Source organism: Paramormyrops kingsleyae, chromosome 21, assembly GCF_048594095.1.
Source record: "Paramormyrops kingsleyae isolate MSU_618 chromosome 21, PKINGS_0.4, whole genome shotgun sequence".
Lineage (NCBI taxonomy): Eukaryota > Metazoa > Chordata > Actinopteri > Osteoglossiformes > Mormyridae > Paramormyrops > Paramormyrops kingsleyae.
Genome location: NC_132817.1, coordinates 18,320,033 through 18,442,015, shown reverse-complemented (window position 1 = coordinate 18,442,015; position 121,983 = coordinate 18,320,033). Strand labels below are relative to the sequence as shown.

General features: G+C 43.3%; 4 protein-coding genes and 1 pseudogene across 7 annotated transcripts; 2 read left to right on the top strand and 3 right to left on the bottom strand.

Annotated features, from left to right (window-relative positions):
* Positions 1–1,304: 1,304 nt before the first annotated feature.
* On the bottom strand, positions 1,305–9,709 carry LOC111853559 (5-hydroxytryptamine receptor 3A). Its single transcript, XM_023830568.2, has 10 exons — positions 9,579–9,709; positions 6,038–6,382; positions 5,086–5,249; positions 4,735–4,779; positions 4,520–4,629; positions 4,237–4,406; positions 3,983–4,143; positions 3,210–3,420; positions 2,229–2,471; positions 1,305–1,662 (listed from the first exon to the last, which is right to left on the bottom strand). Exons 2-10 carry the CDS (start codon positions 6,087–6,089, stop codon positions 1,436–1,438), a joined length of 1,383 nt encoding a protein of 460 aa, XP_023686336.2. The 5' UTR covers positions 6,090–6,382; positions 9,579–9,709; the 3' UTR covers positions 1,305–1,435.
* On the top strand, positions 7,836–16,365 carry cpdp (CPD photolyase). 3 transcript variants are annotated; one of them, XM_072704050.1, is made up of 10 exons: positions 7,836–7,986; positions 8,367–8,628; positions 8,876–9,021; positions 9,608–9,790; positions 10,319–10,477; positions 10,757–10,955; positions 11,569–11,721; positions 12,232–12,353; positions 12,820–12,979; positions 16,227–16,365. In XM_072704050.1, the coding sequence occupies exons 2-10, from the start codon at positions 8,376–8,378 to the stop codon at positions 16,289–16,291; spliced, it is 1,440 nt and encodes a 479-aa protein (XP_072560151.1). In that variant the 5' UTR covers positions 7,836–7,986; positions 8,367–8,375; the 3' UTR covers positions 16,292–16,365. The 3 variants fall into 3 exon arrangements, with proteins under 3 accessions (XP_072560151.1, XP_023686334.2, XP_072560150.1); XM_023830566.2 differs by lacking the exon at positions 16,227–16,365 and adding an exon at positions 13,175–13,793 and having other exon boundaries at positions 7,847–7,986; XM_072704049.1 differs by lacking the exons at positions 7,836–7,986; positions 16,227–16,365 and adding exons at positions 8,091–8,109; positions 13,175–13,793.
* On the bottom strand, positions 13,741–16,263 carry LOC140581451 (receptor-transporting protein 2-like; annotated as a pseudogene).
* Positions 16,366–30,804: 14,439 nt separating the features above from the next.
* dynlt2b (dynein light chain Tctex-type 2B) lies at positions 30,805–33,655 on the top strand. The gene is made up of 5 exons (XM_023830572.2): positions 30,805–30,983; positions 31,185–31,318; positions 31,915–31,984; positions 32,293–32,356; positions 32,453–33,655. The coding sequence occupies exons 1-5, from the start codon at positions 30,925–30,927 to the stop codon at positions 32,498–32,500; spliced, it is 375 nt and encodes a 124-aa protein (XP_023686340.1). The 5' UTR covers positions 30,805–30,924; the 3' UTR covers positions 32,501–33,655.
* A 10,608-nt stretch (positions 33,656–44,263) lies between these two features.
* On the bottom strand, positions 44,264–62,060 carry LOC111853560 (neuromedin-U receptor 1-like). 2 transcript variants are annotated; one of them, XM_023830569.2, is made up of 3 exons: positions 61,788–62,060; positions 55,792–56,713; positions 44,264–46,857 (listed from the first exon to the last, which is right to left on the bottom strand). In XM_023830569.2, the coding sequence occupies exons 2-3, from the start codon at positions 56,678–56,680 to the stop codon at positions 46,472–46,474; spliced, it is 1,275 nt and encodes a 424-aa protein (XP_023686337.2). In that variant the 5' UTR covers positions 56,681–56,713; positions 61,788–62,060; the 3' UTR covers positions 44,264–46,471. The 2 variants fall into 2 exon arrangements, with proteins under 2 accessions (XP_023686337.2, XP_072560571.1); XM_072704470.1 differs by lacking the exon at positions 61,788–62,060 and having other exon boundaries at positions 55,792–56,730.
* Between the last annotated feature and the right edge of the window lie 59,923 nt (positions 62,061–121,983).

Below are 121,983 nucleotides of genomic sequence, written 5' to 3'. Positions count from 1 at the left end.
CAGGGCAGGAGGGAGGAGCAAGAAAGCAAGAATCCAAACGTAAATGTGTTCTTTGGCCGTTTCGCCGGGTTGTGGGCACTTTTATTTTAGTTGTCTGTCTTTTGGCTTTAGTATGTTATTTATTTTGCACCGGTTCAAGAAGGCACCCCGAAGTCGGGGACGGGTTGGGGCTGCAGAGGACAAGGATGGCCCATTGGCTGCAGATGATTTGTCCTGGGGGGGGATGTTGGAGGATTCCTCCCCCCTTACATTATCCCCATTTTGTCTCACCACGGTTCTCTCTATTGCATTCCCAGCATTTACTTTTCGTTCCTCTGCATTTAAACTGCTGCTGTAGCTATAGTCCTAGAAGCCGAGTTATGAAGGTTTGTTCAGACGAAAGTGGAAGACGTTGCTGGCAACGAACGAATGAACCAACGAATAAACGAATGAATACATATACAGGCTCCCATTATGGAACAATTACTGTGCAAGTCTCAAGCAGTTCTGACCCATTACAGCAGTGTTTCCTAGTCCGATCCTCGGACCCACAGACAGTCCACATTTTTGCTGGAGGCTCGGAGGGAGCAAAAACATGGAGCCCGAGGACCGGATTGGGGAACGCTGCTTTTTACAGCCAGCTCAGGTCACAGAACAGAACGTTTCATTTTTTTGTGGCACATAGGAATTGCTTATAAAAAAAAAAGGTGAGAGATGAAAGCGAGGGAACGAAAAAGCCGTTAATGTCCCAAAATGTAGCCGGTGGCTGAATTTATCAGTCGATTATTCATGTTGGACTGCGAGAATGAAGGAGGGACGTAACGTGTGGGTGCAGCTGCTAGCTGCCAGGTTGCGGAGCTCGCTCTTCAGACGTAGGCGGCCGTGGCCGACCTCCTTTGCTCGTTCTCATGCTCCCTTGCACCTTTCACCCCACCAGAGCTACATGTGTATGGAGATACAAGTGCACTGTTGGCAAACCGTCCTGAATGTTTCTGTAACTTAAATTGTCAAAAGATTATTATTATTATTATTATTATTATTATTATTAGCAATAAATGATTCCTCTTTGTGATGACTGTCTTTTTTTCCCCTTCTGTTCTGCCTCTGAAGGATGAAGTCAATATATATTTTGGTCTACAAAAGTCAATTAGCACATTAACACAACAATTAATTCGTTTTTTTTTTTTTTTTTTTGGTCGGACTTATTATCTTGCTTGTTGGAGAGAGGGGTGGTTTGTGGAAGAGCAGGCTGGCTGGCTGAAGGTGTGAGAAGGAGCTTGTTAAGTGTTCCGGAAGTTTCCGAAGAAAACAGTCGCAGTGGGAAATGGTGGCAAACAACCTTTTATTGATCGCTCTCCCTAATGAGGTGGCTGAGCAGTGATTTCACTACCTGGGACTTTTGCCTGACTCTGGGTCCTGGGCCCCCCCCCCCGTGCCCACAGTGACGGGGCCGGGCCTACTGGCGGTACCAGACGCACCACATCACGATGATGACCAGAGCGTAGAGAGAGATGATGAGCATGTAGATGCGGAACAGCAGGAAGTCCAGCACGTAGCCGACGTGCCGCCACTGCTCGTGCAGGGCGTCCTCCTTCTGCAGGCTGCTCAGGTGGGTGCGCATCACGTGCAGGTCTGCGGAGATCTGCACCAGCTCAGGCACGCTGAGGGGCAGTGGGGCCACTTCTAGAGGGGGGAGGGGCATTTTCATCACTAGCAGAAATGTGAGTTTACCCCAGTGTTTCCCACTCCGGTCCATGGGGACTCCTGGACAGTGCGCATTTTTGCTCTCTCGGGGAGCAAAAATGTGGACAGTCTGAGAGGGAGCAAAAATGTGGAGAATTTGGGGGTCCCCCAGGACCGGGTTGAGAAACACCGAGTCATACTGAATAGAGAGAGAGAGAGAGAGAGACAGACCTACCTTTTAGTAAATGAGGTCTTATTTCCCCCCCCCCACTTTTCTTATTACTAATGTATCTATTGTGTATAGATCAAAAGTAATTACTCCATGAAAGTCGCAGATATGGTGAGTGTTGCATTAAGGTCCTTTCAGAAGAACCATTAATGCCACCTAGATCTACCAAAAGAGCAGGTGTTTTGGGTTGTGGATTGAAATCATTCTGCCCATGTCGCTCTCGGGCCATAAGCATTGGGGGGGGTAAATTTGGACCAGTAGTCCATTTGAGATTGACTACATTACGCTCTGACTTATACAGCGATTACGCTAAGTGGGGACCAGCAGAGGTCCTCACCTCTGCTGGTGCCGCCGTTCTTGCTGTGGGCATAGCTATTCCCAGCATCCTCTTGGTCCTGGGTGACCGGGGGTGGCTCGTCGGGCTTGGAGTAGCAGATGAGGCGGGCGATGTAGCCCAGCACCAGCACCCGCACCCAGCGGGGCACGTCGCGGCATTTCATGGAGTGCAGGATGTTGGTGATGATCACAGTCTCCAGCAGGCTGATCACCATCAGCGCCAGGCACACCGAGAAGTAGATACCTGTGGGGGGTGGGCAGCCACATTCACCATGCTTTTGTTTCTACCAACCAGTGGAGTACTTTGTGACTGTGACTCTTTATGCTCAACTGGTTGGTTGAAGCAAAATCTTGGCTTGGATTTGTAGCACCTGGACCTGAAGTGCTCAACACTGGCCGCTACTGGCACTGAAAGCGCACTGCACCTTGTCTTTCCCAGCTCTTATGTTTACTTGATTGCAAAAATCATCTGATTTTTATTTCAGCTGGATGTACAAGTTATATTTATTTCTAACTTCATTTCAAAATCATCTGAAACTTAACCTAAATTACATCAATATTCATACCATGTTGGTCCTCTTAAGTGTTCCATGCTCCCATAGTACCTGGGTAAATGTGATTTGCTCACTGTTTTTCCCGTGTTTTCAGGTGTCTGAATATCGTTGGGTGCAGGTGCTTGTATGTCTGCAGGTATTTGTATGCTCCTTGGGTGTCTGAGTGTTTGGTGTTTGTTGGCCTCTGTGGGTCTGTGAATGTTTTGCATGTGTGCAAGTATTTGTATGCACCTTTGTGTGTTGGTGTCCCTGTGCACTTGGCAATTGTCTGTAGGCCTCTGTGTGCTTGTGGATATTTTGCAGGTATTTTTATGCACCTTTGTGTGTCTGTGGGTGTTCAGAAAGTACTCGTAAGCTTTTGTGTGCCTGTGAATGTCCTGAATACGCCTGCAGGTGTTAAGCAGGTGTCTGCTTCTGCGGTGCCAGACCAATGAGGGGCGTCCCATTCGCCGTGCTGGGCAGCAGGTCGTTCATGATGAGCAGGAAGACAGTGTAGCCCAGGATGAGGGTCATCTTAAAGGAGGCACGGTCAACGCTGTGCGGCGGCAGGTAGAAGGACAGGATGTCGATGATCATGAGGAAGGAGCTGGGGATGAGCAGGTTCACCACATAGAGCACTGGCTGCCTCTTGATCACGATCTGGGAAATGGCAGCAGGTTAGCATTTACGTGGCCTCAGAGGGCACCAAGGGAGGTGACACTGTGAGGACCAATAAAATCTACTGTTCTAATGCAGTATCACGTTCAGCTCTTTTACCCAAAAAGTAAATGAGATTAAATGGAAAAAGAACCAAGCCTGGAATGCATACATATTTCTTTATTCAGATAATTAACAATAAAGGTATATTTTTTGCACGTTGTATTTTGATACTATTGCAGGGGTGGGTAACCTGATCCATGGAGGGCCGGTGCGGGTTTTTTGGATGACATCTCAATCAGCCAATAACAGTGGGTACCTGGGACTGGAGTTGAGAACCACTGCTTTATTATTGGCTGATTGAGATGTCATCCCAAAAACCTGCATGGATCCTCCATGGATCTGGTTCCCTATTCCTGTCCTATTGTATTAAATGTATTTTAATATGATAACCTGAGTCTGGTCAGGTTCAAATGACAAGAGCTCTGTTCTTCATCAGGTCAAATAATATAGTGTTGTGAGGAGTTTTATGCTGGAAAACAAAACATCAATATCACCACCTCACCCAGAATGTGATGATGTCCCACTCATCAATGCCAAACTTCAGAATGTCCGGCTTGCCTTGGATGACCACCAGCTCCCATTCGCCGCTGGCTTCCAGGTACTGCTTGGAGTTCCCAGACATCTCCTCGAAGGACAAGGCCGGACTGACTCGGACGTCTCGGACTGTGAGGTGGGTGAGAGGGAGAAGGGTCATTCTTGCCCATGGATGGTAGGTGGTCCAGTTGAGAAGGAAAAAGTGGGGCTGAAGAGCCTTACTGGTGTGCATGTAGGAGCCGAAGGTCAGCGAGCAGTTCTGGATGTCAAAGGGGAAGTTGAAGATCTCCAAGTTGCAGGCACTGACGAGCCTGAGCATCCTGTCATAGCGAATGTGGCCTGTGTGGTTGACGTAGACGTAAGGGCACTGTTGGGAGACATCATCGTCCACACTGAGGGATAGAGGGGGCGGGAGACGGGAGAGAGAGAGCGTGTCGTTAGTCATGGGCAAGCAGAGAGCGAGTGAGGCAGCAGGTGGGCCGAGGAAGGCAGATGCGTCACTCACAACTCGTAGACAATGATGTCAGGTGACCACAGCTCTCTGACCGGAAGTGAGATCTTCGTCACACCCTCACACTCGCCTGGGTCCCACACCAGAAACTCATGAATCCAGTACTGCACAACAATGAACATATATTAGCAAAGAAGTCAACACTGAACAAGGCAAAGCCTGGACGTGCCGTTTCGGTTACGTGTGCTGGTTACGTGGGAGAGACTCACCAGCCGAAGCCATAGAAATGTGGTCAGAATCTGGGTCTTTTCATTCTGAAAAAAAGTATCATTTGCACAGAAAAATCACACATAAGCTACCAGCTCTCAACCAGTCACATTTCAATTCCATTTCAATTACATGCATGATGGGCGAGAAGGTTCAAGTTTTATAACCTTTTTTTTGGCAACATATACTATAGGGGTTAAGGAATTACTAAGACTTGTCCAATTTGATGTAACTAACTGCTACTGGGAAAAGGGGATCTCATACACTCAGGGTATCACATGTCCTGTATGCCACCCTCCCCCCCCCAGATCAGTTTTTAGCCTGTACAAAGACAGAGTGAAGCAGAAACTCACCACACCCAGGATGGCATAGAGGGTGAAGGAGATGTTGCTTATGGTCGGGTTGCTGAGATTGACGGCGGGCCGGAAGGACTTCTTGTCGAACACATCCTGGAGGGACTCGTATGTGGGGCCACTCTGTCCCTCCTTGCATTTCAGACGGCAGAGGGAGGTGGGCACTGGTGGGGAGGGGGGGTTATGTGGGGACAGGGCACAATATTAAGTATGGAAGGTGGCTGAAATTAGCAAAGGGAACGTTATAATTATCTATATAGGCTGGTACTCGTAGAAAATACACATGGATATTATTACAAAAAGATAAACAAATGTCTAAAAATATGGATTTAAATGTAAAAAAAAACACATCTTAATATTTCCAGAAAGTTTATTAAAAATCTAGAGTAACCTAATAAGGGAAATTTTATGAAGCTCATTATAATCTGAAAACGCAATACATTTCCCTCCATGTTCCTAATAAACCGTTAGTACAGAAGCATTGATTTACACACAGTGATATCACATGGTGTCTTTTACTTTATTACAAATCAATCCACTGTAAAGTACTTGTTAATTAAATTTTAAGTTCCAGTATTTAAAATCAATTTGAATCTAAATGTGCATTCACTATGTACAGCAGTCGGTTTTTATAATCATCTCCTATCGGAGTTAAATTTCACAGATTTTTACGTGGGTTTTGTTACCCTTTGTAAAGTTACCATAAACCTTTACAATGTTGTAAAGCATCGCTATGCCATTAACAAGCAAATGTGGCATTTATACGGTATTATCTTAGTGTCTCCATGAAAATACAATCTAATTACTTTATTATACTGAACAAGCCATACTATGACTATACAGAAGGAAAATAAAATGCTTTGGAGCATGAACTAAATAATCCAAAAGCAATATTGCATGATACAAAAGAAGTACTACTGAGTACTAAAGAGGAAGCTGAAGACCACTTTACCTGTGAGGAGAACAAGGGCTACGGCTGGCAGGGGGACGGGGAAGGGTCTCATTCTCACAGCTCTGCTCTCCTGCAGCAGTTGCAGTAGCACCTCTACTGCAAACTGCCCGCAGAATCTCGGAGCACCTGTACTTCTAGAACACTCTGAGGGAATAACTGCTTCACAGGTACGGTATCTACTCAGCCGTCATCTCGACCTCAGACCCCCGTTTCCCCTGGGAAATGCTCCTGGTTATAAACAACATCAAGTTTATCGCTTTTTTCCATGTCACAGTGTCTTCCCGTGAAATTTCCAATGCTCTGCAGGACATCATTAGAGAAGAGTGGTATCAGCGTGAACCAGTCCTGTTGGGGACAGAGGGTTCAATTTTCTTCGGGTACTGAGGAATGGGACACTTCTTGCGATCTGCAGCATGGGCTTTCTCAGAACATGCCAGATTGCACTCAGGTTAACATGACTGAGACACGTTGGCTAAATGTTATGTATGACTACAATGGGGTGGATGCTTAATATCATAACAACGCCTTTTCTCTGAGAGCTAAGAAGGTGGATCTTTGACTACCATCCAGGGTTGCCAGGTTTGCAATTCATGGCACATTAGGCGAGTTTCACAAACAGGGACAGTTTTTGTAGGTTATATAGTAAGCAAAGGGCAGGTGTGAGTGATGCAGTATATCTAACAGCAGCCCTCGGCACAGAAGTCGAGGGACACACAAACACACAGGTGATAATTTACAGCCCCAAGCAACAGGCCAGTCGCAAAGTATTGTAGCGTCGGGCAGACCGAGGCATCGCAGTTTTTCACACAAAGTTCCTCTTTTTATCAGCCCTTCATAGGACCGCGTAATAAGCAACAAGAAGGATTTCACCAACATGGCAGGCAAATGCAGGGAGGTTACACACTAGTTAGACAGAAAGGCTCACACTTGAGCAGGGGTGTCAAACTCCAGTCCTGGGGGGCCGGAGCCCTGCACAGTTTTGGGTTTCCTCTCATTTAACACACCTGATTCACCCCCTTGTGCTAATTACCACACAGCTCTTGAGCTGAATCATTTGTGGTAGAATAGGAAAGAACAAAGCTACACAGGGCTCCGGCCCCCCAGGACTGGGGTTTGACACCCCCGCACTAGAGCATGTCAGGATTACACATAAATGCAGGTAAGAGTTCACGTGACGTGATACTCGGAAGCACAACAGTTATTTACACTAACAAATACAGGCAGAGACTTACAAGACATACACAATGGCTATGTACATCATCTGAGAACATGCCAAGATACGGAAACCCCACTGCGGATACGGTATCTTTCAAAAAATGTAAGAAATATTATCATTTTTTGCAGAAATAAAGTTTTAGTTTGGAGCCTGGAAGCAAGACTACAATTCTGCTAGTTTGCACCTTCTGTATTCAAAGATACATAAACGGACTCGGAATTTCACAGAAATACTTCAGATTCACTTCTGAAATTTAACTATTGTGACTACATTGTTAGAAACCTCGTAAAGCCAAGACTGGGGTTGTGGGGTTTTTTTCGGGAAATACTTGGGCTGGAAATTTTGCTCAGACCTGGAAACTGCAAACACCTACAGAGAATCACAACAGTTTCCTTTGATTGAAAGTTCAGCAATAATACAGAAATAAATAAAAAAATCACAAATCAGCTAAATAAAGGTACTGTTATTTAATCAATGTAGGAAAAATCTTTTTTACTAACACAATTGATTTTCAAGCATAAGAACAAACTGCGCGAGTCATCTACAGCAAAAACTAAACCATCCGCAGTCAGCTTGCTGCGCTGAGAAAACGCTGGAACTGCACTGGTTATGAAACCTGGCGAAATCAACACGTGGGTCGCCCGGGGGAAACGAGCCACTTGACGGTTTTGGGCGTTTTTGCTCACAGCTTCTGACTGCAACTGGGGGGAATAACCTGGATGTTACGTTTCGGGTAAGAAAGGGGCTATTAACCTCATTTCGAGTTTCAGTTTGCATATCACGTTAACAAACATTATCCGCTTATCGGGTAGTTTCGCGCAGTTGCGGAGGTGAAACTCAAACTCAACTGGCCACGGTAATTCCTCTTTGCTGCCAGTGAGATGTAGAAACAAACTTGTGCCAGTTGCGATACGAGGTATCCCTAATAAGTAACTGTCATATTAATAGTAAGTATTATGCACCTGAGTGTGAGCGTTAAGCGTGCGGTAACAAAGTTTTAATGTACGTGTAATTCTTTTTTCACTGAAAGACGACTGTGTGAACTTAAACACTGAAGCTTGTGCATCTCTTTGGAGCGAAAGAAAGTGCTCAGTTCGGTTCATCTCTGTGCAGCGGGTGGTCATGTCAGGGGAAAAGACATCGGTCGATGTGGCCCGAAAGCGCAGAGCCGAGTCCGCGGCGGCGAGTGGCCGGAAAGAGCCGAAGCTGCTGCGAACAGAAGGCTGGCTGGTGGCGGAGGTGGACGGGCTGCGGCGGGCGGCCAGCGGCGCCGAGGTCAATACGCAGCGGCTCCGCTTCTTGTCCCAAACTGAGAAGGTGAAGCAGGGATCGCAGGGAGTGCTGTACTGGATGTGTCGTGACCAGAGGGTGCAAGGTGAACGTCATTTCCTGCCCCAAGACTTCCATCGCATTTCATCTTCATTATTATCTTTATTACGCATGGGTCCATTGTTGTTCAGGAAGGTTACACTTATTAATGCAGACATCATTGAAATAATGGTAATACATTTTACCGTGTCAACAGAGAGTGAGTTACAGGGCCCACCTGAATTTTTTTTGCCTAGGGCCCCCAGTGTCCCAAGAATGGCATCTCAGTATACCCTCTCTGTGTCACACCCCAGATAACTGGGCACTCCTCTATGCCCAGCAGCTGGCCCTGGCTGAGCAGCTTCCCCTGCACGTGTGCTTTTGCCTGATGCCACGCTTTCTGGATGCCACCATCCGCCAGTTTGGCTTCATGCTGGAAGGCCTGAGAGAGGTCGCTACGGTAACTCCCTGCCCATAGCCTATAATGTATAGTGGATGGATGGAAGAGGGTCAGTCCTTGATTATTGTGCAGAGTCAGCTGTGTAATGCTCCTGTAGCTCAACAAACCACGCAAGGGTTGTGGGTTCAAATCCCTAGCAGCACATGTAAATCGTAGACCTTTTCTCAACCTTAAGTTCCTTTGGATAAGAGAGTCAGATAAATTATTAAACGTTTTCAGATGCTGCAGTGTGGTAGTTGTGTGTTGTGTGTTCAACAGCCTTTCAAACTGGTTAATTTAATGGTTCCCAGTGGTACCTATCAGGCAAACTTCATCCCAAACTTTGAAGCCTTAATTCTTCCAATACTACTACTTCTAACCCAAGTTGCAGTATGTTGGTGAATTTAGCCCATCCATCCATCCATCCATCCATCCATCCATCCATCCTTCCATCCATCCTTCCATCCATCCATCATCTTCACGCTGCTTCTCTTGCTCAGGGTACACTTTGCACATTTTAAGAGTGCAGTACTGCTGATAACCAGTGGAGGGCAGCCACGATCAACCTTGTGGATTACCTTCTCTGAGAGCTTTGCTTCTTCCTCAGGAGTGCAGGACCCTGGAGATACAGTTTCACCTGCTGCTGGGCGCCGCCGCCGAGGTCCTGCCGGGTTTCGTGAAGGACTGGGCCCTGGGCGCCGTGGTGACGGACTTCTTCCCCTTGCGGGTTCCTCTGCAGTGGGTAGAGGACGTGAAGAAGGGGCTCCCTTTGGATGTTCCCTTTATACAGGTATGGTTTTGGGCCCCTCCCTTTTGAAAGACGCTATATAAAAATAAATTGAATTGAAATGATCTTGTTCACAGTTTTTGGTCAGTATTTTCCAAATTTTCTTTCCTGCCTTGTTTGTGTGGTTCCTTAGGAACATTAGCGCTTGATGTCTAACAAGCCAAACTTGCTTTTTAAAGATTCAGTTATATAGTTAATCTAAAAATAGCAATAAGACACCACAGTCATAGACTCTGAGTCTCACCCAGTGAGCTCCTGCAGACCAGGCTTGTCAGCTTTAGGCTGTTTGAATCATCTGACTGTGAAACCAAAGCTTGGCTTGACTCCTGAATAGTCTGAAGTTCTCCAAAGCTGCTGATGTTTGGTCGCTTCTTGAAGCTTCCTGACCCCCTGATGTGGGGTCTTAGAACTGTCCTCTCTGTCTCCATTCCACTTCCCAGGTGCTTCCGTGTTTTCCGGCTCCTCGTAAATCGTGTATCATTTTCCTAAACATAAAGCACCCGCTGAAATCTGATGACTGCTTCCTGTCAGGTGGACGCCCACAATGTGGTGCCCTGCTGGTTGGCTTCGGACAAGCAGGAGTACTCAGCCAGGACGATGCGGGGGAAAATCACCAAGCTGCTGCCTAAGTTCCTCACAGAGTTCCCCCCGGTGGAGAAACACCCACACTGCGCCCAGAGGCCCGTGGCGGTAAGACCTGGGCTCAGCCTTCAGCGCCTCCAGCGATCTCTATTCAGAGATTCTATTCTGGGGCTCCTGACTGGGCTACTGGTTACCACATGTTTACTGGATTTTAATTTATTTAGCTTTTGCTTTATTATAAAAATTTAAATGTTATATTTAATTTAGAGAGGCAAATTTAGAGGGTGCGTCTGTATGATACACTCACTCATATTTGTATTTAACTGTTACATATATTTATTTTTTTGTATAAAAAATAAATATTAACCCAAACTATCCCCATTGCAGTCCGTGGACTGGGACAGGGCCCGGTCCTTTGTGAAGGTGGACCCGACCGTGGGGGAGGTGCAGTGGGCCCGGGCCGGGACCGCGGCCGGCATGGCCACGCTGGAGTCCTTCATCGAGCAGCGCCTCCACAGCTACGCGGCGCACAGGAACGACCCAAACTGTGCAGCCCTCAGTCATCTGTCCCCTTGGCTGCATGCTGGTCAGTCCCTGTGTCCATGGCAACAAAGAAATGAGGTCCCCCCCCAGATGTATAACCATTGGAACATCTGCAGCTGAGCTGCTTTTGCATCGTCTAGTATCATTACTCAAACGCATCTTTACTCATTGGGTAAAGATTAGATTTAAGAACTTTTATTGCTTGGATTGATTTTATTGTTTTCCTGATTACTGACCTTATCATTTCTATTTATTTACTTATATATGTTTTTATTTGTTTTATTTAATTGTTAGATTTTTTTTTTATAGATTTGCTTATTGGTTTTTATGCTGTAGGACACTTTGCTCAACTTGCGCTACTTTAGAAGTGTTTTATAAATAAAGTCGACTTTGACATTGATTTGTAAACACTGGTATCTTTAGATAAATTACTCGTATCTTTTTTTTTAAAAAGAACTTTATAAATGTAGTTAATTTGTAGAGTTATCAGTGTTCCTTTAAACTACATAATTTAGTGAAATACTGTGTAATTATGGTCTCTACTGTCAGTCCCCCCGAGGTGGTCTGTGCAAACAGTATGTCGCTCACACACAGCACGTTTATGGAGGCCGTACCTCTCCTTCAGTAATGCTGCTGCTCTCTGTCGCCCCCCTCAGGCCAGATCTCGGCCCAGCGGGCGGTGCTGCAGGTGAGGCGGGGGGGCGCGCGTGGGAGCCCCTCAGTGGACGCCTTCGTTGAGGAGGCTGTGCTGCGTCGCGAGCTGGCCGACAACTTCTGCTACTACAACAGAAACTACGACTGCGTGGAGGGTGAGTGGCTGGTGGGGGCTGGGACCCCCACCACCTCATTATACCGCGGTGCGTCTCTGCTTAAACCCAAATTGTTATGGCCTATGAGAGCCGGCCTGCTGCGGTGTAGCACAGCTTGTCGGTGTTTCCCAACCCGATCCTTGGGGAGCCACAGCCAGTCCACATTTTTGATCCCTCCCAGCTCCCTTCTAGACAGTCCACATTGTTACCAGGAGCTGGGATGGAACAAAAACATGGATTGTCTACCGGTCTTTGAGGACCGGATTGGAAAACACTTCTCTAAGGTTCTAACCCCTGGTCTGCGGTTGGTTAATTTCCAAAAATAATCTATATATTTTCAGTTGTTTATGACCCCTCATGTTATCGCGCTCTGTTTGCATCTGAAAAAACATCACCTTTGCCCCATTAAGCAGATTCCTCTGTGACCAACCGCGAAGACTGCAGTAAGCGGTTTATGGACACAGATCTGAACAAAAATGAAAACCTGGTGCCTTTTTGTCTAAACTGCAGGTGCGTACGAATGGGCGCGGATGAGTTTGCAGGACCATGCCAAAGACCACCGCCCTTACCTCTACTCCCGTCAGGAGTTGGAGGGGGCCAGGACGGGTGACAAGCTCTGGAATGCTGCCCAGGTAACAAAACCTTTCGCTGAGTCAATCCCTGAACTACGTTCTCTGGCTACTTAGGGAGTCCGACTTTCGTGATGGGCTTCATGAACCATTTGCTGTATTTTTTCACCCCACTAGATGGTGCTCTTGGTTTGCTTTGCGGCATGCTTTGAGCACTTTGAACAGAGAGCACCATCTAGTGGGGTCAGAAAATACAGCAAATGGTTCATGAAGCTTCGTTCGGCCATCACTAGCCATCTGCAGAATCTCTTAATTAAACACGCAAATACTTATTACATTTTTAATTAAAACTCAACAGCATTCTGGGAAGTTTCTGATTTCAGGAAAAAATAATTCTTGTATTATCATATGTCACATTGCATTACTTTTCTTTCCATGTGATTAATGTGAGCTCATGGAGAAAAGGGCTCAACTGTGTTGCATTCTGGGGACTATTTCTGTCCTGTTTTTTTTTCTCTGTCCTACTCAGAACCAGTTGGTATTGGAAGGGAAAATGCACGGCTTCATGCGGATGTACTGGGCCAAGAAGATTCTGGAGTGGACCTCGTCCCCAGAAGAGGCACTGTCCATCTCCCTGTATCTCAATGACCGCTACAGTTTGGATGGAAATGATCCCAACGGATATGTCGGTGAGGCGGAATTTGTCTGTGTTCTATCGTCCAAAGCAGGATGAATATCGGTAGATTTGCGCAGTGACCATGTCTTTGAGAGCTTCTGAAGTTTCCTGTTCTGCTGTCACAAAGACACTGGCGTTCGTGTTTTGTTTCTTGCCGTGGTGTGATGCTTTTAGCCTTGAGACGGCCTTTTCCGTCTGTCTCCCGAAGGTTGCATGTGGTCCATTTGCGGTATCCATGACCAGGGTTGGAAGGAGAGGCCAATCTTCGGGAACATCCGCTACATGAACTACAATGGGTGCAAACGCAAGTTCGACGTATCTGCATTTGAGAAGCAGTATGGTCCAAAACAGCTGAAAATTTCCTGAGCTGTGGTGTGTGTTGGATCCCTGTCCAGGGGGACCTTGTCGTCATAGCAGGACCTGGAGTAATAAGGCGTCACGCTCTCCAGTATCTTGTTACTTTGTGTAATTTTCTCGTAGTTCGGTGGCTACTAACAAAATAGCTACCAGCGCGTACTAAGAGGCACGAGACTGGTGAAGCCATTTCCCGCCAGTGTGTGTGATTTTTGAATAATGGGAAATTAACAGGAAATTAAAACGATGGCGATCTGCTGTGAAGTCGGACACAGTTTGCCTGGGTGAACATGGTCCTAGAGTGGAAAACGTAACAAGCGCAGAACCGCCGAGAAAAATGGTGTTTTACTTTTTCAGTTTTAACAGTAGATGGATGACTAGATGTGTGTTGTGTTACCAAAGCATGAAACTAAGCGGACATAGTATGTAGTATATTTAATAAAGTAAAAAAAACGTACTTTTACTACGATAAAGCTTCTTTGCTGTATTTAATCTCTGTCTCCGTCCACCGATCACTCTCTTGTTTGGTGTTTAGGAGCCCAGTTCACAGGTGCTTCTCTGACAAGCTTCGCCGTATTCACTCAGGTGGTCGACTTTCAGGATTTTCTTCTGATAGTTACTGCTGCACGTAGGTGCTGGCTGCCCATAACCTTTGATCAGGATCCTCTCTGTCAGCTTGTCCATGATGTCGTTGAGGCTGCTTATGTCAACATAGGGCTCCTCGAGGATGGCGTCGGCATTTGCAGCACATCTGTTTGTACGTCCTCTGCTTGACCTTCCTCACACGGGTCATGGTGTTCAGGGGCATGTGGAAGACCACCAAGGACTTGCACGAACCCCAGTGGTGGTAGCACATGGAGCAAGTGAACCTGTAGAGCACATTCCCCAGTTTGCATGTGTGGTCAAATTATAGTCATATTTGAGAAATGACTGTGTTGCAGTAGTAGTAGTTTAATAAAAATATGCATGTCGCATGTTTGCTGGAAATTTGCCTGGAATCGAGACTGAACATCTGACCTTTTTGATGTCAAATTAGACATGATCTACTAAACTCGTAAAAGAACAGTAATACAGACCACCTTCGCTGCCAATCAGAGTGAAAAAAACTCTTCTGGCCTAGATGCCATGGTCCATGATCTCCAGCTCACCTGAGCCCAGACTCAACTTGAAAAATAATTTCGGATGTACTCCTGCCATCCCACTGCTGGGTGTTTCGACTCGATAGTATCATCAAACTCCACAGACTGTTTCTCGGGTTTATTCAGGCTCCTAACCTTCTCTTGGAATTTCTGGGTCCACTCCTGATTGGTCATATTATGGTCTTATACTAAAGTCTATTAATGATCGTAACAGATTTGTTACAGTTGTAGTGCACAACCCCCTTGTTTGTTACCTGTGTGAGCGCAGCCCTTATTTATTTTATGTATGCATCTGCGCAGTTTCCATTTTTGTTAACAGTGACTTGCACCAATCGGCTGTAACCAGATGAGCTGAAGAAATGACAGTGAAACTTATCTTGAAACTCATAGTTCTCTAGGGCAGTGTTTCCCAATCCGGTCCTCTGGGACCTACAGTCGGTCCATGTTTTTGCTCCCTCCCAGCTCCTAGAGGGAGGTAGCAGAAAGTGGACTGCTGTGGGTTTCTGAGGACCGCTTTTACTTTTCTTGAAGTAGCTCAATGGTAGCCATGTTTATTTGGTACTGACCTCTGCATTGTGAGTTCTTGAAACCACTGAGTGATGATGGATTGTTTGTGTTGGAAGGAGACTATTGTTGCGTCATAGAATCATAATAGTAAGTGAATGACACTGGCAGTGGTGAGCAGGAACTCATCGACTCATCTTTACATGCACAAGGCAATTGGCAGCACCTCTGGTCCTCCTGGGATCAATGACTGTATCTTATTGGGGGGGGGGGGTGTCTGGCTCAGTAGGTTAGAACACTGTACCTGTGATTGGAAGGTTTCCAGTTCAAATCTTAGGGTCAGCACAGTGAATTCCCCATTGGACACTCATGTAAGACCCGTAGCTGCCGACCTCTCCAGGGAGTGTTTAACCCTGCCCTCTCAAAAATGTGCTTTGCTTTGGATAAAATGTAACGTTAAAATACAATATTGTCTCTGCTCCCACCTAGTGGACTTTATTGGCATTGTTTTATCTTCAGTTGGTTTGACTTGTTGGAAGAGATTAGATTTTGAATGACTGGTTCCATCATACACTGCTTTGTGATAAGCACTAAGTCTGGTACTTGGCTAAGCTGGATTCAACAGTTTATGTGCTGTCTGACAGGTGACGACCATTTATGTTCTTTGATTCATTCCACTGTCTGCAAGTCATTCTTGGTGTCCCTATATATTAGCATCCAGTGTTTTGCTTTGTTTGTTTTCATCCATACTCCCTGCTACTGTGAGTGGAGTGGTGACTCTGAGGCTGGGGATCTGTGCAAGCAATGTTTCTGGTTCAAATCCTGTGAATGCTCACAGTGATCCTACTCTGTTGTGTCCTTGAGCAAGGGTATGACATTAATCTACATCTAGCCCTGCAAGCAGGTCCAACTTACTGGGAAATTTGGGGATTAGTGGCAGGATCGGCACTGCAGCCACCAGAAAAAAAACTCACACTGGCCCAATGCACAGCCACACTCAGGTTCTCAATCAGTTCATGCCCCTTCCCACCTCCTCCTCCCTACTAAACTTGAGTCTCTCCCCCTGCTGTCCATCATGCCTCACAGCTTTCAGGTAGATCCCATCACATGACCTACATTTGTGCCTTTGCACTATGAACCACAGTCTTCAGTGAGCCATCTTTTTATTGTCCAGAATGTTCCCCCAAGATCAATAAAGCTTCTTTTTCTTCTTTTCTCTCCTCTCCCTCTCTCATCCTCCCCTGTCCTCCTCTCCTCTCACAGATTCTCCGGTATCTGAGAAAGGCTTCGGGGGTCATTTTCTGCCCCTCCCCCCCCGATATTTTTGACTAATCGGCAGCCCCCAGAACTGCCAATACAATAAATACCTCTGTCCGTGTCTGCAGAATTGCTGATCTGATGGGCCTCTAACAAAACCTTTTTGCACGAGATGTGCGGAATGACTAATGATGTATCTTAGTGTAGGTGTGAAACGGAGGACTTTGAAAACATGTTGTTTGTCTTCAGGAGTTTGGGGACTCCCGTGAGCTTCTGCCTGCCGATATGCCAACACTAATAATCACCATGCAGCGTGAAACGATACTCATCACACAATGAATACGAGCTGGTGGTTCGTTTTACAAACGTGAGGTGAGCTTCATTTCGAACCCAGCTTACAGCAGGACATGCTTCAGTCACTTTTTCCGATTGTAAGATGATAAGTCTGTAATAAATTTGTCTGTTTCCCACGTGTATCAATATGAGTAAAACGCGCAGTGTAAATTCCCATCAAGATTGGACAGGAATCCATTATCTGCACTCAGCATAGCAGTAAACAAAGGCTTATTTAGAGAAGGCAGGTGTTTTTTATTTGGTTTCTTGATCCCCCTGGCAGGTCCCAGCCTTTCTGTAACGGAGACCCAGTATATGGCAGCATGGTGGCCCAGGAGGTAGGAACCTTTTCTTGCATCGGCAAGCCTGGGGGTTTGAAACGTATCCCCTACTGGAACCTTTACTTCCAGGACTCTCAGCGCAACCCAAAAAGCCGGTTAGAGGTTAGAGCAGCGTTTCCCCATCCAGTCCTTGGAGACTCCCAGACAGTTCACATTTTTGCTAGGGGCTAGGAGCAAAAATGTAGACTGTCGGGAAGGGAGTAAAAACATGGTCTCCCTGAGAACCGGGCTGGGAAACCCTGGTTTAGATCCCTGTGACACGGCCCTTAGTGTGCATGTGATGGACTCAGCACTGGCTGGGATGTTAAGTGCCTACTGAAGGCAGGTGGGTGTAGAATGTACCATCACTTTTGCTCTGTAGCCCACAAACCAATGTTCTCTGTAAGGGTCTAGTGTTTGGTCAGTGCGCTGGAAGGTGACAGTTCCTTGTTGTGGGACAAATGTCTTAACCAGCACACCTCGCATACAGCACATGAAGTCTGAGGTTGTGGGAAGGCCACCCAGTGATCGAGCGATTGGCTGTCTGTGATATGCCGGCCAGGGCATGCAGACAGGACTGAAGGAGTGCCGTTAGTGTTCAGATCCTGGTGTCTGTGGGAGTCAGGGACACCACCTCAGTGTCTGCTCCCCATCGGCCGCACCGCCGCCGTGTTCACATCGGACATGTGCCTCTCCCTGATGAGCCAGCGGCACAAAGGTGATGGTGGAGTACACAACACCGTCTCGGGACTCTGGTCCGGGTCCGCTGTTCTGGATGCCTTCTTGGCTTACTGGCCTGCTCTGGAAATCCAGCACTCCGTACTCCACAGAGTACACAGAACCGGGGCTGGGCGACGTATAGGTCACCTGCAAAGATCCATAGTTTGTTGACTTGCAGCTTCTACATACTCATACGAAACAACACAAATAGGTCCCATGTTCTGTGCTGGTTGGCCAATGAATATTCTGGGTAATGCGAGAATAGCCTTGCATGCAATTATGGAGAGGAAGTATAAATTGGGATCCTCACCTTCGTGTTGCTGTTTCCTTGTGACGTCTTATCTGGGAAACAAGCAGATGATTAAGATCAGACTATACTGGTCAAACAGTGTTCTGTTAGAATTACAAAATTACCCACCACTGACAAGCCTGGTGAGAGTAACCAGGGTGTGAAATACATTTACCTAAGACAAGCCTGAAAACCACACTAAGGAGCAATATTACCATCACAGTGGTCTTCATTAAGACCCATACTGAACACGTACATATACTGAATGGAAATGACATCACACTACATTCACAGAATGAAGTTCCTTGGATGGAGGTCAATGGCAGACAGTGTTAATTCTGTTGACGAAAACTATGACAAAATTATCAACGTAGATTATTAATTGACAAAAAGGAAAATGAAAAATTTAATTAAGGATGCCAAAAACTATGACGAAATGTACTGACTCTATCCTCAACAAACAAAAACAAGATGAAAATGCCAGGATGAGATGAATTTGAAAAGGATTCAGTCAGATATAACATATTTATTTAGTGTTGATTGTAGTTGCGCATGTTTGGATAATGTTGATCTAACTGGCTTTAAGTGCATATTCCATACTATTCTGTCTTTAAAGGCTGTCTGTATACTCTGTATGTCTGTGCTAGGCTTGGGTGAATTTTATGATGGTGGACATTCCCATCCTGCGTCTATTATATTATAGGGACCCACTCTCACCCTGGCAAATTTTACCGAAAAGATTTAGAAATACTGGCAGTGCATTTTTTAAAAAAAATCTATCATCAAAATCCTGTATAGCACTGTATAATCTCTGGATGGTATGACTCAGCTCTGTGCCACAGTCGGCTTTAGGTGGGAAAAACGTAACGGTACACGGGCAAAGTTCACATACGATGCGAAAGACAGCCGCATTGGGCGCCAATAGCGGGGGGAATCACCAAACATTTGAAGTGCAATAACATTAAGAGAAATAAATAGCTGATTTTTTCTTTATGTGGGTTTAAAAAGTTATCTTGAAACTCATAGTCCTCTAGGACAGCGATTCCCACTCTCATGGATTGAACTAGATACAGAAATAAGCCCAGTTTGTTATCACTAGATTGATACTGTTAGTTTCATTGACTGCATGTACTGTAGATTTAATCTAAATCGAAAGTAGATTTAGTCGACTAAATATCCTGTAATTTTCATTGACTAAAACTAGTTTACTTAATTAATGAAAAATATCAGATGAGTAAAATATGAGAAACTAAATTGCAGGTTTGTCAAAGGACTAAAATTAAAAAAATTTAATTAAATCAAAATATGCTGGCAAAATTAACACTGCTTGGCAGGGCTAGAATTGATTTCAAAATTGACCCTAAACTTTGCCCCCCCCCCCCCACTTTGTATGCCTGATGGCTGCTCCCGCCCTGGTCACCGGCCTTCTTAACTCTCACCCTCATTAAACCTGACCAGAGAATAGCCCATATTTACCTTACTCCTCCTTTCCTTTCCCCGTGTGTGTCGTGTCGATCCTTTCATTGCGCACTTCCTGTAAACCCCGAAAAGTGGAAACTCCAGCCTTGAGTGCATTATTGCCTGGCTGGTGCCCACGTTGTGTGGCTCAGATCGCTAACTGAGAGACTGCTAACAACACACACCCCAACCCTGTTATTGCCACCCCAACCCTGTTATTGCCACCCCAACCCTGTTATTGCCACCCCAACCCTGTTATTGCTGGTTATATTTCCACCCAAGGACAGGACTGCGCTTCTCAGGCCGAGAGCCTCGGATCTTTCTCCACAAAACTTGCTTAGCTGGCTCATGGCTGACGAGGGGGGGGGTCATTAAATCCTCCCACTGACACCAGTGTAAAGCAGCCCACAGAGACAGAGAGTGGGCGTCGATATTGCAACATAAGCACGTTTTCGTCCTGCCGGGCTGCACTTAAGTATTTAATCCCCGCACTTTATCTGCGTGCTATTCGATTATGGAAATGATATGGAGGTCGTGTTAGCAGGAAAAGTTAATCGAGGATAGGATGAGCCAGAAAGTGACTGAGCAGGTGGAAACATTTAGCTGTACGGCAGCTATTCGTGGTCTGGACTGACGCCTTGCTAAAGTATGTCAGTGGTTTTGAAGGGATTGTCAGTGTACAGATACACATGACCCACTTCTAAGTCAATGCCAATACTTACGATACTGCACTTTGCTTTAGTAGATGTGTGTATGTGATATCATACTGGTAGGTGTATTAAAGTGTGTATGTACATTATGGGGGATTTTAGTTTCTCTCCTCCGCTTTATCTCTTGTCATTATTCCCTAACCAATACAGCATAACAACTACTTATATAGCAATTCCATTGTATTGAGTATTATTAAGTAGCCTAGAGGTGGGTGGAGTGTTGACTCTGAGGCTAGGGATCTGTTCCGGCAATCGGAAGGTTGTTGGTTTCAATCCTGTGATTCTTCTCTGTTGGGTCCTTCAGGAAAGCCAGGCCCTTAACCTGCGATTGCTTTGCCCTGGGTGTGATGTTAAAATTTGGGGGTTGGTGGCAGGATTGGCTCTCCAGCCACACTGGTCCATTCGGACTGGCGCGGTGCTGGGGTATCACCTGCCACACGGCTGCACTCAGGCTCTCGTCCCTGAGGTGGTTTTGTCAGGTGGTGGGTGCGGCATCGCGCTGTAATCAGTGCCTGCTCCTTATCTAGAGGTGATTTTCAGTATATGGGAGGATGTGTGTTGGTTATATGCAAATTCTACTGCGTTTTATATAAGGGGCTTGAGCATCTGCAGATTGTGGTATCCACTGGGGGTCCCTGAGACCAGTCTCCCTGGATGCGAAGGGCCGGCTGTACCTGTACGGCACTTGGCAAATGGTAAATAAAGCTTCAGTTCAGCAGCTACACTGAGAAGTGCATTTTAAAATATACGGAACTGAACAGATACCCGGTGAGGCTTACGGTCATGTGACCTCAACACAGACCCCTTACCTAGACTCCTCCTGCGTGTGAAGTACAGCCAGAACAGGAGCAGTATAACAAGCACCACGACGGTTAAGAGAAGAGCACAGATGACGTTTATGTATGCAGACAGTGGGGGGGGGGAGCCCTCGGAGATGTCGGCCTCAATCACACGAGACGTGGTAGGAGATCCTGAACAAGAGAAGACACTATTAAGCCTAACTGTATAACACATTTACTGTCAGGTGTATAAGCAGTATTCACGTCATCCTAACATACATCAGTTACACTAAATTGCCAAATTTATGTAAAACTGAGAACCTGTTGTGTCTGTAATGCTTCATTGTGCCAGAACAGCTATGAACAGCCAACTTGTAATTATGAGACTTGGCAACTTTAGATAACAATTACTGCTGCTTAACCAGAGATGTATAGTAACGAAGTAGAACTACTTCACTACTGTACTTAAGTACTAAAAGGCCGTATCTGTACTCTACTGGAGTATTGTTTTTTTCTCCTACTTCCACTTTTACTCCAGTACATATTTTCGATGAGTTTAATACTTTTACTCCGATAGATTTTTTATGTGCTGCATCGTTACTCGTTAGAATTATAAAAATGTTACGAATCATTCCAAACCCACATTATCACTGCCAGAACAGTAGATGGCTCTGTCACAGGTTTGAATAAGCTGGCTCATCATTGAGCGAATCAGACGATCAAAGAAGACAGCGCTGCCTGCCTGCATTGAGAGCACTTTAGTTTGTTTTCGACATGGAAAACCCAGAAATTCCACCTTCAAACTCCTTCACTTTCAACTGATCGTGGCGATGAGAAAGAAGACCAGCCGTGGCCCTATTTAGAGTCCATGTTTGCATTTGTCGGAGTGAAAGACAATTCATATAGAATGAAGTGCTTACTCTGCCTCCCGAAAGATTGCGAAATAATGGCCTTCAGAAATTCACCGTCGAATTTGAAGAAACATATCAAGGTAAGTTAAAAATAATATAACACACAAAACACAGCAGTTTGAGCTATCCCTAAGCGCTAGATAAGTTAACTAACATTAGGTACGCGCGGTTCATAACATGCTGCGATGTTCACTTAACTAGCTGGCTATCATAAAGGCTGTCACGCTGAATGGTGTTTTTGATATATATATATGATGTCTTTTGACTGCTTTCTTTAATAACTGCATAACACAATACTTGTACTTTTACTTTCAGTATTTGAGTAGTAAATTTTAAAATAAACTACTTGCAATACTTAAGTACAAAAAATGTTGAATACTTTAGTACTTCCACTTAAGTATGGTGCTTAAAGAGCACTTCGACTTCTACTCAAGTCACTTTTTTGATAGAGCACTTGTACTTTTACTCAAGTCTGGGTCTCTAGTACTTTATACATCTCTGTGCTTAACCATAAACTCAATGTAAATACAATTACTGTGATTTCAAATAGGAATTGCAACTTGGATACATATATTATGTTTTTGCGTTCATGTATTCTGTTTGATGTTTAGCTTAATGGTATTGTGGCCTCACACCTGCAGAGCTGGGTGTTATATTTACACAGGTATGCTATGGGTGTAGAATGTGATATGAGATGGATTCAAGCAACTAGAGGAGGCGGGACCAAGACATCTGATTGGCTGTTCTGGCCTCTTCTAGTTGGGAGTGGGTCCAAGCAAGATGGTCTTGGTCAGATGTCTTGGTCCCTCTTCGTCTAGTTGCTTGGACCCACCTACTCTACATTCTGATTGGTTATCTCTCTGACCCAATCATTTTTTATTCTGCCCTCAGAACATTTTCTGTGCATGCAAAACTCCCGCAAGCTAAAATTTGCCGAGGGGGACCGATCATGGCGGCCAAACATTTTACTCTCTGAAAAACAATGTGCACTTGAGCTCCCCCTACCTGTGACGGCTGAGAGCACCATCAGTTCCTTTGTTTCACTCTCTTCATATCTCCCACTCGAATTGTTGGGGAAGAGTGAGACAAGGTATGTTCCAGCATCTGTAGCTGTGGCGCTGGTGATGTAAACTTCGGCTGTGCAGTGAGTTACATCGACTCGCCAGGGTCTCCCTGTGTTTGGCCATTGGTCTATCTTTGTACCATTTTTGTTCAGGTTTGCATATTTTATTCCTTTTATGCAGATGGTGCTGTTGAATTGAAATGAAATTGTGACTGGATTGCCTGATGTTACGTTGATGTTTACAGCCATGAGGTGCTCTAATCAAGGAGACAAAAAAAACAGTCAAAATTAATTCAATTATAGTGCTCAAGCAGTCTATTCATACCTAAATGGTGTCCTTATTATTCTGGAAAAAACCTGCGACAGCATGGATTAGATCATTTCAGTCATTCTAATTATTCATAATGAAGCATCATTCTATTGCAATACCTTTGCCATGAGAAGTCGTGCCTCTAGGTTTAACCGAGGGTCGTTAATGGAATGTTTGGTAATGGATTTTGGTGCCTCAATTTTGTATTTGTATATTAAAACGACAGCAGGAAGTGGGCAATGATTGTCGTGTTTGTTTGTTTCATTAGAGATAGACGGAGATGATAGACAAACCCCCCCCCCCCCCCCCACCCCCCGCAGCAGCCTCCTGACCCTCTGCGAACGGCGTGCTGTCATCCCGCTTCAACAGATAGGTAAATTTAACTGACGAGAAGTTTTACTGCTGCCCCACTGGCAAACTCCTCCGTGAGAACCATCCCCAGCGCGTTCTGTCTGCTTAGGCCGCTGTGGGAGGGTGCCGGCGTCGCATGTGCGCTCACTCATGTAGCCCAGCAGACAGATTATTTTTTTATTTTTACCCAATCAAACGCAGGTCCTTTTCTTATTAACCCAACACAAATTAATGAATCACTCTATGACATATTAAAGCGTGTGGATAATAGCATCGACAACTTTGACTAATAGGCCTAGTAGGATTTATTCATATTCTTTTATATGGTTTCGTTATTCCAACAGATGTAAATAAAAACAGCTGGAGCAGAAAAAAAATGATGATACCTCTCGAAATATGACGCATGAATGAGGACTGTCATTCAGTTCAAAGAATGATGGAGCATTGCTGCGAGGGAACGGGGACGGGGGACGGGGGACGGGGAACGGAGGACGGGGGACCAAAGGGCGAAAGCTGGAAAGTCCTGTTCACTGAAACATCGGAATGGCCATACGAGACAGAAATAAAATTGAATCATGCTTTTGGTGCCTCTTACGATGCCTTTCCATTGCTAATACACACACACACACACACACACCTATGGAAATGACTATTTTCTGCCATTCTAACTAACTGCCGTGGTTTCATCTAAACTCAACAGCTTCAGTTTTTAACAACTCATCATGTTTTTTTCCCTCATCTTCTAAATTATTTAAGCACCAGTGTCTCAGTTATAATAATACTTCAGCATATTTAAACCAGTTTGGTTATTTTTGTACCTCACACATACCAATATAAACAACAAAGGTATAAAAAGGTTATCACAGAGTATTAAAGTGATTTGCAGCGGCCTGAAGTTTATGGTTAAATACTTTTATATGGATAAATGGAGTTACGCCGTTACATTTCTTTTTGTGTATTATGTTTAATTAAGTTGTTAATTGTGGATAATCTGGATTTGCAGGCAGAAGCATACAAATGACATTGAGTTACAGTTTGAGTTTTACCCAGTACAGGGTCTCTGTGTATAGGTTTGGGGCTATTTGGATGTGTTTATTATATATAAACGTAATAAGTGACATGGGATTGTGAGTTGATTGTGTTGTGTTGATTGTTGTGAGACGTACGTCAGCTCTCTACCATGTCAAGCCAAACACTGGGTGTACTGATGGATTTATGTTTATTTAGTATAATAGACAGCTATCGCTGGAAAAAGGAGGCTTTAGCTTTATGAAAACTGAATAAAAAATGCAAAACAAAACAATATTTAACCCCTGTTCATCGATTGTCAAAAACGAACAAACAAAGAAATAGAAAAATCTAGGTATTTTTTTCTGGAAAATTTTCAGGATCATATTAACACCATGACCCTGTATTCATAAGTACACATAGATCCTGAGATTATACCAAGAAACAGTACTGATTTTGTTACACTTATTTAATTTACATTAATGACACCAAAATCCATACCCACTGAATATCTACAAGTAGGAAACTCCAGTGCTCCTTTTTTGCTCACACACATAAAGACGGAGTGTTTGGTAGTGTGACGTTCATGCGATCCTAAGATATTAACTGGGTTAACTGGATTCCCAAGGGAGCACAGAGGTAATCAATCAATGAGGCGACGGAAATTCTAGACATCAACACGTGTTGAATATCCGAGAGGCTGGAACAATGCCTCTGATTTTTAAATCACATGCAGAATGGGACCGACTTGTTTTGGCGTACTTTGTAAGCAATGTAACTCTGTCAATCGTCAGTTGTCATGCCACACCACTAGCTTATTTTGTTATTCTCTGCGTTCACCAACGCTGGCTGCGAAACTATCACACAGAGTACCAAAACAAGTCCAGAAAATCCCATGCTCCTCTGTTATGACTGAGGGCAATCTTGGAGAACAAGCCTCAGGCAATTAAGAACAAACAGAATTCATTAAGAAAACCACAGAAACGGAAGCAAACGCAGACAGGCTGGGGCAGGTTGGAGACTTACTGTTGTACAAAACGAGGAAGAGGAGGATGATCCTGTAGGCCTGCAGTTTGGTGCTGTGGCCCATAATCCTGGTGCACTGAAGACCAGACTGGCAACTGGCAGCTTCGAGCTGGTGCTTCTCATGCGTGGGGATCATATGCTGCACAGGCAAAGTGCTAAGTTGTACTGAAGCCTTGAGGGGGAGGGGCTGTGTGATGATTGGGTGCCAGAACGTAACCACAGACTTTTCGGGGAAACAGACTGAGAGCATTAATTCTCTATGTATATAATCTATGCGTTTGGAGTTGGAAATGCACACAGACAGACCCATTTTGGCCTATACACATATACACAAAGAAATACTGAATTACCCTCAGCCCTAATCTCACATCATCTACAGCCAGCAGTTCTACGGAAATGTGACAAAATTGTGATTAAACTCAATCGTGAAGCAGATGTATAGTCCCAGTTCAAATGTCATCATATAAAACATAGTAATATATAAATAAAATATAGTGAATTGTGTTTTAGGCATTCATTGGAAACTTAGCCTAGATGTCTAATCGACTCATATGTTTTTAATGTACTATTGCTTCACTTGTATACCTCTTTGCATAAATAATTGCTAAGTAATATAAAATATACATGTAAAATGTGGTATATAGTGACATTAGCATCCTGGCACATTCTTAAAAATGTTTCATGACAGATAATAGTTGCTGTAATTACAGCATCCTGGTCCAAATGCTCCCTGTTGGAAAATGGTGTTACTCTCTATATTGCATTAGTTTTAGCTGACTCTTGTAGTAACTCCAGTTAGTTAGTCATTACAAAAAGTGACACTATATTGCCAAAAGTATTGGGACACCCCTCCAAATCATTGAATTCAGGTGTTCCAATCACTTCCATAGCCACAGGTGTATAACATCAAGCACCTAGGAATAGCATTTCCTTGCTACTAAATATTCCTGTTAGCGGTATTACAACAAAGTGGAAGCAATTGGGAACAACAGCAACTCAGCCAGGAAGTGATAGGCCACGTAAAATCACAGAACACCTTTGGGATGAATTAGAGCAGAGACTGAGAGCCAGGCCTTCTCGTCCAACATAAGTGCCTGACCTCACAAATGCTCTCCTGGAAGAATGGTCAAAAATTCCCATAAACACACTCCTAAACCTTCCCAGAAGAGCTGAAGATGTAACAACTGCAAAGGATGGGCCAACTATTAAAACCTATGTATTAAGAAAGGAATGTCATTAAAGTTCATGTGTTTGTAAAAGCAGGTGTCCCAATACTTTTGGCAATATAGTGTATGTAAATGCATGCAACCGCCTCAGAACATGCAACTCTGCAATGTGCAGAAGACCGGTCAAAATGTTATTGATCGGATATTTTAAAAACTTCCTCTAAAAATCGAAGTCTCACATGAGGGAAAAAAAACCTGTAAGGGACCCAACTGCTGCTCTATGTGTACTTATGAATACAGGGTCATGGTGTTACTAAACAGGAGGAAAAACATGACTCACAGGTGCTGTGTGAAAAATGTTATTATTGGAAAATCAACATCAACATTGGGAAAGCAGGAGGTCAGCTAACCTACCAACAACCACATAAAGTGAGGAGTGTGACCTCAACTCAATGTACATGAATGGATACGATGCTCTTCGTTCCGTCTCATATTTTCTCCTCTGATTAAGACTCCGGTCTGGCCACCCACTATGCTACAGAGCAGATTGGGGTTTTCAATTTAGGTCACTCACAGCAGAAATATTTCACAGCTAAGTTCTGAAATCTTCACGTGATCCCCTTACAGAAGGGTCATTAAGTTAGAGAGTCTCTTTATTTGTGTGGGGGCATTCCAGTTATGTGGTTCAGTACCACCCACTTAAAATAAAAAAAAAACTGAGGTTAAAATGATGAAATACACAGAAGCCCCTTTCAGACGAAAGTTCACATGCTTGCATCTTCCAGTTCTAGTGACGTTTCCTCAGATGCTGCTTCTGAGGGACACGCATAAATCAAAACTGCCCAGAGTAATGGGACTTTGTAGACATTGAAGAGCACAGTGGCCCCGAATGAAAATGCCAACACAATACACAAAATCTTCTCTTATTCATTATTGTGCAGTGTCAAAGGCCATCGGCGTAAAGGCTGCATTCTCATTCTATTAAATTCACAGGCTCACAAAGAGGTAACAATCATTACACAATTGAACCTAAAGTATTACATATGTTTGTCCGGTTTGCAAGACTAAACGGCTTATAGGAGTCAGTTAAACAAACTGACTTTTTTCGGTAAAGGAACTGTTTTATTATAGTTTTGTATAATTTCATTATTTTGTTATTGTTATTATACATCGTTGCAAACAAACACACTGAACTAATTTCTTTAATGCCTATTGTTGGAGTCAGAACTCCGGCGGGTCCGTTGATGAGAAGAGATTCACCGCACAGTCGAGGAGTAGTTGCAAGTTACCAGTTTATTCTCTCTCAGATTGCAATCTGGGAGCAAACACCCGACATACATTCAGCATGTACAGGAAGATGCTCGACCCTCATGGGTCGGTTCTAGACTTTTATAGGCCTTTTGGGGTGTGGCCCCCCTTCTTCTGTACTTTTCCATCTACGTGATTACAACATATGGTGACTTTTGTTCTAGTTAGTGAGTACGTGTGCCCCCCTTTATGTCAAACAAGGTTAATATAAGCATTGCCTAATTTATGAGTTCCTGTTTTGCTAGAGCGGGGTCGTCTTGCCATAACCACCCTCTGTCAGTTCCTGATTTCCTCCAACTGCTTGGTGTGCAGCCCCCTTGCCCTAGTATCCCATGTCTAGTTTCTTCATTGGGTTAAAGGCCATTGGATTATAAATTTATTAGTTGCATTCCAAGCTGAACATCCCTTCACTATGTTGTACTAAAGCTTTTTATTTGGGTTCTGTTTTACTATTTTCACTTTTAAAAGAAGAAATATTGACAAACTGCCCCTTGTAGTAATGAAAAGATGTGCTTCAATGTAGCAAACATTAGCTAAGTATATTTGTTTTGATCCGTAGTTAAACAAGTTTTACGGATGAATAGCACCTGCCAGGACGCTCCACGCTCCGGAACAGTGACAAGAGACACGTCCGCGTGTCACCGCCTCGTTCGGCCGCATGAAAGAGATCTCTTTCCACGGATGTTTTCTTTTTTTGTGGTTCGGCAAGAGTGGTGGAGGGCTGCTGTGATGCCCAACCCTCCACTTCGCGTTATCTGACAGCTCCAGCCAGATGCGGCGGGGAACGTTTGACGGCGGGGGCAGCTCGAAGCGCTTTTTTCCGTCGTTGCTCGTCCTCGCCGCCCTCGCACTCGCGCATGCTTTTTTTTTCTTCCATTTTTTAACGCATATCTGAAATGCAGCTGCCTGCCGTGAAAACCCCCCCCCCCCCCCACCTCGTATTTGTATCGCGTAAAATGTGCAACTAGTGAAAACAGTAGTCTAGGTCACTGGTCGGTTACACCTATATTGGCATTCGTACTCCACACACGCGTTGCACGGCCCACAATGCCCGGTGTTGCACCTGGCCGTTTCTGTGCAGAAGCTCGGCGAAGGTGTGGAAACAAATTCCGTTAGCAGCTTGGCTTCCTCTGTGTCTACTCATAATTTTGGGGTGGAAACACGTAAAACACCGTGAGAGCGGCTCGAGGTGTAATTTGACATGCTCACGCCAGATACCGTGCAGGTGCTGCATTTGCACAGTGCTGGATGGGTATTTGACACGAGGTGTTTATGTGCACGCAGTACAATGTTACACTTCTTCATTTTGTCTCGCAAACAATTCCCCTCGGCGCCGTTTTTCAGCAGGTGAAGAACATCCCAGTACGATGCAGCGAACTGTCAACCTTTTGCAGTTCCTTCGTTGCCCAGATATGGAATAAATGTTCGAAGATGGTCACACGTTTTTTTTTTTTTTGGATATGCAGTAACCACATGAGTGGGGGGATACTCATATATGTTGCTTGTCCTTTTGTTGTGGTGTTTTTGGTCAGCGCCAGTGTAAGATAAACAGCCTCAAATCTGTCGACTTTGAAAATACTCGTTGCATGACAACACTGTCAGAAAAAAACAGTATCAACCTGAGGGGTCTGCCAGTTGTACCCTAAGCTGTAGGTAAATGTACTTTTTAAGGTACAGAAATGGACTCTGAAGAACATTACATTGCATTAATGTTGTTAGTACCTTGGGGATGTTCCACAGAGTCCATTTCTGTACCTTAAAAGGTACACAGGGCTGCCAACTCTCGATCGTGCATCTGGCGTGATGCTCACACTATCAGACTCACGCTCCCACAAGAAATCTTATGACAAACCTATATTATTCCATTAAAATCCTAAAATTAGCTACATCAAAAGTGTTGGGGTAGCCTGCAAACACTACAGACTATTTACAAGGTAATGAAACTGTCACATATACATGTAAATGTGTGTGCAGACATATTTAAATGAAAATATCATGCCAGCCAGATGACCAAAGTTGGCAAACCTGGGTACAATTACCTACAGCTAGGTTACAATTGGCAGCCCCTTGAGGGTGAGGGGCCAGTGAAAAGTAATTGTACCCGCAAAGGTACAAAAATTAGTATGTTTTTCTGACAGTGTATAGCCAGCCACAGTACAGACTGATAAGACAAAACATCTGACAATTAAATGGAAATTCTCTGATGCAACTTTTAGTGGGGAACATGGCTAACACACAGAAGCATCTTCCTTTCACTTTCATACAAATGGGTTCAGAGAAAAACGTGCCAATGTTAATCTTTGCACACACGGTCGATATCTGCTCATACCAGCATGACACATACGGGCCACTATGTGTTTGCCCAGAATATACATGTAACATTGTTGTTTTACTGCACTAATTTATTTCATCCTCGCTATTCAAATACTCAGGAGTGGTAGCTATTTTACATAGGCCAGTGAATAATGACTGCATGCACATTTTGTGTTATACACTTCGACATTTTATTCTTAACAGCCAACCTCATAGTTAATCACTGTTTGGCACCCTAAACAATGCATATTGCCTATATGGGAAAATATGCTAGTAGATAGAAATTTTCTAATGTTTCTTGATGTAGTGTAAACTAATCAGCAACTCAAGGCTTAAAGAATGGGGAGAATTTGAAAATTCCACATACACGTCAACCTAGCTGCACTGAAAGCTAGGTTAGCTAACTTTAATCACGAAAAACTCGCAAAACCGACTCCAGATCGGTATCTAGCAGCGAATGCATCCCCTTCTCTCCAGTGCGCAGGCGGAAGTGATTCTGAGCTGCGTCCGTGGATCCAACGTGCCAACCGGATGCGGAAGACCTGTTGTTATGGTAACTGTACTAGTTTACCATGGACGACTCCGCGTGCGGTTAGTGCATATTATTAACGGGCACGTTAATATCTCATTTACTTCAGAATGGACGAGAGATGTGCGGCAGAAAATACTTATAACATCAGGCCAAATTACCAGCACAAGTAAGACGTCATATTTATATAATTCAGTCTTTATGTATATCAAGTTATTTTGATAACGCGATTAGCGGTGCAATCTTTGCACTGATCTTCTGGCGTTTCTACTGCTGCACTGTAATTTTAATTTAATGCACAATGGAAACAGTAAACGGACATGCATTGCCTTGATAAAGTGATAAAGTCAGTTGTTTTAACTGGTGGCAGGTTTAAAGTCGGCTTGGTGAAGGAGTGTATGCGGCAGGTCCTGAAGGAGGAGCTGTCCGGCCAGCGGTACACCGGAGACAGTGCGCCGCAGCTGTCCACCTCTGTGGCGGACTGCATCCGGAAGAGACTCGAGGGTGGGAGACGGCAAAAGACGGGGGCCGCATCGTACAATCCGTACATACTGAAATCTATTGATAGTAAATCAGAGACATCCCACCTTATGTATACTGATTTCTGGGAGGCGGATGAGGGACAAACTGGATGGCTTAGACGGTATTACGGTAATACCCAATGCCTGGTGGGTGTGACGGCCTGCTGCTGGGTGGGGGTGTCGGGGTGCGTGACCCAAAAGCTCCCGATGGCAGATTGCATAGCTGCAACCGTTCAGGGGGATGGTTTCAACTATTTAAGTTGCTTATGTTAGTAATTTTGCGTTTAGGACCCGGGGCGGGGCGGGGCGGGGCGGGCCAGTTGCTTGCTGTGCAGTTTTAGCGCCGCTGAAGTAGCGGAGCGATAGATTTCCGGGACATTGCGGAGGGTCAGGGCGATGCTGTCAGTGTATGTGCTGCGCCCGGAAACCCGAGAGGAGAGCTAAGATGTTTGCTATCTGCCACCATCTCCTATGAAACCACCAGACAAAACAGAGGTGGGATGTCGGGAAACATCATCATATAGAGGACAGCAGTTTTCTTTGATCTCGGTGGTAATATTACGTAATATCTCTCTACAGATATGGGGTTCGACCGCTATAAGTTTGTGGTGCAAGTAGCAATAGGGGAGCAGAGAGGACAGGGAATCAAGTGAGTGAACCGAAACTGATCTCCGTTCATTTTGATCAAGTTCTTCACCATGAAATATCATTGAAATATTTGCTACTCTTCTCTGCAGCTACATTTGGCATAACGTTTAATCTGAATAAGCATGTAAAGTATATTGTTTACTGGTAATTCAGCTCAGTAGTTAACTGAAACGCCTTAGGTTGAATGTCATTCTCAGGGGTACAATAGAGTTCCCCTCCTGAGGTTTTAAATGTCTCATTGAGTGACTTAATCACCGGCTTCCTGTTCCGGCTACCAAACTGCCAGTTGATGCCTCACTTTAACTCCAGGATGGGTGCTCGCTGCTTTTGGGATGCAGACACTGACGGCTACGTCCAGGAACTCTACATGAATGTAAGCCGATGCGTGGGTGCACAAGCCTTGCCTGCTTACTTTGTATTTCCTGTATTTGACGGTTAGATTTATCCGTGTTTTTTGTCCCTCACCCAGGACAGCCTTTTCTGTGTGGCTGCTGCTTTTGGATGCTTCTATTACTGAGGAGGGACCAGCTGCACATTTGGGAGACAGACTGGCTCTCTGTAGGACAAAGACAGCATATTCTGTATGGACTGAGTGGTCCATGTTGAGAAAATTAAATTCGTATGCAGATTGGGCTTTTCTGACCCAGCCTGTGAACACCATCATTAGCTTTAATAATCTAGGGCAGTGTTTCCCAATCCGGTCCTTGGGGACCCACAGCCGGTCCATGTTTTTGCTCCCTCCCAGCTCCCTGCCAGACAGCCCAAAAACATGGACTGTCTGGGGTCCCAGAGGACCGGGTTGGAAACACTGGTCTAAGGAGCAGTGCAAGTAGAACAGGGCCCATGAATTCTTTTGGGCTTGTTGGGTTCATGCCAAATATGGCACCTTGTCTGGTTTTGCCAGACTAGAACATTCTGCACTATGTATAAAAGCTGCAAATGTCAACATTCAGTGAAACTTCCATTATTTAAAAAATTAATAGTTTTTTTCTTTGGGTATATAGAGGCCCATATAGAGTGAACCTAGAAAGAGATTGTCCCCTGTTTAATTTCCCAATAATTGAAATAACACTAATGATAAATAATAATACTGAAAATGTACTGCAGAAATTATAATCTTAGCTTTTCTGGGAAGTGAATAAAAGACTAAATATCACCATGTGTCACACTTTCAAATCCCAAGAGAGGCTCTCGTGTTTTACCTGTGAACATGGTACTTAATGCAGTTTTCTTCAGTAAAATATTCAGTGGATATCTTGGAGAGTCTTAATTATCTTGTGATCTAAATTAATGGTATTGTTACACGTAATTCCTTGCTTTGTATCATGTGATATTCCATTTGATAGTTGTATCCCACTAATATTTTTGTTGTTCTCATATTGCCGAATTTTAAACTTGGTCAGTTAAGTGATCGTTTTAAACTTAGAATTAATGTGAAGTAAGGTTTTTAGAATTATGGCATCTGTTTCTGCGATTGTGTGGAGAAATTGGAAAAAAGGTAACCCATCATAATACTCAGTGCCTTCGATATGGAGGAGTATGTTACACTTCCTAGCAGCCAGCATGGAAATTGCAGTTTTTTTTTTAAGTTTTTTATTTTTTTGAAGTTCTGACCATTTGCTGTATGCAAGTTTTTGGGAAAATAAAACAGAAGTAGGAGGTCTTAAGTGCATATTCTGTTTTTTTTGTTTAGAAGAAAATGGCAGAATATATTTTCTTTCCTATTCCAGACTCTTTCCTGGATAATTATGAACAAGAAGGCACGGTGGCCAAGGTTACTGTGTAATTTAAGAAAATATGGTGTTTTATTTTGTGCACTTGGTAGAAAATAAGGTGGTGACAGTCTTCATTTTTTCCTCATCTGATGCCCCGCTATTTCACTTGTACCCCTCCCCTGAAAAGATTCCACCCTGTTCGCATTGATTCACCTAATATTAATTATTTAAAATATGTTGGTAATTTTGTTTTGTCCTAAAGTGAAACATATGTCTTTTTTATGTTTTGGGGTGGGGGGGATTGTTTTAAGTGTGTCAAGACATCTAAAAATATATCTGAGCTGTTCTTGGTGTCTTCTGTAACGGCAGTCTAAACTAGCCCTAGCCCACTATTAATTATGGAACAATGTGTAATGTTTCACTACCTATTTTGACACCTATTTCCGTCATACCAAAGTAGCTTTCCACAAATCATAGGAAGGACACCTTTAAAAAAATGTATTCATTTATTTTCTATTTTTAAATTTCCTATTAGTGCCACAGCAGCCATGTCGTGACACAAACCACAAAAAGCAACATTTTCCACTTTTAATTAAGCTGTTCCTCATGCAGGCTGAATGATTAATTTTCTCCATAACCAATTAGGGTAAGTGACTTCTCATGTAGCAAAAGCTGCGATCCAAGGCTTAATTTCACAAAAAGCTTCCTGGCTTGTGAGCCACAACTGCAGTGTCCTTACTCGCCACCTGTCCTCCTTTTGTATTGTTTTAAATAATGCTTGTCACGATGTATTTCTGCGCAAAATGGCAGAAGGCCAGTTTGGTGTGGCATGTTGGCAAATGGGTTACTTCGCCACCTCTAGATTGTGACTGGAACAGTAGTCAAAGTTTATTTGGCATTTGTTTTGGAAGCTTCCTTTTGAAGCCAGATACAAAAGATCTCTTTCGGTAATTCGGATATGGACAGTTAATGTCCAGACAGCTTATGTGGTTAAGCCTGTATCTCTGGGACCCAGTTTCACTATTACCCACGATTACATGTCTGCTAGAAAGCGGCCTTCCCCTACAATTGCCTGATGCTTTTTGGCCACAGCACTCGTAAATCAGCTCGCGGTTTCACTTTTTGTAGCTACACTGTCTGTATTCTGGTGTTCTTTCTGTATACCTTTGAACTTTTATCTAAAAGCAAATTAGTTCTCTGATACAGTGAAAAACATTTATAAACCTTTTTTTTTTTTTTTAGCCTTTACAAACTGTAAAGGCTAAAATATGCACAAGAAGTAGGTGAAGTATTTTATTTGTGCATGTTTGCTGTGTTCAGTCCTGAAGACAAATGTATCTTCTGAGTTGACCTTGTCCAGATGAGCTCCAATGCAACGAGCCTGAAATGATAGTCATGCATTTTTTTTAAAAGCCAGAATCTCTTATTTTTTGTACTTACTGAGTATATTTTGAGTGTACAATAGCTGTGTAGTTTAAAAAGTAAAATTACAATAGTATTTAAATTACAATAGTTGCTATGGTTCAGCTTCTTCTTAGGCTGTATCTTAAATAAACATTGTAAAACAAAGTACTACTGTTCCAGGATAAATGTTGCTCTAAGATGAATAATAAATTAAGTCTTGCTGTGTTTAAAGGTAACTTTTCATGTGGACTGCTTATGCATTTTTATTCTATGTTAGCATCGAGGAGAACAACAAAAAAAACAGCAAAAGGCAATGAGACGCCCTGCTGGGGCAGCGCGAGTCAGCTTCCCTTGTTAGTCAGCTTGCAAACATCATCTAGTTCAAGGCCAGGAAATGATTTATTCTGCCCATTAATAATTCTTTGTGTTTAAGTGGCTTAAAACCATCACACATTTCGCAGGCTTAGCCCAACATGAAAAGATCAAGCTGTCTTCAATTTAGTCCATGCTGTTCCACGTCTGAAACCCTACATGCACCATAGCTTCAAGCAACAAAGCTCTAATGAAAACGTACAGGCAGTAATCCTGCTGTAATTAATAGAGAAAACAAATTAGCTGATAATGCATTGGCAAGAACTCGTTAGCGGGTTGGAAGTTTCGTCTAATCTAAACGAGTTCTTTGGTAACTAGAACAGTTAAGTAAAAGGTTGTTTATCCTAAACGAAATGTCACCGTCAAGCCTTGTTTTGCATGGTGGAGCGATGCAATCTGTACTTTTAAAGTTCATTTTAATGCAGGAAAGATTTTAGAGCGTACATGTATGGAAATATGGAGGATGGTTAATACGCAGTCTTTAAATCATTCATAACGTGCCCTTTGCGGAAAAACCTGACGGAGATTAAATCTTGATTGCAGAAAAAAAATATTCACCGGTCTAAAAAGTCACATTTTATACCGAACTAACTAAAATATTTCATACCAGACTTAACTCAAGCATTGAGAGATAAACAAATCTTAAATAAAAGTTTTAGATTGATTAATTTCACTGAAGAACTTCAGGTATGCATATGGTTTTGTATGTGGTCCTGCGGGAATATGCCACGATAGACGATAGATAGTATGACAATAAAGCCCATTTGACTTTTTTTTTTACTGGGACCTATGTCAGGGGTCCAAATACCCTATCTAGAATCACAAGGTTGAACTGTTTGTCATTTTTCATTTGGTTCCACTAATTGCCAGCATCTATTTTGCATTAACGAGGAGTACTGGACCTTGTGACAAGGCCCCTGTTGATTCAGGCTAACCGAGACAGATTAGTGTGGGCAAAAATCAAATTAGTGCCCTCCGGTGGCTATCAAGAGGGCAAAACAGAATGGGAAAAATATTTGAAGCAATGGTTTGTTAAAATGATTTTAAGGAGTGGGGACGGGTAATTTGCATTATACACACTGTGTGAGAACAGACCACACTTTTTTAGCTGTCATCCTCTGAGGTTTACAGCTGCTGAGACCATCCAGGAAGAAAGGATGTGGGTTTGGTTAAGACTCTCATTCTTGGGGTCAGAATGAAAACGCCTTTAGTGTTCAGAGTGACATGCGTGCATGAGATTTATGTTGCGTGTCAAGCTTTTAGTGAGATGTCAGAATGGTTTTCCTCTGTGGGGATTTAAGTATGGTAAACATCAATAACAGTGCTCAACAAACTTTTTTTTGTTATTTGAATCAAAATAAGTCAGAATTGTTTGTGCTAAATTCACATATCTAATCAGAATTTCCCTACCATGCAAGGATTTTGAGTGACACACAATTAAACTTCCAGTGTATTCGCAGTGTATTTGCACGATGGAAGTGACTCCTCTAGAAGGTAAAGGCGTATGACTTTCTGCTGTACTTGGCATGAGGAACATTCCAGCAGAAGTCAGCAGGCGTGCTGGGATTCCACTTGCCTTGATATTCTTTTTCCAAATCCGAGAGAGAGGACCCTATCTCAACATGTCGAAACGTTTAACAGCCTGTAAACTCTAGCTAAACAGACTACATTGTGCCCTTCTGTAAAGTCTTAAAAATATTCACAAGTAGAGTTTTTACTTTTACTTGTGAACATTAATATACTCATACATTCTTAACATGGACTTTTACTAACAATATAGCTGAAGGATGACGTCACTCGAAAACTATGAGTGATAGGGAAATTCTGAGTGCAGTGTAAAAAAGTACACAAAAGAAACCCCTTATTCGTTTCGTGACAAGATTTTTGTTGATCAGCGTAATTATAATTACAAAACCGACTTCATTCAAATTGTCCTTATATTGATTTATACATTTCATAAGAGGTTGTTCACTGAATTTTCAGTACATCTGGAGGAACACGACACAAAGAAAGACTTTAAACAGCAGCAAAAATTTCTCCACACTCACACACATCAGTTAATGAGCACAGGTTTAATATATATATAAATACAAATATATATAAATAAAAGGTAGCAATGACATTGTATGTCCAGATGAGGTGCTGTTGAGCTAAAATTGAACAACGTGACTTTTTTCTTCTCATCCCTAAAATACTTAGTGAGCTTAATGGACCAATATTTTTTTCTACTAGGGTCATTATACTGTGGCTTGACATTATTGCTTTCCTGATGGTTAATGCTTCTGGTGGGGGTGTGTTGTTTGTGGATGGCAATGAATTGAAGGAGGGGATGTTAAAGCAGATGCAGTGGTGAGATCTAGAAAGGTCATTAATCACCTAGTCGATGTCCCATGACTGCTGTTGGATGAGGGTACGGAAACCACGTTTCTGATCAGGACAACAGGACAGGACAGCTGAGCCTTCCCTGACTTTTTGGTATTCATATAAGGTATGACAGCTATTGCAACCTATAAACCAGTTTTGAGAGCTGTACTTAGGTGAGATGTGTCCCAGTGTCATATATATGTATAACGTACCATAAGTATTGCACCCAGAAGATAGCGGAGCGTGCAATCGCACATTGGGATAGAGGTTTATAAGTTCATGCAAGGTGTACTTACCAATCCTGTGAGATGGAACAGAGTGTCTGACAGAGGGTAGCCTCAAAACAGGGATGAGTAGGACAACACAGCGTGACGACAGAGACAAGAGTGAGAAAGCACTTTTTTTTAAACCAGGAAGTCATGGATGTCGTTTAAAATAAGATTAGATTCAACTTTTATGTCATTGGGCTGAGTACAAGTACAGTGCCAATTAAATGCAGTTCGCATCTAACCAAGTGCAAACAGAATATATACAAATATGACAAATGCAATAAATTATAAATATAAATTATGGTTGTTTGCAAAATATGCGTGAGGTAGTCAGTAGTACAAAGTGCAGACAGGAAATAAAGTGAGAGCGATTGTGCTATAGGGAAGATGCGAGTGCAGACAGGAGATTTACAACATGCAGAAGGAGCAGCCAGTGCAAACATAAGCAGTGAGCAGCCGAGATGCCGAGTTGTGTGTGGAGGTGGGAGGGGAGGGGAGTCGACGCCGTGACGTGCTTTTGAGTAACTGATCGACGGCTGTGTCGGAGACTCCAGGGGAAGAGCGTCAGTCAATTACTCTTGTGTAATTTGTACATTTCTGAATGACTAATTGATACTTTATATTATATTGACCACAGAGACTCTGCTTAGGAGTAGTGTAGTAGTAGTGGAGTAGTGGAAATGAAAAATGGATGGATGGATATTTTATGTATAGAGAAGTGGAGTCTGTATAGTAATCTTTATAGTACTTCTTGTGTTTATAATGACAAATATATTACCTGTGTTTTTTTGCCCCAACTGTGAATGCAACGTGTATGTATAGTACATAATTTTAACTAATTATTCAAAACCTATGAATAGGTAGTACAGATGGCTTTGGAAACATATTTGGAACCTACAGCAGATGTGTAGACCATAACACTATGGCCTAGGCTCAACACGGTATCTTTAAATTTAACTCACTGAAAGAGATGTATATTTTCCTTTCAACTGAGTTTAAAAGCCACTAATTACAAACTTTCCAACCTGCGAAACGTCCTAGACTCCTGTCTCCTGCACAGAATCTTCCTCTCCATGTCTTTTTGTTACCCTGCTGTCACACATTAACACTCACATGCTGCAGAGCATACGGAACTTTGCACGCCAACTGTGGATTAAGTGATGAAATGAAGAACAGCTTGTTAAGATAAATAATACTTGCAATTAGTCTCCACAGAGTAATATCAGTTAAGAAAATAAGCCTCAGTGAGTATAAAACAATCTTCAAAGTACTATTCCAGCCAATGTATACAGCAGTGGTATTGAACAGAAACAGCCTCTTCCCAAACAGCAGCATAAATTGTTTTTTCTTCTTCAAATGTGAAACATGTTACTTTCAAAATGAAAGTACAATGATTTGATTAGATTAGAGACAAATGCAGAACTTCAGATTTACCTAGAAACCAAAGGAAGATCAGGTTTCTTAATCTAATAGTTTTTTTTTTGTGGTTTTCTTTTCTGATGGGTTTTTCTTATCATTTGCACTCAAAATGAACTTCAGATGATGCAGGAAAAAAAAGTTCTTTGCGATGCTTTCTTCGGTCTTATGCTGTTATCTAAAACAGAAGCCTAATATAGCTTAAGGAGAGAGAGGGCTGAGCATAAACGATAACATAAGAACATAAGAACATAAGAAATTTACAAACGAGAGGAGGCCATTCGGCCCATCAAGCTCGTTTGGGGAGAACTTAGCTAATATCTCAGAGTTGTTAAAATCTTATCTAGCTCTGATTTAAAGGAACCCATGGTTTTAGCTTCCACTACAATAGCAGGAAGACTATTCCATACTCTGACTACACGCTGTGTAAAGAAGTGCTTCCTCAAATTTGTTTTAAAATGTTCTCCCGCTAATTTCCACTTATGGCCACGAGTTCTAGTATTTAGACTAATATTGAAATAGTCATTTGGCTGAACAGCATCCAGACCCGTTAGAATCTTATAGACCTGAATCATATCCCCCCTTAGTCTCCTTTGCTCAAGGCTGAACAGATTCAGTTCCGCTAACCTCTCCTCGTAAGACATTCCTCTAAGACCAGGAATCATTCTCGTAGCTCTTCGTTGCACCTTTTCTAAGGCAGCAATGTCCTTCTTGAGGTATGGTGACCAAACCTGCACACAGTATTCTAGGTGGGGTCTTACCAAGGAATTATATAAGTGTAACATCACCTCCCTTGACTTAAACTCCACACATCTAGAGATATAACCCAACATTCTGTTCGCCTTTTTTATTGCTTCCCCACATTGGCGAGAGTGGGACATGGAAGCATCAACATACATACCGAGATCTTTCTCGTAATCAGCTACCTTTATTTCAGTGGAACCCATAAAATATCTGTACTGTATATTTCTGCTCCCTGCATGGATTACCTTACATTTATCTGTGTTAAATTTCATCTGCCAAGTATCAGCCCATTCGCTAATTAAATCCAGATAACGATTGGTAAGATGTGTACTTTAAGAACAAACAAGTAAAACCCACACTTAAGGAAAAGTAAGTGCCATGCTAAGAGATAATTGTTAAGAGAATGGGATTTGGAGACAAGAATTTAATTCTGCACAGAAATAACTCTTTTGCTAATCCTTTGCGATGGCAAGATTCTTTTATGTCACTTCAGAGAGTATTATCAAGCATATCTGTAGCTGCATGTTAATGTGACTTATTTCATGTGAAAAAGGATTGCGTTAAAGCAATGTCTCTCAACTCAGTCCTTGGGGACTCCCAGACAGTCCGCATTTTTGGTCCCTCTCAGCCTCCAGCACAACCAAACAGTCAAGAACATGTAATACTTGGTACAGGTGTGTTAGGAGCCAGGAGGGAGGTGAGCTGTCTGGGGGTCCCAACGGAATGGGTTGCGAAACGCTCTGTTAAAACATCCATCCTTGTTCCATCCACCTATCTTGGGTCTCAGGTCGTGTTAAAGCAAGTTGTGCTTTTGGTTATCTATCTATATCCATAATGAAAACAGGCCTAGTGCCTGCACTGGGAACACTGGGGCACGCTCATATATTTTTGGATTGGCTAAGACACCACATATTCAAAGAGAGAACTTAAGCAGTGCAGAGATACACAGCTGAGGGTGGGGTTTGTACTTCCTGTCCCTGGGGAAATGATGTCATAATGCTGCCTAATGAGCCAATATGGCGCCTTGTGTTTGATGAGTTTTTACGTAACATATAAAATGGTGCACTGTCTGCTACAGTGATACAGGATTTATATACATTGGCTACAAAAGCTTAAGTTGAACCAAAAGGGACAACAGGAAAGATCAATAAAGCAAGGACACAATGACGCCAAAAGAGACATGAAGACGAAAAATTCAATTTGTGCCAACAAATCTGATTACCAAATTCCTACTAAACGAATTGTAATGTTTGACAGACAATGCATATTGTTAATGCCACCAAGAAATGATCAAAACATTTCTAAAAATGCTCCGATTTCAGTGACCCGTAGTAGCTGTATCGTTCAAGGTTGGAAACATCTGTTTGTGATTTAGAATAAGTGACCTCCAAAGAACAATTCACGATTGTACTTATGTCCAGTTGCAGAGAAGAAGCGTTTTGTATGACCTCTAGGTGGCTGTGAGAAGTCTGGTCGTGACCACAAAACCACATTCCCAGACGGGTGCAATGACAGGTGACGGATTTTTCCACACTGTTGAAATTCCCTGTGAGCAAATAACCACAGGAAGAGAGATGATGTTAACGTCAGTAAATCCATTTGATTAATAAAACAAGCTATGTGCAATAGTCAGTCGGAGAAGTGCATTAGGCATCCAAATAGCTAAATGTGAGTTAGGCAAATGACAGGCAACTTAATAAAAGCAGATAAGAAAGTCACAGGAGACTCGCATAGGAGACTCGCATAGGAGACTCGCATAGGAGACTCGCATAAGAGACTCGCATAGGTAAACCGCTGGCCTAAGGTGAAAAAGTGAGGTAACACTGTAGAGACAGATGTGAGGGGCCTGCAGAGATCTCGCTGTATTATCCATTATCCTGACAGCAGTAATTAACAATAACAGTAATGAAGCATTTCTTATGGCAGAATTCTTGAATTGAAATGATTTTGGTCAATGGGTTTGATGTTGTAGCTTAACCATGCAAATATACTCAAAATGGAATCTGATTGGCCAATAGTTGATTATAACAAAACGTAACTGCTTCCTGCAGCGCCCCCTGCAGTTTGCTTTCGTCATATTCACACGGCATGCATTTTGACCTTCCTGGCACTATACACAATAACCAAATCCTGAAAGTATTATGAGACAACGGGACATTTCATTAAATTCAGATTTAAACCTCTTGAACGTTGCTCTTGGCAGGCTGCGGCAGTCATTTTCCAAAAAACTGAAAAAGCACAATGAAGACCCTTAAAATAACTTTTGTTTTTGAAGCTTGTCATATTTTATCAGGGGCATTTGGAAGCTAGAGTGCGTTTCCAGCTCGTACAAGAGGCTGGTGGAAACAACTGATTAGAAAAGCAGAGATGAGATTTTGGCCTAATAGGGGAGCATATTGATGAAGCGAGGTACGAAAAATGAGTCATTGACACAGTTAGGAATAGAGGAGTGGAAAGAGGGAGAAAATCTGCTGTATGTCTCATATTACAGTTCAGCTGGTCCATTTAATTCAGCTCCAGACTCTATAACGACAGAGAAATAAAAAGGCAGGTTTTGTTTACCTGCCAAACCTTCACCAGTATGGCAGCAGCTCTGCGCAGATCAGGCTGCCGTACTGATTGGGTGCTTTAGCGTTTTGACTTACCGACCTGGCATCAGGATGATGGTTTGGTCTGGCTACATTTCAGCTGTGTACCTGCAGCCTCTTGGAGGACCACCGGGGGGGGCGCCAGTAGGGACCCTGCCCTCTGCCAGCAGTCTGCTCACTATACGGGCCAGCTCGTTAGGCTCGGAGCGCCCCCTACGGAGCATCGGCTACAATTACAATGATACATCTTTTATTTGACAGTAAGAACTGGACTCCTCAAATTTCCCTCAGATTTTCTGATATATAAAATCTCCGTGCTACAAGACATTTATTCTGTTGTATATTGATACATGGCACTAATCCACAGCCAAATCCCATCCAGCATGACCCAAGGGCTTGTGTTTGGCTTTCTGACGTCCCTGGCGGACATTTGGGGTCCGGTTTCATGTGGGAAGTCTGGAAAGGCTGAAATGCTATGCTAAATGGAAAGCACAAATTCTCAGTATTTTGCTGGTCCTGACTAAGTAAAGAGTTTAACTATTTAAACACAGCATTCTCACACAGGACACATGCATCTCCAGTGAATTTATATCTTGTTTGAACACCTTGTTCTTCAGTAGTTCCAGTTAGCAGCTGGTCCTCCACAGCCTAACTAACACAGAAGGTATTAAGCTAGTTCAGCAGCTACATGACAGCTCACCATAGTTTTCTGATAATCATCTCTTCCCCAGAAACCTGACAGAAACTTATATAAAGCTATTGTATTCACTATAAGACTATTGTATTAGACATTAAGACATATAGGAAAGATGTTGTATCACAATTTCTGCATCTCTGGACCTTGCGTTCATCCCTTTGCCATTGTAAAGTGAGTCCAGTGTGGGATGTTCGTTGTGTTCCACAGTTTTCCTAACGTTTCTGTGCATGTGTCAGCCGAATACGTCTTTGGAAGGCATATTTTTGGCAGGCGTGATTGGCACTGTGGTAATTCACACCCATACATATGCTGATTAGTTTAGCAGGGGTGATATATGGCTCTGTGGGTTTGGACGCCGTATGAGCTGAAGGTTGCTGGTTCACATCCCATGGCCCACAATGTGATGTCACCATTCTGTGACCCCTGACCCTCAGTCTGGCCCTCCTTTCCGAAGCGTCTCCTAAATCAATGCAATGCGGTGTCATTATTGACATTTTTTTTGCAACATTATTAAAAAGTATATATTTAATCTGTTACACAAGTTTTCCAGTTGAGATGTGGGATATTTCAACATTCATGGTCATGTTAGCAAATGTTTTAAGACTTACGCACATGCTGACATTAACAGTCAGGAATCCTCAACATTTACAACAAGATCGGAAAACAAGATATAAACCACTTTACTGGTTTAAAAAATAGCAACGACAAGAACAGTAATTAACCAGAATAATACATTTTTACATTTCACATTGGTGGACGTCCAGGGCATGATGATGTCATTTCTGAAATATGAAAAGAAAATGGAAATGTCCATTTTTTTAATTTACATGATAAACAGGTATTTTTTACATTATATTTTATACATTAAGCTTAGACCCATAGTTGTATGTCAAAATGGTAAAATATTACAGGAATGATTGTTTTTGATTGTCTTCTCTGTTTCCCTCCACGCACTGCGTTGTGATAATGGACCTCCTTTTTAAAGCACTCCACCTTTGGATGTCACGAGACAGCAGCTGAAATTCTACCCTCTAATCTCCAGAAATGGTCCACTGTCCACTGGCATTATTACTAATAGCAACAGGTATGAGGTTTCAAAATTCAAGGTGGGTGGAGTCACCTCAAACTACCAATCACAGCCTAGTCTGATATAACGAACCATTAAAGTAACCAATGGGGTTGTGAGTTGATCTTGCGAGAGCGCCTGATTAATCCCACTTACTGAATGTTTCAAAGTCCTGTTTCATCCTTCAAATCTAGTAACATCATTGCTCTTTTGGGCTGGTATCTGAGCGGACAGACCTCAGCGCTGCGAGTCACTGAGAGCTGAAGCTCTCTGCTGGATGCCTTATTTACTTTAAACACCCTCTCTTCCCTCCCGTCACCACCTAATCAAGGGCCAAATGGAGTAATAGAGGAGGTTTTCCCTCCTCTGGAAAGCACGAGTCGCACATGAAAGCGCGAGATGCCTGAAACGTGCAGTGAGCTGCTTTCATCAGCATTCTGAGCAGAGCAGACGTGGGATGAAGTTAGGGAGGCTCCATTTACATGACAAATATCTCCTTTTAAAAGAGAAACAGCGGCCATGATGCTCGTGTGCTGAACGCACGCGTGTTGACGTACACTGGCACCCGTCACGCTGTCTGCTTCACCGGGCTGACCCCTGTTTTCATTTTCTGTGTATTTACAAAGCTGTCTGCTGTCTGTTTCTTTGCGTAATTTGTAGCTAGCCATGTCAGACGCTAACATTGTCACTGCTTTGAAAAGGACGTGTCTATCAAAATTGTGAAGGGAATCGAGGAAGAGCTTAGCATAATTACACAGCCAGTGATAAACTAACGTGCTACTACTCACTGTTTCAGAAAAAAAAATATATGTATATATCAAATCTCTGATGCAAATAATTCATCTTAACGGCAAAGACTTTTTAAACAAATTGCTAGCTTTTTGCTTGTCATTTAGTAAATATATAACGCTTCGGGGATCATAAGTGTCATGCAAACCGCCGGGGGACTCTGTCAGTTTTCCTGATTTCTTATTTTGCTCCTGCTAACACAGAGCGACATCCACGGAGACGTGATGGACGGGTTGCTGGGCAGTTTAGGATATGATACCGAGATTCAGGATGTGGTTACCGTGTGAATCTTTCCCATGTCCCTTATTCATTCTGCCTTTAGGGGGTCTGTGATTTGCCTGTTTGCCAGGCACCCATTCTGACACCTGTGGTTCTAGAACCCTGGATGGACCAATGAGGGTGTGAGGCTGATTCCCTCTGACCAAATCCCACCCCTGGCGTATGAAGACATAACCATTCAGGACTGGATGCATGGCATGGTGCTGCCATCTCTGATGTATCGGGATTAATCCCAAGAAGTAGACTGAAATGAAAAAAATATCTGAATTGTCTTCTACGTTTCAGAAAAGCCTATTTCCTTTGGTCAATTCCTTCTGCACATCTTCACCATCAAAACATAGAATCACATCACATCCATAAACTTGGCCTTTTCTGTGATGTATATATATAATTATTGATTTTTGCTTTTATTGTTTTATTGTAACATTATACGGATTAAACGCAATGGAGTGGAACAGCTGCGTGGAACAGAAATGCATTTGATCGCGATTCGGGGAGTCGGAGAGGAAGCGGACGCTTGCTGACGCGTCATGAAGTCATGCGGCGACACTTGATGAAAAATGTTAATGTCCGTGTTTAAAGACTCCTTATCATCGACCTTTCAGTCCTGCCACTCTGCTTATTAATTAAAGCTATTCCTTAGATAGGAAACAACGTCATTGTTGACGGGGAAGTGGCCTAATCAGTACATTATCTACACCTGAAAAGGTTAAGTGATATTAATTAGTTCATATATTGAATGCTGGCATTACAATGAAAGGCTACTGAAGATTTGTGTCTTCCCCCTACGCCATGGTGGTCTCCTGGTCGTGCTGATAGTCCACGTACTTGATGCAATCCTCGCCGTCTGAGATGGGCACGCTGGGTCCGGGGTGGCCCTCGCAGACGGTGCTACGCAGGGTCAGCCGCGTGTCACGGGTCACGCTCGGGGAGTACCGGTGCCGGGGGCGGCGACACGCCACCTCGCGGAACATCTCGCGGAAGCGCGAGGACATCAGGTTGTAGAGGATGGGGTTGACGACGGAGCTCAGGTAGAAGAAAACACCGGAGAGGATGTGGACGTATTCGAACATCTTCTGCCGGGACTCGGTCCAAACCTCGATGAAGCTCCACATGAGGCGGTCCGTGTGGAAGGGGGCCCAGCAGATCCCGAACACCACCACCAGCACGCCTGCAGGGCGGCGACAAAGCCCACGTGTTGAACGTAAGATGGCAGAGAACCTGGAGGTCCTACAGGGTCCTGATGTTCACCGGCGGCACAAGGCCTAGAATAACCCTTGCCTTAATCTCCACTAGCACCCCCCCTTGCAAATGATCTCCAGCACTACTTTTGTGAATTAATTGCTTAATTGATTGATGTCCTGAGGTTAAACCAATTGAAACCAGAGGTTTAGTCCTTACTAAACTTCCCTGGACTGAAAGCACATATCATTTCAATTTGTTTCACACTCTCTCATGTATTTCATTACTTAAAGCCTTACCCCAGAAGAATCCCCATTCTGCCCGCCCCACCCTGTGTCATGTGACTGTATTCCCCTTCCCAATTGGAGCACAAAGTCATAGATAGAAATCAGTCCCTACAAAACTGGGACGAATGTCTCCATCATTGAGGCCCATGTGATACACAACTTGATGCCCTGGCAGTGATTAGATACATTACAGATACATATGAAGCAACTACTAATGTGATACGATGCAATGCAAAAAAATAAGATCCTGTGTAATCCTATACGGAACAGATACAGAAACAGTTTAAGAGCGATCAGTCTAAATGTAAAATTATTGGTCAAAAATTGTCACTTTTCTAAATATTAACAGCATAGGACCTCTACTAATAATTGTATATTAATAAATTGGATATTATCTATGGAAGCATGTTACAAACGATGCATCCTGAGTTAATCCCGAATTGTATCCAGTGCACACTATTTTCAATCACACAATCACATTGTGAACTTTAATACCGGCGCACTGATGCGAGCCGGTGAATCGCGTCATCCCTGTACAAAACGTTCTGAAGGCAAACTGTTTTAGACTGGCTGCAAATTACTCTGGTGAAAATGCTTTTATCCATTTCGCCATTGTTACAGATGAGCGACCTGCAGAAATTACACAGCGTGTAATGCAGGGCTGGCATTGGGCAGAAAACATACTCAATTCGCAGGAAGTTACTCAGCATCAAATATTTCACCTTTATGGTTCTACTGTTTATGCTATTGAACAACTTACATGACATCCAGCATTTAATTGTGACTGAATTACCAAACACATTTTATACCAGCTTACATAAAGAGACTGTAATAAGGGGTTAATATAAATACACTATTGGACCTGACAGGACCAGCACAACACTGATGTGGCAAAGAAAGAACAATATACAGTGTATGTACAGCCACCTTTGCAATACATTAGTGCCTGCAAAGTAAAATAGACTTAAAAGCACTGGTAGCAGGTTTGAGTTTCTCCAGCACTTTCAGAGCGACTTAATGGTTTTTACTCGGGCCCTGAACCGCCGCTTTCCCTGATATGGAAATTAGCCACTGCCGAAGCTCACAAGCCAGGTCTTCCTTTGTCACTATGTATTTTTAGCAGGAACCTGCCAGATAAATCCTTTTTGTAAACACGGGGGAAAAGGGGTAAAATATCCTTGTAAAGAGATTGGTAACAGTGTGGCAAAGAAGTCCGTCGGATGCCAGGAAACAGCCTCCAGTATATTTCCAATAACACCTTTGCTTTCTGCTGAGCCTCTAAAAAGAAGAAACAATATTGTCTTGTTCTTAACTAGCAATTAAAAGGAGCTCCTGTTCAATATTAATAGAGTTATTTTCTCATTGTTTGTTAATATTACATGTTCAGATTATATTGCACATATTTCCTTGCTGGGATGTTACATATATTTGGAGCCTAAAGCTAAGTTATGGCACTTGATTACAGTAGCTGTACTTGCTTCTAAAAAGAGATTATGATCCATGACCCCAAAGGGATAATCATGTGTTAGTTGTAGCTGGAACGCTCCAGTTTCCAGTCTGCCACGGCCATCTAAATGGATCGAAACTTCCTGGTTAATGTGGACAATTTTCGGTTGGACTGGGATGCTCTTGGGTGGATGGACTTGCAGCACTAGGCCAGTATAGTGCGACACTGGGCCAGTATATTGTGGCACTAGGCCAGTATAGTGTGACACTGGGCCAGTATATTGTGGCACTAGGCCAGTATACTGCGACACTGGGCCAGTATACTGCAGCAGTAGGCTATTATACTGCAGCACTAGGCCAGTATATTGTGGCACTAGGCCAGTATACTATACACTAGGCCGGTATGTTGTGGCACTATGGCCAGTATATTGTGACACTCGGTCAGTATAATGCGACACTGGGTCAGTATACTGCAGCACTAGGCCAACATACTGCAGCACTAGGCTAGTATACTGCAGCACTAAGCCAACATACTGCAGCACTAGGCTAGTATACTGCAGCACTAGGCCAGCATACTGCAGCACTAGGCCAGCATACTGCAGCACTAGGCTAGTATACTGCAGCACTAGGCCAGCATACTGCAGCACTAGGCTAGTATACTGCAGCACTAGGCTAGTATACTGCAGCACTAGGCTAGTATACTGCAGCACTAAGCCAACATACTGCAGCACTAGGCTAGTATACTGCAGCACTAAGCCAACATACTGCAGCACTAGGCTAGTATACTGCAGCACTAGGCCAGCATACTGCAGCACTAGGCTAGTATACTGCAGCACTAGGCTAGTATACTGCAGCACTAGGCTAGTATACTGCAGCACTAAGCCAACATACTGCAGCACTAGGCTAGTATACTGCAGCACTAGGCCAGCATACTGCAGCACTAGGCCAGCATACTGCAGCACTAGGCTAGTATACTGCAGCACTAGGCCAGCATACTGCAGCACTAGGCCAGCATACTGCAGCACTAGGCTAGTATACTGCAGCACTAGGCCAACATACTGCAGCACTAGGCTAGTATACTGCAGCACTAAGCCAACATACTGCAGCACTAGGCTAGTATACTGCAGCACTAGGCCAGCATACTGCAGCACTAGGCCAGCATACTGCAGCACTAGGCTAGTATACTGCAGCACTAGGCCAGCATACTGCAGCACTAGGACAATAGTCCTTTAATTAGACACATCAATTAATAAGCAAATAAAAAAACAAGGTGGGAATTTTCTCAGCACTCAGGAGGGGCATAAGAGTGGATCTCTTCAATAGTAGATGATTCCCTATTCATAAGGTAGTCTGGAGATGCCTTGGACCACATTGGCACAGTTATAATTCTGTAGCAGGACTCCTGAAGGTGCAGTATTGCTTTAATAAGCAAAATCGCCTCACTGAGGTGTCACAGAGGTGTTCTTGTTGCCTGGTTTTGACATGCAAGAAGATCAGACCCTAATGTGCACCATACAGTGTGTCTTCCTGTCCCCGTCTTGTGCCTGGAGGGGTTTTTAGTTCACCAGTGACTCTACAAGCTGGATCAGAGGCTTCTGCTTCAGCCGGCGGCGAGAGAGCTGGCTTCCCCGCACGACAGCTCATCCTGTGCCGGACCCTAAAGGAGCTTGCAGCTCTGAAGCCTGTTGGGTCAGATCTTCAGAGCAGCCGATTCTAGCAATGTGTGGCTTCAGAAACTGATTATCCCAATGTTTCCCAATGCAGTCCTCAGGGACCTGTAGACAGTCCACGAATAGGTAGACTGTCCGGCGGGGAGCTGGGAGGGAGCAAATACAGGGCCGTCATTGGCTCCCCAAAAAGCTGCCTTATAAGGTAAAGGGCTACCATGAAGCTCTACACAGGTAATGAGACAGGGATTTACACAGATGCAATCACACAATGAAAAGACACCAATTCATCTAGCCTAATGTTTCCCAAGCTGGTCCTTGGGGACCCACAGACAGGGTCCCGGTAGGGAGCAAAAACATGGACCCGGATTGGGAAACACTGATCTAGCCACATATTTTTGAATAGTGGACAGAAACCTAGATGAACACAAGGAGATCATGCAAGCTATTCTGGGCAGGATATGAACCTACAAACCTCTGGCCCTATGCCAATCACTTATTAGGTTCTTACTGAAATGCACGATTGTAGGTATGTTATTTCCCACAATGCCGCGCTACCTTGCCCTATTAGCGTCCTGTTCACTGAACTGTGGGCATCATGGGGAGCCTGATTGTGACACATAGTCACTGACATAATGCAGACTGCCTGTAGGGTAACCCGCCATCATTCTATGCATGTCCCAGCTTTCACTGTGTTCATTTTTGGATTTCCACTCATAAATACTCAGTTTATGGATGCCGGTGTTTGCTAACAACCACTGTTTATCTCCACTGCAGCCTGCATTTCTGCATCAGTGCGCTTCATAATAGAAGGTGGAGCTTTGTTTCCTATAAGCCCAGTTGCACCTGTAAAGATTGCAGCTTGCTGTCTGTATTATCAGCCGCATGCTTAAGCGCGTCTCCTTCGGATTGACTCACTCCCTCTTTCCTAATCTTTGGCCATGGAAGCCTTTCCTGTCTTACCAATTTGCCACAAAAGGGACACAAACCTTTAAATAAATAAGAAGGAGTGGAATGTGGGTATATATGGAAGACCTTTGTGTTCAAAACAAACCAAATATCCATCCATCCATCCACCCATCCATCCATCCATCCATCCATCCATCCAGTTTTCCATTTATCCAGTGCAGGGTTATGGTAAGACTGGAATCGATCACTGGAAACACAGGGTACCAGTGGTGTAAAGTACTTGAGTAAATGGACTTCGTTACTGTACTTAAGTATTTTTTTGGCTACTTTGTACTTGTACTGAGTATCAAAAATATAAGCAACTTTTACTCTCTACTCCACTACATTTGTGACTGAATATATGTACTCTTTACTCCACTACATTTGAACGGACGCTTACCGTTACTCGCTACATTGTGATTGCGTGCGACAAGTCAGGATCTTTATCTACCACGGCTAATTTCTTCAAGTATGTCTGGCTGCAGCCTGCAGGAGGGCGGGGTTGGACATCCAACCCCGCCCACATCCAACCCGGCCCATTCGTACCGCGAAAGCCACGCCCTTGTCCAACACGTCTTAAAGCGGAAGCCAAAGCGAACTCGCAGAACGGAATCGTTGTAGTACCTGTTATGTCATTAAGTTAAAAATCTTTAGTATCCCAGTGTAATAACAGTGCTATCTATTATTTCTTATTTTGTTTGTTAATGTTTCTGCTAGACACTATTGACTGTCAATTACTGCACAAAGATTTTACTGTGGGACCCGCATGGTTGTTTGTGGTTGTTTTGCTGCTGGTTAAACGTTTCCATCAGTTAGCTGACTATCTAGCCGACTCACTACCAAAACTATGGTAACTAGGTAAAGACCTTCTTGCTGATAATATAGCTTCCATGTAGTTAACAAGATTTGACACTTAAAGACTTTGTGCGTCATCAGATATTACTGTCTGCTCAAACGACTGTTCAGCTTAATTGCTTCCTATGGGTTACTAGTTATTAGCTAGTTAGCAAAGCCACTGTGGTAGCATCCATTAAGGCTGTGCGATATAGCAAAAATATTTTTATCATGATCATATTAAACGATATTGATAATTATCATGGTGTAATTCAAGTCATTATTTTATTACTATGAGTGCTCAATTTTTGCTTGAAATGCCCTTAAGAATTGCCCTTAAGAATTGCCCTTAAAACACCATTAAAGTCAGCTCTGAATTTGTTTTTTTATTAGTTTTTTTTATTGTTTTACCTTTTTTTTGAACATTTGAGTTTGACTGAGACTGACTTTTTGTTCTATTTTCTTCTTCTGCCATTTTGAAACATTGAGGTGTTCAATTTAATGTCTATATTAGGAAATAAAGCCTCATAAATAAATAGTTCCTTGTTTTCCACATTTCTTGGTGTTCTTTGAGCCTACATTCAGTACGAGTAAAATACTTAAGTTCTTTTAAAATTGGATACTTTACGACTTTTACTCAAGTCTTATTGGAATTGGTGACTTGTAACTTGTAATGGAGTAATTTATACAGTAAGGTATCTGTACTCTTACTCAAGTATGGTTTTCAGGTACTCTTTACACCTCTGCAGGGTACTGGGCAGGACATACCCTCAACGGCATATTAAATTAAATTCAGTTGTACGTGCCAATATGGAAATGTTTTGATAAAGGGTCACGCATACAAGTGATCGTCTTCTGATGTCTGAATCTCTTGAGAGGACGTCTTTAAGGAGGCCACGTTGTGGTTACGAGGGGGAGTGACACCGGTCGTATGTACCGAGCTGTCGACCAGCTAATGGAGGAGAAAATCCACCTGTCGCTCTTCCTGAGAGCCTCACAATGTGAGCGTAGCGATGTGGAGGTAAACGCTGGCATGGCGCACGGCCTGGGATCATGGTGTACAGCTTGGTCTAATGGATAGACAATGTCCGAGTCATTTTAGACCACAAGCAGGGGCGCGATAATGGGGGGAAAGTCAGGACAATTCCAAAAGGTCTGGAACATAATTGGATTGGTCTGGGTTGGTGGTGCGATATGATGTGGTTTGATGGGGCCCAGAGTCTGTCTCTGGCAGAGACCCTCACCTTGGTCTCCTAACATTCCTTGTGCCCTGGACCTCCCTGGCAGTCCACCGATGCCTGTGGACGCTTTACTCAGAATAATGTTTTTAAATGTATTAAATTAAATATGATTACACAGGAAACCAGTTTTATTTAATACAGTTTTCAGTAACACTTTACCTAAAGCTGTCATCTACAATGCATTATAGATATCTTTATAATAATGCATTATAACGGTCGGTATAAGAATTAATAAAGCATCACAGCATCTTCTATTGACAGTCATAAGGCATTATAATGTTGATTATAATACTTTATAAGCTCCAATGAGGCTGTCATCTATTACGCACTATACATACCTTCATAATGCGCTATAATGGTCAGTATAAGAATTAAGAATCCTTTGTACTGCATTATGAAGGTATCTACAGTTAATCTATGTATCTATAAACAAATCTGTGATATTGTAATATATGTGCTTGCTTCTTAATGCATGTTGATATCTATTAGTGCCAAATTCAGAGGTTCGGCTAATACTAACTGTGGTTTCTCACCTGCATTCATAATTGAAAACAATGCTAAATGTCATTTAGAGATTAGTGAGAATAAAGGTCACTTTTTCCTGTCCAGGTTCACTGACCCACTGAAATCTCTGCAGATATTGATATTGAACTTGCTACTAATGAATTATTAACCTGCTCATCAATTAGTTAATTAGCGGCTAAATTTCACAGAGAGCACAAACATTAACTGGTTGCCATGGCAAAATGGTACCTAAAGCGTCCTTTATCCAGGATACTTTCTACACACTGAAAATGCAGCTTGAATGGTATGCCTTGTGTGTAGGTTTACCTTCAGGCTGTAACTGACATACCCAGAAATCAGTATTTTCTGTTTATGAGTAATTATGAACTCTTCTGTGATTTTAAGCCTGGGTTGTGAACACTGCCAAATTTCCCACATTGCTGCTGTAGGCTTCGCATCTGGCTGGATTAGTAATGAGTCCACTTTGACACGGACTCAGGAACAGTAAATCCTTGTGGTAGAAGTAGCCAACCGGTTAACAAGGGATGTTTTGAGATGCACTGAGAATATGGGGACACATTTCTGAGATAACGCTACGCAGGGAGGACTCAAGGACGATGTGTTCTTTCCTCTGGAAAAGTCTCTTGATCTTTTTCTCTTGGCTGGCTTTGATAAGGACTGCAGGATAAGGAGGTATTTGATAAGGAGTTTGGTTTATATGGAAAAATAAACAAATTCTGCCTTTTCACAAGACAGATATTGGTTCCTTGGTCTGAATGGATTTATCAGGACATTGGGACAGCAAAGCCAGGAAGCTAAGTTCAGGAATTTATAATTCCACACAGAGATTAGATCAGACCCCCAGTATTAATGCAAGACCCCACCCCCATACACCAAGATGCTATAGGAATAGGACAAAGGCATTTATCTAGAGTTAATAGGCAACATTTTTGAAAATTATAACTATTTATAGTGGGTTGTTAATGTGAACAGTCTACTACTGCAAATTCTGAATTGAATATATACAGCATGCAGATATGGCTAAAAATACAACGGCTAACATGCATGCTACTGTATATGATTTTAAATAACACCTTCCTGGGATTTTCACAAACTACAGTGTCCAGAACAGGGGTCTCCAACCAGAGCTACTATCCAGCAGGTTTTCTATGCTACCTGGCCTCCGATGAGCCACACCTGCTCCTGGTATTTACCTGAGATCTGGTGTGGCTCATCAGAAGCCGGGTAGGATAGAAAACCTGCTGGATAGTAGCTCTGCAGGACCGGAGTTGGAGACCCCTGGTCTAGAGTTTACAGAGAACGGCGCATTAAACCAAGACACCCAGTTATTCTGTGGTTTGAGGAGAATGGCCAGACGTGTTAAGGCTAAAAGGAAGGGTGCAAGCGTTAAATAAAATAACAGCTCAGTACAGCAGTGTTGCGCTGAATGGACTCTCTGAATGCACAACTCGTCAACCTTTAAAGTGGTTCTGCAGACAATAAGGGGTCTGACCCTGTACTATGTAGGGCTGCCTAATAAACTGGCCACTAAGTGTATGTAGAAGTACTTCCTGGGGAGCATTAAATTAGATTTATAATTTGATATCGCCAATAAACAAGCTCTGCCTAATTATGTTTGCATGATAAGTGCTGTTTTCTGTTTGCGCAGTTGAGTCATCGTGTTGATCTATAGCTGGTTCTCGTTCTGCTTTCCTTGTCTGGATCTACCATGAAGATACGATATAAGCAAACGTTTGGGACGGGGGGTGTACACTAGTCACCAAAATTGTGGAAACACTGAGCATTTTTGGCATTGCGCTTTAACAATTGCTACACGAATATTGGTGGTAATGTTTATAGGCAATCAAAGAATGTTACAGATATCATACACTGGATGATTAAATAAGGACTGGTGCAACAGCTGAATAAAGTTCAGCAGTCTCTAAAAATTGGAAGTGTTTCCATAATTTTGGCCATAAAGTAGGAGGGGACTCACAGAGCATTTTGGTGATCTGCCTGTGGCGTGCCCTCTGCACACTGTAGTAATTGTCCTGGCCCAGACTGGACTTGGCCTCCAAAGACCTCAGCATCTTCTCCCGCTTTAGCTGGAGCCCGATGAGCAAGTACAGCACGCTGATGGTCAGCATGGGCAGCAGGAAGAAGACGACTGTTGTCACCTGGACGGTGAGGTTGTACATCCAGGTGGGCTTGACGAGGGTGCAGATGGCCGATTCGGGGAGGTCACGTTCCAGCACGGGACGCAGGGAGCTGACGCCGTGCAGGCTGGTGTTGGGGACAGCGCACAGCATGGAGATGGCCCATAGGGCGGCGATCACGCGCTTGGCGTGCGCCCGCGTCACCACGTGCTTGGCGCGGAGGGGGTGGACCACCGCCACGTAGCGTTCCACGCTGAGCGCCGTCACGTTCAGGACGGAGGCAAAACACACCGTCTCGAAGAGGAACGTCTTGAAATAGCACCCCCACTGGCCGAGCAGGAAGGGGTAGTTGCTCCACATCTCATACAGCTCCAGGGGCATCCCTATGAGCAGCACTAGCAGGTCCGACACCGCCAGGCTGAACAGGTAGTAGTTGGTGGGCGTGTGCATGACCTTCTTGCCAGCGATGACGGCGCAGGTCAGTGCATTGCCCACTGCGCCCACCAGGAAAATCAGCAGGAAGGTGACACACACGGGCAGGAAGACGGGCGACCGCCGCGGGCCCAGGTGACGCCGCAGATACTCCTCCAGACTCACGCACGTGGCCGCCAGCTCCACGCTGACGTTCTCCGGGGCCAGGCCCGTGAGGTCGCAAGGCCCGCCCGCCTGACAGTTTGCGACCAATGAGGGGAGAGAGTCTGTAGAGGAACAGTTATACCCCTCTGTCATGGTTGAAAACAGCCAATTGAAAGAAAGGGTGGGCTGAAAATAACAAAGAAAGGAACAGGATCAGAGTTTAGCAAAGAAATAACAAGCTGTAGACATATTTGTTATTGGGGAAACTGGGGCTAATTGTTGACCCTTTTTTTTTTAATCATTTTTAGAAAATAAAAATGGCAGAGCAGAAAAAAAATCAGAAACACTTTACTGAAGGCATGGCTATAAATATTTATCAAAAGGCATAACACATTATAGCCATGTTTATTATGCATTATAATAGTCAGTATAAGCATTAAGGATGCTTTGTACTGCATTCTGAAGGTATTTATAGTGCATTATAAATGAGAGCTTCATAAGGCAGTCATAATGCATAATAAACATGGCTATAATCGGGCACAAATGCACATAAAATACGTACGTATTTGTGCTGTTACAACAATCGATTGTCGCATGTATCGCTTTTAAAGGTGAATGCATACTTGCATACCAGTTATGTCAATTCGTTGCTATAATGTATTATGCCTTTTTATAAACATTTACAGCCATGCCTATAATGCTTTATGAATGCATTATAATGCATTATGAATGTGTTCATAAATTACTAAAAATGTGGCATTAAGTAAAGCCGTACTAGTTCGCTAAACATGGTATTTTGGCGAGGTTATGCCGGAAGATTACTGTGTCTGGACTCTGTCACTACATTAAAACACATAAATGAAACAAAAGAACAGCTCTGGTGCCAGTGAAAACCTGACGTAGATTCGGAAGGGACTTGCTGGTGTGGCCATAGGGGAATAGGGGCCTCATTTGTAAAGCATTGGCTTGACACCTGTATAAAACAACTGGAACACAGTGCCCCCTTTGGAAAGGAGATTATGCAGCAGGGGTGATTCATGAGAGTGTGACAACGCTGGGTCTTCCCCTCTGCATTTACAACTGCACTTTATAACGTTTTTAATGGCTTAACATTTAAAAGGGTCAAACTGTCATTTTAATAACCTTCAGCATCAGTGATTTCTTTCTCAGTGACTCTTCTCCTTCCGTTTGCTTTTATCTGTGACATGTTAAGTGACAGAGCCCCCGTGATTCACGCGTCACATGACTAAGGAACCCCGAAAACTAGCGATGGCGTAACGAGGGCTGACCGTAGCCATTAGGGGCCCCTGTAGGGCTAACTCCCCTAGCCTCACCAGTGGTGGCCATGTTGAATGGAATAGAACCAGAAGGACGATGGTTTGAGTCCCAGAAGGGCCCAGCTATGGTCCCTCAGGCTAAGCACTTAATGGGATTTGCTCCAATAAAATACCCAGCTGTATAAATGGGTTAAATTCTAAGTGCTTTTGGGGAAAAGCGGTGAAATTGCATTAATAGTTGGTGAACGCTGTGCAGTGCTTGCTAGTGGTTTGCCCCAGTCAAGCCGAACAACGCCCACCCACAACATTAATAACCGTTTCCATTCCTAATACCGTTGTGTGATTGGTGCTGTCTGCGGTCAGGACGCACATCATCCGTGCAGGAAAGTGCTGCCGTGGTTTTTCCGCTCTGGCGTTTCCGTCTCACGAAACATGATGCCAGCAGCCCTGGAGAGGATGTACTGGGCCAGATGTCAGTGACGTCTGAGACCTACCCCATCCAATCGTATAGCCCCCCGCCTATGTGTCCCATGGGTATATACAAGGGCGGGGCCACTGCGGCATTGGCCCCAGCTGAAAACTGATTGGCCCCCAAACTACTCCCTCCCCTGTCAGTCACCAATTCAAACCATGTCATTGGCTAACTATAATGCTGGCCCCTCAATATGAATTATGGACCCTCTATGCCCCCACCTCCACCATGAAAAATCCTAGAATCACTTCAGGTACATCCCCCCCAGTATAAATGAGGGCTAAAATGATTGTCGTTGGAGGGGATGTTCGATCTGTTGATATGCTGACGTTTCCACATGGTATGTCGCATGAAGCAGGTTCCATGTGGTCAGGGAGTATGGAGGTCACCCTCACACTATGTCCAAATCAAACACATGACAATGGAGTCAGCTCTTTCTGGAAAAGTCATATATAAGCTAACGTTTTTTTTTTGGGGTCTTGTAAAAGCCTTTTTATAAATATAGATTTTAATCAAATCTCCTGTGTTCAGAAAAAAAGATGGTTTTAGTCTCTGGGTACATATTTCAGCCATTAACAGAATAACTTAGCCTGTGGGGATTTTACAATAAAGCAAGTGGAATAATATATAATTAATAATCTGTTTTGCTTAGACAAAATCGCACTGCCTGCCAATGGCCTGCTTTAGCGTTACGCATGCTGAGAGTCTGTTTTATGACGGTTATGCGTCACATGCGTTTTAATGCAACGTGTTTTTGCTTTCTGTCTTCGGTCTCGCCAGTGTCCGAAGCTTCCAGGTTAATTCCTGTCCTCTCATGCCAGACATAAACAGAATAATGGCTTCTGTGCGTACAGCAGTAAAAACAAAAACATGGAGCTGTCTGTTCTGAGGATATTTACAGTCCCCCAGCTGGGACACTGACTTTGTTCAGCCTTCATGTGCTCTATTACCACCTGCTCTTTCTTTGCTCAATAGCTTTTTGTTTGTTAGTTTGGGGATTCAGTACCTAGCGTGTTAGCATGTTAGCGTAGCTAATATACTGCAATTTCATGTAAGCCATTCGTATTAAGCATGCAGCTCAAGAGAATAGCAGGAGAATTAGGTCACATGTAGCTTAAAAGGTGAGTTTAAGGCTCCCTCCATCTATCCCCAAAGATATTATGCATCACAGAGTTGCCAAATGGGCTGTGGAACTTGTCCCAAGCAGCGCAGAGTGTTAGGGAGGGGACACTGTGGACGGGATGCCATCGTATCACAGGGGACCCTAACAACACATTATTGGCAGCTTAGTGAAGCCAATTCATCAAATGGCATGTTGTGGGACTATTGGGGAAGCATTGCAGTTATATGATGAAGAAGCAGTGATTGATTTGTGAGATATCACTGGATGTCAGTCCTTATACTTCACCTTGGCTTTCTCTAATATTCAGATACTGGCAGCTGGACATGAATGTGATGAATTCATAGTGTGGCCAAATGCCACGAGTATGGAGGAGCGTATCGATTTTCCCAACATGAGGAGACAGTGTTCGATAGCCACTGCATTTAGCTGCCTCTGTTTGCTAAGGATGCCGTGTCTCGTGAGACAGACCAGAGCAGCGACATCGAGGGTCGACGTCAAGGCATAAACACGGTAAGTGGCTGTAAGGCGACTAGCATGGAACCGAGAAGCTGAAGCACACGTGTGAGGAAAGTTTCCCAGTGAGGCAGGGAAAGTCTAGGGGAAGTGATTCCTCTAGCTGGTAGAAGAAGGTATCTCTGAATTCACATTCTAGAACTAAATAATGAGCTACATGTATAGAATGAACACTAAAGAATGGGACCTGAAGATTCATTGTCTTCTCACCTTATAAGGATACATGTGCACAAACATTTCTGTGCCATGCTGCGCATAGCAACCGTGGAATGTTTTTCTGAGGCTAGCATACAATCTGGCTTTAAGAAAAGACAAATCAAAAACAATACAACTAGGAAAAGCATCTACTCTCCATTTACACTTCTGACAATCAGTCATACATCCAACATACAAACAATAAAATATTTAGAATTAACAAACAATATATACACCTGTTTGTGTATATACATAATTCAGCCATGTAGATTATATATAAAAATACATACTGCGCCAGATCAGCTACCCTTAGCAGCGTCAACAGCAATTGCAAACAAATGCGTGTGGAATGTAAAGAATAAGAAATAAAGAATGAAAACTAAAGGCTTGTTTTTTTTTCCTCTGCTCACAAGGTGGCCATTAGTGTAACAAGTCAATATTGGTATAGTTTTCTCTTTCCAGTGAGGCAAAGGGAGTCATGGATGAGGTACCAGTGCATCACTGCACACACACACATTTAGTCAATTTGGTGTCCCTGATTCTTCTGGAACCACAGGGTCCTTTGGAACCAACGGCAGGAACCGACCCAAACATGGGGAGAACTTGCTCCTCACAACCCAAACGCACTGAGCCAGAAGCGACCTTTAACCTGGAAGCGTAAGTTCACTGCGGTACCCAGTGACCCACCACGATGCCCACTATGTAAACGCGCGACTGTAAGAGCCTGCAGCCTTTCCTCGGAAGCCGTGGCACTAGGCAGCGGGCACCAGCAGACTGCCCACACTGCACACACTGACGTGGTGCGGGCATTTTTACAAACGCCGATATTGATACTCTTTGGACTGTGGGAGGAAACCTATGGAAGCACGAGGGTGAAGTGAAAACACACAGCCAGGAGACGGGAATCAAACCCACAAATCTGCATGTGTCGCATATAAGGCCATAGTTTAACAACAACAACAACAACAACAATAATAATAATAATAAGCATCATCATTAATAATAATCACTATTATTATTTTTCTTATTATTATTGTAACATTCACTGTAATATTTCAGCTCTTATTTCATTCATATGAGCTATCATCCCAGAATTTCATTAAAATAGGATGCACTCTGTCCTGTGGGGTTTGTGAGATTTGTCTTGGTCAAGAGAGTTCTGCTTTTTAAAGCACTGCTTTAATCTGCCAGCCTGTGCACTGAAGGACTGAAGGCTAGTCCTGCCACACTGGCATTAAGAAAAGAGAAATGCTTTTGTTACGTGAACTTGTCCTGTCGCCAGGTGATGATGATTGCAGAGGTTTGGGCCACAGGATGCTCTTTGAGATTTGGTAACGCTTAATTGTGCGCGCCCCTCTGAAGTACGCCTCACTTGTGAGCATCCAAGCCGTCTACAACTGTAAACTCTGATTAATTCTAAGAAAATGAAAGTGTAGTATTTGTTAAAGAGTTACTGTTTGTCTGACGCAAAGTATTTGATATACATATGAACCATTTAAATCAAAATACCTACTGCATTTGCACTTTTCAATTATTTCACTGCACAAAGCACGCGGCAACTTCAGATGTTACCATTAATCACGATGAGTTGTGACGTCTGTCTCACAAATCATGCAGCAATTAGTTCTAAAAAAATACAGGTCTAAAATTTATATCTGAACATTTGGTTGAAATTCTTACCTCTCCAATGAGTATCCAAGGTGACTGTTTTTCCTTTTTTAATAAAGATGGTAGCAGAACCACGAAGTCACCTTCTAAAATGTGTCACCTCTCAACAGCCACCTTATCCATCATAAAATTCTAAGTTAGCCAGCTGTTGTTGACAGAGAAATATACCGTGTTTTCCTTACAGGTGTGTACCATTGCTCTATTCTCCCTCTGTCAACTCAGATGGCTTCTGATAGGCTGAGCTGAGTTTCGTTCTCTCTCTCTCTCTGTCTCTCTCTCTCGCACGCTCTCTCGCCCCTCTCTGCATCCATGTGAATGATGCTGTGATCACGGCCCACCCCCCTCTCAGGCCCATTTTGCACAAACACAGAACCCCAGCTTCGGCTGCCCTGCCTCTGTGCCAGCTTGGCTTGCCGTCAGCCCCCGACAGCACGTTCACATGCATGTCCTGCATGTTCATATGTGGCCTTTCTCTTCGTGTACAGCTGGTAGCGCTTCACTCAAACGAAAACGTAATCAGTGCTTAAGCACTGTACTAATGCAATCAGCATAGTCTAATGTCAATTAAAGTTGTGAAAATATTCATTCTCTTTTATTTCTGTTCAAAGTAATAAATATGCGTGATTTTGTGGACACAACGCAGTATTGAAATAAATGGAAATGCAATATTTTTAAACCCTCTAAAAGGGTTAACGAGATTTTTAAATGAACTTTTCCCCCTCACTTAATCTTATCCCCTGAGAGTGTTTTTGCATTACTCAAAAATATTTCTGTTATTTCGGTTTTTGAAAAAATCGATCAGTCCAGACACAAAGGCAATAATAATAATAATAATAATAATAATAATGATAATGGATGCCAAATGATATGGGCTAATTGTGTGGAATAGATATATGCAGTGAATACATGTGATTACATTACTCCAGATTATCCATCTATCTTCCATACCTGCTTGTCTAATTTATGGTTGTGGAAGTCTTTAGTCTGTCCTCCTGATTATGGGTGCAAGGCAAGGAATAACCCAGATCAGGGTGCTTGTTTCTGGGCTGTGGGGGTAAATCTGAGAACCTGAGAAAAACATGAGGACCACAAGCAAGGTACCCACCCCTGGTTCCAGAGAGGGGTGACAGCGATGCCAACCAATATATCCCGCCACACTTCCCCTTGCCCTCTTCGAAAAAGAGTACCAATTTGTACCTTTGCTTGCCACCGGTGCTGTACTCTGAAGAGTCTGCCAATTGTACCCTTAGCTATAGGTAATTGTACCTTTTAACGTACAGAAATGGACTCATTTTTGTACCATTGATGGTACATTAATGCTGTTTGTATCTTTGGGATGTTCCTCAGAGTCCATTTCTGTACCTTAAAAGGTACAATTAGCTACAGCTATAGGGAACGATTGGCAGACCCTTGAGGGTACAGCCCCAGTGACCAGCAAAGGTACAAATTAATATCCCTTTTTCTGACAGTGCATATATTATATATTAATTTCTCAAAATGCAGTGTGAAAGATACAAAATCAAAAATGTAATCGGTTATGAAGTTACGATTCAAAGTTTTAATTGGAGAATACATAGTGCGAAAGGTATTTTAACATATTAATAATTCATTCATACTTCCATACGTCCATTTCCCCAGAATGGCTAAGGCACAGGAGATTTCTGGTGAGCCTGGTGTTTATCTCTGGAAATACTGAGCCTGATCATTATGCCGCCCAGGCCTGGATGCCTACTCTTCGCTAGACGCACACTCACACACGTTCATGAAGAGCAATTCGGAGGCACCAGAGTAGACGCAGACCCCACACATGTAAATCCGAGGGCCAGATCTTAACGTAAGAGTCATGTCAGCCTTCGGGAAATATTCAAGGACTAGTCAGGTCGGCTCAACCGCAAATATGCTATTGTTGATGTTCGACGTGATTCCTGAGGGTTAAGTGTTTGATGTTATTAGACAAAGCAAAACAAACCCATGACGATACATCGCTAAGTGACCAGCCACGACAGCTATTTATATATTTTGAAGTCACTTTATTGCTTTGGGCAAACCTGCGACAACAGCAAGATGATGAATTAAGATCGCAGCTCAGATCTGTCTTTGAAGCTGTGACCACAGTGTTCACAAAAAGACCCATGGGGCTGACAGAGGATTCAGCAGGAAGCATAGATCTTCTGTAGACCAGAGGAGCTCATTGGGTAAGCATGGCGAAAGGCCAGAAGCTGCCAAGCATCAATCTGTCAAGATTATCCTTTTAAAACGGGATGTTTATGCTCTACTGAGAAGTTGTAGCGGCAAGAGACCTGCAAAGTGACCCTACAGTCCGTGTTGAATATGAATGTGTCTATTCTAGACACTTTTGTTCTTCAGAGAAGTCTGAGATAAATGGCATTCAAAAAGGAAAGAACTGTTTTGAGCCATTAAATTGACTTCAATAGAAGATTTTGACTTTTGAATTGTGTGCTGTCACTCTATTGTATAATTATGGGACCTAGAAATTACTAGAGTGTCATTACTTTGGTTTCATTACATTTTCTGAGTCTGCATCTTAATCTGTGGTACCTAAAATCCTCTGTGACCCAGGATGTACAATGATCCAGTATCTGCTCTCAAAAATTACCTCCAAAACAACAAGGGCTTAAATGCAGATGGAGACATCCTGGTTATTACATAACACACTAGCTTTTGATTTGAAGAAATGGGCATGATAGACCAAGGAGATTAAGAAGTGGAAAGGCTAATTAGCTCCAGGGCATGTCTAAAGATCATTGATTTTTAGGATCACAGCCATCATAACATACTTTTACTCGCCCTTCTTCCAATCCCTTTTTGTGTCTTACTATAAATCTCTCAGCTCTATATATGTCCACTTAGTGGAAAGGTGGGAATCAGTTAATGCTCATGGTACAATATGTGTACAGCAAAGCAGCTGAAATTTTCCCTTTACATCATGTTGATGAAATGCGTAGAAATAAAATAATTTTCTTTTATATAGACAGTGGGGATCCTTTCACTTTGAACTTTTGCAAAACCATTTATGTGCATGACTTGTGTGAGACATAGGCAGCCGCCTAGGGCAACATCTTCTAAGGGGGGTGCTGACTTAGCCGGTCAGTTTCACTTCGTGCTCAGGCATGCTCCTTGTGTTTAGGGCTTCGGGGGACACTGATGAAGCTTTTCCAAGCCTCCTTCTGGGCTTCAGCTGGCACTGCTGCAGATACAGGATTCTTCAGCCTGCTAGTCTTTTGGTAATGGGTGTATGGGAAGGTTTTGGCTAGTTACAGTAAACAATAAATGTTTGGAATGATTCAGTCTGGAAATAAAGTAGCTGTCTAGACCAAACCAGGAGCACTAGGACCTTTTGCTAAGACCAGCTTTGAAAAACACATTTAGTTCTTTTCTTCTGTACTTTTCAGAAAGTGATTTGAAGCCTTTTTACGCCTCATCCTGTTCTGGGAAAATCACGGGAAAAGCTCCTTTGCACTTGACTTTGTGAAGCCCAGAGAACAGTGAAGTAAAGATGTTTAAATTGCTTTTAATTTCCTGTGAATGAGACGGACACTCAATTAATCAGCATGTACTTATACTACCAAATTGAGTTCAGAACATTTTAATCACTGACAAAATCGCTCCCCTGAGCCTCAGATGAATTACTCGCAAAACATGGATATTAAATGACTGCTCTCTACTTTGCTCAGTGACTTTCCCGTACCTATGGGTCTGACTTTAATGTTAATGTGTCCTGATGACTGACATGCTAATTCTCAATACCGCAGCAGTCTGTGGCTTTCCGGGTTGATGCTTTTCAACCATCAATAGAGTTAAGGAACAATTTTCATATAGCTGTTGATCATTCAACATCGGTATATCAAGCACTTGGACATTAAACAGTAGAGAACCCAAATCTTGTTTAAAAGCATGTAATTCTGTTTTCTCTGCTCTTTCTATATCCCCCGTCTTCCTGAAATGTCTACCCCCTATAATGTGATGTTTGTATATGTATGGTGGGGTTGATGGCCAGTTTTTTGTTGGTACTTGTGATTAGTGACATGGTGTATTGCAACAGCAATAAAGGGTTTTCATAATCATCATCATCATCATCATCATTATCATCATTATCATCATCATCATCATCAAATGTCTTCCAAGACCACTTCACTGAGAAATAAAGGACCTGTCTATGAAAGCCTGAGTATCTTGAAAGTGAGCATTTTGAGCTGGAGCAACAGCAAACTCCTTATATTAGATATTTCATGGTTTCTGCATAAAATGATCACATTCACATTATCGACAGCCTTTGAATTGCCTAACTCACATAAAAACTTGGCTCCTCATGCACTGAAATCTTTACTGTGTAAAGCTGAAATTTTCTGTCTAAATTTGTGTTCTGCATGATCTCCCCAAGCAGTGCATACAGGCAGTGCCAGGGGTATGAATGTACAGACTGCCATACAGACTGCCATAAATCCTATTATATTGAAAAGACAATGATTTGTAATAACGATCGCATGTTTCATTGGGTCATCGGCTTGAGGAACATGTATATGTATGTAGTTACTTTTAGTATTAATGTATAATATTATTATTATCTACTGTATCAAAATTTTTCTAACTGACCTACAATTTCAACTTAAAGATAGACTTAAGGAAGGGATCTTGTTCATAACTTGCACACTGTCTGTACTTCCTCTGGGCTCCTGGGTCCTACAGTGCATGATGTGCGCGCTGTCATAGACTCACATCCCATCCAAGGTGTTCCCTTGGTTTGTACCCTGTGCGGCTTGGAATAGGGTCCAGCCCCACCTCCTCCAGTGACCCAGTATTGGAAATGCAGTTGGATGAGGGATGAATCTATTGATTTATTCTCCAAAACAAGGAAAGTATCTGAAGTAAAAATGGAAATTTGCTGGCATGTTTCTCCTAGACAAGAACATTTGTACTGTACTTTGTTAGGATGGCCGAGTGGTTTAAGGCACTGGGTTTAAGAGTGTTGTCTTTCCTATTGTAGGGTTACGGGTCTCTGAATTGAGGCGTGGGTTCAATTCCTGCTCTGGATATGAACTTTTGCCTCCGTGGGTTCCTTCCTGTCATAAGAAGGTTGTGGTTTGAAACCCATGCATGTTTACTGAGTATCCACATCTCCATTGCATTCTTGAACAAGGCCTTTAACTTGGCTGTTCCCAAGCTTTGCTCTCAGTTTTATATCTGTCTGTATTTAAAAAGAGAGCAAGATGGGATGAGTGAAAAAACACATTCCAATTTACATATTTTCATACTGACAAATAAAGCTTAATTTCATTTAATTGAATTGAATTTCATTTCATTTCATTTTATGTGTGATGTCCAGCCAAGAACACAACCAAAAGAAACAGGCAATGTGTGGCCCTTTGCAGCTCCTGTCGTACTGGCTGCCTAATCGGTGGCGTACGGAGCATTAATGTGCAGCACAGCGAGGACAGGGTGTAACACAGGCCTTTGGTGTGAGTTTCCCAGGAGCTTGAAGTCTGGTAATGGAAAGTGAGAGTGCTGGATGTCATCTTACCACTGGGGCTGATAGTATCGGTCATTTGGTCATTTAGTGAATATTGACAGCGTGACAGATGGCCAGGAATCCGTTTTCTGGCAGGCGTGAGCCGTACAAGCATGGACATGGCTGACATACTGTAAAAACGATATATATATATATATATATATATGTCGTTTATATATCTTGATGTTTGTGTTCGTCTCCAGTTTCTGGCCCCCACCCCCATGACAGTGATTTAACACAGTCCTGAGCTCCAATTAGGGGAAGACCAATCTGTGTGGACAAGCTTAAGTCTGGCCACATAACTGGATGCAAATTATTCAAAGTGTATTTGCATGGAAATTTACATATTGATGGGAAAAAGCAGATGGCGAAATGGACACATGTGATTGTGATGGTGTGCGAGAAAGACGGCATGTTAACCATGCATTAATGAAAGCCACGTGACTTTAATACCTTTAATATTTCATTATCCCAGCACTTCCTGTTAATAGCCCACGCTGAACACACCACATCTGGAAAAGTAAACACCGTGTCCCTCGGGGAGAACTCTCCAGTTATGAATAATCCAACAGTACTCATGCTGAGCTTATCTGTGCCCAGCGCTCGCTGTGTATAAATGATGCATGTGAGATATGGATTAACTGAAACCTTGTTTTATGTTGCCTTAAGATCAATGGTCAAAGGTGGGTGCCGTGTGGCTCTTTCGGTTAGGATTTGATGACTGGAAGGTCATTGGTTCAAATCCAGTGGTTGACTGCGTGATTTCACTGTTATGCCCTTGACTGAGGCCCTTAACTACTCCAGGGAGCTGTTGTCTCAGTTGTGTGCGGCATTGGATAAACATGTCAGCTATGTAAACAGAGTTTCTACACCTTGACTGAGAGTCTGACATCCTCAGAGGTCATGTCTTTGAAAAACAATCATCATACACTGCTTCCGCTTGGGGTAACACTGAATGTTACAGCAAGACCTCTTCTACGGCACCCATTTGCTTTGTAGATGAATCACTTCATTTTCAATGTATTGTGATCGATTACAGTCGCTGCTGATTCAGCTAATAATCACACATTTCAAGCTCGGATTCATCTGGGTCCATTATCTTTTGTCTTTGTCAGCAGTTGCTTGCAACAAAGAATGAAAATGTGTAGCAGGAAAATTTCCAATTTTCCATCTGAGCAGTGGAGGAGCTTGAAATAAAAGTTGAATGGGCCTGTTTGGAGATTTCACACAAATACTACTTCATCAGGAAACATCTGCACGCACCCAAGTGCTTGAAGACATGAACTACAACTTTCCACGGAGCTGCCCACGAGATGGTGACTGACGTCACCATTGCGAGCAGATGCTGAATTCTGTAAGAATACTTTCACTTCACATTTCTCTGCAGTCTTACTCAGGTTTCCTCAGAGTTCCTGTTTCAAATATGTCCCCAGGATCGGCCTGTCCTGGAAACATGAAGGTGCAAAATTCCATTAAAACTCTGTGACTCACACGATGACTATCCCGCCCAGGGACTTTGTAGTAACACAAATAACAGGACCAGCGACGAGTGCTACTATTGAGTCTCAGCCGTTAGCTTTGTGTGACGTGGATCACCAAGCCACACAGCAATTCAATCACCACAACCTAAAGTGATGCCCACAGAACAGAATACCCACTCCTTCATATTAGCAAAGGAAAGTCAGGACAAATGTTAAATAATACGGTGTTTGATTAGGTGAGATCAGGCACTCATAAATTAATGCACTACGTAATTCAGATGGACTCCAGACTGAGCTTGCACTGCATTAGCAGCTGGAAGTTGGATGGATTGATGAATTTTTAAAGATTTATTGAGGACACAGGATGCCCTGTAAAAACATGACTCAGACTGGCTAATTTATTGACATAAATTATTAACCTCTCTACTTAAATGTGCAATCATACTGAACCCTGTCTTTCATACAAGCTGCTATTTATGAATTTTTAATACTTAATAGTGATATTAATCAGGGGCTCATGGCAGCTATGTTGCCTCATACCTCTAGGGATTGGGGTTCGAATCCCACTTCTGTGGGAAGTTTGTATATTATGTAATAATGTCACATTATGTAACAACAAAATGTAACAATTTTTCATTACATAATGCGATGTTATTACATATTGCATTGTAATGCACAGTGTAACACCACATTATGTAATATGTAGTATTATGTTATAACTGGGCAAAATATAGCAAATTTATAGCCTACGTTATAATTAACCTATTATTATGATTGGTATTATTGTCATCATCATTATTACATTGTCTAAAAAAGAGCATCAGTGTGTTCTTGTAATCCATTCTGGACAGAATAGCAGGCAAAATTTCAATTAAAGAACGACATGGAAAACGAGTGAGCATGAACTACTTTAGCTACAGAGGGTTTTGGGAAATACTCATTTATCAACAAATGGTCTTAAATATGAGGTAACAAACTACTCTGTGTCATTACGCTTTCGGGAAATGCACCCCTGAAGATTTGTTAGATTTTGTCGAGTTACTACAAAATGTGGTGTTATTACATAATAATACGTGGCGTATGTGTCAATGGATTATACAATAACAGTGCATTATGTGATGAAAAATTGTTACATTTTGTCATTGAATTGTTACATATTGCAACATTATTACATAATGTGTTGTCACACTCACACAGCTGGACTGTTAGGTACCTCTGAGTTGCCGGTATTGCATGTTTGAGTGTGTGTGTGTGTGTGTGCCTCCTGTTGGACTGACATCCCACCCAGTTTGAACTTCTGTCGCTATGCTGTCATGGGTAGGCTGCTGGTTCCCTGTGACCCTAACTAGGATGAGGAGTTAGAAGGTAGATAGATAGATAGATAGATTATAACACAATTAAAATTCCAGTTAGCCCCCAGTTGTCTGAGTCTCTCACTTTTTTTTTTTTTTTTTTTTCCCCCCCCCCCCACTTTCTCCATCATGCATACTATTGCCTCTGTACTTTTAGTCATTTATTATGTTCATAGTTTATTGTGTGTCTGTGTGTCATCGGTTGCATTTAATGTTACTACTGTTATTTGTGTGCGTTGCTCCTCTATGCCTTTTAAATTGCCCCTCGGGGACAAATAAAGTTTTTTGAAGTTGAAGTTGAAGTTGAAGTTGATACCCAGCTCAAAAAATCTTACGGTGTCAGACATAGAAATAATAAAATATTTCACATAAAAAGCTAAACTACTTTGGGTAAATGAATAAACACAAAAAATATTTATAAGATAATTTAATTGATCACGGGGGAATTCTTTTGCATACAAGTAAGGTATAGTGCAGGCAAATGTGTAGTGCAATGTGAACATTTTTAAATATGAATATCATTATGACTCATATAATCTGCGCATCCCGTTACGACTGGATAGAAAGCGAGCAGCACAGAGCAGCAACATCTGCTTACTTTCGTGTTTAGTCAGTCAATAAAAGTCAGAATGAAAGTTAAAAGTGAAAAAACAACCCGCAGCAGTATTTCAGCATTTCCGTGAACCGGGTCTGTACTGTTAACAGCGCCCTTACAAACGTACAGGAGTCCCTCTATCTTCATTCGCGCAGAAGTGCTGCAGGCAAAATTGGGAATAAAAATCTCATCTTTTAAGTGCGAAGCTTCAAGGAAAAAGACATTATTCCTGTGATGGGAAATCAAGGTGTGAATCCACTTGACATAAATGATTATACTTCACTTGGACGGTGTTCCATCTACCGTCTTTCCAAAAAGCTGGTGGCACAGGTTGAGAGTTCAAAGATATTCACAGTTTTCTATTTTATTTCCCCAAGGACACAAGACTTTGGTCCAGGTTGGCTCATGGTTTGGTGTCAATGGGATGGAGGAAGAGAAATGAAGGTTTAAGCAAATCATGAGGCGACAAGCCAGGCTGAAAGATGATATACTGCATACATTTACATTTTTGTAACTGGAGCGTTTTTTTATCATTAATTGACTTGTTGGAAGATCTCATAATGCTATTTACTTGCATAGTTTAAGGTTTTTGAACGGAATCGGCTTCTGTAGAGCACATTTTCCCAATTTTCCTTTGACACTTTCATATTAGTTTGGATTTAAAATGCTGGCAAACCCATAAAGACAGCCCACAGACAGCACTGATCATTTGAAGACAGGAGTTTATCGCAAAGTGACTTCAACACAATTCTCTCTCCTCCCTTCTCATGTGCCGCTAATTAGCTTTGTTCGTCAAAGAGCCGTGATTATGCCAGTCTTCAGGCTTACAAACACACAGTGTATAAATTACTGCTGATTGGCAGGGAGGAGAGGGAGGATTCATTATGGGGGGGGGGGGATGGAGCACAAGACCAACAATTAAGTATAATGAGGTTGTGTTCATTTGGAGAAATGAAGCATGCATGTTTGTTCATAAACCGCAAACCCAGGACAGGGTCCCAGTGTTAGCCTAGGGGACACCCCAAGAAGCACAGGGCACTGGCAGGAACTGGATGGGCAAAAATGATCCAACAGTGAAATTACAAATGCACTGCATATGGAGTTATACCATTCCAGTGTCCACTGAACTGGAATATATCCCTGATTTAATTCAATCTATACTAATCATTACTAGCGACTTTCAAATAAAGCTTTCAGCACCTTCATGGGTACAAGGGAAATCTATGCTTTCATAAAAACAAAAAAATCTGAATTACATGATTATATGTTTTAGTTGGATCTCACAATCTCAAGCACTCAGTTGCTGCTGAAAATGTTCTCCAGTGAGTGCAGTTTCTCTTGTTGCTAATGAACATGACTGATGCGCATTCTGCCATGTAACCTTAATTGGAGTTGGTATCAGGAGGAAAAGCAATAGATGGTGCTGCAGCTTCAGTATTACAGTGTTTTTAAATTAAGCATTTAACATTTAAGTCACAATCATTAATTGTTAAATGACATACAGTGCTATAATTATTAGTTAGAAGATGTGTATACGAAGACAAAACATAGCAAACCATATAAATATAAATAAAAGAGGTGGGCGTTATATTCATATCTCATTTTACTGTATTGAAATGCGATGTAAAATTATCCAAAGGAATGGTCTGGGTCACAGTGGGAGGTATGTGTCGTAGATGATGTCACGGTGTGTGTCGTAGATGATGTCACGGTGTGTGTTGTAGATGATGTCACGGTTCCTTTGATACATATTTTCTGTGTAGGATGAGGTGTGGGGGGTCCCAGGGCTGGGTAAAGTACGTGATGAGCTTCTTCCTTCACCTGTGGTCAGTTTCTGATGAATTCAAATAAGATTTTACCTTTGGCTCACATGTTACAGTGTAATTGTAACAGTATATAAATATAACTGTGAATAAATCGTGCATGAACAAATGACAAGAAACCAAGTTTCATAATTAAAATTAATATTAAATACTGGGTACAGAGGACAATAAGGTAGTGCAAATATGTTTTTTGTTTTTTTATAGTTCTTGTAATAAACTGGTGAGTGCTGGATATGCCATTACTTGTAGCTTCAAAGAAATACAGATCTAATGAGACCTTTAATTCATTAGGTTTTTGCTGAGGGGGGGGGGGGGGGCACCCTCTGTATTTTTACTGCACTTATATTTGCATTTCAGCTGAACATTCAAAGTGGTAAACAAGCTTTTTGTGTTAATGCTGGAAATGATGAAATTGATGATGCAGAACTAGTACTGTGATACTACGAGAAGGAGTAAGGAACGGTGACTGGACGCAGCCCCAAGTGGGGGGGGGGGGGGGGGAGGGAGGGGGTGGCAGGAGTCATACCCCCAAGCCTGGAGGTGTGAGTAATGGTATCAAAAAAATGGTACGAATATGATGGGAATGACTGGTGAATGAGAAGTCTAGTCATGGGCCTTCTGCTGTGCGCCTTGTTGCCGGGATGCAGGTTCTCCCCTGGGGGTTCTGGCAATCCCAACGGAACTCTGGCGTATCAGAAATGTTGCATGCAGACTCACAGCTGCATTTCGTCACTGGGCACCGAGGAACAGGAAGCGTTCAGAGAAGAGAAATCCCTGTTCCGAGAAAAGCAGACAAGGAGAGAATCATATCCAAAAGTGAGAACTAATTGACTCATTGACTCATCCAAAAGCGTTCGTTGACTTATTTCCCGACCTGAGAGGTGAGGCCTTTCCAGAACAATTATGACGGCAGCTGTCGTGCTGATCCTGATAGGGCAGCTCAGACTTAAGCTCTTTTCAGAGCTTGTCAATGTATAAATATAATTTTTTGTAGTGCAACTTGCAATGGGTTGGCGCCCCATCCTGGGTTGTTCCCTGTCTTGTGCCTGTGGCCTCCATGATAGACTCCAGACCCCTTATGACCTTGAATAAGACAAGCAGTTACAGAAAATGGATGGATGGATGGATGGATGTAGTGCAACTACGTTTTTGTTGGGGTTTTGCAAGGAAAAATCCACATTTACCAAGTTCACATTAATTTGAGTAAGATCAGGAAACAACGACCTATTCCCAGGTTTCTGATAATTTTATTATACTTTATTAGCTAATATTCTAAGGATTCCTCCATCCATTTTCAGACTGCTTCTCTTGGTCAGAGTTGGAGATCAGCAAAAGGATGCAACTGAGATGTTTCTTCACATGTTTGCTGAACCTTTAATATCATCTCCCAATATTTCTACCGGCTTGGTCCATGGTCCTGAGGTGACTTTAATAAACTTACAGACCTTATTGAGCTTGCGAAAGGTGAAGTACAAGTCTGCTTTGGTACAGCTGATAACCAAAGCTTAAATTTTTATTATTTTTTTTATTGGTCCTTGGAGGGCAGAGATGAAACAGAAAAAAGACCAGGATTACATTTTTTTTCAGTTCAGTAAACTCTTGCCCTTTTGATTTGTAAAAACTATTTCTATGCAAGTAAAACACACATAAACAAAACATAAACACATAAACACAATTTAATCAAACATGACATTCTTGTACAGTAAGAGGCACAGCCTGTAATTGACCCCACAGTATAAATCTTTTAGTATAATACACAAACTAACATTCATTGCACCAAAGACTTTAATTACTAATTATGATTTTCATCAGTTAACGTGTCTGTGTATTTGAGTGCCTCAGAAGAGTGTATGTGTACATACCCTGTGTTTAATATTTCACTTGTTATTGAAGAATTGAGAACAGAAGTTTTTGGCTCAAAATGGTTTTTGGCATGTTTGACAATCAGCTTTAAAACGAATAGCCAGGAGGATGGATTTTAGTTATTACTGTTTTTTTTTACTCTTACAATTACAAAGTTGGTAAACGACTGAAAAAAGCTGTATAATTGGACACCATTATAGGAGACCATCTTTCCAATAAGTGCGCCACATTACTGCCCTGATAGACTGGGAGTGAGGATTTCGTGTGATCGTCAATTAACGAGATGGGCCTGAAAACCCATAGCAACAAACAGTGGACCATCCCTTGCTTTCAGAATGGATAGATAGACAAACTGTAGTCCACCTACTTTGGGTTATACACTGTACTTGTACAATAAAGCTGATTTAAATCTGAATCAGTCAGAATCTGGTTGTATGTTCTGATTAAGGTAAGCCAGAGAAATTAATAACTTCCTGGCTATGAAAGGCTCTCTTTTCACCACTAAATGCTCATTATATGCTACACCTTGCCTGTCTCTGAATGAAGCACCTCGGTCTAAATCGTGTTTTGCCCAGCAAAGGGCCCAAACCTCCAGTGTCCTCTTTGACTGAACCTGTGGGTGTTTCTATAAAGAAATGGGTCACGACGAGCATAAATCCTTCTATAATCGGCAAACCGACTTACATAACAGATTTGTAACTTTTCCATTCTATCTATACGAATACTTACCTTTTGCTCTGTCTGTTGGTTGCTCATGGAGACAACCTATATATGAAGAAAACAATTTAAAAAATGTATTTATAAAATGTTTTTTTTTCCCATTTACTGTCACAAGTTCAGATGCATATCTTGCCGAAAGGCACATAAATTCTAGAGAACTTTGATCAAGCACAACAATGGCAGGTCTGTTGTTGTTCATATCAGCGAATCTCTGGAGCAGTCTGAGACTCATTACTGAAGGTCCAGTAATTGAGTCTGTGTGGTATTTTTTGCATGAAATCCCCTTGTGTAATTATTTATTTGCAGTGGTAGATCTTGACTAGTGGAGGCTCTGCTGCAAATTAAATGCCGTTTCTTGCCATTTTTCTTACACCAACACTGGATGGCTACAGGTTTAAATATCAGGAAATCTCCAGATATTTTCCAGCGCCTTTCCAGCTGTGAGCTATGAGAAATACTACAAGCTTCATATATTCACCCATACAACATACATACGAACTACAGACACACACAACACTACTCAAATGAGCCACCATATCACCAAGTAAAGCTTAATATATTCTTGTAATAATCATTTGCTAACAAAAAATAATAATTGAACTGTAGTTTCAATTTGACCCTAACATTCTATAGAGAGATCACATCTGCTCTTAAATTAGACTGTCTCTATGAATAATTTATAAGGGAAGCAAACACAAAAAACAAAAGATATAAAAATATATGTTTGCATCTGTCCAGGGATTTTGAAAACAAAACAATCTGGAAAAAAACAGTACATGTTGTATAATGTTGTGTAATGTTTATAAGTTATCGGTCTGGGATTAGTTTTCTCTGGTCTTTTCAAGTAGCGTGGAATATAGTGAGCAATTTTTCTTGTCTGATTCTGACAAACAATGAAGTTGGATGGGATTAATATGAAATGAAAATAGGACCCATGAGAATAGTTTTGTAGCTTTTTCTAAATGGGTGAAAACAGCTGAACAGCATAAATGCACTGACTGTTGTTAAATCCTGTCAGATCAATACCTTGAAAATGCACCCACCAAAGACTGAATTTTTCAGTACACAGTCCTGACCAGAGGTGGATAGTTCAGGTCCGGAAAGTAAAAATCCAGACCAAGATTTTGTTTCAACCAGCCAATTGAGCATTTCATGACTGAGACTCTCTAAACTCTTTAAAATAAAACCTTCGTCTGGATTTTTACTTTCTGGGATGAACTACAGGACATCATGGCAAAATAATAATAATAAAAAAACATTCAGTGCAGTGAAAAGTGAGTGTAATTAATGATGGAAGCGCCAAACCACCAGTGCGTACAGTGTGACTTTTGCTTTTCCTTTCATTGTGCCTGAATTTTGACGTAAACTTGTTTTGTTGGTGTTTAATTGCAAAAAGGGCATGATTTGATGAATTATTACAAAAAAGATTCACGCTTAATTGGTAGATACAGAATAAACTTGTGGAACAGGCACTATACAAAAACCATTAAATATGGAGTGACTAATTGCTGAGCTGTTCTGGTACAGTACATCCTGTGAACGTGACACTAAATCTGAGTTTTAGAATTCTGCTCTCTGTGTGTAAACCCTGTATGCTATACAATCTGCACTCTGCACCATCTGTCCTTGTCAACTTTGAACTCGTACTGGAACCTCTCTTGGGGATCGAGATGAGATGAAAATTGTTCATTCCTTAGTATTGTATACATGCACACGTATTACCTGATGTATGTAATGTTCTGCTTCTGAATATGAGTGCTGACATAGAAGTTTACAATGACCATGATTGAATAATTGTAATTGTTTTGATGCAACGTGAATTTCATGGTGACTTCCATGCGCTTGAGATTCGGGGATGGGAACTGAGCCTTGGAGATGTGTGTCACTACACACTTATCAACGAGTCAACGGGGGAAGCTGGTACTGAAAAATGTCTCTCTTTATTCTTGCATTTCTGTTAGAGCTGCTTAAAAAGGTGTTTGAGCTCAGAATGTTTGTTGTAGTTGCAGTTCAGAGCTCTGTTCCTGTCAGCAGGGCACTGATTCAGATCCCGTGGCCAACATTCTCAACTGGGACCTTGACTAAGGCCTTCAACCGCAATTTCTTAGGGTCTTACTAACCCTACCTTCTCAATTGTATGTCATTTTGGATAACGGCTCCTACTAAATAAGAAAATGTCAACAAATGTGCTGCCTTGCTGAGACGAATATGCACCAAACAAGGAAGAACCACAATCAGGCCTCTGGGGAACAACATGACAACAGCAGTCTCATCATAAGCCTGAATTGACAAACCTGTCAATTCCATGCTGCATATCAATTCAGGGAAACACATGCCAATTCTATCTATTGTCTGTTTTTTGGCTTGAAAATTATCCAAACAAGAGAGTAAATATTCTAACTCACCATCCAGTTTAACCAGTACTGTACACATAATGCGTTAAAATGTAATTAATACTGCACTCACTATGTTGTAAATGTGTGCACTGGCTTTTAATCTGGTGTGATTTTTAAAAACAAAGGTTAAAATACATGAATCAGAATTTTCACTTGTTCACTATTCGTTTCGTGTCTCTGTGAATGACGTGCTAAGTGGCTTGGACTGACTCAAGCAGAACATTTTTAGATTACTTTGCGATTAAGGGCTGTACTCTTCACTCTAACAAAAAGGCTTTAACAGTGTGGCTCCCCCACATTACCCAGTTCCTCCGCTTTGTTCAAATCACTGCTTTGGGACTAGAGTCCCTTTTAGGTAAATAGGCGGCAACCTTCTCCAGTGCCGATTATTGAATTTTCTGCACCAGGGGAGCGTTTCTGCAGGACTGATCATGAAAAAGAGGGCAGCTACAAATCAACAGGCACTCAGTCGCCTGGTGGCCTGCAAGGGCTGTTCAGCAGCTCTTTATTGTTGCTTATCCGTAATTTCTCCTTTGGAATAACTGATGTCGTGGTTTAATTTCCGTCAAGCTGGCATTTCGGCGCCATCTGTATTAACCGCATAGCCTAGAGTGTCCCGTTTGGCAGATCGTCAACCCTGCCTGAGATTCATTAGATCGTGGGTTATGCCACACATGTTTTTTGACCACAGGTACAGCGTGGGAAGGCGCCCGCATGGGCAGAATGAGTCAGGTGGCCGTCCCTGTTCGCCTCACTTCCTGTTACATGCACCTTGTTGTGTTTGCTTGTATATGAGCCTGTAGCTCTGTGTTTGGCATTAACTCAAGCCTTGAGTCTCTTACCCATGTATGCCCCACTGGAACATAATGTGCTTGGGATATTGTTACTGTTTAAATACGAAATGTTTATTTAATGCTTTTTTTCATGATTAAATATTGGAGGTCTGGAGGAGGCCGGAAGCAGAAGTAAATCCGGACCCAGTCAATAATGCACCTTATGATGCACCACGTCAGTGCGAGTAACGTAAAAAAAATGCTGTGGTTTGTAGTAAAAAATGCAATTTAGAACCACCAAACTTCACACACACGTAACTCGTCATAATGCAACCCTTCCACCCCCCCCCACTGACCGAGAGTCGAAACGATTAGCAAATGTTGAACCATTCCCACTATTGTTTTATATTGATGTCTAATATCGAAAGTTATTGTTGATTCATTGAAGTTCATAAAACGCTATTTTGTTATTGGAAATTGTTCTGGACCTCTGACTTGGAACAAAAATCTGATGTGGACCTTTGGTCAAAACATCTGAGAACGACTGGTGTTTAACCTTCCAGGGGTCATGGAGCCTAACCCACAAGGCTGGGGCACACTGTCATAGGGTGCAATTTAGGGGCACCAGTTAGTGTAACTGCATGCACGTGGCTAGCAGTCGAATTCTATATGACACAGGAAGAACACACAAACACTACACACACTAAGTAGAGGCAGAATTCGAACCCTGAACCTGGGAGGCTATAGTACTACTCACTGAGCCATCGTGCCAACACTTACAGTATATATATGCGTGCGAATTTCAGTTCCTTATGTAACAACTTGTAAATGGTAATAGTGTGAAACTGTATTACAAGCCAAAAGTGATAACTGAACAAACATAGGACACAGAGACGTGAAAAACGATTCATCTTTAAAGCTGCTCTGACCCAGTAGTTCTTAAAAACAATGTTGCACTTTTACTGCAGTTTCATTTTTTTAAGTATAAATGTCAGTTTAGAGTTATCTTAATATTTCTTAACTGCGACTGTTTTTCCGTATACTGATGTGTGGAAACATGAGACGGAGAATACAAAAAACAGGAGATGAGTCATATTTGTATTTTCCACCTTGGCCAATGTGCTGTAGGTACGGTTCTGCAGGGGAATACTTTAATGAACAGCAGTTAATACATTTCTTCAGCTTACACACCCAAAATAAACCCCTTTACTTTACAATACTATTGAGGCCTGACAAGGTTTTTAGTTACATTACTGATTTCTCCTTTGTGTTCCATCATTGTGTTTTAAAGTGTATAAATATATTTTTCTGCTTTATTTTCTTTAGATACCTATAATTGCTTGCCTGTGGAGACGGGTAGTAATGCATAAAATGTGCAGCTAAATGAGAGCTAATAATAATCCTATCATCTATTTCATGATGAACGTGGATAGAGATTCATTTGCATGCAAATTGTGTGCTAATTATGGTGCCGATTTGTCCTCTCATACCCAGATGGTTTATTCAGAGGTTCAGCCAAGTTATCTTTTTTAAGGAGATTTATTGTACTGGGGGTTATTATGGTCTGTAGGAGTGTTGGTGTTTCTGTTGCTCGTCTCTGAAATCCAACAGTTTTTTTTTTTATAGGTAACTCGCAAGGCTGTCTCCACGACAACAGGCTAATCAAGTCTGATCACTCGCGAGAGCAGCGGTATCGAGATATGGACGTGTCTGCATGGACTATGTAAGGCATGATATACGCAAGCCGTGCATTATACGAAGAACTACTGAACTTTTTAAGATTATAAGTAACGCTAGTTGGACTAAAATATTATAAAAGTGCATCGATTTGCTGCTGTGTTTGCCTGGTTGGCACTATGCGGGCAATTATGGAAAATTAATCAACACCCCTCTGACCAATCAGATTTGAGAATTCAGCAACACTCTGGTAAAAATATAGCTTACTCACAGAAACGACGTCACGGCCTGTTACCTGGAATTACTCTTGCCATTGTTTTGACCGCTATGCTCCATTTTTATGATACTCAGTTACGATGCCGGTTCTTGAGCGTAAGACATGGTTTTAAGTTCACGCCTTAAAGTAGCTGGCACAGTGTGTGGACCTGCCACCTCTTCTGTGTACTTTGGATTCCAGCTGCAGCTGTGTGGTTAGGTGAACTGGCAACTCAGTGACTGTGCCCTGTGATGGACTGGCATCCTGTGCAGGGTAGGGTTACCATATTTGGTTTCCTTAAGTGACAATGGTTTCTGGAAGCTGATGTCACTTGTGAGCACTGCGACATGTAGGCCTTGTAATACTGTGATACTTGCACGAGCCTTGTAATACTGTGATACTTGCACGAGCCTTGTAATCGCTATGATCCTGAGTAGCTGCCCTATATTGAAAATTGGTGCCTTTTCCTTCGCTTGGTACTCCACTGTAACTTGCCACACTGAGTCATATGGTTTGCAGCACTAGACCCAGAGAAAATACTCAAATCAAAGCTCAAATAGCATTAATTCCTGACTGGATCAGCACATGGTCAGAACCTGCAGTACCGCGGCTGGTTTCCAGGCAGGGGAGAACCTTAATCGGGCCCGGCTAAAATGAATGAAACATCAACAGGTCGCTGCCTTAATGCTGGTTTGCTGATGTGTTCATTATTTCACTGAGCAGTCGAGGGTCTGGGAAACAGTGCACACTTGAGAAGAGGTGGAAGACGGAATGGAAAGTGGCCTTGGTGAATCGTCACGTTTCCTGACAGCGTTTACATCTCTGTGACCCGGCACCACATGATCCCGCCTCCCACCAGAACCGACTCCCGGACAGGGCTGACACTGACACCACGGCTACACCAGCGCCAAACATCAGGTGGTGAATAAACGCGAAGCGTGTTCCTGCCGGGCGGCTCGACATTAATCCTTCATTTCTTAAGGATCATTTTTTTCCCTTGGGGGGCCCCAATCTTCATTAATATTCCTCCTAAATTACTAAAATTTGGGGATTAGTTGTCACATAAACAAAATAAAAACCTACTTATGTTGCTATAAAGCAATAATACTTGTATTAATAGGGCATTTGTGTGCATATTTTGGTGAGAATCGTGTAGAGAGAATCATGTAGGTCAGGACACACAGATATATTGGCCCTCTGCAAACCCAACAGCTCTCTTAATAAGGTTAAGGGGACCTATTCATAACACACTATAAGAAGCACAGTATGATTTATGAAGCACTTTTATATATTTTTTTATATTCACCATGGTTACCTGCATATAAATTTTTGTTTGGGCCCATCCGCAGCTGCTCTGTGACAGTTTTGTCAAACTCTGCTTAAACATTCAGAAAATGCATAAGATCTCTGTTTTCCTTTCTTCCTTAATGCACGGTAGATTATGCACATGAGGGGAACGCAAGTCCTCCGTGCCCTTCCTACAGCTTGTGACAGCGAGCTACTTTTATCCAAAGAAACTTACTCAGCTTGACAGTTTTCTAAAGCACTTACTGCCCTCAAAGGTTCAGCCGTGAGTGACCCAGCCTCCTGCTGACGGCCTTTTGGCTATAATTCTAATGCTCCTGACTACCGTGCTACTATTTTATACACCAGCGATGTTAGCAGGATCAAAGGAAGACATACATAAAGGTTTCTGTGGCTCCATCAGTTGAACCTGGGCCACATCTTTGGGCAGATTTGAGGTGTTTTCCATAATTTGGGGATGTTAAAACGGTATTAAGAGGATAAACCAAGAAGTAGCTCATAGGAAGACCGTAGATGAGGTAACACGATTAGATCCATCAGCCTTGAAAGCTCCCAGGGCGGCACCTCTTATCCTGGATCTCCAGCTAGATGGACACCATAACTCATTTGTAAGTGCTCAGGTCATGTGGTGACGCCATTAGCGTCTACAGCAAGCAGCCTGACGCTCTGCTGGTTCTGGCCAAGTCGTACGCGAGACATGCGCCCCGGCATGGGTATTGCTAGGCAACGGCCACCTCTGAAGCGGTACGGCCTCTAAATCTCCCAAATTAATTGGAATGTCCTCACAGTCAAGCTATGTATCGATTTATAACGAGTTAGGGTGGACCGCCATCGGAGCACTCCATATTTCTTGTCATGTCAGTGTAGGAGGCTTCAGTTGCTTTGGGATTCTGCTTTGAAATGTGATGCAAGCCTGAATGCATTTGCCGTTATTTAGCAGGATCTTCGCATCTGTGTTAGTATGAGGAATGACACGCCCTATGTCATTTAACTGATGGAGTTACGACTGTCTCTCATATGACGATGCTTCCCTATACAGCAAGGATGGCTCTACCGTTTCAGGGACCCACTGCAAAACTTTACATAAGAAGCCCCCCTACCAAGAAAACTGATGATCATTTCACTTCCTCCTCAAGGCATGTAATTCGGGGGTTCCTGGCAACTGTAGGTAGTGTTGGCCCAGCTCTGCAGTATAAGGTACGATGCTGCAATGAAACAGTCACCTGACCTCACACTGTGAGAAGAAAACAACCACGATTCACATGTTTACCCAGAATCCTCTGTTGGATACATTTTCATAGCAGGAATACAAAAGGCATCAAAAAGGATAAAAATTACTGTTTATGTTGCTAAAACCTGTGGGGAACAGTGATTTATGCAGCCGCGCATGCAACAATTTAAGCAATAAGATATAAAGTACTTTTGTGAATATGTTTTACCACAGATTTAATGATTTAAATTCCCATTTTAACGTTTTTCATGTTTAATGATGTCAAAATAATGATGGGGGTGTAAAATATATTATCACACATTTAAAAATAATTGTTACATTATTACCCAACCTGAGTTATCACCAGGACGCTGATGGGTTATGTAGGAGGTATTAAGTTGGACACATCCTGCACGAATTACTTTAATGAAGTGTCTTTTCTTTAATGTTGAGAAAAAAAGGTGTCACTACCCGTCAGCCCTTATTTTATATGAGCAGATTCTGTCCTAAGCTTTGGCCAACAGTCCCATCTAGTGCCTCAAAGCAGCACTGAATCATGTCTTTAATTTGTTATGGAGATAAAATGACTGAAAACGTGTCATTTCTGAAGTCATCCTGGGCTCCGAGCCTCACAGGTCGGCGAGCGCCTCCGTTGGATACTGCCAGGCTCGCATTTCGTGCTCGGAGCAGCGAAGCCGACGAGGAGGGAGTCCGTGTCTGTTCTCTGCCAAGTCGTGCCATTAGAAGCTGCAGTTTTCTGACCGCCGGCCAACCGTAGCTCAGTGGCCCCGAGGTTTGAGACTGCGGTAGCGCGTCGGGATGGATATTATCCGCGAAGAACCGCTTGAGGCGGACGCCCGCGTGCTATTTTTGCCTCGGATCCTGCTGGAGGGATCGCACCTGGCCATCAAGGCAAGGTCGCAGATCCTTCCCGACTGGGACATATAAACCCAGAACACAGTCGACAGGATAGAGGTCAGATGTCATGTAGGAAGCGTCTAAAAACTGCATAGCAATGAACTTTAAACTCATATTCATTGGTTAACAATTTTTTGTTCAAGGGGCCTCTGTGATATGACTTTGGCTTCATGTGCAGTGTAGGATGAGCTAAAATGCCAACTGTATGTTAAATGCGGTTCATTGCACTTAGTAACGGTTCCTCAGAAGGAGAAAAATGACTGTAACTTTGAACATGACCCCTTGATATCAAAGGCGATTCTGATCCTTTAAATAGACGGCAGGCTGCTCCTGACCTTATTCCAGGCTCTGCCTCCTATTTTATTTGGATTTAACGTGTGCAAAGCTCCAGAGATTGAACTTTTCCAAGACCTTAATTTAAGAACTAATTAACGTCCCCAGCTTAACGCGTGCACCGTGGAATAAAGGAGTCACGGGGGCTTTTCTGATCACACCTTTTCCGTCCCCGGGGCCGCACAGAAAACACTACATGTTAAATATTCAGGCTGAATCAGTGAAAATGAGTTAAAGCGAAAGTAATCCCACATAGCTCACCTATAGCACACATTAAGCGAGTGAATAAATGACATACAGTTTACCCTCTCGTTTCTCTAGATCTTCGGGACACATGGGTGAATAATCTGTGTCATCAAGGCTGGGATTGCTTTTAGATCAAAAGGGGCGTTCGACTGCGAAACCGCGGAGGACTGAGCCAGCGGCGCTCATCTCCTACTCCCACACCAGCAGCTCGGCCCGCGGAGAGCGAAGCCGTGCTCGTCCTGTCGTCTGCCACTGCGAGCCGGAGTCCCGCAAGGCGGCGGGGCGTCGCCCGGTGACCTCAGACATGCCGACGCTTGCCGGCAGATGCGGTGGTGCCATCAGACGGTTGCTACGAGATGCGCTTCCAAAACAGCAGAGCGGTTCGTTTCAGAGAACTAAGCTTTGGTTGCCGTCCGCCAGGCATAGCGGTGAAATGTTAATGCCGATTTGGTGACTATGTGACTGATATTACAAATGTAAAATCATTTTAAATTATACATGCGGGGATTTAATGCATTATTTATAGCTGAGTTTATCTGTGATGCCTGAGATTAGCACAGAGGCACCAAACGACCAGACAATGAGAGGACAAAGGAAGACAGTTGCATAGTGCATCCACTAGAGGGCTCTCCTCTCACACAGATACAAATTCAGGGGGGTTAGGGCAGACTAGAGCATGTTTTAACTGTTAGGGATGTTAAATAAAGTGCACTGGCGTAAAGCTGTTACACTTGACAAATGCGCTGGAATGGGCAATGCGGTTTAAGGATGCGGCAGGTCTCATTCCTACCCCTACGCCGCTGGGTTTGATGTGGCGACCATCCGGCTACTGGAGTAAATGTCCCGTGCACATTTTTATGTTTTGGCATGGCGTGCTTTGGTGACCGGTGCACGACTGCACTTCAGAGCCCACAGAGGCGGCCTTGTGCGTGCACGCCCACACGCGCACACACGCACACGTAGACACACGCGGAGTTGCCACATCGATCTGGGACACGCCTTAAAGCAAACGTGGCTTTTCGATCCCGACTCGACACACTAGATGGAGACTCGATTCTGCGTATGCGATGGGCGAGGGAGGGCGAGGGAGGGCGGTATTGGGGGGGATGCATGCGGGATTGAAGAATTTCCGGACAGCGGACGAGGGGCCCCCTGGTCGGAACGATTCTGAGCGCCAGCGCGCAATATTTACAGTGCCGTATGTGTGATAACCAGGCAGACCAATGACAGGGGAGTACTGATAGCACAATGCAGTCATGTTTCTGGAAGTCAGACACAATGTGAAATAATGCAACACAAAGTCAGACCGATCCCTTGTGCGCGGACACTGTTAATCCTTCGGAGAAGCGATGCGGGTCTCAGATTTGCCTCCCATTGTTTCTTATGTGTCGCTATGATGGCTCAGCGGCACCCCCTTGTGACGAGTGACATGCCCATGACAATGCCCCGTCATTGTTGCGGGTTGACCTTCCGTTTGGACTCCGATGTACCTCTGAGTTAGACATAAGCTACTTTTAGGTCAGATCAGACCGCGGCTGGTTTTAGCCCTTAGCGCTAATCAGCGGAAGACGGTCAGATGTGAAGCGCCGTGCTTTTCTAGCCGTACTGGGCCTCCACTTCACTCTGTTTTCTTTGCCTTTGATGCAGGGCGGCTCAGGGCTGATTAAACTGGTGTTAGACGGGTCAGACTGAACCAGAAGTCGGCCTGCGAGACGCCGGTATGAGACGCGGTGTCGGCTGATGGGCCCAGAACCCCAGAAGGCGGTTTTCAGGCCTCCCAGCTGTGCAGCTCGATCAGCAGCTGCTGTTAGCCCTGAGAAAGGCTCTCACTCCGTATTCTACCAGTAGCTTTTTCGTCTCTATAAACAGACAAGTCGATTCATTATAGAAAATTGCTTCGCGTGAAAGTGAAAGTGTCTTGGAGCATTTAGACGTGAAGCGGGGGAGGTGGGGCCACTGTTTGGCTGTGGCGTTCTGATCGCGTCCGTGGCGAAGGCGTCACTATCCGGTCAGGATCGACCGCGTTCCCATTCTCCCGCACATGTCTCGAGCAGCTCCGCAGGGGGACGGTGATAACTGGAACAAATTAGCCGAAGCCGGCGCTAATCAGGGAGCGCTAATAACTTAATTACGAAGCGATCCCAGGGCCGCCGTTCGCTCACCTCCCCGCACCTCCGAGCGAGACCTCGCTCCGAGACGGAGGCGCGCGCGGAAGCGGCCTACCTCAAGAACACCGCGGAAAAAAATCACGTCCGGGCGCTCCGTGCGTGACACGCCTCCGCCGGAATCTTCCCGTCTCCGTAGGATGATTGCAGAGCGACTGTAGTTAGGATGTGACCCCGTTTGCAGTCCTGACGCCCCAGCTGTGCTACATTCAAATCCCTCATCAGATTAGCACTGCTCGACCAAACAACCCCCAGTCACTGAGCTCTGTGGGCTTCTCTGAGCTTTAGTTAAATGCCAGACCACTCCAGTGAAGTACACTCACTAATTATCTCTGCAAACAGCTTTGACCCTTGAGGTCTTTTAATTCCATTTGTTATCATTCTTTTTTTGTTTTTAAATAATGTTCTCAAATGCCCTTTGTCACACCACTGAAATATAGAGATAAACCCAACTGTATCACATTCCTTTGATGACATTAAGAGACTCCCTGTTTATTCTTTCTATAGAATGAGAGAATTATTTGTACTTTATTAAAACAACCTTCTGACCCTGAACAGGGCAGCAGTTATTAGATGGATGGTTGGATGGATATATTTAAAATCAAAACTATCCAAGGACACTTCCAGACCATGTATATATATCACAATGGCTTTTACAGAGTCCTTTACTTGTGATTGAACAAAACAGAGGATATCTATCTCTGTTTACATTATTACAACGAGCAGGGACATATCTCATTAATAAATCATTAAAAATGGATCAGCCGTACTTGTTCCCAGCAAAGAGCGTGCTGTGTACATTACTAAATCCCTCAATCATTTCTAAAAGCCACTACAAAATATGTCCTTTATCATGACACTGCTATTCAAAGGAAAACAGGCCATTTTTTTCCCTAGTTACCTAAATTAACACCTGAACAGTCCTCCTGGCAAATTAATTAAATATAAATAAACAACCACTTGACACACAAGCTTAGGATAAATTATCTCATGGAAGTGTCACACAGGAGCTGACCAGTCAGTTTAGACATAACTCAAACTGTGTCGACACATGAGAGAGGAATAATGTCCCCTAGGCTCCACAGTGCCACCTACAGGGCGATGGACTAAACAGCCAGAAAAAGCAATCCTGCAGGTTTTCTTCTGTCTGCTGTGAAATACAAGCACCTTGCGGATTTGGATTTATGGTATCCTGCCGTGATCGTTGAACCTGAAGCTTGCCACCCAGGTCCTCGGGACAGCCCTATTATGCTACCGCCGATCCCAGCCAAAATCATCACCATGCCCATAATCGGGTTCGGAGCAGCCAAGTTTGGGGGGAGGGAGGCGGGGGAAGCTGGTGGGAGTAGTTGAAGAACTTTTTACTTGGCTGGTTGTACCAAGGTCTACAGTTACTTGCCAAAGTCTTGGTCTTGTAGGAATAAACTGGAAGGGGTTGGGGGGGTGGAAATACTAACACCCATCCAGGATCCTTCTCTATTTTTTTTCCTGAGGCAAGTTTTTTTCCCCATGCATAACGTCAGCCAAGACTGTGTTTATCTCCACGCTTTTGACAAATGAGGGCCATTAAAATAAAAGTCCAGAAATTAAAGGGGAAAAATCTTTCATGCAAACAATGAGATGTAAAAACGAGAAACCTGGGAGCGGACAGCCGCAGCCCAGGGCCCTGCAGCGCCTCGCCAAGATCCCACGTGTTCCTTCATTTGCTCCTTCTGTTCATCAGAAATGTGTTTTAATTTAAACTGCATTTTCTGTAATTCCATTGATCTCGTTTCAAACTTCGTTTTTTTTAAACCACGTTGATTTTGGGTGAGTTTTCTCCTCTCTGTCAGTGACTTTGCTCAGTATACACTGCAGGCCGTTACTCCATGCATTTCATTTGATTTGGACCAAGGAGTAAATTCTCCAGTTCCTCACGTTTCCATCATTGCTTTCTTCCCTTGACCCTAATACAGACACTCCCTGGGTGTTCCGTGTTACGATATCTCGACTTTATGATGGATAAATGTTTTCTCTCTTTTAGTACATTATTCAATAAATTACAAGAGATATTAAGTATTTTATTATAAATTAGGCTTTGTGTTAATGATTTTGCCCAACTGTAGGCTAATGTAAGTGTTCTAAGCATGTTTAAGGTAGGCTAGGCTAGGCTGTGATGTTTGTTAGGTTTGGTGCTCTGTATTAAAATGCATTTCCGCCTTAAGAGATTTTTACGATAGCTTTGTGGGAACGTGACCCCAACATATCCCGGGGTAAGGCTGCATACAGTGTCAAACGTGTGAATGTCCTCGGGATGGTTTAATAAGGTCGTGATACTATAATATTGAAACATCAGGAAGCATTTATGTACTATTTTGTTCTCATCTATAATGCACTATAGATACCTTCATAATGCATGATAATAGCTTATACTGGCCAGTGCATTATAGACATTCATAATGCATAATAAACATGATAATAATGTATTAGACTTTTTGATAAATATTTATAGCTGTGTTTATAATACTTTATGAATGCATTATGGAGGTATCTATAGGAGGTATCTATGATGATTGCTTTAACTAAACTGTTACCGTTAATTTTCCCATTTGGTGGGATTTGTAAGGAGTCCAGATTCTTGCATGGCACAACTCTACCGGTCCTTCTCTGCACGGACCGGAACCCTTTAGACCGCCGCGGCCAATCATACAGCCAGCTGAAGCTGATGAAAGGAGCGGTGAGGGTGAAAAAGAGAAACGCATAATTTATTTAAGAAAAAACACAAGGGTGACAAACAACCCAATACAAAGGAAGTAGAATCACAAATAAATCTCATCACCCGCTCTCTAGGGGACTTGCGTGCTTATACACACCTCGCCTAATCAGAAGTCAATCAATTTAAATTTGAACTGCGAGGAAAACAATCAACACTTAACAGATGTGAGCAGTCCTCAGGTGTTATTCACAATTAGCTATCAGTGATTGTAAAGTTTGTAGAACTATTAAATGTGAAACGGATTATCCATCCATCCATCCATCAACCTCTTTCTCAGTACAGGATCTTGGGGAGGTTAGAGGCAGAGGAACACTCTTCATGGGATGCCTGTTCTTCGCAGCAGATTATACACCACATTCTCAAATCATCCAGTTTAGGGTGAGGCCCTATAAAGGGTCACGGGGGGTCTGGAGCCTATGGGCACAAGGCAGGGAACAACCCAGGATGGGGCACCAACCCATTGCAGGACACACTTACACACCTTTTACTCACACAAGTATACCTACGGGCAATTAGGTAACTCTAATCGATCTCAGCAAGTTTTTGGACTGTGGAAACCCAGAAGAACAACCCCAGCATGACACGGGGAGAACATGCAAACACCACACACACGGAATCCTGGTGGAGACCCAAACCCTGGTCCCAGAGGTGTGAGGCAATGGTGCTAACCACTGCACCACCATGCCCCCCTCCCCCCCCCAGGCTATTTCACTGCTGTGTTATTTTTCCAGCACTGTAAAACAATGAAGTCCCGTTTCTGTCTTTGTTCCCCGGCACCTACGTGTGCCTGTAAAATGTGGGGGGATCTCCAGAGAGAACTATCTCCATGACATCATGTTTTCCTTCCAGCGGGGCTATCGGGACGTGCTGGACCACCACTTGGGCATGGGGTGACGGAGCGGCTGACTGGACCAAGCCTGGAGATCAGCAGCTGAACCTTAGGCGAAGGTCTCGTTATTTATTATTCCTCAATCTGGCCGGCACCCCTCCCTGGGTCTCCAGGATCTAGTGTCCTCCATGATCACAGAGAAATTCTCAAAATACTGCAATCTCCTTAAATTAATCAAGTGCTGCTCTATGCAGATAGTAGAGCCAATCTTGCAGAGCTGTGCTTTTTTAACTGGCTTCATGATTCAGTCTGGAAAAAATGCAGAAGTTCTCTTGATGAGCCTGGAGTTGGATGGCTGCAAAGACATTGGTTTTATTTCACCTAGTTACGTAAGCGGATCATGATGACTCTTGTAAGTTTGAATGCCGTGTGATGTGAACGGGGTGGGAATTTGTGGGCGTTTTATGGGTCATTGGCAGGGCTCTCTCATAGTCACCAGCACATTGACCGAAGCTCTTCCACATGACTTATTTAAAGCATGTAAAATATTGCAACACTTATTTTTCAAGTGCATCAACAAATATGGCGTTCCAAATCATGCGATGTCGCATGTATCCAATAGCCATCATAATAGCCATATCCATCCATCCATCCATCCAGGCAAATAGATAAAATGCATGGTCACACAGAAAGCTGGATGATATCTTAGAAAGCACAGATCATGGAGCAGAGCCATTCATATTTTAGAAATATCATGTGTACAGAACTTTTTTTTACCATAATATATGCAGAAGACAACCCCGAAAATTAAAGCTTATACCATTATTTATGTAGTGCATGATGGAGTAGGGTTAGGGATTTGAGTAAATGTCCCCTAAGCAATGGTACACAAATGTTTAATCTTTTGTTTAAATATTTTTTGGGGTGATTATTCTTGAGGTGCATCACTAGGAACTTTAATAGATCATAATTCCTGTCTAGGAGCTTTTGTCAGTGTTGAATGCCTCTTATTTTAGGTACATGAGCCATCAGCCGCATAAGATGGAGGGACATGAGATACTGTTATGGTCCAATATTGTGTAACAATTCCACTGCAAGTGATGATGCAGCATATATGGAGAGTCTGTACACTGGATGCAGGTAATTATAATCCTTACTAAATTTATTTAGATTAACATTATTCAAGCACTCGCTTGCCCTGAGATTTCCCTGGGAACAATGTGAATGTTGCACTTCGCCCCAGTGAGAAACGCCCCAATTGTCTCAAGCGGATTGGTTTGCGGAGGCAAAGTCAGCTTCCTGTGATGTCATTGCTGCTGAGATTACTTATTGGTGTGATTTTGCTGAAAAATATATGTACTCCCTCGAGGAAGTGCATGTATCTTACCATTCCTTAATCCCTGATTGTTATAATGTTGTCTAATCCATCAATGCCTGACCCTGTCTGAGTCCCGCCTCTTCTCTCCACCTCCACCAATCGGCGCCGACTGCCGAATTGCATCATTCGCATTTCTTATGCAAGACTGGCAGTTTCATTCCTTTGACCACGATCCTTCAGTGTCTCACCCCAGGACATGGAGTGACTGCAATTTTTCTTTTTTGGAGTTGATTCCATCTGAAAGTACAGGTATCCTCAGTAACAACATCCTTGTGCTTTATGGATTTATTTGCAGGGAGGATAGAGTAACCTGTCCCCGCAGAAAAGAATTCCCTCCTTACATACTCTGCTACTTCTAGCTGGTTCCCCTTCACATCTCAAGAGCAGAATACATTTCAGCACGCAATAGCAATCCTTGATAAGCCTCAAACAAGAGTGGCAATGATAGCCGTTGATAGCTGCAGACATTCGACGGGGGCCCTCTTCCTGTATGCCAAGTAAAATAACTCCCTCCACATTTAATCTGCAATTCCAAACCCCTGGTTTCTCCCCGCAGTAATTTGGAAATGTCATTTCTGTCAAAATGCATCATTCCAAAATGCATTTCTGTCTAATAGCGAGCCTCTTGTCCCGGCAAGTGGGTATTACAAACACCATCAGTGTACCACAGGGAGATATTACCGCTAATGAGCATCAGAAGAGCTGAATGCTCTTTTATGTACACCTTTTTTTGTGCAGTGTAGGGGAATTCTGCACTGAGCCTGCCACTTAGAGCCAGGAGACGTAAGGCCGGGTCGCTTATCGGCGGAGTGTGGATCCTCTTGGAGCTGTCTGTGGAGATGACATGGGTCTCGTGGAATTGGGAAGGAGAGATCAAACGCAGCCCAGGCATGTGGTGTTCAGCAACGAGCAGGACGGACCTTTTCAAGGGTTCTGCTGACGATGGGGGGGGAGCTCAGAGTTCGGAGGCGGCGACTGGGTGGACGGTAGATGTTGCTGGAACATACCAACTGGCCTGCACCCCTCTCTAGCTAACCCAACCATCATCAAAACCCACCCTGATAGCTGCAGAAAATGAGGGTACCTGGACTGCAACTGAAACCTACAAATGCGACATAAACCCTCGCAGTTGAGGAGGTGGGACCTTGCAGACTGATGGAGATGCTTGGATGCTGTTTTATTAGCGGCAAAGTGGGGAGCATTTCTGCTTCATCTCTGGCTTGGGGTCCGCTGTGGTTTGCACCTGATCAATGGGTCGATCTTCTCTATTCCTCAGGGATGCAGTGGAGATAGGATGTCATTAACGGTGTGACACATGGGGATTGCCCAGAAGAGCGTGTTTTCCTGTTTCTGACAAAATTGGATCAGTAGCGTATGGCAGGGATGTTAAAAACGATCTCCTCACCTGAAATCTTTGGCGTGGGCTTCATTAGCGCGTCCTAAAGACGACTGTGATTAGTGCAGATTAAATGAAAAGCTGACAGCTTCCTAAATGGCACCTGCCACCAGAGGGGCTTGTTTTGCTCCTGCATTGCGTCGTTGTCATTAGTTTTTTAGGGCTCCCTTAATGAGATTGTCGTCTTCCCGCATCACCAACATACGAGGCATGCATGATGAGGTTGGACGTGCAAGTGGACAAAAAAAATACATACAGCTCTGGAAAAAATTAGGAGAAAAAAAGGTTTCACTCATATCTCAACATATGGCCCCATTATTCAAATCACTGCTGGTTTTCCAGCCTTCCTTTACCTGTCAGCCAGGTGTGAAGCCTCTGACCAATCAGAATAGGTAATTATTAAACTAGCTGCCTGGGAGAAGTGAAAACACGGCCTGGATTTGGAATTTAGGTCCAGATTTGAGGAACCCTGATATATGGATATGCACCTGTTTAAAATATACATCTTTTTTGCAAACTCCAACCTGGTTCTTGCCTGTTTCTCATTAATTCTTCCTTGCTTTGTGGGTTTTTCATTCCTGCTTCTAGGAGCCTGTTATGAATTGTCCTGGCAGTGCACTTCACACCACTTAATGTTTCCCATTCATTTTGAAGGTCACTCGAGGTCATCCTCTGATTTATGAGGCACTGCCGGATAAGTTAACAGTCAACTGGCATTGCAAAGTTGCCTCTGCCCTCTACCTGGCTGATTTCCGGTCATTCCCAGTGTCTCCTGCTTCACCTTGTTCTTGCGTACTGCTGTCTAAGGAGCCTTGAGCCTGGAAGCAGCCTGCCTCACAGCGTAGCCTCTGCCAGAAGAACCAGGATTAAACCAGGATTTATAAAAGCAGATTTTTAAGTAGTAAAGAGTAGTGTCTTACTTTTTTTCCAGAGCTGAATACATATTGTTTTTACCTGCAAATAATTTAATGCAAACCAATAAAACGTTACTGATAAGAGTGTGAATTACACCCCCCCCCCAACATAGCCCTTCCTGAGTTTCTGATCCATCCTCTACTCTGGCCTGTGAGGCTGGGACTCGGGACAGGCTTTTGTCATTAATGCACCCCGGCCTCCATCTGGCAGCCCCGACGTACATTGAGGGCCAGCAGCAACTGGACACCGGCGCCCCCAACAGGCCGGGCCGTTAACCTGCGTGGCCGCTGATCCAAAGCCGGCTTCTGCTTGCACCGGGGGGAACTTGGCCCCGGGTCGCGTGAGGCGCTGCTGGCGGGGACTTCAATGGTGGGGGGGGGGGAGAGTGGGGCTAGGGAACGTGGCCCCGTACCAACCACAACCTTAAAAGAAGTCATATTGGCACTGACCTTTTTAACAGGCACAAGTTGATATTTCATTCAACTGCTTTCATCCCCGAATCACAAGGAATTAAGTTCTGGAGAAAAGCAGCAGGCTTGAATAACAGAGTATCCCGTCCAAATCCCAGAGAAAGGAAAACATTCACGTGGATTGCAATAAAAGTTGCTCCCACAAAAGCTAACATGTCACTGGATATTTTTCTCTACACGCTAAAGACACCATTCACTACACTAAGTGTATCAATAGAGATCTCTTTTTTCGTAATAGTGGTCTTGGAGACAATTTTCTCTTGGTAAGCCACACTTACTTAAACCCTAAAACTTTAGTAGACTGTACTCTGGATATTGGAATAATCATTAGTGTTTTATCACTGAAAGCATATAATCAAAACGCCATTTGTATGTGAATACATATGGATACTGCCTGACCGTGACTCATGACGTCGTCGCCACCCACATCTCAAACGATTCTTTGAATAAGAAGAAATATTTTCTGCCTGCCGAGATCCTGTTTGCCAAATGCCAAAGAGGAACAAGACTTTCGAGGGGTGCTTTGGGTAGTGAGTGTGAGGTAATAAACTGACATACAACAGTGAAAGCAGAGCAAAATTCCACCAATTAAGAGCAATCCAATGTTACCTAAGCCTTAGGTTAAAACCATGTGGGTACTCAGAGTACTCATGAGTACACATACTCAGAGTACTCATGAGTGTGAGTACTCAGAGTATCCAGAATGTGCATTAAGTGCCAGTGCTGGTTGTAGTCCATGTGGCACCCTAAGCAAGCTTGAGTACCGCACCCCCCTCCCTCACTTTTTGAAGCTTTCCGGGTGGGGGGTGAGGTGGCATTAAATCAGCACCCCCTCAGAAGATGGTGCCCTAGGCAGCTGCTTATGTCACCTCATGGCTTGCCTGGCACTAGTAGAAGATCATGTTTTGATTCCCATAATGGGAGTGGGCAGCATGGCATGCATGCTATTGCCCATCGCGCCCCCTCTGGTGAGCAGATGCCTTGCGGCCATTTGCCCTCTGTGAAGGTGAGCTGCTTTGATACCGCGCCAACGCTGCCACCCGGCGGGTTTTGGAGGGGGCGGGTGCCATGCATGATATTACGACAATTAGTATCAGATCCCACAGACGGTGCCGGGCCCCGTCCTCGCCCTTCCAGCCTGGCACGACCCCAGTCACTCAGGCTCCGTTCCAGGAGGGCAATGCGGTGCCCGCTCCTCTGTTTGCCCGTTTGTTTTACTAATTATCGTTTTAATTGCCGACAGTGTGTCTCAGGAATATTACAGTTATTATTCCCGAACTGCCTTGTCAATACAGTGCTGAAACCGGCCATAACATCTGACTGCCTGCGGGCTAATGGCTGTGAAGACCTCCATCCTTTCCAGTCTGCCCCGCGACCAGTGGTCAATCACTGTTTATTATAATCTGCATTTCATACTTGAGAATTGTAATTAATATTTATTGCTTTTTATAGGAGGGCAAGTAGAGCGATGTATATATGGTACGGTATTAACAAGATCGTTAGTAAGAGAACGGCTGAAATAATTTAGTTTCTATTTTAAATTGAGGAAAATGTGATTAAAAAAAGGTTTGACCCATGCAACTGGATCAAAGCACGTTCTGTACTGTAACATAGTGACTGACAACAGTTTGTAACTCTATATTTAATTTTCAGATCACTGAGGACTTAAAAAATTTATCTCTTTGACCTCCAAAAGCAAATTAAGTTACTTACGATTAATTTGAATACTTAAGGATAGTTAATATGAGGATTAATTTAGCTAATCCTAGAAAGGGACCCATATTCTGAATTTGGTCCAATTTACCTTATTTCTTATCACCTTATTACATTATAAATTTTGTGGTTTGGGAATTGTTGATCTCGGTAATGTCAAAAATTGGGTCACAGTAACCTATATTCAGATTACTCCAGAATCATCTGGAAAAAGACCCAAATACTAAACTCAGTCAGCCCATGTCATCAGCACAGCTTTCATGGGAGTTTTTCAGACTGATCTCTGTTGACCTCTTAACAATAATCGATGCATGTGAAGGCCAGTCCTGGTTCTCTATTAGAGGCACCGCGATGTGGAATTTGGTGCAGCCAATTCCTTTTCTGATGGTAATAACATTACAGAAAATATATGCAATAACAGATAAAAATAGAACAACATCTTCTGTAAACACAAGAGAAGGACCATCTGGTATCAGCATCTCAATTTAGTAGATCTATCAGATTCTCATGTACTGGCTGCTTCTGCAGGGTGCAGCCATGGACAAATAATCCAAAATTACTCAAACACATATACACACATAGACAATCAGGTGACGCTTTACTTAAGGCCATGTTTTTAGTCATTTATAAAGACATTCATAATGCTTTGAAATGCATTCATAAAGCATTATAAACATGGCCATAAATATTTATAAAAAAAGCACAACATTATAGCCATGTTTATTGTGCATTATGAATGACTTATGAAGCTGTCATATATAATGCACTACAGATGCCTTTATAATACATTATAATGGTTGGTATAAGCATTAAGGATGGTTTGTGATGCATTATAAATGTATCTATAGTGAATTATAGATGAGCTTCATAAAACATTCATAATGCATAATAAACATGGCTATAATGTGTTACGCCTTTTAATAAATATTTATAGCCATGTTTATAATTCTTTATGAATGCATTGTAATGTGTTATGAATGCGTTTATAAGTGTTACCGACAATCATTAGCATGGAGAAGTGTAATTCAATGAGCCAGAAACAGCAATATGATTAAGGACAGGTGTGATGATACATCCTCAGTCAGGTTTCCCTGTGAGTCCTGGATTTCGCTGTTGCAGCTCTTGCCTCATCTCTCCTCAGAGTTATTTGACTTGAATCGCCCTTTGATTCATGAGGCAGAGGTGGGTTTGAGAATGCCTTACCAGTCCAGATATCAAAGCCTTTGCCTGCCCTAATGCTGCAGCGTTGCTCCTGTCTTCATCTTCATGCTGGAAACCATCAATTAAATTTGCTGCTGCATAATATTATGAGGACTCTCGCATTGAATTTTTTATAATATCCACAAAATTCAGACAAATTTTATTCTTAGTGGCTAATCAACTTTTTCTTCATCTTCAGTCTATGCAGCAATGGATCTACTGTAGATCCAGAACATGGGAGCGAAACGATTCTGTATTCCTGCATGGAAGCTGTGTGTAAGTTTGGTGGAGGGTTTTTTGAAAGAACTGAAGCAGTATCGGCATTAACTGGCCGGCGGGCGGGGCCCATCTACACCTCTTTAAAGTGGACTTAGAAGAGGAAAATAGCGCCTGTGTGAATTAAATCACTGTCTACCCCATTAAACCTCAGACACCCCGAAATATCGCCTGACTACCCTCTCGGGTAGGCCGTACAGAGTTCAGCCCGTGCAGAGCTAACGCGCGTGAAATAAAAGACAAGAACTCCGAAAGGACATTCCAGCTGTTCCAGGCAATGTGTTGGATACCTCGGGTCTTTACTGTAGAGCCGTTTGTACTGTGTTCTCATAAATGATCTAATACGCAGATCGGGCCTGAAGCCCAAACTCGTATTCATTGCATTACACACCATGCTTGTCCAGTCCTATAATTAAAACCAAAGGGGGATTCAATAAAATCAATTAATGATTCCGGGAAACGGTTCGAATTTATTATCTTCATGTGTGACTGTGAGATTTAAAGGAAGAATAGTACAAGTTTTGGAAAGAAAGTAGGAAAGTCTTCAGACTGCTCGGGAGGGATAAGGAGAAGCTTAATGAGTTGCCCACAAGATCAGATTCCTAATCCCCCCCCTCCCCCCGCCCAAGAGAAACCCACTCAGTCTGAACCCTTGGAGCTGACTTTGTCTTACTTGGATGATGAAGTCAACACCCAGAGTGCTAATTACCGAACCAGAATGCAGCATTAGGCCGAGCCCTAACCCGGCCATCATACCCGGACGAGCAGATACAACCGAGATCCTTCCTCTCCATGCGCTCCAGCTGTGGGCCCCAGCAGCTTCACAGTGCACTGTTTACACGTGCAAATGTGCAAGGCATCATCATCATCATAACCACCCTAATCTTCATCACCAGGAGACACGCATGGGGGAAAATGCATTTTGGGACATTGGGGTGTGCAGTGACTGAAGAAAACCAGGGCAATAATGCATTGAGACTCACTTTTATTTTTCCCAAGTGCTTCTCAAAGGATTTTCTTTCATTGAGATTCCCCATCGTTAACAACATGTTCCGAAACATCGAGCAGGGTGACACAAAGGCTTTGTAGGTTGTGCTGTTAATCTCCTGCTCCTTTAGGGTTATGACAGAGTGCCCTTGTCCTCCAAATTGCTGGCCAGGTGTATTAGAACACAAGAACATAAGACATTTACGCAGGAGATGAGGCCATTCAGCCCATGAAGCTCGTTTTGGGAGAAATCACCTTATAACTTATAGCTGTTAGTGATTCTGTATGATGTGATTCTGTATGCTGGGGCGTTAGAGGGGTCTTACTACCGTAGCAGATTCAAGTGACCTAGCACTTCACAGGAGCCCCTGATAATGTAAAATTCTATGTAAAATTGAGGGGGCGGGGGGCAAGGTGAAATAGAATTTCTCTGTACGTCCCTGTGTGTATATCTGCATTTGAGAGGTTGTCCCGCGTTATATCAGCATCCCATCAAGAAAATTCCCACTCTTGTCCAAAGTGCTGAGATCTTTGCCATCGTCCTCACTGCCATGTTTATTGAACGCTAGTGAGTCTTTGATCCGACCGTAACGCAACAGGGACGCCCTTTGAAAAGGCGCTTCCTGCTCACAGCGCCCAATGGATCTATAGAAAGCGACGCTATTTCACTTCCCCGAGAGGCGGAGGCAGTGCCGACATTTTCGGCGCGTGTGATACGTCTTCATGGTGAGAACATGTGCATCCTGCCTCGCTCGGCCCCTCTATTGGACGTGGCATCATCCATACGCGTCCGGTCCCTGCTTCTCTGGCTAATCTCTCAATCAATTAACTTTGATGGCCAGCAATGTGCAATGGAAAGGAAACCCAATAAAAGCCAATTGTGACTGTCCCTGATTTAATGCCTTGGTTTCGGATTTTGCCTAATTATAATGCATTCAATTAGAGGGGATAGAAAATGGAGAGTAGAGAAAATAGGTACAGCATGGACGCTGAAATTGTTAACGTATGCAGACTGGCTGAGGCAGCCAATGATTGCTGAGACATTTTGGATTCAACAACGGTTCTGTATCTGAATCAAAAAAATCCACATTTTCTCTTTTCCATTTTGTTACAAAGGTTTTTTTTTTTTTTTTACAAAAATGTTCACTTTCGCAGATATTTTTTTTTTTTACCATTTACAATGCCATGTCACATTTAAATAAAAGTTTCTCTCTGTTCCTTCCAGCTTTTAAATCATGGATAGATGAGATCACTGTATTACATTACATCCTTGCAGTGATCGTGCACTTTTTCCTGTGGGTAAACAGTAACACGTTCTACTCGGAGGAACATAATTTCAACTGCGTGCTCTCGCTCTCCCAGAATGCCATGCGGTAACTTTCTGCCCCAGTGCCATGCCGTTCATATAAGCAGATCTTTTAAATACAGACACTGGACAATCTGCCTGTGAAGAGTCGTGCTTATTAAGACATATTCTGCTTATAAATAACCCCGATTCACATTTGCAGTTGTTTAAATGATCAAATGAAGTATCTTTGTAACACTTTGGATCGGAAAAAGTTTCCACAGGTTTTCAGGCTCGAAAGCTGTGAGAGCGATAGATCAAATGTGGGTATAAACTAAGATTGTCAGTCTGGAAAGAAGTACAGTGATTTATACAGTCCTAATTATGATTGTTTACAGTATGATTTGAGGCATCACTACCTCTTCATTTCGAAGGACAAGGCTTATATTTATTTGTTCCTAAGATGTTTATTGCAATTAATTTTTTGTTTTATGTTTCTTACTTTTTTTTGAAGAGAAAAGTTAATCAAAAGCAGGGGTGAGGTTGGGGATAATGTCATGGAAATAATTAAAGGGAATTATATGATGGTAAGCTCCCCAGTTCAGCCCTGGGGTGCGTGATGGTGTCTGTCGGCGGCTAAGGGAAACAGCGTCAGCGTCGGGCTGATGGCCGATCCTAAAAACGGGGGCATTCTTTATCACGTGACTGGCTGGAGTTTTATTAGCGCGGTGAGTTAGGCCTCGGGGAGGACAATGGCTCATTGACGTGACCCTGTGTCACGCCTCCCGTCAAACTCCCCCAGCGCCTTTTGGTGCTGACAGCTTGACGATCAGCCATTGTTACCGCGCTGAATCGCAGGAAGACATGGCGGCTCTCCTCCTGTCCTCGACTTTTCTCATGCCTGCCAGAACCCCGCTCCCCTGGCCCCCCCGGCCCCCCGGCTCCTTCATCTGGACTCTCCGGCAGGGGGGGGGCTTAATTACCGTGATCCGTGGCCGCTTGCAGGCACGGGAAGCTCCTCCGTCTCTAGGCCTGTTTTCTCATGCCCCCCCCCCCCCACCTGCTGGAATGGGGGCCTAATCAATTTAACTGCCGTGCCGTTTATCCTGAATTATCTAAGAGGCCGCTTATCCAGTCAGGGTTTGCAATAATCTGTTGCATATCCCAGGAGAGAAGGGTTTGGAAGCCGGAAAAGCACTTGGTGGGATGTCAGTCCTATGAGAGGGCACTTGTACCTTCAGGCACGAATGTACACACGCACACGCACGCGCACACGCACACACGCACACGCGCACACACACAGGTTTGTAATTATATCTTTGTGGGGACTCTCCATTCATTTTTAAGGGGAAAACTCTGATCACAACATGATGACCTTAACCCCTACCCAGCCCTAACTGTAACCCGAAGTAACAATACAAAATGCAAGACAGAATTTATTATTATAATTTTTTTTTTATAAAATTGAGTTTCCCCTTGTAGAGACTGAACAAATATCCACACTGTGTCAAAATAGCAGGTTTTTTATCTCATTGTGGGGAAATCTGGTCTGGACTATGAAGGTTTTAGGAAAGACAGCCCAGGCTGTATGAAATTCTGAAACTGCTCGTTAAAACATCTGAGCGAGGGGTAGCGAACCTGGTCCATGGAGAGTGACATTTGGCCGGTAGCTGAATAGCCTACTGAGGAAGAGAAAGGTGTGTATATACATTAAGCCTTCAGATGCACTCCCTGAGTGTGTCTTGGCGTTACACTATGTGGCAGTCTGACACGGATGCTGGTGACACAACAAGAGAGCGAAGGCCGGACGCCTGAGATGCCCGGCGTACCTGAGCAGCACACGCACCGATAAACGGCGCTCATTACCCGTGATAAGTGATGCTTTGCGGGGACATTTTCATCTGCATAAAAGATGCCACGTTCGACAAAGTACCTAAAAATAACAGACACGCCGCTCTCGACGTAGAAGCGGAGATACGATCTCTGCGGCTGGGGGCCATATTATCTGCATATTTGAAATTCAAGAGCGGCGAGATCCATATCTCTCTCTCTCCACACGATTTACAGGTTACTGTTATTTATGTATTAAAATGTATGAAAGCATCCTGTGTTTCAGATGTACTGTGGCTGCTGCCGTTTACCCGCTAATCACTGTGAGTATAATCAACCCTCCAGTCCCCAAAGAGACTTACGACACCCTCAACTGGTGTGCGATTCATGCAAGTTAGGATGCTGTACCCATGATCGGAAGGTTGCCAGTTCAAGTCCTGTGGTCGGAAGACTGATTTCACTTTTGTGCCTCTGAGTGAAGCCCTTAACCCCGATTGCCCCCAGACTGTCTGACCCTATTTTCTCAATTGTACACGGCTTTGGATAAAAGCATGTGCTAAATAAATAAAATATAGCCATCCACCCTAACCATCCCCAAATTTCTTCTTTATGGCATGGGGGACCTTGTGGTTACCCTCCCACTCCCCTTTTTAACACTGTAGCACATGTGCCGGTGTCCCATCCCGGGGGGAATTCTCGGCTTGCTCCAGGACCTCCAGTTAAAAAAAAAAAAACAGACACACACACACACACACACACACACACACACACACACACACACACAATGATGCCTGTATAACGTGTGACTCTCACGGAGCCTCCAGGGGGCCTCAGCTTCTAAATCCATCCAGCCTTTTACGAGACTCCAGTCGTCCTATTTGTTCGGCGTAGGAAGCCGTGCGCTACAATGTCGGTCCCTGTTTGGGAATGTAAATATCGGGCGTGTACGGGACTCCTGAGGAGGAACGGAGCTTTTGAGGGAGCTGGAGAGGCAGTTTGAGTAACGGCGCCAAAGGCACCACAATTGTGGAAGTTTCCGGGCCTTTCTGGGTGCCCGTGCCAGATAATATGATTGTTTTAATAAAGATACAGTTGGGCAGCCACCCTTCAAATTGGCCGTGTCTCTTAATGTGCCCCCCCCCCCCCCCCCCAGCTAAAACATGCCCCCCAGTGAAGGAGGGTTGGGTCGGGGGGGAGGTTAGGCGAGCTGCCAGATAGCAAACTGAAGAAAGTGGGCGGTGGGTGGGTGGTTGGATGCGTTATGGAGGGGTGGTACAGGGTTTTGAGGGGGGGGGGGGCAGAGGCGAGAGGTTCCAGATGTGGAGTGGGCAGCGTGCCGGCTGGGACCAAAACACAGGAACTTCCGCTGACAGCACAGATTAATCAAACCCAGGTGACAAGCTCTGGAAAAAAAATACTAAAAAACGAAACAAGCTAGATTTGTGTGAGAGCTGAGGGCTGCACGGCGGATGTCTGACGCTCTCTCAGTCTGCACGGCGGATGTCTGACGCTCTCTCAGTCTGCACGGCGGATGTCTGACGCTCTCTCAGTCTGCACGTCGGATGTCTGACGCTCTCTCAGTCGGCATGGCGGATGTCTGACGCTCTCTCAGTGCTGCATGGCGGATGTCTGACGCTCTCTCAGTCTGCATGTCAGATGTCTGACGCTCTCTCAGTCTGCATGGCGGATGTCTGACGCTCTCTCAGTCTGCATGGCGGATGTCTGACGCTCTCTCAGTGCTGCATGGCGGATGTTTGACGCTCTCTCAGTGCTGCATGGCGGATGTCTGACGCTCTCTCAGTCTGCATGGCGGATGTCTGACGCTCTCTCAGTCTGCACGGCGGATGTCTGACGCTCTCTCAGTGCTGCGTGTTGCTATTGTCGTGTCCTCAGGAGCTGAACTTCAAAATTCAAAGTTAAAAGCCAACAGAAAAACAACGCTGGCTTCGCGGTTCCTAATCTGCCAATTCCAGCGACTCGTATGCTTCGGAATAATTCATTAACTAACTGCCTTTCTTGCCTCTATACTCAAAGTCTTAAAGCTGAGCGGAGAAGATAGGGAATGTTCTTTTCAGCGTTTGAAACTCTTGGTGAGCCGAAGCTCTTCCCTTGAAGTCATGAACGTTTGTGAGCGAGAGCATGCAGAAGGCTCTCTGTGTTGAGGTTAGAGGTCCGGGGGTGGGGGGGTCAGCATACTTCTGCTCAAGTGCAGTCAGGTGGCAGTGAATCGAGCATCTGCTGATGACTGCTCACACTGCATGTAACTGTGTTGAGACGACCGCAGTTACAGCTTGTATAGTTCATAATGTGGCTACATTTCTAGTACCTTGCTAATGTGTTTGTCCAAAAAAATACAATGTACAATTGAGAAAGCAGGGACAGGCCTCACTGAGGTACCCAGCAGTAAAATCGCTCTGCCAACCCTGGGATTCAAACCCATGACCTTCTGGTCACAAGTCCAACCCACAAACCCACAGAAGCACCTCCGGCCAGAAGATGACCCTTACACAACAGTCGAGAGAGAGAGAGTGAAAGAAGAAGAGAACGGGAAGAAGCCTCAGGCAATGAGGTCACTGAATTGACAAATTCAGGGTCATCTTCAGTTGCGTTTTCATACACCACACACCTATAGTTAATGAAGATGAGAAGGTGAAAGTCAATGACGTGGCTATAATTCGGCAGTCAAAGTTCATCAGATTTGCACATGTTTATTGATAGCTAGTTGTTTGCTCCAATCAGGTGGGTGTACTTGCCAAGGCAGATATCAAGTGCCTTTAGCTAATTAGAGATGCTAATATATGCAAATATATACCAGTGCATACTGGTATTTGCCAATACATTTCAGTTTACGTCATCAACCCAACCAATCAACCCGCATAACTGGACCGCCCAGAAATGTGTCCCTCCGCCCGTAACACAATGAAAATATTAGTTCCCTTTAGGAGTTTCTGATTTTTTATTCAATCATTAATGCTAATTTTTTTTCAGGGAATAACACTTTCATCTTGGCTTGCTTTCTCCGGCTGTTTAAAAAGCATTCATATTAATGTGGTTGTGGATTTCTGCAAAAACGCGATCGCGGCGTCTTCTGTTAGTACTTCCTGCTAAAAACATAAAAATTAAACCGGCCAGATGTTTCTGCGTGCAATCATCGACCACATTAAATGCAAATTTAGGGAAGTCTCCAGGGCTCTGCGTTTTTAAAATCCATTATTCAATCAGGAAAATACAATCGTTCGCCTGACACATGGAAAATCAGCGTCTATTTTTTGTGAAGATGTTCCCTTCTGAGTTTCTGTGTTTGCTAAATTTCTCAGCTGCTCCCAGGTTGCTGTTATGCACACACACACACACACACACACACACACACACACGCACATGTACGGTATACATATCCTTATGGGGACCGCTCATTCATTTCAATGGGAAAAATGCTAACACTAACTATGACAACCTTAACCCCTACCCTGCCCTAACCATAGCCATAATTAACCTAACAAAATACAAGAGTTTTTGCATTTTTAGTTTTTTCATAGCAGTCACTGATTTTTATGAAATAGAGTTTTCCCTTATGGGGACCAGGAAACCAGTCCCCATAAAGGGAAAAAAACAGATATTTATCACGTTATGGGGACATTATGTCCCCATAAGGATAGGTAAACCCGCTCACACACATACGCATACACATACCTGCTCGCACACACACACACACACATGCACACATACGCACGCACACACCTGCTCGCACACACACACACACACATGCACACATACGCACACACACACCTGCTCGCACGCACACACACACACATGCACACACATGCACACACACACACACACATACGCATACACATACCTGCTCGCACACACACACACACACACACCATTCTGTTTTCTTGTTCAGACTTTCCTTCCACATCATTAGACAATGTCAGAAAGACATGGGGCGGGCAGGAGGGGGTCATATACAACTTTGGGGAAATTAATTTTAATTAGCACCCAACTGACGGCTGAAACGCCAGGTGAAGGACTTACTGTCCGAATAATTACTTCTATAGATCTGGTAAGTTCTGAGTCCAAGACACATCTCAAATGTTTCGGCCGTTATGGCCTGCCCGCTTTCAAAAACTAGAGTTTAAGCCTAGCATTGCATAGTGAAACGGAGTTCTTTTTGCATTTCATGGTGAAGATTTGCATCAGTATTATAACAGAGACTGAAACATATACTCCCATATACTCACTTAACTGGAAAATAATGCAGTAAAAAAATCCATCATTTGTGTGTTTTGGGGCCAGGGGAAGAGCGAAGAATCATATTGAGAGAAAATCAGGTATTTTCCCCAGATAAGGCTTGATTTTCACCTACTAATGAAATGCATTCCTTTACTGACAAAACCTGTAAAGCTGAAGCAATGTTGTTTTCTTTTTTTAAAAGCCCACCTCTCGATTCTGTTTCACAGGAAGAGAAAAGTTCATACAAATAGACAAAATAAAAAAGCAGGTTAGAAGTCAAGTGAATTACATGCTAGCCCTAGAACCCAGGAAGGCATTTCCCAGCCACAGCTGTCGAAGGCGGCCAGGCACCTCGACTCTCTAATTGCCTTTGCTACAGACAGGAAATGGATGGAGGAACTAAATCTCAATAGGCTCTCTCAGGTCCCCATTCACATCGCCTCCTGATGGTTGGACGTGGAATATATGGAGGCTGGAGTCTTTTGAAGTCAAGTCCGCTTACTGCCATTTCAAACACGTGAAACCAAATTGCGATTCTGCAGTGCATCTGACAGCTAGAACAAAGAGAAGTTGAACAATAGACATTGAACAATAAATACTGAAGCTGGGGAATAAAAACACAAAAACAATACACAACAGTACAGAGCATCAACAACAATGACTCAAATAGTACAAGTACATTGTGGTACAAGACGGTGCGTATTGACAGTAAACAGTGGAACATAACACACACATAGTATTACATTGTTAAACTGCAGGTGAAGAGTTTCAAGTTGCAACAAAAAGTGAATCTCCGTTTTGAAACCAATTCTCCTTAGACTCCAAGAACTGGTGAGCACTTTGCCCTTTCTCCATCTTTCCATTTCTTTAATTTTTTTTTCCTTTGGATACAACATACCACTTTTTAAAACTTCCTCTCCCTTTTATTTTAGATATTTACCGGGATCACGTCACGTTTCCTTATTCTGTTTTAATTTCCTTTTCTTCTAATATTCCCTGATCTCTTACCGCCCCTATTTTTTCTTGATTTCTATCTTCCCATCGAGGTTATCTGTCATTTAATTTTATCCATCGTCTCTAATCACCCTTTAAAAAAGTATGGACATCACAGTCCGTGGCTCTACTGTAGAATTCTCTGTATAATTAAAACTTCATTACCTTCTCTTCTCACACAGTGAAAGGGAAAAAAAAAGTTTTATGCCTTTAAATTTTAATCCCTTATCATTTGAAAGTGAACGCTATCAAGTTGAGTATATTCTCAACTTTGTAACTTGTTGTACTTCAGTTCTTCTTTGTCTTTTTTTATATATGTGTCCATGGTCACTTGTGGAGGCTAGTTTAACTACAGCAGCAACAACGCTACCTGTAAATCTATCACTGAAGCAGAAGGTGGAATTTGACTGTTTGCAGTGTAAAGCGACTCGTCGACTTAAAAATAAACACCTTCTTCTTTGAGAGGCGAATGTGGGAAACATTACCTCTTCGACACTGTTTAGAGAGGAACACGCGTAGGAGAGGCTGTGGTGAGTTTTACAGACTGTGAGATAGTCCTGGGGGAGCAGTCTCTGTGTTTGCCGCAGACTTGGCCACAGTTTGCTGTTTTTCTTCGCTTTGTGTTCTTGGGAAGCCGCTGTATGCGGACCTGATAGATGTGCTGAAAGTCTAGCATGACAGACATCTTACGGTATCCTTACTCGGGGACTGATTAGTGCTTGGTTCATTCCACACTGCGGCCAGCAACTTTGAAGATTAGATTTAGCTGCTGATTCCTTTTCCCTGTTACACACACAAACACACACAGTGTGATTGTTGCCATGAGAATTAAAAAATGTAACATGAATTTGTCATTCGAAGGAAGTGAACAAACTATACACCATTAGGGTTTACTAACAAAAATAACGAAACAAAATTGTCATTCTTGGCAAAGCAAAATGTGTATTTTTTGATTTTGGTCATAAGTCAAGGGATCATGTCTGTTTTTGTACTGACAGATAATTAACTGACGGATAAGTCCTTGATTAACTCAAGATGTGTTGGTAATTCTGCTATAGGTCCTTCTCAGACAGAAGAATCTAAAACATTTAACAGCCTCTCTAATGGCATTAACTTGATATGTTGATTTTTGGATCCCTGGTGTCCCAGCAGTGATTATTACAACATAGCTGGACTTTTCCTGACAAATATTTCAGGAGTCCTGTATACTGTGATGGACTGGCATCCTGTATTTGGTAAAGCAGTATTTCCCAATCCGGTCCTGGGGGACCCACAGACGGTCCACGTTTTTGCTCCCTCCCAGCTCCCTGACAGACAGTCCATATTTAATGGGAGCAGGGAGGGAGCAAAAACACGTACTGGCTGTTGGTCCCCGAGGACTGGATTTGGGAAACACTGGAGTAAAGAAATGAATGGTACGCTGAGGCTAGTGAACAGTCAGTCTTTCCTAGTTCTGTCTGTCTGTCTGTCAGGGTGTATATTTTTGTAAAAGTGTGTTTGTGTCACTCAAACTGCAAATTGATAGTCAGGTTTTGGGGCTGTTCAGCTGATTGGGAACAAAAGTAGATAGTTTGGAATGCTGGGAAGCCGCTTGACCCATTGCCTCCTGGTTCCCGCGCTCACCGCTTAATGGATGCCAGACCTCAAAAGGCCCACCCTCTCTGGTGCCGTCGGCCAATCGCATCATGCATAGAGCCGGAGACGAAGTTCGTCGGCGATGTCCGCCAGAGGAATGGACCTCATTGGGAAAAAAGTAGTGGGCGAAAGGCTCCGTTTTCTTGCACATTCCGGCTTGTGAAAACAAGTGATGGCGTCTGCTGAGAATGTGCATATGGGTGCAATCAGTGGTGGAGAGGTGTGGTGCAGATCTGCGTACTGTAAGACGGCTCTCCTCCTCTCTGGGCTCTGCTGTTGTAAATCGTCACCAGGCACACAACCTGCATAAGTTACCTTCCTCCTTTTCCAGTATCTTGGCCCGTTTACGAGAAAACAGCTATAATTAAGTGACTAATTCCATGGCAAAGCGATGATGACATAAAATGAGAATCATTATTCTCCTGCAGGGATAAAACATCCAGTACAATATTAATGAATGTTGTTATTGCACATAAATATTCCAGCTGGAAGAAATGTTTGTGTGGCCAACAGGGGGAGCCCCATCCTGTGGTCTGTGTGGATCCCAGTGCAGTGATGGGGACACTGTGGCCAGCAGGGGGAGCCCATCCTGTGGTCTGTATGGATCCCAATGCCCCAGTGCAGTGACAGGGACACTGTGATCAACAGGGGGAGCCCGTCCTGTGGTCTGTGTGGATCCCAGTGCAGTGATGGGGACACTGTGGCCAGCAGGGTGAACCCATCCTGTGGTCTGTGTGGATCCCAGTGCCCAAGTGCAGTGACAGGGACACTGTGGCCAACAGGGGGAGCCCATCCTGTGGTCTGTGTGGATCCCAGTGCCCCAGTGCAGTGACAGGGACACTGTGCTGTACAGATGGTGCCACCCTTCAGATGAGATGTAAAACTGAGGGCTTGACTCCCTGAGGTCATAAAAGATCCCTGGGCGTCTTTCGAAAGAGCAGGGCTGGTCCCCCGATGTCCAGGCTAATACTGCCCACTGTGGCCCTTTCAGATCTGGCCTCCTAATCATCCCCTATATCTAACTGGTGAATTCTCTCCTGCCCCTTCACCGCCTTAGCTGCTGTCTGGGGAGCGTATTGGTGCAGAATGGCGGCCGTCGCATCATCCAGGTGGTGGTACAGTGGGGGTGGTTGAAGTGGCCCCCCCATTGGGTCCATATAGTGCTCTTTGTGTTTTGAAAAAGTGCTATATAAATGTAAATCCATCCATCCATTCATTCCCCTGGCTCTTATAACTGCTTATATGGGAACAGGGCTGTGATGAGCTAGGAGCCCATTCTAGGAAGAATAAGATACAAGGCAGTGGAGACCCTGGCCAGTCCATCACATGTCATGCTATATGTAATATGAAAAGTATGGAAAGCACATAAGCCTCTTCTATAAAGCATCTATTAGCTAGTGCTGATTTTTTTATGGTTGACAAACTATAAGACTGTAACACAAAACAAAATTTGATAACACTAATATAAGGTCTGCTCCTTAACTACTAATAAACCGTCACTAATCATTCTGCCTGTCGATTCAGGAAAACGTTATTTTCCCCACCCAGGTAACTTCACGGACCAGACTTGTGAAAAGTGACGTTTGGCAGCAGACCGTGTGGCACTCGCTCACTCACGCTCTCGCCGTTTGATTTTGCTGGATGCAATTAGTTTTCGAACCCACAAGTTAGCAGCTTGAGAGATTATTGACGCTGGCTAGCTGCTTCGCATATTTCCAGTATTTTTTTTTATTTCTTTGAGGGCAAACTAATTACTGGTGAGATACATAAATGGGAAATGAAAAACCGGGATGGAAACATCATGACAAACATTAAATTGCCCTGAATGATCTACACTCTCGTCATTTTTATTTGGGTTCTGTGCAGAATGTAACCAATTTGACAGCCTTCCAAGATCTGCATAGATTTCATGTAATTATTATTACTTGACTATTCGTTTTTGACAAATATCCATTTAGCACTGCGGCGGTTTCCGCGAGGCGCTAAAGGCAGCGGAGCCAATGGGGAATTTGCTTTCTTTTGAGTAAATGGGTAAACACAGGATTCCTTCTATTTATCGCTGGAGGATAGCTGTGAGATTTAATGGAGTTAATAGAGTTGCTGTAAAAATCATTTGCAATGACTCGAATTTGTAAAGATGCAGGAGAGGGAAATAGAGGACGGGTTGTGGTTTGACGGCGACGCATCAGCAGAGACGGTAAACACATATGTGGGGGGGGGGGGGGAGGGGGGACTGTTTGCTTGCGTTTCTGAGGCGCCGCGAGTAAATGCATGTCTGAGGCCAGTAATTGCCCTAATCACCCCTTCAAGCAAGGACGACGGGTAGGGAAGCATGCCATTCAGCGCGGGCCTGAATCCATGCACCGCTGGGGTGCCTCAGAGGTGACTTTTATTTTGACGTGTGTCACCATGCAGATCCAGCTCAGAGGCACATTGCACTGATAGCCAGAGCTTTGGTGTTCGAATGGTGTGGGAAGGAGCTTCTGTAGCAAAGTGTAAGTACAACCTACAGAAACTGGCCATTAATAACAGATGAAAAAGTAAGTATGTAAGTAAATAGATAGATAGATAGATAGATAAATACATACACACACACACACACACATTATATGCATTATTGTCTTATTTGTATATATATTTGATGCTACTTTGTACTTGCTACAAAATTATACATTAATTTGAATGCTTCTGGAAAAATCACCCACCATGCACTTAAATAAAGGCAAAACGGCTTGAGTTCTATATTAATTTTATATTAAATTAATATCCTGCTTCCTAGCTTAATTTAATTTATCATTATTGTAGCAGAATGCAAAAGCCCTTAATGCCCCTCATAATGTCTCATTTTGTAGTTCATACATCCAACTGTAAGGCAAATTTATATATATTGTTACGATCGCGGGGAAAGACGAGGCAGGAAGGCGAAGATCCACATGCAAAAGGGTTTATTTCCATGAACGGGGAAGACAGCGACGCACATTAATAACAGATCTGGGGGATACTAACTCAGACGCAGACTAAATACACAGAACAAGTTGAACATAACAGGCAACAAGTGAATACAATCGGGAATTAACACGAGGTAATGAGGGGGGCGTGGCACACAGGAGGATCGGACGAGCCGGGCGTGACATATATACAGCATGTTTCATGCGCAGGTCCTTCAAAGCACTTTATGTGAGCATGATTAACTACAGGTAAATTTAACACTCATAATTTTAAGAATATGTCTAAGATTAATCAGAATAAAGAGAAAAGGGAAATAAGGAACTTGCAGGACAAATAATAAATAACATAAAATAAAACAATTTAAAAAAATCAAATAAATTACAATTGCATTCCTTAAGATGAGCTAGTTAATCAAAGGCACATGGGAATAGATGAACTTTTATTTTGGACTTAAAATAGGCACATTTGAGGTACATCTGAGATCTTTATTGAGTTTATTCCTGGTTTGAGTAGCATAATGGTGAAATAGTACCACACTATGCTTAAATGTAACTCTAGGTATTGCTAGCTAGTCCATCCCTACAAGTGTTGCTAGGTTTGTACTCTTCCATCATGTCAGACGTGTTTTGGTCTTGAGCCATTAAGTGATTTACAAACAAGCAGAAGCTCTTTGAGTCTTTCTTCTTTATTGCCAAATAAAATGACCTTCATTTAATCCTTATTTAATTAGAAGAATGTTGCGGCAGATCCAATTGTTTATCTCCTCAATGCAGTGACACAGATGATCTATGGGATTGTAGTTGCTTGGCGAGATTGCCAAATATATTTGAGTGTCATCTGCATAACTTTAGTGGCTACATTGTAATTTTTCATGGTTTGGCCTAAAAGGAGCATGTAGAGATTCAGTAAGAGTGGTCCGAGAACTGAGCCTTGGGGAACTTCCTGGTGGTTTGTTTGATAATTTTCAATATCAAAGTGGCCACTGCCTTCTAACTAAGACTTGAACCAGTCATGGCACTAAGACCTTGTAGAACCAGAAGTGATATGTGAATTTGGACAATTTTTCTTTTATGACTTTATGGGAGCTGTGTCACTGCTATGACGTAGTCAGAAACCAGATTTAAATCTTTCAAAATAGCTATTGGAATACAGTTGCTGTTTGGATTGAATGGATAAAGGTGGGGATAGACCCACGACAGGACTCAAGGTTGACATAGGGCACACAGATACCATGGACTAGCTAGAAATGCCAGTGAACCTCACTGTATGTCACTGGACTGTTAAAAGAAACCAGTCCATGCTGATGAAGCCAGAGCGACATGGCAAAGACTTGCAATATCCATATACACACGATGGAGGTCAGCTTGGGGTCATTTGAGTTAAATTCAAATTCCTGAAGGAGCTGGCAGTAACGAGACATGCAGAGAGATAGAAAATCTGAGAAAGAAGCTGCAATGCACATCTACAAACTCTCATGTAGGAAACAAATGATACATAATTAGTAATAACTTATCCCCCAGCAAACTCTATTCCTGGTTTATTTTCTTTGCCAGCGCATAACCTTCGATGCCTTTTGAGTCAGCCGTTGAAAAGCATGGAAGTGTAATGAATCATAGATTAAGCTGGGTCCTTCACAAGAGCTGATTGCGATGATTTGAGATTTCCCCAAACCCGTGAGCGATCAGGCCCCGGTGAAGCATTGCATCACAAGTGTGCCGGAATGCCTCTGATCCCACGCAGAGTTCCGGCTTTTCACGGCTGGGAATCGGAGAGGACGATTTATTTGTGGGCAGTCCAAGGTATGTCTATGGTATTTAGCGCTGTGTGGGGTTTGGGATGGAGGGCACTGAGTCCTGCTGAGTCACACACGGTGATAATAACTGGTCGTGTTGTCAAGAATTTTATTTTTTTTTAAGAATTCCCACTTTATCCCCGCTACTACCTTCTCAGTGTAATTCACAGACAGGAACGGCTCGATTCGCAAGCGGTCACGTCCTGATACCATGTGTTTCTCATTGCCTGCTTGTTCTAACCGAGAAATATTTCTTTAATCCTTTCGATGTAAACTCAAAACACACACTCAGACACAAAGAAACAAGTTTCATCTCCCGAACAACCATGAAATGACTGTCCCGCATTAGAATCAATTACCTGTAGATTCTCTTTCATCCTGCACACCTGGGGGGTGTTTTAAGGGTTAACATGCATTACGTTTCTTCAAGGGGATGTGAAAAGCATGAAACCTAGGACAGAAGGGATCTAAATGAAGAAGGCATGTTCGAATAGGCCATTTGTGTTTCAGGTGACCTCCCTAGAAAACGTAAATAAAATAACGTACAAATAAGGTTTTAAACTGTGTTGCAAGTGATTTTGTTTCATCTTTTTGGTGTTCCCGTCCGTTCAAAAGAAGCTGTGCTCCGAAAGATGTTTAACTAATTTTTATAACGGCTCCATGTGGCAAAACATAGTACCGTGACCAAACATCAAAAGATGGCAAATCATTTCAGTTACGTAATTGTCACCATAATCAAAGCAAGAAGCTGCATAAATGATTCCGGCCTGCATGAGTCCCCCGCTTCCTCAGTTTGTCTGCTCCAATCATTCAGATTCAGCCTGAAGAAGCTTATCCTTCAAAAGTAATGACTCTGTGAAAAGTCAGTGGAAGAAGTACATCTAGCATCAGTTCAGTATTTCAGGATTTAAGATGGAGATTGTAGAGCTCGGCATGGGCTTGAATTGTCATTCAGGCCCATCCCCGCCTGAGTATGAATATTAATGAAAATTCTCAGCCCCAACCTGACTTGAACCTAATGCCATATTTTACAATGTGATGTTGTGTTGGCTCAAATATGCAAACGCACACGTTTGTATTCATATCTTTGTGGGGACCATCCGTCCATTTCTATGGGGAAAGCTCTAATGCCAACAATGTTGACCTTAACCCCTACCCAGCTCTAACCTTAACCATAAGTAACCAAACAAATTGCAAGACTTTTGACATTTTTTAGTTTTTATGATTGCAGTCGTAGATTTTTCTAAAATTTGAGTTTCCACCTTTGGGGATGAAGCTCTACGATGTCAAAATAACAGGTTTTTATCACATAAAATATACTTAACACACACACACATAATAAACACATGGATACTGTCTTACACACAAATATGATGTTTTGAAAGCCTAACTCGGCATTCATAATTATTGGATGGAATTACCACCTGTCAGATTTCCCATCCCAGGGTGTTCTGGTGCCCTGGGCAAGATTCTGCTCCCCAAACCACAACGGAAAACAATTTTTGTCAATTTATTTATATGACAAACATTTCAGTAGCACGGGTTATCTGGTTGCTAACTAGCTAGCAAAAGTTTCAAGAGAAAAGGAGTGAAATATTAAAACTAGCATAAATAACTGTAATTTCATGGAATACAAACAGAGCTGTTTCTGCTGTTGTTTTCTCACTTTTTTGCACCCCCCCTAATCCAGCAGCAGCTTAGCCGATCGCCTATGCTGCCTGTAAGGTGAGACCAGCCCAGCCTCACCTCTTTGGAATGGTCAAAGGCTCTCCTTTCGCAATATTATTCTTTCTTTCCATGACATACTTCTAGCTGTCTATCAGCATACCCTGACATTTGTGTGACATAAACTCCCATCTTCCCTATTTCCACCTGTTACAGTGCCTGCCCAGAGGCGGGGGATCTGTTCCAGCAATCAGAAAGTTGCAGGTTTGAGTCCCGTGAATGCCGGGACTGATTCTACTCCATTGGGCCCTTGAGCAAGGCCCTTAGCCTGCAATTGCTTCATCCTGGGTATGACGTCAATCATTATCCAGTCCTCTAGCTTTCAGGGAAAACTTGGGGGTTAGTGCTAGGATTGACCCTCCAGCCACTGGGGAAAAAAACTCACACTGTTCTGTTCAGTGGTGTGATGTTGAGGCTTCACCCACACAGCTGCCCTCAGAATCTTATCCCTGTGGTGGTTTGTTGTGTGCAGGGTGTAGCAACATACTGTAATCAGTGCATTCTCCTTACCCCTCTCTGTTAGGACAACAAATACAAAATAAAGTCACAATGCAACAATAAGCCTGAGCTAAACATGAATGAAAAAAATATGATCCCATTCTGCTGGTGACTTGCAGGACTACAGAAGCTTATTCATCTGCAGCCTTTGCGGTACTTCATTTGAACATTAAATGGTATTAGTTGTCTTGCTTTTTAAACCTTTTACTTACATTCTTATTAGCTGCAGGCATAAGTAAAATGCATAACTCACCTGGATATCAGTAGGAATTAAGTGAAAAATTGGTTCAGATAATCACCGTATTGTGCCACATCCATTCTGTTTGCAGGTTTAGTTGCAGATTAGGAAATCACATCATAAAATATTCATTCCGCTTATTTAAAGGGTCACCAGACATCGCCTGATTTAGTGCTTACTGTTCCATATAAAACAACTTTATTTTATGTCAGCCTGTCAAATAATCAATTTTAAGCAATTTCCCCACATCACCTCTCTGGCATTTTCCACGGCTCTAATTACTGCTCGGTCCTTTAAAAAACACCTTATCAGATTGTTCCTATTTCACTCACTTTAATGCAATATTGCTCAAAAGGATCTGTTACACTGGAATGCTTTGTGAAGACGCCTCCTTCTTGGGCTCCCAGCAGGATCCCTCGAACTTTGTCTTCTATCAGTTAAAGGGCATTAGCCAATAATGTGGCGGGCTTTAGGACACATTACGTCAAATTGAATTATATCAAATTGAAATCGAATAGCCTTATTTCCCCTGACTCTCCATCTCTATCAAGGCGCTGCGTGTTCCCACATGTGTAAATGTCTTTATCTTCCCACCTTCCTGGACGTGGAAAAAAAAATGAGGTTATTCACTAAAGCTTCTTTATTAAAACCAGAGAAGTTACACGTCCATATTTACTCTTGCTCTGCTATAATAAAGAGGGTCATTAAATGGGAAATAAATATCAGTGGTCTCTGATATGAGAGATTAGCAGGGAAATCCTTGTGTGATGATTACGGTGACATGTTCACATTCAGGGGAAACATATTGTAAACGGAGTTTCTCTGTGTTTATAGAAAGCGACGAGTTTGCCGGGGGACGGACCACAAACTTAATCTCCCACATAAACAGATGGAAGTCTGAAAGCCAATACAAGCCGTTTAATAATTACTGGATTTTTTTCTCTACCAGGGCAGAGAAGCTGGGGGAAATGGTTGACTTTGATGGAATTAGGCCGCTTGCCACTAATTTTTGATTTTGATACTATTTGACAAAACTGTGCCCTCTGCCCCATGTCCTGGGAAGGCCTTTGCATTATGGTCCACATGTTGCATGAGGAGCCAATAGGAAGAGGGCAGGTGATCATGCTGAGCATCTTGGACCAATAGGAAGAGGGCAGGTGATCATGCTGAGCATCTTGGACCTGAGGAAAACCATCAATAGTCTTGGACCAATAGGAAGAGGGCAGGTCATCATGCTGGGTGTCTTGGACCTTAGAAAGAGCATCAATACTCTTGGACCAATAGGAAGAAGGCAGGTCTTCATGCTGAGCATCTTGGACCTGAGGAAGAGCATCAATAGTCTTGGACCAATAGGAAGAGGGCAGGTCATCATACCGGGAGTCTTGTACCTTACAAAGTGCATGAATAGGCTTGGACGAATAAGAAGAGGACAGGTCATCATGTTGGGGGTCCACAAAATTAAGATACAGGGCTGACCCCCCATGATCCCATGAGTGAGGGGTTTCTAGCAGTGGGTGAGAAGACCGGATCTCATTTTACACTAGAGGATGAGGGAAATGGATGGGGGGGGTGGGGGGGGGGGGGTGGAACATTCGAGATGAGAACAAAAGAAAATGTTTTTCCGGATTGTTTGTTGACTTTAGCATGAGGTATGGCCGGTTCGTAAGCTGGGGGTATAATGAAGACAAGATGGGTGGGAGGGAAGGGGGAAGATGCCCCACCCACCTAACTTGCACATGGCCAGTATCTGACGAGGCCACAGAGCTAAGCCGATCTATCTATACCCCCCCCCCCCCAGCCCTTTTGTAATGAATCACTTACAGTATCTGTTATTTGAATCTGTGAAATAATAATTGACAGCACATTTCACTGCTCTTGTCAAGACCTTTAACATTATTTTCTTTACAATTTTAGTTTTTATTCACACTGGCTCTGTAGAAAACCATCTAAATATATTCATTGTATCACTCAAGCATGCTGCCCCATGAAGGCGAAACGCAGTAACTGCACTGACACTGAGACTCAGAAAAAGGGCTTCGGAGTTCTTTGCCTGACCACCAGTGTGTGTAGTAGGTGACTAAAAGCAGCATCTTCTTCGAAACGGAGCGTACTTCAACTAAGGTATTTTGTCATGAGATAAATCATTTTCAGTCATAACCGAACTTTGATTAAACATGCTGTTACTGTATTTTGGCTTTGCGCAGCAGCAAACATATACGTATATAGTATAAATACGTCTGTGCTATACAGGTTAGCATAAGGCTAAATTCCTTCGCTGCCTCCTTGATATGCACTCTATGTAAGTACACTTCAGGGGGTTTGTTTTCAGAGCACCGTGACATGGTTCTGTTTTCGTTTTTTTTTCTTTGTTAACTTGCCTTTCATGCTGGTTATTTAGCTTTCGGGTGGATTTAATAAGCCGGGGGGGGGGAACACAGAGCAACAGGGCAGCGTTCAGTTCAAACAAGCAATTAACTTTGTTCCGGTTCCGGTGAGAAAAGGATCTTTTAACCTGAGGACGGCTGATCCTTCCAGTGGTCTGCTAGTCTGCTAGCTTGCGGGCGCTGAGACCCAGCGGGGAAGCCTGCGTGTCAAACACCACTGCAGATATCAGCATATTATCCAGCGTTTAATTGTGATTGAGTTATTAGCAACACATTACACACCTTTCAGAGAAACGTGCTGAAATGCCCGGTTTCTACGTGAGGCCCAGGGGCCGTTAAAGTTTCAGATTTGCGTCGCCGTTGTGGTCCCACCACACGGCTCTGGTGTCCCTTGGCCGTCCCAGAGAGACTTCAAAGTTGTTTTTCTTTTCTCCAGTGTCAAGTGAACCTCCTTGTAAGTACAGTGGATAAGGCATTGTCTTTTTTTTTTGTTTTGTTCTTAATAGCAGCTAATGCCATCTGTTAAACCGAGAGTCACTTTGACTTTTGCTCAGACATGAATATATTCCTTCCTGTCCTGGGTGTCCCTCTGCTTTGTGCCTTATGCTGCCCCCCCGCCCCCATGACCCTGCTCTGGATAAGAGGTTGGAAGATAGATAGATGGATGGATGGATGGATGAACATACCTAAGTATTAAGCTGTTTGCAATTTCTATGATATATTTGCTGTACACCAACAATTCATCGCTATTGGCATCTCTACCGAGGTCCTGAAAAATTATCAAAATCGTCCAAATGCTGCTCTGGAGATGCGGCCAAATGAGCTGGGGTCCCGCAGGATTCCCGGGAATGGAAGCAGGCCTCTCTGACAAATGCTGCACATTTATATAAACCCCCCCCCACAAAATTAAGCATTATGTAACGTACAGATCGGCTCACGCGATTCGACTAAATTACAGGAGAAAAAAAAAAAGTGCTGCTCTGCATCAGAACGACCCTCGTTCAACATCCTTTAAAAAAAAAAAATACGGTCCTTCTATCCGTTGTTCGGGGGGAATCGGAATCCCATTAAGATATGGAATTTCCCTGCCAGCAGCAGAATCTGACTGGGTCCTTTGAGGGAGGGGGGGTGGTGGAGGGATACACATTGTTCAATTTCAGCTCCTGGCCGGGATGCTCGCTGACCACAGGGTCATCTGCAATGGGTCCGCACCCTCGGACAGGCTCTCGCTAACCGCTGTCGCCGCGCGTTGTCTCTCAGCTCCGCTAAATGCGCACGGACACTCGATACCGCGGTTCAAAGAAGCCTGCGCTCGGTCCTTTGAAAGTGGTGAAAAATGGTGCCAGAAATCTCAGTGTATTAGGAATACTAAGCAGGGGCAGTGGGTTCAGAGCCTCATCGAGATTTACAGTACAACCACCCGGCGGACATATCGCCCTTCATCCCTGTGTCCAGGCCACCTCTGTAAGGCACTATATAAACCCTATGGTTAAAACAGTGCCATACAAATAAAGATTGATTGATTGAAAGATTGATTTAATCCAACATGGAGAGTGTGTTCTAGGCTCATCCCTTTGCTTTGGGGTCCCCGCTCCGGTTTGGGGTGTATGTCGACACAGCAGTGTATTTTCACAGGGGTAGGAGCCCCAAAGGTGTGGAGTCGGTTGGGGGGGGGCACATGCTGGCTAGCCCCTCCTCCCCATGCATCCACAGCCATGTCAGCAGAGGACACATTCTGGCGTGCATCTATATATTATGTACCCCAAGAGGCGGATGCTTTGATTGGCTGCCAGTGGCATGAAGGGTGTCACATGATCGGATAGTTTCAAATAGGTCCTCTGGCTTTAGGTGTTGGGTGGTGCCACACAAGGAGATAGATGGGTCTTCTGGTTAACTAGAACACCCATAACTGGACGGGCCTGACCCAAATGGGCGGGGCCAAAATGCAAGGCCGACACTTCCAGTCCAGGCTGGAGGGCGCTGAAGCACTCAGGCACTGTCTCTGCCGTAAGGAAAGCCGAGCTTCTGACTGGCCGCTGGGAGAGAAGACAGCTGCCACGTTTCGGGCCCAGCGGGGGGCAGGATTTACACGGCGCCAAAACCCCCTCAGTGACCCCGTTGCTATTGGAGTGCGATGCACTCTGACAGCCCCTCAATGAGAGACGCACACTTCCTGGTGGCTGAAAAGAGTGATTTCCCTTCCGGAATGTCCTATCTCCATTTAGGGCACAGACACATTTATATTCATACAGATTTGCTCTATTAATATACAGTTAGCGTAGCGATGGAAAGAAAATGTACGAAAATTGCGATAATGTACGATTATATGCAAACACTGTTATCTCCATCACTATTTATTATTTACAGTAAGCTTGTATAACGGTGTCTTATTAGCTGTTAATCGTCTCCCGTACACGGAAGTAATTACAGTGTTTGTTTACATACATTTATATGGATGAAAATCATTTCATGCATATTAATCGCATTCGTTTAAATATTTAGCATAATAACGTTTGATTTTCCAATTCACTTATCCGGCAAATAATGTGATTATTGGTCAGGTAACTAATCATTCTTCCCTTTTAATGCTAAACGTGCCTTTGTGGGATCTTATTTAATACATTCTGATACTGCATTTTTTTTTAAAATATGGAAGTCATCCAGTATTCTGGGGAAAAAAAAGTACTTGATAGCTATAATGATTTTTGGGGACATCTCCATTTGTCTCTTCTGCAGCATGGAATCAGTGCAGCCTCAGACACTTTGAAGCCATGTAATCAAAGACCCTTTGAAAATGGCTAAATCGAGTTGGGCTCCAGCATCCCTTTGGAGGAGTCGGACATTCTTGCGAGGCTTGTTTAGCGGCGTTTGCCGTGAGGAAGTCCGTTTTGGCTGAAGCCATTAGCCTGCGGCGGTATAATTGGAGTCAGATAACGATTCTTAATTTGGACGCTGGCTCCGTCATAAAGGAGTTTTAAAAATTGATCGGGAACTTGCAGGGCTGCTGGTAACGGGTTACAAGCGCCCCCCCACCCCCAAGCCCCCATCAACATCCTACCAATTTAAACCCCTCAGAACCCAGGGAGTGGTGATTTATCTGCCTGCCACTTAGAATGTCAAAGGTGTTTAGCTTTCCCGTCCTATGAAAACAGCCGCCACCGCCCCCATCTATCCGCGACGGCGGCTGCCCCCCCCGCCCCCCCCCATTTATCCGTGGTGATCCCCGCTGCAGGATGTGGTTCTGGCGGCCCGGCACAGCACAGGAAACGGTGCACCTTGACCAAACACCCTGAAAAATGCAAAAACACATAGATCTCCAGATCTAACCTCAGTGGCTGAGAATGGAAGGAAAACAAAATAACAGATGCATCAATCTGCAAACTGCTGACTCAAACTACCTGCTCGCAGTCACCCCTCTTTGTATAAAACTGTTCATGCCATTTGTAGCATGCTTTTAAAAACTTGATATTTTTATTAACCTCTGCGTTCAAAAGAGCGCCTGGTGATTCTTGCCCTTGCCGGTGGATCGCGTGTCGAATGAAACGCGTGCCGTTTGTGTTTGCAGAGGCCTTACAGTCATTTCCTCTGATAAGGGGAAGCAGACAAAGAAACACCTCACAGTCTGGCAGAGAAGTCAAGACTTAAAATAATTAGATAAAAGACCCCGGAGCGGTGACCTATTCTTACTGTCATGAGATGGAACAATAGCAGTAATGAAAACACTTCTGCTTTTTTCCCCTCGGCCTTTAACCCAGCTGTGAGGGATGCTCTTTTTCATCACCTAATCAGCGGTCGCTAGATGCTACCGCTCCCTATCTATCTCGCCGCAGCATCCGGTCCAGGAAAGAGGATGCCCTCTGCGATCGGCAGTGAAAGAGGAGACCCCTCACGGATTGCAAGGGAGTCGTCGCCTGCAGGCCGAAGAGGGCAGGGCGGCTTCCCTCGAAAACGACGTCGGGGGCAGATGAGGTCATAGCTGGCTGGGGTGATAGACGGTGAGATGCTGGGAGGGGGGGGGAGGGGCAAAACTTACGGTCAGACGGTCCCGGTCATTGAAGGCCCTGAGGTCACGACAGTATTTTATGCT

What these genes read in the sequence shown, in the direction of transcription:
- LOC111853559 (XM_023830568.2), bottom strand. Translation starts at nt 6,089, where the DNA reads ATGAGACCCTTCCCCGTCCCCCTGCCAGCCGTAGCCCTTGTTCTCCTC. An exon ending in AGCCCTTGTTCTCCTCACAG is followed by an intron (nt 5,250 to 6,037) that starts GTAAAGTGGTCT and finishes CCTCCCCACCAG; the next exon opens with TGCCCACCTCCCTCTGCCGT. An exon ending in TCTATGCCATCCTGGGTGTG is followed by an intron (nt 4,780 to 5,085) that starts GTGAGTTTCTGC and finishes ACTTTTTTTCAG; the next exon opens with AATGAAAAGACCCAGATTCT.
- cpdp (XM_023830566.2), top strand. Translation starts at nt 8,376, where the DNA reads ATGTCAGGGGAAAAGACATCGGTCGATGTGGCCCGAAAGCGCAGAGCC. An exon ending in GCCTGAGAGAGGTCGCTACG is followed by an intron (nt 9,022 to 9,607) that starts GTAACTCCCTGC and finishes CTTCTTCCTCAG; the next exon opens with GAGTGCAGGACCCTGGAGAT. An exon ending in GCGCCCAGAGGCCCGTGGCG is followed by an intron (nt 10,478 to 10,756) that starts GTAAGACCTGGG and finishes TCCCCATTGCAG; the next exon opens with TCCGTGGACTGGGACAGGGC.
- dynlt2b (XM_023830572.2), top strand. Translation starts at nt 30,925, where the DNA reads ATGGACGAGAGATGTGCGGCAGAAAATACTTATAACATCAGGCCAAAT. An exon ending in AGGCCAAATTACCAGCACAA is followed by an intron (nt 30,984 to 31,184) that starts GTAAGACGTCAT and finishes AACTGGTGGCAG; the next exon opens with GTTTAAAGTCGGCTTGGTGA. An exon ending in CAGAGAGGACAGGGAATCAA is followed by an intron (nt 31,985 to 32,292) that starts GTGAGTGAACCG and finishes CTTTAACTCCAG; the next exon opens with GATGGGTGCTCGCTGCTTTT.
- LOC111853560 (XM_023830569.2), bottom strand. Translation starts at nt 56,680, where the DNA reads ATGACAGAGGGGTATAACTGTTCCTCTACAGACTCTCTCCCCTCATTG. An exon ending in GCAGATCACCAAAATGCTCT is followed by an intron (nt 46,858 to 55,791) that starts GTGAGTCCCCTC and finishes GCCGCCCTGCAG; the next exon opens with GCGTGCTGGTGGTGGTGTTC.